The sequence below is a fragment of the Muscardinus avellanarius genome, assembly GCF_963383645.1.
Source record: "Muscardinus avellanarius genome assembly, chromosome: 13".
Taxonomy (NCBI): Eukaryota; Metazoa; Chordata; class Mammalia; order Rodentia; family Gliridae; genus Muscardinus; species Muscardinus avellanarius.
In genome coordinates this window covers 73,791,962-73,936,140 of record NC_137799.1, presented here as the reverse complement: position 1 = coordinate 73,936,140, position 144,179 = coordinate 73,791,962, and the positions used below count along the sequence as shown (strand labels likewise).

Here is a 144,179-nt window from a genome sequence, read left to right as displayed (position 1 = left end):
CTGCCTGTGGCTGGCTCTGAGGCCTCAGCTCCTGCTGCTGAAGCATGGGGCTTTGGGGACCAGGGTGGGCACAGGAAAGTAAACCAGAGGGCCTGTCTATGGACATGACCGATGTGTATAAGGGTACATGTGAAGATCCCCACATGCTATAAAAATCAAGCAATGTCAGCCTGTGATCCTAGCACTTGGGAAGCTGAAACAGGAGGATTTCAAGTTCGAGGCCAACCTCAGCAACTTAACAAGATCCTGTTTCATTTTCTTTCTTTCTTTCTTTCTTTTTTTTTTTTTTTTTTTTTGTGGTACTGGGGGTGGAACCCAGAGGCTTCCTACCTCCGGGCTATACTCCCAGACCCATTTTAATTTCCTTTTTTTTCTTTGACCTGTTTCAAAATAATAAATTAAGCCAGGCATGGTGGTGTACGCTTGTAATCCCAGTACTTAGGAGGCTGAGACAGGAGGATAGTTCGAAGCCAGCCTCAGATACTTAGTGAGGCTCTCAGCAACTTAGTGAGACCCTGTTTCCAAATAAAATAGAAAATAGGTCTGGGAGTGTAGCCCGAAGGTAGAAAGCCTCTGGGTTCCATCCTCAGCACTACAAAAATAAATAAATAAATAAATAAATAAATAAATAAAATAATAATAATAATAATAATAAATTAAATAAATAAATGGACTAGGATGTGGTTCAGAGGTAGAATGCCCCTGGGTTCGATCTCTAATATAAAAAAAAAAGAAATCAAGCAATGTTTACCTCTTTCATATATATACTGTTTCTTTGTTTACTTTTATCTCCCTCCTATCACTTAGAAAAGTATCTTGTCAAATTTTTATTATGGTAAAATATGCCTAACATAAAACTTATCAGTAAGTATACAGTTCAGTGGCATTAAGTATGTTCACATTGTCGTGCAAGCATCTACCTTCAAAATTTTTTTTATCTTGTAAAACTGGACATGGTACCCATTAAACAATAATTCTCCATTCCCCACCATCCCCCAACCCTGCCAAACACCATTCTGCTTTCTGTCTCTATGAATTTTACCACCCCAGGTGCCTCAGGTAGGTGGAATCATACAGTATTTGTCCTTTTGTGACTGACTTAACTTCATGTCTTCAGAGTTTATCTATGCTGTAGCATGTGTCAGAATTTCCTCCCATTTTAGGGTTGAATAATATTCCATCGCATGTATATGGCACATTTTGTTTATCCATTCACCTGTCTATGGACATCTGGGTTGTTTCCACCTTTTGGCTATTGCGAAAAATGCTGCTATGAAGATGGCATGCAAATATCTGTTTGAGGTTTTGATTTCAATTTGTTGAGGTGCATATCTGTCTTAGCATTTTCATCCCTGTGACCAAAATATCTGACACAAACAACAGAGAGGAAAAAAAATGTTTATCTGGCTCACTGTTTCAGAGGCATAGTCCACGGTCAGCCAGTTCCAAGGCAGACGTCATGGTGGCATACATGGCAGGCGAGAGCTGAACTAACTCCGTGGCAGCTGGAAGGAGGCGGGTGCCCAGGGACAGACACAGCCCTGAGGCCACATCACCAGTGACCTGCCTCTTCTAACCACGCCCCACGTGCCTAAGTTAGCACCCAGCACATCCATTCAAATTATTAATCCTTCTGTGGATTTGCCCACTGAGGAGATTAGGTACTCAACTTGATTATTTTACCTCTGGATATCATTGCATTAGGGACATGCTTTCAATACGTGAGCCTTTTGCAGGGCATTTCAAACCCAAACCATTACAGTACCCAACAAATTGGGTATCTGTGTGATTGCTAAACCATAGGCATATTCCTTTTTAAAGTGCTTTTATTAATGAACATCTCTTACATTCACAAAAGTAGAGAAGATAGTATAAGCAGCCCAGGTACCCAGTGCTGACCATGGCTAGTCCTGTTACATCCGTACTCTGGTCCTCCCACCAGTGAAGTACCTTAAAGCAAATTGAAAACATTTTATTTCATTCATGTGTTTTTCAGAGTCCACTTCTAGCAAAATGATCGAGATATTCCTTAGGAAATAACGAACGTGTAAGAACTCAATTATCAAATACCAATGTGGATATATGCTCTTTGCATAATCAATAATTATTGTTTGGAATTTTATTTCATTATATAAAGATTCAAACATCAAACACTTTCTGTATTTCAGTATAAAAAATTCATACTAAGCCGGGCATGGTGCACATGCTTGTAATCTTAGTACTTGGGAGGCTGAGACAGGAGAATCACAGGTTCGAAGCCAGCCTCAGCAGCTTAGTGAGGCTCTCAGCAACTTAGTGAGACCCTGTTTCTAAATAAAATATAAAACAGGTCTGGAGGTGTAGCCTGGAGGTAGAAAGCCCTTGGGCTCCATCCCCAGTACCACAAAACTAAGTGAATAAATAAATAAATAAATAAATAAATAAATAAATAAATGAATAATTCATACTACAAATAGAGAAGATGGAACATGGAACTCTTGGGGACCCATGCCCTACGTTAGTGGCTACCGATAGCAAAGTTATAATCTCTTAAAAGGTGGAGCCAGTAGATTGTGCAAATGATATTCTGATATTTTGCTCCTCTAGAGGAGATAGAGACTGCAGTGCAGTTAGGACAGGCAGAAAACCCTTTCAATTCTGAATGAGTTTATTACTCACCATTAAAAGTGTGTGTGTGTGTGTGTGTGTGTGTGTGTGTGTGTGTGTGTGTGTATGTGTTTTATTGGGGATTGACCCCAGGAGTGTTCTACCTCTAAACTATACTCCCAGCCCTTTTATTTTATTTTAGTCTTTTTTATTTTTGAAACAGGGCCTCACTGAGTTGCGAAGGGCCTGGCTAAGTGGCTGAGGCTTTCCACGAACCAGGATCCTCTGGTCTCCACCTCCCGAATGCTGGGATTACAAGCGTGCCCACCACGCCCAGCATGACTGAATCTTTACTGCAAAGTCTCCCAATGAGGGGTCTGAGTTCTCAGCCACAAATGTGATTTGTGGTTTATCTCAGCTTCCTTGCCTTTTCTTTCTGGCTGAGGTCTGAGTGACTTTCTGCTTTCCCAAACTAGGTGGTTATTTACAGAAAGAGAGAGCTGACATGAAAATAATGTCACTGGCTCAGACATTACCTCTTTTTTTTAACCATAAGCACAGAAAACTTGGAGTCATGCATTGATGTTGTGCAGACATCCTCTTTTTATTTAATAAGGGATGTAGATAATTTTAGAAAGATGCATTTCCCAGTTGTTTTTGTAAATAATCTCATCACTTGGCTCTGGCTGCATGACAAATCACTCCAAAATTCAGTGACTTAAAACAACAACCAACAAGATGGAAGGACTTCCCTATTAGATATCAAAATGTACTATCAATCATTAACTATAAGCCATTTTATTATCTTGTGTGTATATGGGGGGGTAACTATGGATTGAACAGAGGGCATTCTACCTCTAAACTAAACCCCAGCCCCATTTTATTCTTTTATTTTGAAACAGGGTCTTGCCAAGTTGATGAGGCTGGCCTTGAACCAATGACCCTCCTGTCTAAGCCTCCCAACTACTAGGATTACAAACACAGACTACCAAGCCCAGCCATCTTACTATCTTTGAAATTAGGCTGCATTTAACAATCCATGACGGTGTGTCCTTTCCTTGATGGAAGTTATGGCGCATTTGTCGCTGCCTCTACAACACTGGCCCTGATCACAGATGCTCACGTTGTTAGAGCTTCAGCTGAGTTGTACGTATTACTGTATGCAAGAGTTTGGTGACCTTCACATGATGACACTACTTTGTCATGGGAACAAGAAGTTAGTATCTGTTTAGAAAGGAACTGAGAGCAGACTGGTTGAGTCCAGATTGCTATTACTGGAATAAGTTTCCACATTTGGAGAAATGGCCTTGATTCGGTAGGTGTTTCCTTGCAGGGCCATGCCTGAAAAGATCCAAGAAAGAACTGGGTGACACCACTGTTAAATTTGGAAATTGAGATGAATGCAAAAAACTGTCCATTCTAAGAATTGCTCATACCAATAAAATGCTCAAAATGGGTGTCAGAAGCTTTACAGGAAAACCTTATAATCAATAGTTGAGTACTCCTTTCTAAAATGTCACTTTGCTAATAACCCTGATGGCTGAAGATAACATAAAACTACATTAGCCCAACAAGCTATGAATTTCTCTTCGACATAAAATAATTCCAGATGGAGACTATATAGGATTGCTAAATAGCTTTAAAATTTTATCAGGATCAGATGTGGTAGCACATGATTGTAATCCCAGTACTTGGAAGGTTGAGATAGGAGGATCATAAGTTCAAGGTCAGCCTCAGCAATTTAGTGGGACCCTCAGAAACCTATTGAGATCCTGTTTCAAATAAAAAATAAATAGGAGTGTAGCTCAGAGGTAGAATGGACCTGAATTCAACCCTATTGCCACCAAAAAAAAGCAAAAAAGTTATCAGGGATGTAGGTTTTGTTTTATCTCACTTCTCTGTACATGACTCCTACCTCATTGTATAATATAGTTGTTTCAGATCCAGACATCATGTCCAAATTCCAGCTAACTGAAAAGAGGAAGGAATGAAAACGGAGTGAAAGGTGGGTATTTTGTGCTGGATTGATAAAAAGGCTCCAAGCCCGGTATGGTGGTGCATGCTTGTAATTTCAGCATTTGGGAGGCTGAGACAGGAGGATCACAGTTCGCAGACAGTCTCAGCTACTCATTGAGGGCCTTTGCAACTCAGTGAGACTCTGTTTCAAAATAAAGAATAAAATATAGGGCTAGGGGTAGAGCTCAGAGCTAGAATGCCCCTGGGTTTCATCTCCAGTACCAAAAAAAAAAAAAAAAAAAAAAGGCTCCATATAGTGGCTGATTTTGCTAAGAGATAAACTGCCTTTTATCTTACCTCCTGTCCCACAAGACATGATTATTCACAAATATTCACTGGCCCTCTTTGGGTGAAAATTATCATTCCCTATCCCATCAACTCAGGCTTGACCACATGATTCATTTTGTGTAATAAAATACAAGTAGAAATGACACAAGTCACTGCATAGAAGTATAGAAAGCATAGAAGCATAGAAAAACAGTATGTGGTTTGTTTTGCTTGCTTTGTCTATATGCCATGAGATCCACAGTGTCTCAGAGAGAAACTGCTCTATCATCTTGGGTCGCAGAGGGAAGGTCAGAGGAACAGAGCAGCAGTCTACTGATGGTCATGTCATGTGAGAGAGAAGTCATTTCTGTTGTTAGCTAGAGATGCCGGGGCTGTTTTTTACTGCAGCACAACCTAGTTTATCCTAACTAATTCAGCCCTTTTCTTCTTCCTTCTTAAAGATAGAAGCCAGATGTCCATGGATTCAAGATATCAGCCTACTTCTTAACTTTACATAAGAGAGAAGAAAATTCCATTTTAAACACTGTCATTTTAGCCAGTCACAGTGACCCATACCTATAATCCCAGTATTTGAGTGGCTGAGGCCAGAAGATCATAGGTTTGATGCCAGCCTCAACAATTTAAACCCTCAGCAACTATGTGAGATTCTGTTTTTAAAAGGTAGGTGGTGGGTGTTGGGGGATATAATTCAGAGTTAGATTGCCCCTGGACTCAATCTCCAGTACTATAAAAGAAAAAAACACTTTTATTTTGATTCTATTATATGCAGTGGAACCTCATCTTCACTGATAAAATACCTCCGCTGAGAAGATGGTAGGAGAGAATTTACATAGGATGAGATTAAGACAGGCACATCTTCAATAATAGTAAGTCATCAGCAGATAGTGTCAAAAATGGCAGCGATGGCATATTATCTAAAAATTGGTAGAAGGAGTAAAATCAGGAAAGGAATAGTTAAATGAGTTTGAAAAATTAGGTCAGCGAATAAAACAGGAAAACGGGAGCAGAGGGAGCAGGTATCATATGAAATTTTGCGACAGGTGTCACATGCAATGTTGTCTTTTAGCTATAGGCATGAATTACCTCTATAAAAATTAAAATTAAGTTCTTTAAAGAAGTGGGAAACCAACCACAAAATATTTTCTCTAGAAGTGCACATCTAAGGACTTCAGCATTCAACATCTAGGCAAGAAGGTCTGAACCCCGAGGGTCTCAGAGCTGGGCCTCTCCCTGCAGCACACCTATTCTCTGACAGAGCGACACACATTATGCTGTTTACCTTTAAGAATGACCCATGTCCTGTTCTCACATCCATGATGCCTTAAACCTGGAAGACTGCTCAGGTGAGTTTATATCTCACTCCAGTGAAACGCACAGTACGACGCAGTAGCCCAACGTTGGTGTGGGCATGAGAAGCCAAATCCCCTTGTGGTGCCCTTTCTCACTCTCTTGTGCCCTGAGAAGTCAAAAGGAAAGCAAGTGAATTCATGTATATTTCCTGGTATGAGTTCAGCACCTACTCATTGAATATCCTCCATATTCCTGGTGCTGATGTTAAATTAAGGTGGAAGAAAAGGAACAGTTGCTTTTCTCCTGGAGCTTAGGACCTTAGAGGAAGGCAGAGGCCATGAAGGGGTAGGGGTCAGCATCTTGAACAGTTGCTGAGCTACTTGCTAGGGAGAGGCACAGCTACCGAGGGACCCTTGGAAAGCTTCCTGGAGTCGCTGTTACTTAAGGGAGAGCACTTGGTCAAGAAAGAGCAGCTCAAATGGGTGTGGTGGCACATGCCTATCCCAGTACTTGGGAAGCTGAAACAGGAAGACTGCAGGTTAGAGGCCAGCCTCAGAAATTTAGTGAGACCCTAGCTGGGCGTGGTGGCACACGCTTGTAATCCCAGCGCTTGGGAGGTGGAGACAGGAGAATCGCGCAGGTTCAGAGCCAGCCACGTGCGCTGGCTTAAGAGACCCTGTTTCCAAATAAAAAAGTATAAAATAGGTCTGGGAGTATAGCCTGGAGGTCGAAGGGTTTCCAGAAACCCCAGTGCCACCAATAAATAAATAAATAAATAAATAAATACCAAAAAAATAGGGCTGGGAGTGTAGCTCAGAGGTAGAATGCCACTGGGTTTCATCCCCAGTACTGAAAAAAAAAAGAAACATACAAAAATTTGAACCGGGCGTGGTGGCTCATGCTTGTGATCCCAGTATTCAGGAGGCTGAGACCAGAGGATCGCGGTTGGCAGACAACCTCAGCTACTTAGTGAGGCCCTTCACAACTTAGTGAGACCCTGTCTCAAAATAAAGAATAAGAAAGCAGGGCAGGGGGTATAGCTCGGAGGTAGAATGCCCCTGGGTTCCATCCCCAGACCCACAAAAAAAAAAAAAAAGAAATTTATTGAGACCCTATTTCAAAATAAAAATAAAGTACGGGGATGGGGGGTGTAGCTCAGAGATAGAATTCCCCTGGGTTCCATCAGTACCACCACCATCCCTGAAAAAAGTAGAGGAGGAAGCAAGAATATGGAAGCTTCTAGCGGTCATTTAGGTTGAGAAATGAGAGCGAAGAGGAAACAGAGAAAAGTCTAGGACACTGGATAAGGTGTGCTTTCCAGGCTTAGGGACAGTGAAGAGACCTTGCTATTTGACAAGCATTTTTAGAGGAAATCTCATAAGCATGGCACTGGTGGTCTGCGGCCTCCTCCCTGGAGTGCGCTAAGCCTGATGCTTCCCCACCTCTTTCTTGTTTCCATTCCAAAACCCTGGAGTCTGATTCCATCGCTGCCTGCAGACGTGACCAGTTCTGTTGGGAAACTGAGTCTGAGTTTGGGCTTGAAAGAGGGAGAGTGAGCAAGATGTTTGATCCCAGGACCAAGGCAAGAGGTCTTGAGGACTGCTCCAAACTATGCCAAGAGCCTTCTGCAACTGGAAACCCTACCCTCCAGCTGGGCATCTTATACCTCTTGCTCCCTGGAAGAGACCATAAAGCCTGGGTCTCCAGAGGAGAAGAGCCCGCCTAGCCAATCACTCTGGTCTACTTTTAGGCCCTGGAACTTTTATTTGAACTCTTAGTTAAGGGGTGGTCCAGATGTTACAGTGAGTGGAGGGGAGCACAGAGCTCAGCTTTCATCTGTTTTTCTTTCCTTTGTTTTCTGTCACCCCTTCTCCCTAGTCCGGCTTGTTTCTGGCTCTTTCTCCCTTTCATTAGCATTTCCCTCTGCTGGACTGTCAGGGCTGTGGGACCAACAACATACAACCTTATCTGGTGCCCAAATACCAGTCACTCAACAAATGTACATGAATCCATGCAATGACTAATGTTCCCTCTAGCCAGGTAGGGAATTTCAAGGAGAGGTATCTGCAACTCTCAGGCCCCTTCCTGAAGAGGTGGGGTGGACAAAGAGTGAGACCAAAGGGCATGGGGGAGTCTCAAGGGTCCTCCTCATACAGTGCCCCAGAGGTTTGCAATTTTTGTGCTACCTTGGGAATGTCAATATGTTTTCAGCACAAGCCCTCAAGTAGGACACTTGGAATGTGGCCCTACCAGTTGAGCAAGGGACACAATCTTTATTCTCAGATCTGCGCCAACACCCAGCCCTCTCCAAGGTCCTTTCGTCCCCACAGGTTGCTGGAGCTGGGTGTGAGGTTCTTTTTTATTTTTTATACTGGATATTGAGTCCAGGGACATATTCTACCTCTGAACTATACTCCCAGCCCTACTTATTTTGTTTTATTTTATTATTTTGAAACAGGGTCTCACTAGGTTGATGAGACTCTCACTACTCGCTGAAGCTGTCCTTGAAACTGTGATCCTTCTGTCTCAGCCCCCAAGTACTGGGATGACAAGTGTGCGCTCTTGAACGTACCTTTGACTGAGGTAGACTTGGTCCCAGCATTCACAGGACTTCATTCACTCCATGTTTGTCAGAAGATTCACTACTTAGACTTCAGGACTTTGAGCCAGATGTGGAGGCACACAGCACTATGAAACTAGCTGTTGAGAAGGCTGTTGCAGGAGAATTGCTTGAGCCCAGGAGTTTGAGGCCAGTTTGGTCAACATAGTAAGAAAACATCTCAAAGAAAGAAAGAAAGGAGGGAGGGACAGAGGGAGGGAGGAAGGACTAGGCATGGTGGTGCCTATAATCTCAGCAAACCAGGAGGCTGAGGCAGAAGGATAGCAGGTTTGAGGCCAGCCTGGGCAACTTAGCAAGACTGTCTCAAAATAAAAACTGAAAATGTCTGGTGGTGTAGCACCCTGGACTCAATCCCTGGTAACTAATATACACCACACCACACACACACAAACACACACACACACACACACACACACACACTTAGCCAGTTTTAGAAACAATATAACAGATTCTCTTTGGGACTTGTATTCAAATATAGCAGACTGTATTTTCTAAGAATGGTTACAGCCATATTTCCAGTCTTCTGGAATCTTTCCTCACTCTTTCAAGTGGCAGATCTCCCTTACTCTTCCCCTGAACACAGGTAGAACTTTATGATGGCTTCAATGAATAGAAGGTTGTGGAAATAATGACATGTGACCTGGGAGACCAGGTCATAGGAGAAGACTGTTTCCTCCTGGGCCCTTCTCTTGGAGTGCTGGTCCCAGAGGCCAGCCTTCATGCTGGGAGGAAGCCCAAACCTTCACAGAGAAGCCACATAAGAAATACCATGCTGAGAACAGAGACCCTGCCAAGAGCCAGCACCAGCCACTAGACATGGTGCCAACTGATAGCCTCAGCCCCTGGCGTGGAGTCTCCCAGCTGAGACCACAGACACGGTGGTGGAGCAGAAATCAGCTGTCTATGCCACACTGTGCCCAAATTCCTCACCCACAGAACCCATGAGCATGACAGGTGGCCATGTCTACCACTCAGTTGTGGGGTCATTTCTTAGACAGCCATGGTTACTACAGCAGCAAACCAAACATAAAGTGTCCAACAACCTTTCAAGGCCCTTCAGGACCTCAGCCTCAGTAGACTCCTGTACACACAGATGCTGTAGTGTAACCATGGCGACTGTCCGGCTGCCATCACTGTCTTAGCCACGAGGCAAGCAAAGACAAGCACTCCACCACTGAGCTGTGCCCAACAGCCCACGCCCATTTTATAGATGAGAAAAGCTGAGATTTGAAAGCTGAAACTTCCCAAGCTGCAGAGCAGTAGCAGCCCCACCCTTGGTCTTCAAACTCCTTTGCAGTAGGTCTGCCTGCAGAGGAGGAGGACCTTCACTGGTTCTCTCTGAAGCTCTTAGAAAATGCAAAAATAGCCTTTGGCCTCAAGTCAAAATGCTTCTGAAGCAAGAGTCCCAAATGTACAATAGAGAATTGTCTGGCAAACTTAGCCCCGTGGCTCCCCACTGAAAGCCCGCTGGGAAACAGCATTCCTTGGGACTCCTGATAAGCTTCACTGGTGCATATTATGTGTGTGATCACGCAGCTGACAGGAGGGCACAGGAACATTTGGAGTGGCCAAAGCACGGACCGATGGCCCAGCCAGGGGCAAAGAGTAAAAGAGAGCCCTGGGTCTTTTAAAGAAACCGTGGCAAGCCAGGCATGGTGGCACGTGCCTATCATCCCAGTACTTGGGAGGCTAAGACAAGAGGATCACAAGTTCAAGGCCAACTTTAGCAACTTAATGAGACTGTTTCAAAATAAATAAAATAAAATAAAATAGAGCTGAGAATGTAGCACAGAGGTAGAACACTCTTGGGTTCAATCTCAGTACCAGGAAGAAAGAAGGAGAGAAAGACCTTGGCAGAGAACAAAACCCCTCCCAGCCCCTGGCTGTCACCTTCCTTCTTCAGTCCGAGACCTATTCTTAGTTTGAGGTATCTCAGTTGTCACTGAAGAGGACTCTCGCTGGCTGAATAATCACAGTGGCCAAGAATAGCACATTTGAAGCGGGGAAGAGCAAGCCAGTAGGTGCTGCTGCATTGGTGAGTGAGGCGGGGTTGGGAGCAGGAGATCCTGTGAGTACCGAGGACCCCTGAGCCCCTGCAACAGGGTTTTTTTTTTTGTTGTTGTTGTTGTTGTTTTTTTCACTTAAAGGCCACAATAGCCAGGTCTGTGGGGAGGATAGTGCTCTGGGGAAGAGAGGCAAGTTCAAAGCAACAGGAACAGGGCTTCAGCCATTTATTTCATGTTATTTTATTTTGCTAGATTTTGTAAAAGGACAGGTAGCTATGTAGTCATGTAATTTTATTTATTTATTTATTTATTTATTTATTTATTTATTTACTTATTTATTTATGGTGGTACTGAGGAACCCAGAGACTTTCTACCTCTGGACTATACTCCCAGATGTATTGTGTGTGTGTGTGTGTGTGTGTGTGTGTGTGTGTGTGTGTGTGGTACTGGGGGTGGAACCCAGAGGCTTTATACCTCCAGGATATACTCCCAGACCTATTTTTGGAAACAGAGTTTCACTAAGTTACTGAGAGCCTCACTAAGTAGCTGAGGCTGTCTTCAAACCTGTGTGATCCTCCTGTCTCTGCCTCCCAAGTGCGGGGATTATAAGCGTGCGCCACCATGCCCGGCTTTCCCAGACCTATTTTATATTTTATTTGGAAACAGGGTCTCACTAAGTTGCTGAGAGCCTCATTAAGTAGCTGAAGCTGGCTTTAAACCTGTGCAATCCTCCTGTCTCAGCCTCCCAAGCGCTGGGATTACAAGTGTGTGCTACCATGCCCGGCCATAGTCATGTAATTTTTTTTTTTTTTTTTTTTTTTGTGTGTGGTATTGGGGTTTCTGGAAGCCCTTCTACCTCCGGGCTACACTCACAGACCTATTTTATACTTTTCTATTTGGAAACAGGGTCTCTTAAGCCAGCATGGCTGGCTTCAAACATGCGCGATCCTCCTGTCTCCGCCTCCCAAGCACAGGGATTACAAGCATGCGCCACCACGCCCGGATAGTCATGTAATTTTAAAATGAATATATTTCTTATTATGAAAAATTCAGATGTAGTATGGTATGGTGGCACACGCTTGTAATCCCAGTACTTGGGAAGCTGAGACATGAAGATCCTGCAGGTTCAAAACAAGCTTCAGCTACTTAGTGAGGCTCTCTCAGCAATTTAGATACCCTGTTTCCAAATAAAATAGAAAATAGGTCTGTGAGTGTAACCTGGAGGCAGAAAGCCTCTGGGTTTCATCCACAGCACCACCAAAAAAAAAAAAAAAAAAAAATTCAGTTGTAATGCCAAAGCATGGTGACGCACACCTATCATCCCAATACTTGAGCAACTGAGACAGGAGGATCGTAGGCTCCAGAACAGCCTCAGCAATTTAGCCAGAACTTCAGCCACTTAGCAAGACCCTGTTTCAAAATAAAAGAGAGCTGGGTGCAGTGGCACACACTTGTAAGCCCAGTACTTGGAAGGCTGAGACAGGAGGATCACAGGTTCAAAGCCAGCCTCAGCAACTTAGTGAGGCCCTCCACAACTTAATGAGACCCTACTTTCAAATAAGAAATAAAATTGGGCTGGAGGTATAACTTAGAGGTAAAATGCCTCTGCTTTCAATCCTCAGTACCAAAAAATGACATAAAATTAAATTAAAAGGACTGGGGATGTGGCTCAGAGGGAGAATGCCCCTGGGTTCAATCCTCAGTACCAAAAAAAAATTTTTTTAAATAAAAATAAATTCAGACATATGGCAAAGTATAGGAGATAAAAGAAAAAATTACTAGTAACTTTAGGATTTAAAACTCAGAGATACATATGCTATTTGCTTTTGTATATTTTTCTGACTTCAACAACTGGTATTTGCTCTCCAACACTTCTCCCTCAATCCCTTTCCTCTAGCAAAAGCTCCCCCAAACTTCCTTTGGAAAATGTTCTCTTCCCCAGTTCTCAGATGGGGCTCAGGGATCTTTAGTTCTTAATTTTGTGAGGTAACCACCATCACCTTGTTACCCTGGCTAAGGAATTTGGTTCACACACAGTCATGTGATCCAAGCCAGTTTAATCTGAGTGACGCATGTGTCCTTTGCTGGAACGAGACACAGACACTGTTTACTTCCTGCTGGACATAGACGTGGATAGGTAGCCCAGGAACTGCTGATAACACACCGGGATCATGAGAGATGGGCAACTTCAGGAATACAGAAGACACAGAGAAACAGAAACCAGTTTCTCCAGGACACTGTTGAGCCCCTGAAATCTTCTCTTTTCAGTTTCATGATCAATTACTTACTTTATTGTTACGACCAATATGAGCTGAGTTTTCTATTATTGCCACTGGGAAAGCATTCTGAACAGCACCAGCTCCTCCAGCCATGTTCCCGGCATGTACCCCAACCCCTCCCCACTTTACCCCCATACATATGGCTTTAGGGAAAGACAGGCTTTGTAATAACTTTCCTTTTTTTTGGGGGGGGGTACTGGCAATAACTTTCCATGCAAAGAAATACAGACCTACCTACATACTACCTAATGGTTTTTCTTTCTGTCTTTTTTTTTTTTCAGTACTAGAGATTGAACCTCACATGCACTAGGCAAACCCTCTACCATTGAGCTACATCCCCCAGCTCTTTTGGTTTTTATTTTTGAGGCAGTGTCTCATTAAATGCTCTGGCTGGCCTTGAACCTGTGATTCTCCTGCCTCAGTCTCCCAAGTACCTGAGATTATGGGTGTGCACCACCATACCCAGCCATTGCCAGTTTTCCTATTTGGCCATCGGCCTTCCTTATTGATTTTGTCTCACTCTGTTTTCTGATCTATAACTGATCTATTCCTCTGGTTTCAATCATCAGTACCAAAAAATGACATAAAATAAAATTAAAAGGATGGGGGATGTGGCTCAGAGGTAGAATGCCCCTGGGTTCAATCCTCAGTACCAAAAAAATATTTTAAAGAAAAATAAATTCAGACATATGGCAAAATATAGAAAAGACTGAGTAATTTATAAGGAATAAAGGTTTATTCAGCTCACACTTCTGGAATCTGGGAGGTCCAAGGTCAAGAGACCATATCTGATGAGAGCCTTCTTTCTTGCTGGTAGGAATTCTCAGCAGAGACCTGAGGGCTATGCAGGATATCACGTGGCAAGAGGGGTGCATGCAAAAGACAGAGTCAGACAGGTTTTTACATCAGACTCACTATAAATAAACTATTAACCCATCAACCCATGAATGAATTAACCCCTCATGAACTAATCCCACATAAAGACCCCACCTCTTAATACCTGCCAATGGAAATTAAATTTCTACATGAATTTTGATGGGAACATTCAAAGCATAGCAGATTTGAAGGCAAGTTTTTAGTTATTTTCTAAAAATAAAAACTGAGGGTATTAACTACCATTTACATTGTATCAATATTTAGAAATCTAAATCAGGGACTTCCAGGAAGATGGCGATGGAGAAAAGCGGGGCTTACGAGCCCCGCTAACAACCAATCTCTATTACCACAAAATCAATGCCTTTCATAGCCAGAAAACACCATCAGCAGAGAAACAAAAAAGGTAAATACAAGGGACAGAGAAAAAGAGGGCTGAAAAAACAAGACACCAGAAAGAAACCAGACTGCAGTGCTGCGGCCGGAGCCGCGGCGCAGAGCCGCGCAGACACAATCTTTCCTTCCAGCACCAGGCTCCAGAGAGGAGGGGAACTGAGAACGGAGCTCAGAGCCACAGAGGAGATACGCCGGTCTCATGGCCGAGGACGCAGCAGCAGCAGCACCATACTGCTGGCGGCAGTGGCGACTTCACCGGATGGCACCAGACCAACGCACTCAACAGCCCACCAGGCTCCAGAGAGGAGCGGGGGACAGCGAGCCGAGGTGAGCTGCTGCGGATCAGCCGGGCAGGATTTGGCGGATTTTTCAGCACAGGGAGCGTCTAAAGCTTCCAGGGGCTGGGCTTAGCTCACCCTGCAGGGATTCAGAGCAGAGCTCAAAAACAGAAAAGAAATACGCCAGCCTCACGGCCAAGGGCGTGACAGCGGCGCCATATTGTCATCGGCGGCGGCAGCAGCGAATTCACCGAGTCCACTACAGCTCCATTGGCACACTCAACAACAGTGAGTCAAATTGAGGCCCCTAAAGGAGAAATCCCAGTACTGACTCCCAGGGACTTGACCCAGTGGGGGAGTGGTGGTGGCAGAGATATCACACTATAGTCACAACTCCATGCAGGAGAACGCCCAGCCTGGCACCCCCCATGGTCTAAAGCAGCCTCGATTGACTCCTTGGGTCTGAGACTTTGCGATACAACCCAGTAAAGGAGTAGTAGTGATTGAGATTCCACAGAGTCGAGATCCAGAGCACCTTAAGTGAAGTCGTAGTGACCCAAGGAAGAACCCAGAGAAGGCACAAACTTCTGAAATCATAGGAAAGAGAAATAACAATGGAGCAGTGAATGCCCACAACCCCACAACATCAGAACCTGATAAAACAGAAATTCAGAGATTTCGAGAAGATCAAATCAAGAAAATAACTGCAGGAATAATAGAGGTGTTTCGAAAAGAATTCAGAGAGACCCAAAAAGAGATAAAGGATGTAATCAATGAAGTAAAGGCCTCAATTCAAAGCACAAACAACCAATTAGACCACATGGAGAATAGAATCTCGCTCCTAGAAGATGATCACTCCAAAAATGAATGCATAGTTTCTAACTTAGAAAAAAAAATCTGACAGCAGGAATCTGACATTGAAGAAATATGGGCCCATTTTAAGAGAGCTAACCTAAGAATAATTAGAATAGAGGAGGGAAAAGAAGGTGAAGCCAAAGGGATCAACAATCTCTTCAAGGAAGTCATAGCAGAAAATTTTCCAAACATAGAGCAAGAGGTTGATACACAGGTCCAGGAAACTTATAGAACTCCCTTTAGACAGGATCGGAGAAGAGGATCCCCACGCCACATAATTGTCAAAATGACCAATGTGGAAGCCAAGCAGAGAATCTTAAAGGCAACAAAAACAAAGGGCCAAGTGACATTCAGAGGCAAACCAATTAGAATCACTCCAGACTTCCCAAACCAAGTCATGAGAGCCAGAAGGGCTTGGAGTAACATATTCCAAACTCTGAAAGAAAACAACTTCCAGCCAAAAATTTCCTATCCAGCAAAACTTTCTATCAAATTAGATGGAGAAATAAGAAGCTTCCATGAAAAACAGAAACTGAAGGAATTTATGTCTTCAAAACCAGCGCTAGAGAAAATACTCAAAGAGATTAACTACAAAGAAGAAATAGGTAACACACACCAGAACCAGAGAAACAAGAGTTTCCATCCAACAGACAACTAAGACTGGTTATCTGTGGAGATTCATTATTTATGTTAGTCTTTTACCTATCTCTAAATGGTATTGTTTGCTTTTATTGTTGCTAATTTTTAGGATTTCTAGTTGGAATATTAATATAACTTCAGATATAGCATTTGGAAATATTTTATCCCATTCTATCAGTAACTTTTAACTCTGTCTACATTGTCTTTGGATATACAATATTTTTTTATTTTCTAGGGAGTTTGTTTACCCTTCTGTTGCCTGTGCCATTGAAATCATATCCAAGAAAACACTGCCAATTTCAATGTCATGAGGTTTTATGAGCCAGATTTTCTTCTAAAAGTTTATAGTCTTAAGATTTATATTTAGGTCTTTTATCTATTTTGAGTTAATATTTGTATATGGTGTTAGGTAAGGGTCCAATTTTATTCTTCTTCATGTAATTATTATTTTTCAACAATATTTAGTTAAAAGATTATTATTTCCTCCACCAAATGTCTGTGGAAACCTTGTCAAAAATAACTTGACAATATATGGAAGAACTTATCTCTAGGCTTTTATTTAACTCCAATGGTTTATATATCTGCCTTTAGAACAGTACTACACTGTTTCAATTATTGTAGCTTTATAAGGTTTGAAATCAGAATATATACATCTTCTAACTTTGTTCTTTTTTCAGATCATTTTGGGTATCTAGAGTCCATATTCCATATTAGGATAGATTTTCTCTGAAAAATAAATAAATAAATGTATGATAGTTTCACCTAAAAAAAAGAAAAAATATTTTCTGGTAAGAAAGAAAGCAAAAAGAAATGTTGAAATGTTATCTTTAGTCATCAAAAGCTTGGTATTAGACAAATGAAACTGTTATGTGAGATTATCATTGTTAATTTTAGATAAATTACTATAATACTAGATGTCAATCACTAAGCCAAGCATGGGAAGGAGGGATGGGGAGGGAACGGGGTGGGGATTGGGTAGGGCTAACTGGGCGATGTGTTCATGTATGTCTACAAAAGTTTTTTTTATACCATTATGATGTATGAATATATTGCACCAATAAAAAAATAAAAATAAATAAATAAATAAATAAATAAATAAAAGAAATCTAAACCAGAACCTTCAAATAGTCATTTGGAGGTTCAGCTTTAAATTTCTGACTTTTTTTTTCACTGGTGGGTTTGTCAGCGGTTTGGCAGAGGCCAAGTGGACACGCCTGATGGCCAGGGGCCTGGTAGGCATGGTCATAGGGGTAGGCAGCGGAGTGGATCGCTGGACCTGCAGAGACCTGAGCAAGAGCCACTGATGATACTGTCTCCAGAATCGAAATGGGTAATTGGCCTTCTTGAGTCTCACTAGGTTCTTCTAAGCCCCAAAGCTCTAGATATGGTGAAGCTATGTCTTACTTGAATCATCAAAATGAGAAGACATGGCTCCCCCCCAGGCAGTTTCCAGGCTTGAGCCAGTTCACAGACTCAGAGCCCCTTACAGCAGGGGGAGGCTGGGCTGCTGGGAGGAAACTTCCTCACCACCAGTGATTTCCACCTCCTTCCCCTTCCCAAGGGACCTGCACCATTTACCTTGTGACTGTGGTTTGGGAGAGGAAAAATACCAAACTTGGGGGGGAGGTTTTGGTTACTAGTCACTGTCTTTGAGCTGACACTACTTTCTGGATACCAAAAATGCCACTGTTGACTACCAGTTAGAGAGGGCCAATGGAGATCAAGGGTCACTGGGGTTCAGGGCTTTATCATGATAGCTCTGGGGGGGGGGGATCTCTGAATTCACTGGAGGTTATCTCCCCATTTCGGCAATGCATAACCAAAATAAATCTACATAGCAGAATTCCCACAGACTATATCTTTCTTTCTTTATGCGTCCATCTATCTACAACAGCAACTACCAACCACTACTACGACTATAACTAATGATCAGAAAATAAACGAGGCACTCTGCTAACAGCACTAATAGTACCTGCTCAGTCCTGGGTGCCAGACAGGGCTCTGAGCTCCTCTGTGATTAACTCCCTTGCTTCTGATGACACAAATAAGCCTTTTGTTCATTTCTGTGGCCCAATAAGTCCATGCTACAGGAAGGACCCATGACTGGTTTGTCAGGTTGATGACATTCTCTTAAAAGGACCATCCCCCAGGCAGAAGGGGTCACCTACTCTCCCTGGATCTTCTCCCCATCTGTGCTGGGCATTGTTTGTTGATATTTGGAGCTTATTGACTCAATGCTCAGCCCCTGCCCGACACCTGATGGCAGGAGAAATCCATTTAGACACAGTTCTTCAGGCTGGTCCTGGGCACTTTAGTTCAGAGATGCTGGTATTTCTTCACCAGCCTCATAAACTTAACAGCTCTGGGTAGGAGGTGATCCAGCCCCACCTGGTCCCTCCCTGCCTTCCCACCAGCGAGGGAGGCACTTCCAACCCAACCCTGTTGCTTGTGCCTTTGTGGGGTTTACAGTGACTCAGGAGCACCTCTGCTTCTTGCTTACCCCAAAATATCTGCCTCTCACACATGCAGAGAAAGAGATTCCACGCGTCCTTAAAAAGCATTTGAAGCTGGGCATGGTGACACACGCTTGTAATCCCAGCATGTGGGAGGCTGAGACAGGAGGATCGTGGTTTGCAGCCAGCTTCAGCTACTTGTGAGGCCCTTCACAAAAGTGAGACCCTGTTTCAAAATAAAGAATAAAAAAAATAGGGCTGGGGGCATTGCTCAGAAGTAGAATCCCCAGTACCACATACACACAAAAAGCATTTCAATCACTAACTTTTTTGTTTAGAAAAAAAACACATATATAAGCCGAGCATGATGGCATGCACCTGTAATTTCAGTACTTGGGAGGCTGAGACAGGAGGATAACAGGTCCAAGGATAGTCTCATCAATTCAGCAAGACCCTCAGAAATTTAGCAAGACAGTGTTTCAAAAAATAAAAAATAAAAAGGGCTCAGAGTTAGAATGTCCCTGGGGTCAACCCACAGTACTGAAAAAAACAAATGCATATACGTATATGTCTTTACTCCTCTGAAGTAATCTGCTCATTCTAGAATGCTAACTAGAGAAACTCAGAACAGTAATAAATAAAATAATGGCTTTTTAGCTGAGAAATATTATGCTAAGTAATAGAAGCCAGACTTAAAAAATAGATATTTCCATTTTATGAACCATACAGAATAAGCAGATCTGTAAAGACATAAAACAAATCCATGTTTTCCAGGGGCTGGGAGAAGGGACCTGGAGAGTGACTACTTAATGGGGACAGGAATTCCATTTTCATTACCTCTTAGGATAATGAAACTGTGATGGAACTAGACAGAGGTGGTCACCCAACATTGTCAGTGTGCTAACAGTCACTGAATTGTATATTTTACGATGGGTTATGGCTAACTCTATATCATTTGGGGTTTTTTATAGTCTCATTTTTTGTGTGTGTGTTGTGCTGGGGACTGAACCCAGAGGTATTCTATCCCTGAGCTACACCCCCAGCCCTTTTTATATTTTTTTGTTTTAAAACAAGGTCTCACTATGTTGCAGAGTCTAAGTTGTTAAGGTTGGTTTTAAACCTGGGATCCTGCTGTCTCAGACTCCCAAGTGCTGAGACTACAGGCATGGGCTACCACACCCAGTTTAACCTCAATTCTTATATAGTTTATTGGTGCACTGTAACCTCACATCATGATATAAATCAGAGTGATAGTGACATACATGCACATAGCTCTTGGTGAGCTTCCCTCCCCTTCCCCACACATGATATTGAGACTGACATTGGTATTCTCACATATGTTCATAATGTCAATGGAGGTGATCCCTTCATTAATTCTCCCTCCTCCCACCACCTCCCTCTCCTAGACCCCCTCCCTCACTCTTCTGGGGTTTCTCCTCCATGATCTAAAGTTCCTTTTCTATCTCAATTACTCCCTAGCTTCCACATAGGAGAGAAGCATATGACCTGTCACATTCGGTGACTGGCTAGTCCCACTTCACATACTGTTCTCCAAGTCCATGCATCGGGGGGTGGGGGATGTGTGCATTTAGTTTCTAAGAAAGGACTTATATTTGTTGAGTACCTCTTAGGTGCCCAGCACTATGCTAAGCCCTGCCTGAAATGCAATTCTCACAATCAGCCTTTTGATAAAAAATAGGTGCAATGTTTTTTTTTCTTTTTTTTTAATTGATCTTTTTTTTAATTGGTGCACTGTATTCATACATTATAGTGGGATACAGACTTTTGTAGACATACATGCACACATCGCCCAGTCAGCCCCCACCCGATCCCCACCCCATTCCCTCCCCATCCCCTCCCCATCCCTCCTTCCCATGCTTGGCTTAGTGGTTGACATCTAGTATTATAGCAATTTATCCAAAATTAAGAATGATAATCTCACATAACAGTTTCATTTGTCTGATACCAAGCTTTTGATGACTTAAAGATAACATTTCAATATTTCTTTTTGCTTTCTTTCTTACCAGAGAGTATTTTTTTTTCTATTTTGCAATGTTTATACTTAGTTTACAGATGGGAAGACTGAGGCCCAGTGAGGTTATATAATTAGGCCAAGGTCACAGCAGCAGCAGTTTTCAGTGCGGGATTCACACACACACACAGGCTGCTGTGGGGCTGGCAGTCTGCTTCCCTGTGCTGGGTTCATTTGCTGTCTTTCAAGGAATTCTTCTCCCTTGAGGGATTCTTCTCCAGTGGCACAGTCATGGGGGAAAGGAATCCAACACATATCTGATGGGAGCAGGGCTAATGCTTCTATTTACCTTGGGTCCTCATTTAATTCTCACCAACACAGTTTTTGGAGGGAACCACCACCATTCCCATTTTGCAATGAAGAACCTGAGACACAGAGAGGTTGGCTGACTTCCCCCAGGTCCTACGACCCATGAAGATTTGAGGTCAGACCCTTGCTCTGAGTGGAGGACAGAGGTGACCAGCTCTGCACTAGCCTCTCAGGCTCTTTCTCCCTCACACAGACCTTCTTCCCCTCATCCATCAGCCATCTGAGCAGCAAGTAAAAGTGACGAGCAGAGACCAGGCTCTTGTCTCCTCCCCCTCCAATATGTGCACTACCATCTTGCAATGGGACCCCTTTCAGGCTATTAGCCAAACGCAGAAGATGTAGATTAGCTTCCTTCCTCCTCTGTCTCATGCACATCTACTGATGAATTAGTATTGACTAATTTATGAGATGTTAATGAACTGAGCCCTAATGGGGATTCCGGGTACAGGAATATGCCTGCTAGCACTGCCTAAAATTATTATCTAATCTCCTATTAATATATATTGGACATGGTTATATTTCTTTAGAGAATCTTAAAAATACATTTCCCCAGAGCAAGTCTACACATGTAACTTCTACTAACATAGGTGGATACTAAGCCCTCAGAAATCCATTTAGTGAGGCTTTGGATTTGATCCCCAAAACCCTCCCTACCAACCTCCCCCTGCCCCCCCAAAAAATTACATCTAGTCTTTATGCAGTACATCTTAGGGAACTAATTTTCAAAACCACAAAAATATACAGTGGTCCCTTGGTATCCCTGGAAGGTTGGTTGTAGGCCCTCCCACAGATATTAAAACCCACAAATGCTCAAGTTCCTTATATAAAATGGATATTGCTTGCACATAACCTATGCAATCCTCCCCTATACTTTAAGCCATCTCTATATTTCTCGTTACATAGAATACATACAAGTACTATGTAAATAGTAGTTTTACTGCATTAGCCCCCCCAACCCGAGAACTTACCATCCATGATTGTTAATTCAAGAATATGGAACCCGTGGCTACAGAGGATCCATTGTACCTGTCGTACACACCCACTTCAATGTCTTATTCCAACCCATCTAAACTGCAGCAGCCAAAGAAACAGGACCTGAGAAGATGCGTCCATTCAGTCCCAGGAGGGCCAGGAGGAAGTTCTGACTCATCTTGTAGAGGGAGCTGGGGAGTGGCATCTGTGTGTGGGTTCAGGGCTGCCTTCCTATGTGCATAGAAGCTGTACACGACTTGAGACTGGGAGGGGAAAGAGGTGAGCAGGGGTTGTAAACCCCCTGCTCTTGGACATGTAAAACATGTATGTGTTTGTGTGCATGTGTGCGTGTGTGTGTGTGTGTGTGTGTGTGTGTGTGTGTGTGTGTTACTGGAGATTGAGATTCTATCTGTGAGCTATACCACGGCCCTTTTTACTTTTTATTTTGAGATACAGTCTTGCTAAATTGACCAGGATAATATATAATCTGATTCTTCTGCTTTAGCCTCCTAAGGATTGGAATTATGGATGTGTTCCACTGGGTCCAGTGATTCATTCTAATCAAATCTAGTTCGTTCCAGCTAGATTTGTTTTTCCAATCTGCAAACTTAGCTCTAAATGGGCTTCAATAATTTTTAAAGTAGAAAAACATATAATATCTGGCCATGATGGTGCATGCCTGTAATCCCATTACTTGGAAGGCTGAGACTAGAGGATCACAGATTCAAGGACAGTCTCAGCAACATAGCAAGACTCAGCAACCTAGTGAGATCCTGTTTCAAAAAAAAAAAATTAAAAAGAGAAAGGGTTAGAAATATAGTTCAGAAGTAGAAAGCCCCTGGCTTCAATCCTCAGCAAAACATATGCACACACAAAAAAAAAAAGAAAGAGAGAAAGAAAGAGAAAGAAAGAAAGAAAGAAAGAAAGAAAGAAAGAAAGAAAGAAACCCATGTAACACACTCAACAGGCTGTTTTAGGAGATCCTCTAGAAGGGACCTCTAGATGGAAGAGGGGAATGCTGGATTCAGAAATAGGAAATAAACCACACTGTCATTTTAGGACATTGTACCATAAATGCTAAAAATCAAGCAAATAACACAATTCACAATGTGAACTTCCTGCAGACAGGGAATACATCATACCCAGCACATGATGCCTGTGTTTATCTGCACACAGAGGCACTCAACATTTTTAATTGACTTAATATACCTTCTTGCTATAATACAAATTTGGAGAATTAATCCTTAATCTTTTTAATGACCTACAAAATAGTTTGTGAGATTAAGCCTAGTGAATCACATAATTACTAATTAGTGCTAAATTTATTGATCAAAGTTCCCAGACTCAGTGAAATTATATGTTAATGCGGAGATTTTTGTTTGAGAGAGATGCAAATAATTTCCGGTGGAAAATTGTCTCATCCTGCTCCAGCACCAGAGGCTCATCTGGGGAATTTCCTTCTCTCATGGGATGGCAGAGGTGCCAGACAGCAAGTCACAGGAGGCTACAGTTTGGATCTTGAATGTTCTCTAAAGGGCCATGTGTTAAAGGCTTGGTCCCTGGGATGATACCATTGAGAGGTAGCGGAACCTGTAAGAAGCAGAGCCTTGTGGGAAGTCTTCAGGTCACTGGGTGGCCCTCCCTCCTCCTCACTCTCCTGCCCCCTGGCCATGTGAGTGGTGAGTGGTCTCGCTCTGTCCTGTGCCTCTCCCATGATGTGCTGCTCATCACTGGCTGAGAAGCAACAGGGCCGAACAGTCATGGGCTGGAACCTTCAAAACCATGAGCCAAAACAACCCTTTTCTCTTTTTATGATGATAAGCTCTGATATTATAGTAAAGCAAAGCTGACTAACACACATGGCCAATCCTAAGTGACAGGGAAATATACTCTAACCTTTTAGTGGGAAGCTCTATAAAGTTGCAATGGCAAGGGACTTAGGTATGGAGAAGGGTGAAGTGGAGCCAGTGATGAAATCTACTTAGGGACAGACAGCAGGAAAACTTTATGGCATGTAAGGAATTGAAATGGCTTTAGGCAATCTGGGTGTGGTGGCCCACGCCTGTAATTCCAGCATTTGGGAGGCTGAGACTAGAGGATCAGGTTTGTGGACAGCCTCACCTACTTAGTGAGACCCTGTTTCACATTAAAGAATAAAAAGAAGGGCAGGGGGTGTATCTCGGAGGCTGAATGCCCCTGGGTTCCATCCTTAGACCCACACACAAAAAAATAAATAAATAAAATGAAATGGCTCTAGGCAAGGAGACTCCATCTGTTTTATTTTTATTGTTGCTCTTTTGTTCTGTGGTTATAGGGATTGAGCCCAGGGCATTCTCTTTCTGAAATATACTCTCAATTCTATTTTATTTTTTATTTTGAAACAAGGTCTCTCTAAGTTTCTGAGGACCTTGCTAAATTGCCAAGACTGACCTTGAACCTGTGATCCTCCTTTCTCAGCCTCCCAAGTACTGGGATTACAGGCAGGTACCACCATACCCAGCTTCGCTGTTGTTTTTAAGCAGAAAAAAAAGACATTCTTAGATCTATGTTAAAAAGGTGATTCTGCAGCTGGGCGTGGTGGCGCAGGCTTGTAATTACAATACATGGGAGGCTGAGACAGAAGGATCACAGGTTTGTGGCCAGCCTCTGCAGCTTGTGAGGCCCTCTTCAACTCAGTGAGAATCTGTTTCAAAATAAAAAATAAAATATAGGGCTGGGGGCGTAGCTCAGAAGTAGAATGCCCCTGGGTTCCATCCCCAGTTCAAAAAAAAAAAGTTAAAAAAAGAAAAGAACGGTGATTTTGCCTGCTACCTGGGTGAGAGATTAGAGACTTTACAACCATGTGAACCAGGGTAGTGGTTGTGGGAAAAGAGACAGAGGGTCAAATTAAAAATAGTTATTAAGCAGAATAAATAGGTCATCACTTGGAGAAAGAGAAAGAAAATCAGAAACCACTCAGGTTTCTAAATTGATATAGTGAAACCACTGAGTGTGATAATAATACTAGCTACTTTTAGTGGGCATTTATTTTGTGCCAGCTACTATTATAAGCATTTTATGTATACTATCCTATTATAAAGTGCTATACAAAAACTTACGACATAGTACTATATATATATATATATTTTTTTTTAATGTGATTTATAAATGAGAAAATCAAGGCATGAAACATTTGTGGAACTCATCCAAGGTTTTAACAGCTGGTAACTTATAGAGCTGAGCTTTGAACCAAAAACATTGAGTTCATGACGTCTAGGGGCTGCCTCAGCACAACCAGGATCACAAGGGGATCCACCCTGGGGAGGACTGACATGGGACTTGAGTAGAGACTGTGTGATTTTCATATTCTGGCCTGCCATTCAGTTTTTAAGTAATAAAATATCAATGTACTTGTTGGCATAAAACACCACTTTGCTACTTTAAAATACCTGAAGATGGCCGGGTGTGGTGGTGCACGTTTGTAATCCCAGCATTCGAGATGCTGAGACGGGAGGATCACGGTTCGCGGACAGCCTCAGCTACTTAGGCCCTCTGCAACTTAGTGAGACCCTGTTTCAAAATGAAGAATAAAAAAACAGGTCAGGGGGTGTAGCTCAGAGTTTGAATTTCCCTGGGTTCCATCCCCAGACCTGCAATAAAATAAAATAAAATAAAATAAAGTAAAATAAAATAAAATACCTGAAGTGTGAATCACATACACATTAGATCTTCCCAGAGAGTCAGATGCTTCGTTTTGACTCAAAGTTGCGTTTACTTGGAAAGCATTCATAACCCTCTCTTCATCAAAGTGCTCCCAAATCCACGCACTGCCCGGCCCATTGCTCAGGGTGCTATGAGACTAGCTGAGCAGTGTACCTCAGTGTACTCAGCACTTCTATCTCCCAGGGGTCCTTGGGTGAACCTGCACACCTCCTGTAGTCCCCGGCTGAATTGTTCTAGAATGACAAGGGCTGGAGAGCTAGTAACAGAAGCAGGAAGTAGAGCATCTAGTGACAGATTAAGAAAGGGACTGGGGTGCGGATGGGAGGTTCCTGCCCAGGTCCAGCCCCTCAACCTCCTTTTCCCCATGCCCTGATTCTCTCCCTCTCTCTCTCCTTATCCTCAAAGCCCAGCCATCTCTCCCCAGATCATTCATCTTCCTTCCCAGTCATCTACCCTAGAGAGACTCAGAACTCAGGAGAGAGAAACCTGAACTTGGGCCCTCACTAAGGTGGACAGCATCTGAGGGTGGTGCCGAAGCAACAAAGCCACACACAGCACTGGTAATAGAGTGCACAAATTAAACACCCAGGCGCTACCACTGCCATGGTAGCTACTAGTTTGAGGAATGTAAAGTGTGCCAATTTTATACCTACATATATAGTTAACCCTCCATATTCTATATCTATGGGTTCCTTATCAGCAGGTCCAACCAAAGACAGAAAACAAAATTACCTGTCATGAGCATGTACAAGATTTTTTTTTATCTTCTCATTATCCCCTAAACAATACAGTAAAAACAACCATTTACATTGTACCGGATATTGTAGGTAATCCAAAGATGACTTAAAGTCTATGGGACGATGAGGGTAGGTTATGTGTGAGCCTTGTACTGCTTTAATATAAAGGACTTGAGCATCTTCAGATTTTGCTGTCTGAGGTGAGTCCTGGAGCCAACTGGAGTGACAACTGACTGCATATAGAGACAAAATTAAAGGCAAGCTGGAAGTAATTTCAATTTCTCTCTATATATGTATGCAAACATATTATTTGCCATTTACCCATGTATTTTAAATCTCATTTATTTCACTGTTATTTTAAAATATTTAAGATTCCCCCCCCCTCTCTCTCTCTCTCTCTCTCTCTCTCTCTCTCTCTCTCTCTCTCTCTCTCTCCCTCTGTGTGTGTGTGTGTGTGTTACTGGGGATTGAACCCAGAGGCATTCTACCTCCAAGCTACACCCCCACTTGACTTCCTTTTTTTTTTTTTTCCTGAAGCTGAGTCTCACTAGGTTGCTGAGGGTCTTGCTAAATTTCTGAGGCTGGCTTGAACTTGTGATCCTACTGTTTTAGCCTCCCAAGTACCAGAATTATAGGCATATGCCACCGTGCCCAGCTTCAAATACTTTATTCAGATTTCAACCACTATTTGAATCTCATTCATTTTATCTTCTTATTTGAAGGCTCATGAAAATTAAATTTGCTTTTCTCTAAAACAAAAAATAACATAGTGGTGCATGCTTGTAATCCCAGTACTTGGGAGGTTGAGACAGGAGGATCGAGGTTCGCAGACAGCCTCACCTACTTGCTGAGGCCCTCGGCAACTTAGTGAGACCCTTTTTCAAAATAAAGAATAAGCCGGGCGTGGTAGCACACGCTTGTAATCCCAGCATTCAGGAGGCAGAGACAGGAGGATCGCGGTTTGTGGACAGCCTCAGCTTAAACTTAGTGAGGCTCTCTGCAACTCAGTGAGAACCTGTTTCAAATTAAAGGATAAAAAATAGGGCAGGGGGTGTAGCTCGGAGGTTGAATGCCCCTGGGTTCCCGCCCCCCCCAAAAAAAAAAGAATAAAAAATAGAGCTAGGGGTGTAGCACAGAAGTAGAATGCCCGTGGGTTCTATCTCCAGTACTGCAAAAAAAAAAAAAAAAAAGTATATAATATATGCATATGTAGAGAATATAAGTCATAAATTGCTACATTGGTGAAAACATGTAAATAATTCTCCCTTCTTTCAGTCCATTCATTCATTCCTGCATTATAGCTAGACAATAAGTATGGCTACAGGGGTGGCTGCCTGGTAAAGGAGATAGTATGTTGTGAGGGTTAATTTTACACATCAACTTGTCTGAGCCAAAGTACCCAATATTTGGTCAAACTTTATTCTGGATGTTTCTGTGAAGATTTTCTTTTTCTTAAATAAATGAATTCTAGATAAAGCAGGTGACCCTCTGAAATGTGGGTAGATCTCATTTAAATTGTTGAAGGCCTAAATAGAATAAAAATAGACCTGCCCCTGACTGGAAGGAATCCTCCCAGTAGACTGCCTATGGACTTGGGTTGCACACCATCCCTGCGTCTCCAGCCTGTTGGTCTACCCATAGATTTTAGACTCGTCAAACCTCCACAATCAAGCACAACCGTGCCTTAAAATGATCTGTCTTCCTCTCTCTCTATCACAACCTGTGGTTCTGTTTCTCTGGAGAACATAGACTAATACAGGAATGGAGCCTTTTCCCCTCCACTCTCTGCCGGGACATGTCTCTGCTTCTTTAATGTCTCCCTCAGCCCTTCCTAAGACACTGTACAGAAAAGCATCTCTGGTCTTGGAGGACTCTGTATAATTATAGCCCATGTATCCTTTGGCTCCTCTTTTTCCTCCTCAAAGGCACCCTGGAATTCCTGACCTGTTAAGCCACCCCGGCATTTGGCAAGACCCTGGAATGTTCTTTAGTTCACAGGCAAAGAGAAGTTGGAGGAGGATGTGATCCAGAGACGTTCAAGAGACACAGCTATTGTTATCTGGGGCCACGGAAACAAGAGCATGCCCAGAGCCAGGCAGCAGGGTGCCATCCCTGGAGAAGTGCCCTCTGTCCACCAATAGGCTGACACTGCCAGAGACCAGGTGATGTGGAACCTTCTCATGCCAGGGCCATGGAAGGATTCTGGATACCTCCGCCTGCCTCCCCTCTACATGTGGTCTAGGATGGGTCCCCTTCCTTCTCCGCAATGCCATGGCCTTTTTTGGTGACTGGTTCCTTTCCTCTGCCTGCAGTGTTAACAGTGAGAAAACAGCCCATCTAGAAGGCTCTTATCCTCAAGAAGGGTCTCCAGTTCTCCTTGGGAAACCTCTTAGGACTTGAGCAAGCGGCTGGAAGAGAGCGCCTCAGATTCCAGGCCTGCCGTAGAAGATACTTCACCACCACAGCAGACGTTCTAATACACTGGAATCTACTATGAAAACAGTAATTTCCTTTAGGCTTAGGGACATAACACTCCTCAGCTCTCTGTTGCGTGTCCTTGCAAGATGCTGTTCTGAGATCAATTTGCTCCTTCCCTAATGGGTCCTGACAAGTTCTCTTAAAACTCAACCAGCCTCCCCTCTCCTATCTCTCTTGCAGAACTGAGCCTTCCTTCATCGTGCCCCCTGCAAGACCTCACTCTTTCTAGCCAAGGCCTATGGCTGACTCTCCAGTGCACCTAAGCCTGCAGCCCCAGCTCCCTGCCTACGTGAGCAGATCTCCAACCACACTGTGGCTTTGGTCACTGCTCAGCGGCACTGTAAGTGTGAGAGGTTGTAAGCCATTCACTGGAGACCCCCCCCCCCCGGGAATGGGACCTCCAGTCATGAAGATGTTTCCCCTAGAATATAATTGGTAAGGTGCTAAAGAGAACTTGTATGCATCTGTTGGCATTTTCAATGGGTTTACTATTATATGCCTTTGAAAACCCTAAAATACTCAATGCCCATTATTGGACTGCCAGGGCCAAGATTTAGACAGAAGCTAATGAGGATGGGTCTTTCCTGTGAACTGGGCATTCATTATTTGTCATTCATCCCTCCAGTCATTCATTTGGATACAGGGGTTTCTCTCTGAGGACCCCTTCTCTCCCATATTCTCTGTATCCTGCAGCAGTTAACCTATTTTTAGGGACCAGAATGTTAGAGCCAACAGGATGATCCCAGCTGAAGAGAGGAGGGGAAGAGGGAGGATTTGCCTTTTTCTTTTTTAATTGGAACTGGGGATTGAGCCCAGGAGCGTTCTGCCTCTGAGCTACACCCCAAGCCTTTTTTTTTTTTTTTTTTTTTGGTGGTACTGGGGTTCCTGGAAACCCTTCTAACTTGGGGCTACACGCCCAGACCTATTTTATACTTTTTATTTGGAAACAGGGTCTCTCTCTCTCTCTCTCTCTCTCTCTCTCTCTCTCTCTCTCTCTCTCTTTTTTGCGGGTCTGGGGATGGAACACAAGGGCATTTGACCTCCAAGCTACACCCCCTGCCCTATTTTTTATTCTTTATTTTGAAACCGGGTCTCACCGAGTTGCAGAGGGCCTCACTAAGTAGCTGAGGCTGTCCACGAACTGCGATCCTCCAAGTCTCAGCCTCCCGAATGCTGGGATTACAAGTGTGCACTACCACGCCCAGCTTGGAAACAGGGTCTCTTAAGCCAGCACAGCTGGCTTCGAACCTGCATGATCCTCCTGTTTCCCAAGCGCGGGGATTACAAGCATGTGCCACCACGCCCAGCCACCCCAAGCCTTTTTATTTTTATTTTTTGTTTGGAAATAGGGTCTTGCTAGGTGGCTCAAAGCCTTACTACATTACTGAGGCTGCCCTCGAACCTGTGATCCTCCCACCTCAGCCTTCCTAGTACTAGGACTAGGCATGCGCCACCATGTCCAGCTTCACCTTTCTTTTTAGAGGTAAATCCTTCAAGGGACTGTTCCTAACCAACTTTTCTTCACCTACGGAACCGTGACAAATGGTGGTACCTGCTGTCATTCCAGAAGAGCTCGCATCCATCTGCTTACCTGGCTAGAAGCACAATTACATCACAGACAAAAGTGAGGCCGGCACCTGGTGCCCTCAGACCCACACAGCTGGGGCTCCAGCCAGTCTCTGCATTTCTTTGCCTGCGAGAAAGGCGAGGACAGCCCGTTCCCCATTAACGTGCATGTATACACAGAGCAGACAAGGCAGAGGTGGATGAACAAGGTGCCCAGCTGCCCACTCCCTGGATGGCAACTCTGACTCCTTGCTGTCACCAGCATCTCTTCCTGCAAGTTCCAGTCCACCAGGCAGAATTTCCCACTCTTCCTGAATAAACCACTCTACTCTGAGCTGGACGTTAGGCTTAGTAACCCCAATTACAACCTCTCCCACGCCCTCCCATACCTATCAGCTTGTGCATTCAGCAAACCCAGGTGTAGTTGAGAGAGAGCCAGTCAGCTCTGGGCGGCACTGAAGTTCTGCAGCACTTCTCTAACTGGTCAAGGAGGCTGAGCACCCTCCTTAGGAGAGATGACGATGATCCGGAAGGGAGGTAGACCGTGAAGGAGGGCATGTCCAGAGACCTGAGAGAATGCAAAATGTCAGTTATGTCTCATGCTTCATCTCCAAATTTGAGGTCATTACTGTTATTATTATCATTATTAATTATTGACTGGGGATTGAACTCAGAGGCATTCCACCTCCGGGCTACACCCCCAGCTCTAGTTTCTATTCTTTTTTTTTTTTTTTTTCCAGTACTGGGGATGGAACCCAGGGGCATTCTACCTCCGACCTACACCCCCAACTCTAGTTTTTATTCTTCATTTTGAAACAGGGTCTCACAATGTTGCAAAGGGCCTAAGTAGCCGAGGCTGTCCTCAAATCGCAACCCTCCTTCCTGTCTCAGCCTCCCAAATGCTGGGGTTGCAAGCGTGTGCCACCACGCCCGGCTTATTCCTTATTTTTGAAACAGGGTCTCACTAAGTAGCTGAGGCTGGCTGGGAACCTGCGATCCTCCTGTCTCAGCCTCCCAAGTACTGAGATTATAAGCATGTGCCACGATGTCCAGCTGAGGTCTGTATTCTGCTACATGATCTTCCTGACGTGCAAGTGTAAGGCCTTCACCAACAGCAGGTAAGATGGCCTGCCCTGAAGGAGGAAGAACATATGTACATTGGGGTACCGTGCATGTCACATCCCTATTCTGGCCAGACATGGTGATACACATGGTAATCGCTGTAGTTGGGAGGCTGAGACAGGAGGAATGTGGGTTTGCATCCAGCCTCAACAACTTATCGAGACCTTCAGCAGCTTAGTGAGACCCTGTTTCAAAATAGAATATAAAATACAGCTGAGGGCATATCTCAGAGGTAGAATGCCCCTGTCTTCAATGCCCCAGTATCACAAACAAATAAGCAAACAAACATGCCTATTCTGGGAGTCGCTGGCCATAGATGTTCCAGAATGGATCCCGGGTAAATCCAGACCGCGGCGGTGCCTTGACCCTGCCATTTGCGGTCCTGTCTCCAAAACTTTTCCCGATGATGGAGAGGAGCGAGAATTCCTGAACCCCCACCACTTATACGCACACTTGTGGATGCTGAATCAAATCAGGTGCCCAGTTCCATCTCATGTTCCACAGCAAACCCGGGAGATCTGAAGAGAGAGCCCGGGGCGCTCTCTTCTCTTTTCTGATGTTCTTCTCTGTCCTCATTTGCCTAGACAACCTTATTTTCGTTTTACCCCAACATATTTAGGCAGCTTTAAATCCTTTCAGAGCAAAGCAGGATGTGAAAATAGAAGCAGGAGAAGCGCAGCTGGCCAGTGGACACACTACCGGGCATGCTCAGGAAGAGTCTGCCTGCATCATGGAAGGCATCGGAAATGGCCGGAGCCAGCTCGCGTTGAGAAGCCCTCTCCACCTCTTTGCAAAAGGCCTCACTTCTGCATTTTTTTCCGTGAAAGAAAAACTTTAATTGCTGTTGCAAAAAGTCCGTATGAAGTAGAAACTGGATTCAATGACAATGGTAGAGAATATGTTCTAGAAAGTGGAGGTCACTGGATATAAGATTCAATTAATCAAACATGAAATTTTAATCAAACATGAAAGCGAGTATCACACGCTTTCTCCTATTCACAGAAGGCAGCTTTTACTTATGGAATACTTTCAGTCAGTTCCTTGAGGATTGATCAGAATTCAAGATAAGCACTAAATGGTTTAGGAGTTATAGTGTCCGAGTTGGTGAGGCAGAACAATGGCACGTGGGCGGCGTTACTCAGCTCTGAGTCGGCTCAGATCCTAACTCCACAAAAACACAAGCTGAACGCCTTTGAGACATTCAGATCATAAACAATGTCATGGAACCTTTCCTAAATCCAGTCAGCTTTTGATTCATGTAAACCTAATGTGTAAACTGTCTTTATTAACTTTTAAACTTATTTCAAGAATGCACATGGAAGTGGAAGATAATGTGCCTTGTCTAGGATACGTTTTGGCAATAAATATCTAGAGCCTTAAGTCAGGTGCACACACATGTAATCCCAGTCACCCAGGAGGCTCAGGCAGGATGGTGGCAAACTTGAGGGCAGCCTGGACAATTCAGTGAGACCCTGTCTCAAATTTTAAAAGAAAGAGGAGGGTGGGGAATTAGGTCAGTGGTAAAACACTTTCTCAACAGAGAATAGAGAACCTTAAAACAATGTTCCTATGTTTCATTCAGTAACTCCACTTCTGAGAATGTACCTGAAAAAAAGGACTAAATGCGGATCATTGGTATACAAAATAGGGATTATACACAAAGAGGATCATTTCATGTAAAAGGGGGAAAAAAGTGGAAATAATCCAAACAGCCAACAATAGGGGAATTGTCCATTTATGAAGTAGTCATGGGATATATTATCCTGGAATTATTAATAATGATGTGCACATGGAGTTTTAACCATTTGAGAGAAATGCTCTTAACAGAGTATTATAAAAAATAGGAAACATAACTGTCAATACAGTAGATCCTCAAGTATCACACATAGCCATCCAGAAACATATAATTGGAAGAAATTAATCAAAATGAGTCAAGGGAGGCCGGGCGTGGTGGCGCACGCTTGTAATCCCTGCGCTTGGGAGGCTGAGACAAGAGGATCGCACAGGTTTGAAGCCAGTCTCAGCTACTTAGGCTCTCAGCAACTTAGTGAGACCCTGTTTCCAAATAAAATATAAAATAGGTCTGGGAGTATAGACCAGAGGTAGAAAAGCCCCTGGGTTCCTCCCCCAGTATCACCAAAAAAACAAAACAAAACAAACAAAAAGAGCCAAGGGGTGATTATAGGTCATTTTTTTTTTTTTTCTTTTTCATGTGTCTTCATTTCTCAATGTTCAACAAAGAACAGAATCTCACTTGTATGACAACATTACAGTGATAAGCAACTAATATAAAAGTTGCATTTAAAAACGGAAAGGCTGGAGCGTAACTCTGGTAGAGCGTGTGCTCACACACACAAGGCCTTGCTGGTCCATCTCTAGCACCATAAAAAAAGGCAGTAACCAGGCATGGGGGCACACACCTGTCTGTAATCCCAGCACTTGAGAAGCTGCGACAGGAGGATTGCAGGTTCAAAGTCAGCCTCAGCAACTTAGTGCGACCATGTTTCAAACTAAAAAATAAAATAGGCAGGGAGTGGAGCTCAAAGAATGCTTTGGGGTTTAATCCTGAGTGTTCATCCCCCCCCCCCAACAAAATAGTAAAGAAATTCACCACCAAGCACATTATTGACTGCAATGTACTCCTTTTTATTAAATTATAAAACTGCTGCCAATACACACCCTTGTGGAAATAAAATGTTTTTCTCAAGTATCTGCTTTTGTGGAGCACATGGTTTGAAACAAATAAACAAATTTCCAGACCAACTTCTTGGTCTTCAAGCGCTATGTAGCACTTACAGCCAAACTACCAGGAACAGCTATTATATGTACAGTCAAATCTTACAGAAAGTATTACAAAGGTGAATGCCTTGAAAAGATGACACGGCAGAGGAAAACCTCAGCTCTTTAACAGGTATAAAAATTTAGTCGAAACAAAGTTTTAGACCATTATGGCTTTGCATAAAGCTTCGAAGGAAGGAAACTGAAGCCACTCTCATCGAAGGCACTTAGAGAGTTGTAATAAAATACTTCTTTGAATTTAGTCTGAGTCCAACAGTAGTTTTTATTTCTTTTTTTCGTATGTGCCTCACATCGAAGCAGTTCTTAAAAGGCAGTAATGAAAGAGCAAAAATAATTATTGCTTCTTGATATACATATTAAAAACACACAAAATAGGATTAATACAGATTTTGGTCCCCTGAAGCGAGTAGCAGGGTCAGACTGTACTGTTCCTCTTAATTCTGAGCAAAGAGCTAACAGAAAGTCCAATACTTCAGTCCCACCAGCAGAGACTTCAGGCCTTAATTTGTGGCCTAACCCTAGGACCCCGGGGAGAAAGCAGGAACTCAGTTACCACATCTGGACCACACAGCTTAACTGGAAGGATCCATCCTGGTGACCTCGCAGGAGCGTCTGTGTGACCAGGCGCAGGGGAATTCTGAGCCATCCGTGCAGCTCCGGCCTCTACAACTCCGTGTCCCGGTACCGGGCAGACTGGCCGTAGTAACCACGTTTGGAGTGTTCGGCCAGCTGTTGGCGGTATTCCTCCTCCTCCACGTCGCTGCCATAACCTCCCCTGGCATCTTGGTAGAGTCTGGCGGGCGCCCTCTGCGGCTCAGGGGTTCTGGAACTACAGATGGAGGACGTCACACACATACCAGGCAGCCCTGTCCTCCATGGCTAACAGAGGTGAGCCCGGAGCTGGAGGTCACTTGAGGCACATCAGTGCCGACCTATGCAGGGACTCATCGCCCTCCCGCTCCTCCAGGTTCACAGTGGGGCGGGGGCAGGAAACAGGTCAAGGTCCCCTTGGACAGTGAGTTAGAAAGCCAGCCAGGTGCTCTCTGACCTGCGAGCGGCCACACTGAACAGACAAAGCCTTCCTCACCCCTAGCTCCCCAGCCCGCCCACAGCGCGGGAGCTCTCTGCCGGCTCAGGCGCGTGCACCAAGGGCTCTTTGCAGCCAGAGCCAACCTGGTCAGCTAGGTGAACCCCAACTGGTGAAGCAGATGTGCTCCCAGTGGGCTTTCTATTGCCATAAAAGTAGACTCTAGATCCAATCAGTATGGCCATGGGGTAAGGTGAAGGAGGATGTGATTTATGATTTATGTTTTTCTATTCTCGGAATCAGGAAATGATCCACTGTAAAACCTCAACAGGAAGACACTGTGACAATTCCTAGGCCTGTGAGCACACGTGTGTGTGTGTATGTGTGTGTGTGTGTATGCGTGTATGTGTGTGTGTGGTGCTGAGGTTTCTACATCCCAGGGGCATTCTACATCCGAGCTACACCCCCAGCCTCATATGTTATTCTTTGTTTCTTTTTGTTTGTTTGTTGTTGTTGTTTTGCAGTACTGGGGATCGAACTCTGGGGCATTCCACCTCTAAGCTATACCCCCCTAACCTTGTGTGTGTGTGTGTGTGTGTGTGTTTGTGTGTGTGTTACCGAGGGTGGAACCCAGAGGCTTTTCTACCTCTGAGCTACATTCCCAGACCTATTTTTATACTTTATTTGGAAACAGGGTCTCACTAAGTTGCGGAGAGCCTCACTAAGTAGCTGAGGCTGGCTTCGAACCTGTGTAGTCCTCCTGTCTCAGCCTCCCAAGTGCTGGGATTACAAGTGTGTGCCACCATGCCCAGCTCCCCCTGATCTATTTTATTGTTTATTTGGAAACAGGGTCTCACTGAGTTGTGGAGGGCCTCACTAAGCAGCTGAGGCTGGTCTCAAACCTGCGATCCTCCTGTATCTCTTCCTTCCTTCCTTCCTTCCTTCCTTCCTTCCTTCCTTCCTTCCTTCCCTCCCTCTTTCTTCCTTCCTTCCTTCCTTCCTTCCTTCCTTTCTTTCTGGTCTGGGGATGGAACCCAGGGGCATTCGACCTCCAAGCTACACCCCCTGCCCTATTTTTATTCTTTATTTTTAAACTGGGTCTCACTGAGTTGCAAAGGGCCTCACTAAGTAACTGAAGCTGTCCGTGAACCACGATCCTCCAGTCTCAGCCTCCCAAATAAGCGTCTGCCACCACGCCCGGCTTAGTTTTTATTTTGAAACAGGTTCTCACTAAGCTGCAGAGGGCCTCACTAAATAGCTGAGGCTGGCTGCAGCCCAGACTCTCCTGTTTCAGCATCCCAGGTACTGGGATTACAAGCATGTGCCATGATGCCTGGCTCCTGTGAACATTTTAATTAATTAATTAATTAATTAATTTTGCAGTACTGGGGATGGAACCCAGGGGCAGTCTACCTCTGAGCTACACCCTCAGCCCTATTTTTTATTCTTTGACACAGGGTCTCACTGAGTTACAAAGGGCCTAAGTAGTAGCTAAGGCTGTCTGTGAACTGTGATCCTCCTGTCTCAGCCTCCCGAGTACTGCGATTACAAGCGTGCACCACCACGCCCAGCTCCTGCAAGCATTTTAAACAGGACACAGCTTATCAACGCTGGTCCCTTTAGACCCAGCTCAGCATAAGTGGCCTGGCTGCTGGGGGATGCAAAGGGCTTACGGAGTATGGCTAAGAGACAGAAAACAGTGGAAAAACAGATCCAAGCCCTAGGAGCTTTGCCCACAGGCCATCTCAATATGATATAACAAAACTGTGCTACAGTGTGACAAAGGGTACTGGGTACACAAGGAAAATTGCCATCAATTTTTGATTCTGAAATCTTTAAAATTAAAATTGACTGAGTGAGTAAACAGGCGGCCAGGGAGGAAACGTCTCCTGCTGTTGTGAAATCTAGGTTAAAAAAAAAAGCCTTTCTTCGATCCAAGGGCTCACACCCCCTGGGGAGTGCTTACCTTGTGTACTGCGGAAGGCCGGCGTCTGCCTTGTGTGTCTTGATTGGAACCGCGTAGATATCAGGATGCTTCTGAGCAATTTCAATCTGTGGTGATTGGGAAAAAAGAACAAGAAGGAAAGAATGAACCAGCAGACAGGGCACTTGCTCTTTCCTGCCGGCCTCGCCCTTTCCCCACAGCCTTCTTTTCCCATCCATTTTGAAAAGAGGAAAAAGAGACACAACTCTAGTTTCCACGGTTTGTGTGGTCCTTAGTAGTACACATGAAACAGGGGAAAAAAATTTAAAAAGTAAAACCCTTACTCATGCTACACCAAGGATGAACCCTGAAAACATTATGATAAGTGAAATGAGCCATTCGCAACATTTATGATCCCACATGTATGAGGCTCCTAAAATTAAAAAAAAAAAAAAAAAAAAAGATAAAAAAAAACCCAAAACCAGATCCTGGTGGTTGCCAAGGGCAGAGGGTGGTGGTTACTCCCTGATGGAAGGAGTTGTATTTGGGGAGGATGAAAAAGGGTTTTGGAGATGGATGGAGGGGGTGGTTGCGCAACAACGTGAATACTTAATGCCACTGAACTGTGCACTGAAAACAGATGAAATAGGTCAGGTGTGCTGGCACAAGCCTGGAATCCCAGTACTTGGGAGGCTGAGACAAGAGGGTTGCAGGTTCAAGGACAGCCTTGGCAAAGAAGCAAGACTCAGCATTGTAGCAAGATTTTGTTTCCAATCCAAATGAAGGAGGAGGGGACTGAGAGTACAGCTCAGAGGTAGAGAAACCCTGGGTTCCACCCCCAGCACAGCAAAAATAAACAAACAAACAAACAATAAAATAAAATAAAATAAAAATAAAAATTTTAAAAATAAAGAAAATTACCCTTGCATTCTGTGCTTCCTGGAGCTCTTGCATTCTCTGTAGTCTAGCCTTATGATCCATCTTCTCAAATATTTTTACTTTGCCCAGGACTGACTTGGGGGCGTTTTCTTGCTCCTCGCTGCTCTCGCCTACCTCCTCGCTCTCGGGGGGAGGCACGGGAGTGGAGGGCTTCAGGATAGATCGTCCAAAGGCGGGTTTCACTGCGACGGGGGGAGGGCAACCTTTGACTGATGCCCCGAGAATTTCGTTACCAGCCCCGGCAGATGGGTTTGGCCTGTACTCCTGGGACCTGGCGACATCATACGACTCTTCTCTGTTCTGGGTTTTGGCCTGCAGAGAGCAACCACATGTTTTTACCTTGGGCTTTTCGTGTCTTTTCCCATGTTAGTGATTTAATACACTCCATTTCCTGATCAGTTTCCAAAGGTGTTCAACAAAAACCATTCCAATCAAGAAGTCAATGATGGCAGGCCCAATGGCCATTGGTGGGGCCTCCTGAGTCCTACCCTAGGGTGCTGGAAGTACCAGGAGGGCAGCAATTGCTACAGGTGGGATAGACCTTGAGTAATTCTGGACTGCAAGAGACTAATATCTTGGAGAAGACCTCAGAACAAGTCAGCTTCAAGACTGAAAGAGTTTCTGAGGTCACACTGCCATGAGGCCAAAAGGCAAGACGGGCTCAGCCATAGGGAAAGAGACTAAGGGAACTGGGAGAGCCGAACTGTGGCGACAGTGGCTCCACACTTTTAAATTCTAGCCCTGCTTGCAAATTTTCTCTTTATCATATATTGTATAAGTTTGCTAATTACCCCCTGACAGCTCACACAACCAGTTACTATTTTCTTCTCTAAATTATTGCGTTATTTAAATAGAGACATTTTTATTGTGTTATCAGGAAAAGCCAATAGTCGTGGCTTTGATTCCAGCTGAAGTAGAATCAGATGACATATGGTCCTGTGTCTTCATGTTGATTTCATTTTTTGTTTTTTGGTGGTGGTACTGGGGTTCCTGGAAGCCCTTCTACTTCCGGGCTACACTCCCAGACCTATTTTTATATATTTTTTAAAATTTGGAAACAGGGTCTCTTAAGCCAGCATGGCTGGCTTTGAACCTGCGTGATCCTCCTGTCTCCGCCTCCCAGGCGCTAGGATTACAAGCGTGCGCCACCACGCCCGGCCTCATTCTGTTTCTTATAAACAAATAAGTTGCTTTTATATCAAGACATTCAAAACAATGACAATGATTGTTTTTCTCTAGCAAATCAACAGTGAGGCTTTTCCAGTGTGTCCAAATCATATTGTGGGCGGAACATTTTATTGGACAGAAAAAGAAAAAAATGATTCTGAGATGGATGATTCTGGGCATGCAGCATCTGCCAAACCTTAACTCTTTCTATTTAAAAAAAAAAAAAAGTAAATAAGGTAAACTGAGTCCTAAAATTGTACATTCTCCTGACACTGCTTTTCCTCTTTTTTTGGGGGGGTCCCTCCTTAATTTTAGGGTTTCCCCCAATAGCCCAAAGAAAAGACTCCAATACAGAACACAGGGAGTCAAAACCATATTCCAACACCACCTCGTCAAGCACGCTGCCCGGGCTAACGAAGGGCGCCGGCTCCTCTTCCTGCCCATCCCGGGCTTCCCAGCCACGTACCTTGGGCGGCTCTGGCTTGAATGTCGGGGGCGGGCTATTGTCCCTAAGTTGATCTCTGCTAGCCGCCCTCCTCAGCTGAGCTCGTGGCTCTGGGCTGGGTTTCCTTACGCTCTACAAAACATAAAGGTTCGTTCACAACAAAAACGTCCAAGCAGAGAGAAGAGTGCACTCGTCTGCTCTGCTGGAGTTCAGAAGTGGAAGTATGAGCTCTGCTCCTTTCCCGAGAAGGTGTGTACCAGCATCCTCCCACTAGCACATGCTTAAGACACATTTTATAAAACTGGCTGCATCCACATAGTAGACTCTGTCTTTAAAGTATGATAATAATAATAATAATAATATAATAATAGTGTTGATAATGATAAAAGCATTCTAAAGTTACCAATAACATTTTCAAGCATCGGCTCATCTATATTTATAGATGTTCAGTGGTTAACTGATTCTTTTTGACTTGTCTAGCAGTATATAGTAATTTTTGGTGTTTTTTTTTTGGGGGGGTGGGAGGGCAGGGTTTTGAACGTAGGGGCATTCAACCTCCAAGCTACACTCCTGGCCCTTTTATTTTATTTTATTGTTTGTTTTGGAAACAGGGTTTCCTTTATGTTGCTGAGGGCCTCCCTATGTTGCTGAGGCTGGCCTCAAACCTATGACCCTCCCTGTCTCAGCCTCCCAAGCACTGGGATTACAGGCAGGTGCCACCATGTCTGGCTTATAGTAGTTTTTTATTGTAGTGGTGGAGGGGTTTTCTTCTCCTTCAACTCCTTTTTGTGGCACTTCTATTTCATAATGCCATTCACGAGAATGAACTAAATTGCTAAAGGGAAAACCACAGCAATAATCATGCAAATATATATTTGAATAATCCTATCTACAAAGATCATAATTCCTATGTCCTCTCAACTATAACTAATAATTTGCTCTGGCCCTAAATTTGCACCTGTCAGTGTACTTTCTAGGACCATATGAGCTGTCAAATCACTGGATAGTGGATGCACAGCACATATGATTAGATACATGATTGATCATAAATTCAATTAAAAAATTGAAATACAAGACAGAAGGAAACTGATGGGGAAACATTCAGGAGCTCTGGCAAGATTAGAAGGTTAAAGTAGAGTGGAGAAGAAAAACAAGGGCTCCTAAGAGTACAGAGAGAAAGACCTAATCAAAGGTTACAAGTAAATACAGCCATATCATATTCAAAAACGAATGTTGTGCTTGTAATTTGGACAGCTGGCACATAAAGCCATTCCATTTATCCATCACCCCAAGAGCATGGGGTGACAGTGTGATCACTCACCCTCTCCTGAGGGCACCTCCCGGTCCCACTTTTCCGTGGACCGCAGCCACGCAGGTGCTGACTCAGAGCGAGACTCCCTAGTGGCCACCTGCCCTAGCCCTCGGGGATGCCCTGCGTGGCCCCTGGGTTCACAGGTGGCAGAAGCCAAGTGAAGCAGCAGGGCCTTCTCTCCTGCCCGTGGCCTCGCCTCACCTCCTCGTGCTGCACCGGCTCGGAGGAGCGGGTGATAGAAGACACCTGCGGCTCCTCAGCCGGCTCATCCAGCTCATTGTCAGTGTAGGCGCCTCCCTCGCCGTCGGTGTCTTCAAAGTCACTGATGAGGCGGCTGTCGCAACTCAGATAGTCCGCTCCCATGGCGGTTAAGTAGGACATGCGGTCTTCAGGGTCATCATCCACCCCTTCCATCTAGAGGAATTTGTTTTGGAGGGTCAGTGGGGTCTGACATGGCTCCTGGGAGTGGGGATTCAAGAGAACTCCCAAGGGCACAGCCACATGTCTGAAACCTTGACATGTGCTAGACAGGGGAGGCACCTTTATTTTCCCAAGATCACTTGGCTTTGATCCAGTGTTGATGCGATGTTCATTTTTGGGTTGGGACTTCATTTAGGGACCCTCCACCTAGCATTGCTACCATCCATCCTACCTTCAACAACCAAGCCACACTTCCTGGGACTTGTGCTTGTCTTCCAGAATCCAGCTGCTCTCCAGCCTTTTCTCCTGGCCCCTAGCCCCTAGTACTAACTGCACACAGCCTTGTGCTGTGGGTATCGCCGCTCATCTACAAGTCTACAAGATTCTCAGGTCCTCGAGGGCAGAAGCTATGTCCTGTTCAACTTGTTCTCCCCAGGGAAGCTAGAACAAAGCCTTGCAGACCAGAAGCACCTGGTAGATGTTGGGTAGCTAAACTAGTCATCCAGTTCCCAAAGAGTGAGACCTGGTCAATTGGTCAACAAAATCATCACTATTAAGGCTCATTTCAGCTGGAATACAGGACACTAGCACCAAAGACTTTGACAATGAGAGGAACCACAGGTTCTATTATCTCTCTTTCTTCTCTGCAGCACATCCATGCATGAGCTATCTCAATGGATGAGATGTTACTCAATGTTAAAGGCCCAGACAAAATTCGAATGCTAATCACATCACCTCTCCAAATGCCTGAAACTCTGGCACAGTCTCAGCCAACCTCTTTTCTATGCAAATAATTCCAACTCCATTAACTTTTCTTTTTTGTGTTAATTTTTAAGTATATTCTCCATGGTGCTCAACCTTGCCTCTCATCTCCACTCTAAGTTTCCCAAGTCTTTAGTAAGCTGTGGAGCTCAGCAGGAGATCTTGTAAGCTCTGATTAGTGTACTTGAAATACAATACTAGTTACTACGTTAAAAGTAAAAGGGAAGTGAATGTAGGTCCAATTTCATCACTTTCTCCATTTCTTTTAAAAGCCCCTTCATTTTATTACTTTGTTGGAGAACTTACAAATTGTGAACCTTGATGATCATACATGTTTGGAATCACTTCTAGTGGGCATGGTTTTACTACATTCACTGCCCTCTTGAGGAAAGATTCAGAACACAGACTCTCACCTCATAGCTGCATATCTAGGCCACATACCTTTCCTTCAGAGACCCAAACTGCTTCTCCTTGCTGATGCTGAATGGTGTCCTTCAAGCTGCCAAACCAGCTATCATTGGCCGAATTTAGGTTGATTGTAGCTATTAAAGGTAAATTAAAAAGTATGCATCAATTTCCAGAGCAGTGTTTACTCAGGAAGCTCACAAACCATGTAGATATTTTATTTTACTTTGTGGAACAATGTTAACAAAGCTAATGATGGCTATATTATCAGAAAATCTATGTATAAGAAAAAGTACCTTTAAAAACATATTTTTAAAAGGGCATGTTTTCAGAACAGATAATGAATCTAAAGCAAATTAAAATACTACATTGTTCAAAATAAAGAATAAAAATAAGGCTGGAGGTGTAGCTCAGAGGTAGAATGTCACTGGGTTCAATCCCCGATACAGGGAAAAAAAAAAAAAAAACACCAAAAAACAAAAAAAACCCTAAATTTTAAAGATTGTTACAGATACATACTATAAATAAGAAAAATAAACATTGATGTGCTATTGTCTACATCTAATAAAATACTGAAGGGAACACTTAACTGTGTTACGAATTTCAGAGCCCTAAACATTTTAGAATACACAAATAGATTAACCAAACTCAATTGGTATATATTCAAGGAATATGCGTTTTTTCTTCCTTCCTTCCTTCCTTCCTTCCTTCCTTCCTTCCTTCCTTCCTTTCTTCCTTCCTTCCTTCCTATTTATTTATTTATTTATTTATTTATTTATTTATTTATTTTGCAGTCCTATGGATGGAACCCAAGGGTATTCTACCTCTGAACTACACCGCTAGCCCTATTTTTTCTTCTTTATTTTGTAACAGGATATCACTGAGTTACGGAGGGCCTCGCTAATAGCTGAGGCTGTCTGTGAACTGTGATCCTTCTGTCTCAGCCTCCCAAATGCCAGAATTACAAGCGTGTGCCACCACACCTGACTTGCCTTTTTTCTATTCAGAACAAAATATATCTTACATAAAAGCACCTGCTATGGGGCAACCAGACAATGTTCTAAATACCATGCATAGGTTAGCTCATTTCAAGCTTATAAGAACTCTTCCAAGGGGTGGGAGGAGGGGGACTGCTTTCACAGAAGAGAAACCAAAGCACAGCTATGAAATAAGACAGTTCCGAGTCCCACAACAAGTGAGTCAAGGAGCCTGGGTACAAACTCAAAGTGCATTCCTGGAACCTGTGGCCTTGGACACCATTCTCTATGGCCCATCAAAGAATACAAATTCAGAGCATGGATGTAAAATACCAGCAAAGTACAATATACACAATTACTTTTCAACAATATGTATTTATAGGCCTAATGGGAATAAACCAGAAAAGCAAATTGGTTCAAAATAATACATTAAATTGGCCCTAAAAGTATCAGAATATAAATAAATTCAGTTAAAAAAATTACATTGGTATTCCCTTTTATTAGAAGGCATGGTGATATATATATCACTTCTAAAGCCCAAAAGAATTATTAAACAAATTTTGTGAGCAATTACATTTTGAGTTCTCTTCAAAATAACATAGTTTTCTTTCATTTAAGAGGTTCTAACATTGACCTTGGAAAATCCTGAATGAGCTTACAATTTCCTTGGTTATTAATTATTAACTGCATTAGAACTAACTGATACATTGGACAACTCAAGGAAAATTCACCTTGATGCCATGGATTTTTGTGTCCTTATCACGGTACTTCACAAAAATTATCGTGCTCATAGCTAAAATATGACGCCACAGACTTAAATATAGAAGAGAGACTGTGTGCCCCAGAGACAAAACAAGTGACTTGTTCTAAATGTATAAGGAATGTCAAGAGGTCTTTTTAAGCTCTCTGTTGGAGTTGTCTGGTATAAATACAGTCTGCATCTGCCATAAAGAAAATCTAAAGGTAAAAGGGCTATTTAAGAAGGCAGAAATTATGTTCATGCCCCTGATAAAATTAATAAAGCCACAAAGCTTTTCACTGAGTCTACATTAACAATCAAACAAATGGACAAAAATGAGAGCTTCGCAGCAGCTAATTTCCTATGGCTTATGCAAAGGTAATATCCAACTAAGTTGGTAACAGCCAACTCATGAACATGACTCTGTGTGTGTGTGTGTGTGTGAGAGAGAGAGAGAGAGAGAGAGAGAGAGAGAGAGAGAGAGAGAGAGAGAAGAGGAGAGGAGAGGAGAGGAGAGGAGAGGAGAGGAGAAGGGAAGGGAAGGGAAGGGAAGGGAAGAGGAGAGGAGAGGAGAGGAGAGGAGAGGAGAGGAGAGGAGAGGAGAGGAGAGGAGAGGAGAGGAGAGGAGAGGAGAGGAGAGGGAGAGAGAGAGAAATTCTGGGGATTGATCCCAGGGGCACTCTACCTTTGAGTCACATCCCCAGACCTATTTATATTTTATTTTGAAATACAGTCTCACTAAATTGCTGAGGCTGCCCTCAAATCAGAGATCCTTCTACCTCAGCCTCCTATATACTGAGATTACAAGTGTGCGTCACCATGTCCAGCAGAAAATAACGTGTGTGTGTGCACGCGAGCGCATGTGGTATTAGGAATCAAACCCAGAAGGATTCTACCCTCAAGCTACAATCTCAGCCCATTTTATTTCTTATTTGGAAACAGGGTCTTGCTAGGTTGTTGAGAGACTCACTACTTGCTGAGGTAGTCTTCAAACCTGCGATCCTCCCGTCTCAGCCTCCCAAGTTCTGGGATCACAAGCATGCACCACCACACCTGGCTCTAAAATAACTCTAAGTATATTAAAAAAAAAAAAAAGTGTTTTCTTTGAATGGGTAATTAAGAGGCATGTAAACTACATATCAATAAAGCTATTTATGTGGCTACATCAACACTCAACCGCTGTCTAAATGGGCGTGTGGTGTGCGGAGCCTCCCTCCGCTTCGTGGGGTCCACGGACTCTCCACGCTCCCTTGGGGAGCCAGGGATAACCTACTGCCCTTTGGGTTTTCTCAACTGGTACCGGATTCACTTTTCCACCCAATGGAGAAGAAAGCTTTTAAACTGGTATGGTGAGAGGCAGGAGGTGTAAAGTGGTATCACTAATAACTTGCTCAGTGCCTCCCACGTCCGAGGGAGAAGCCATTCAGAGTCCTCTAGACTGAACCTGGAAAGCCAGGGAAATAGCTGGAACATCCCACAGTGCTTTATAATGCCACAATTTAGCACAACGGGTGGCCCTGCTGGGTCTCTAAGTCCATAGTTCCACTCGGTGGTCTTCCAAATATGAACTGCGAGGTTCAGGGATGCTAAGAACACATGCAATTCAGACTTTGTGGGGGTTCTTGTTTTGTTTTGGTACCAGGGATTGCACTGAGGGGCATTCTACATTCAGCCTACATTCTCAGCCCTTTTTATTTTGAAACAGGGTCTCACTAGTTGCCGGGGGTAGACTTAAACTTGTGATTCTCCAGTTTCAGCTTCCCAAGTACTGGGATTACAGTCATGGACCATCAAGCCAGGCTTACAGCGATTTTTGTTTTTAATTGAAAAGGGGAGGTAAACTTAACCTACTCTGACAAGTCAACTTGCTTTTTTTTTTTTTTTTTGGGTGGTACTGGGGGTGGAACCCAGAGGCTTTCTACCTCCGGGCTATACTCCCAGACCTTTCTTATATTTCATTTGGAAACAGGGTCTCACTAAGTTGCTGAGAGCCTCACTAAGTAGCTGAGGCTGGCTTTGAACCCGTGTGATCCTCCTGTCTCAGCCTCCCAACCGCGGGGATTACAAGCATGCGCTACCACGCCCGGCTCTCAACTTGCTTTTGAGCAAGTGTCAGAATAAGTGTCTCTTGTTTATCCAGGAGTACCCTGATAATATTAGGAAAGACATTTAGTATCAGCATAATGAAATACTCTTCTGTAGGAAAGTATGTTTATTAAAGCAACTCTACCGTGTGTGTGTGTGTGTGGGGGGTACTAGGGATTGAACCCAGGAACATTCTACCTCCAAGCTATACCCCCAGTCCTATTTTTATTCTTTATTTTGAAACAGAATCTCACTAAGTTGTGGAGGGCCTCACTAAGAAGCTGAGACTGGCCGCAAACCTGTGACCCTCCTGTCTCAGCCTCCCAAGTGTTAAAAGCATGCATCACCACACTTGGCTAAAGTTAACTCTATTATTCTCATTTACTGGTCCATAAAATACCACAAACTTAAAATAAAAAAAAAAAGTGCCGGGTGTGGCAGTGCACGCTTGTAATCCCCAAGCTTGGGAGGCGGAGACAGGAGGATCGTGCATGTTTGAAGCCAGCCACGCTGGTTTAAGAGACCCTGTTTCCAAATAAAAATATAAAATAGGTCTGGGAGTATAGCCCGGAGGTAGAAGGGTTTCCAGGAACCCCAGTACCACCAAAAAACCAAACCAAAACAACAACAACAAAAACAAACAAACAAACAAACAAAAAAACAAAACAACAAAAATCCCACCCAAAACATTAATTCAGGATAAAGGTTCTACTGCTCAAGTTTGAAAACCAGTGTTTCTGGCCGTGGCACACACCTCCAGTCCCCACATGGTCAGGTTGACTGGGGTGCAGGGTGCAGAACAAAGGGCTGGTAAGGCCATCCAGGCAGCTTAGAGACTGAACCCAGGGGCACTCTATCACTGAGCTACACTCTTAGCTGTTTGGTTTTATTTTTTTAAATAAGGACTCACTAAGTTGCTGAGACTGGCCTCAAACTTGGGATCCTCCTTTCTCACTCTCTCAAACACTGGGATTACAGATGTGTGGTTACCACACCCAGCTATCCATGCAACTTTAAGGAATCAAACTTAGAAGTCAGAAAGAATATTACAAAAGACCACTGGGTAGATACTTGGGGCTTGTTGGTCCAAGCTACCAGGCACCCTGCTGCACCCAAGCTGAACAATGATTCTATAAGAGACTGGCAATTTATGGTGAGATTGGGTCCCTTCAAAAGTCTAAGTTCCTGAAACCTGGTACTCATAGAGTTCTTTCAATCTCCAACCTCTGGTTTGAATTATCCTAAGACTCTCAGCTCCCTACCTAGCTTATTTAAGAAATGGCTTGGGCTGGGTGTGGTGGCACACACTTGTAATCCCAGCAATTTGGAGGCTGAGACAGGAGGATGGTGGTTCGCGGACAGCCTCAGCTACTTACTGAGGCCCTCTGCAACTCAGTGAGACCCTGTTTCAAAAAAATAAAGAATAAAAAGCAGGGCTGGGGGTGTAGCTCAGAGGTAGAATGCCCCTGGGTTCCATCTCCAATACCAAAAAAAAAAAAAAAAAAAAAGAAGAAGAAGAAGAAGAAAGAAAGAAGGAAGGAAGGAAGGGGGGAAGGGGGGAGGGGGAGGAAGGGAGGGAGGGCTTGGTATGCCAGAAGCAGGTCTAACCTAAGTTACACATATCTATGCCTTGCCCAATTCTGGTATTTGTGCGCATGGAGCGGGATAATATACAGCCTCTGCCTTCAAGCATTTTGTAATCTATTAGTGGAGCTCACTGAGGGGTTGTTAAACTCTTAGACACACTAAGGCTCCTCCGGATCCTCACTGAGACTCCACCAGCCACTGTGCGCTGTTCTCCAAAGAGCAAACAATGGAGACTCAGAGCTAGAGAAAGTGCCCACAGTCTGACTCCCCTCTCCTGCCTGTCCTGGTTCTTCTATAACCCACTATTATCCTTCCTGATTTCTTGCATCCTCACGTGAACCCCAAACTCAGTGTTCTGAGGGAAGCTCCTAGCCATGGGGTGGACTTAAAAGCAAGCTGAAAAATGAAATGGGAGCCAGGTTAACATGGTGCATGACCCCGTGGGCTCCGGGTTCTTGTCAGTTAATCAGAGGAACTGCACTAGTAGTTGATCTAAAAATCCAAAACCGGAACTCTCAAATCCAAAATTTTGGGGAACTCACATGATGCCACAATTGAAAAACCCCATACCGTAAAATTGTTTTATGTAAAAATAGCTCAAACTATTGCATAAAATTACCTTCAGGCTCTGTGTTCAAGGTACATAGCAACCATATATTAATTTGCGTTTATTTAGCTCTCATTCCTAAGTCAGCTCATTACATATATGCAAAATACTACAAAGTCTCAGATCTAAAACATTTCTGGTTCTATACATTTTAAATAAGGAATAATCAACCTGCATATGATTTCTTTGGGCATTAGAATAATATGTCTGTGCTATAAGGTATGTATAATTGGACATAGGCAAAGACACTGGAGTGTTTTCTTGTTTTGTTTTGTTTTGTTTTTGGCGGGTCTGGGGGTGGAACCCAGGGGCATTCGACCTCCAAGCTACACCCCCTGCCCTAATTTTTATTCTGTTATTTTGAAACCAGGTCTCACTGAGTTGCACAGAGCCTCACTAAGTAGCTGAGGCTGTCCGTGAACTGCGATCCTCATATCTCAGCCTCCCGAATGCTGGGGTTACAAGCGTGCGCCAACACGCCCGGCTTGTTTTTGAGACAGGGTCTTGCTAAGGGTCCAAGGCTGTCCTCGTGTTCCTAGGCTCAAGCGAGCCTCCTGCCTCAGCCTCCTGAAGCTGAGAGTATAGGTTTGTGCCACTGTGCCTGGCTTCTAAAGCAGGACCTTTGATTATGCAGAATCCCTTACTGGGCCTTTTTTTGGCCCCCAAAGGCAACATATATAAAAAGCTATATCACTGTTTACTGTTGCTATAGGAATAATAATACAATTTTATTACTTGTAGTAAAAATGAGAGAAAAATATACATGATATACAAAAAGTGCAAGCCCTTCAGACTCCAGTCACAGAAGTCTAGTTTATGATGGACATTCCTCTTTGCATCTAGTTAAACTAGGTGTCAGTGACAACATTTCACAATAGTAAAAGTAACCAACAAAAAAAGTAACAGTAAAAAAAAAAAAAAAAAAAGTCTTATGTGCACATATATTCATTTGAAAATCCCCTTCCTCCCCAGCAATAGAGATATTTGCCCAAAATGACACACAGGTTTATGATGACTGCCACTGAACTCAAAAGGGATACCATCATCCTAAAGATAATAGATCTATGAGATATCCTCATGATGTTCCCCAAAACAAAGCATTGTGTAACCGAAAATTAATGAAATCCTTTTAAGCCCTTAATTACACCATGTTGACAGAATTACTCACTTGTATAGATAATCATATATTCAGTTACTAAAATATGTCATATTGTTAGACCAGCTCACTATCATGAGTAATAGTTGCTATGAGTTTATTTCAGGGACTTTATAAAAAATTTTACACATGAGCAAAAGTGAAAGATAAGTTATTTTTGTTGTTTTTGTTTTGTTTGGATACTAGGAATTGAACCAGGGGTATTTTACCTCCAAACAAAACTTCTAGCTCCTTTTTTATTTTGACAAACAGGTCTAAGTTGCTGGGGCTGGTTTCCACATCCAGCTTACAGGGTAGTTTAATGAGCTTTTGGGTATATAACAAACAGCTTCAACAACTATCCAATCCCGGTCAGTCCTATCTTATATGTGCCATTTTTTCCTTTCACTTTTCACACTTAGAATATTCTAGATATTCAGCCGGGTATGGTGGCACACGCTTGTAATCCCAGCATTCGGGAGGCTGAGACCAGAGGATCGCGGTTCGGGGACAGCCTCAGCTACTTAGTGAGGCCCTCCGCAACTTAGTGAGACCCTGTTTCAAAAATAAAGAATAAAAAAATAGGGTTGAGGGTGTAGCTCAGAGGTCAAATGCCCCTGGGTTCCATCCCAAAACCCGCAAAAAAAAAAAAATATTCTAGATATTCTAAATCACCCATAAGTATTTTATATAGTAAATATCTCTAAAAGATAAACATTCTTGCCGGGCATGGTGGCACACGCTTGTAATCCCCGCGCTTGGGAGGCAGAGACAGGAGGATCGTGCAGGTTCGAAGCCAACCACGCGCACTGGCTTAGGAGACCCTGTTTCCAAATAGAAATATAAAAATAGGTCGGGGAGTGTAGCCCGGAGGTAGAAGGGCTTCCAGGAACCCCAGTACCACCAAAAAAAAAAAAAAAAAAAGCTAAACATTCCTTTTACTTTTTATATTTATTTATTTTGGTAATGGGGAATGAATCTCTTTTATGTGATTAATTATTTTTGAAGAAGCCATGAACAGAATTTCAAATTCTCCATTCAGATGGTTTTCTTTCTTCCACTTTTCAATTCTCTATTTCTCACTTTTGAGCAAAGTTTAGATTTTAAATTCCACTTACCTGTAAAAAGATGTGCACATGCTTTTTTGAGCTTGTTGGCATTCTACCTCCAAGCTATATCCCTAGCCCTTTTCATTTTTGATTTTGACATAGTTCTTATTAAAGTTACTGAGGCTGGCTGCAAACCCACATGATGCCACAACTGAAAAACCCCATACTGTAAAACTTTGTCTGCTTCAGCCTCCCAAGTACTGAAATTATAGGTATGTACCACTGTGCCCAGATAGAGTTCTTTGTGTATGTGTGTGGTACTGGAGATTGAACTGAGGGGTGTTCTACCTCTGAGCTAAACCTCTAGCCTTATTTTATTTTGAAACAGGGTCTCACTAAGTTGCTGAGGCTGGCCTTGAATCTAATCTCCTCAAGTCTCAGCCTTCCAAGTACTAGGATTACAAGCATGTGCCACTAGGCCTGGCTGATAAAGGTTCTTTGAAAAAATCATAATCACCTTATTATTATCATCATTATTACTACACTTAAAAAAAAGTAATTAATCTTTAAATCATCCAACATCCAGAGTGTTCAACTTTCTTTTTAGGGGACATTTAAAATAAGCCAGGTAAGCCGGGCGTGGTGGTGTACACTTGTAATCCCCGCACTTGGGAGGCGGAGACAGGAGGATCATGCAGGTTAGAAGCCAGCCTTGCTGACTTAAGAGACTCTGTTTCCAAATAAAAATATATTAAAAAAAAAAAAGGTCTGGGAGTGTAGCCCGGAGGTAGAAAGGCTTCCAGGAACCCCAGTACCACCCCAAAAAAAAAAACAAAAAAAAATTAGAATTTAGCCGGGCGTGGTGGCGCACAATTGTAATCCCAGCATTCGAGAGGCTGAGATCAGAGGATCACGGTTCACAGAGAGTCTCAGCTACTTAGTGAGGCCCTCTGCAACTCAGTGAGACCCTGTTACAAAATACAGAATTAAAAAAAAATAGGGCAGAGGGTGTAGCTCAGAGGTCAAGTGCCCCCGGGTTCCATCCCCAAACCCGCAAAGATAAAATAAAATAAAATAAAAAATATAATGAAGCCAGGCATGGTGGTGCATGCTTGTAATTCTAGTACTTGGGAGGTTAAGACAGGAGGATCAGAGTTTCACAGTCAGCCTCAAAAACTTAGGGAGGCCCTACACAACTCAGTGAGACCTTGTTTCAAAAAAAAAATAAATAAATAAAATGGGTCTGGGGGTATAGGTCAGAGGTAGAATGTCCCTGGGTTCAATCCCCAGCACTACACACACACACACACACACACACACACACACACACACAAATAATAATAATAATAATAATAATAATAATAATAATAATAATAAACGAGTTCTTGTCTCACCCCGTAAGTTAATGCATGCACTGGTAGTGAGCAGAGAACAAGGTGACATAGTGAGATGTGAGTGCTGAGCGGGGAAGGAGGATCAGTCACTACAAGGATGAGCCTCACCAAAAGGACCACACGTTTCCATATCATGGATCTTTACAATCATTCCCAAGCAGTCAAAACGCCAAAGTTCAATACTCAAATGCAATGGGTCTGATATACCCCTTTAATATAATTAACTAGTTTTGAAGAAGTCATGAACAGAATTTCAAATTCTCCACTCAGATGGTTTACCTTCTTCTGCTTTTCAATTCTCTATTTCTCACTTTTCGAGCAAAGGCTAGATTTTAAATTCCACTTACCTGTAAAAAGATGCGCACACGATTTTTTGAGCTTGTTGGCTTGATCGAATAACTTCCGAGAACTTTTGTTGGAGGATGGATTCAGCCTCTGCCTCATGGTTTTGACACCCTGTCTAGAGTCCGGGTTGAAGAAAATCACAATTGGGAACCACTGGGTGTAATTCAACAGGTCCACAGCCTTCGGAGTCACGTCCAGCAGTGCGTGCTTATCCTGTTACAGATGGAGAAAAGGTACATGGGTGAGTTCATTAAGCAAAACAGCATTAAAAATTTTTTTATAAGTAAAGGCTGCATCAGATAAAATATGTAAGTTAAGAAAAGAAACATTTCCTTCCACATTATGTCCATTTCAACATTATCATTCAAGCCCAGTGTGGTGGTACACTGCCTCCAATTCCAGTTCTTGGGAGGCTTAAAACAGGAGCATCACAGGTTTGAGGATAGCCTCACAACTTAGCAAGGCCCTCAGCAACTAAGCAAGACCTTGCTTCAAAATAAAAAATAAAAGCGGGCTGGAGGTGTAGCTCGGAGGTAGAATGTGCCTGGGTTTAATGGTCAGTACCAAAAAAAAAAAAAAAAAAAGTAAATGTAAATAAAAAAGAAAACATTTCCTTCTACATATGTCCACTTCATTATTATCAATCAATTAAACGATCATAAATAGGATGACAGCAGTCCCTCTTATTGGTGGTTTTACTTTCTTTCTTTTTTGTTTTGGTGGTACTGGGGGTGGAACCTAGGGGCTTTGTACATCCGGACTATACTTCCAGACCTAATTTTTTTTTTTTTTTTTTTTTTTTTGTGGTACTGAGGGTGGAACCCAGGGGCTTTTTACCTCTGGGCTATACTCCCAGACCTATTTCATATTTTATTTGGAAACAGGGTCTAACTAAGTTGCTGAGAGCCTCACTAAGTAGCTGAGGCTGGCTTCAAACCTGTGCAATCCTCCTGTCTCAGCCTCCCAAGTGCGGGGATTACAAGCGTGCGCCAACATGCCTGGCTGGTGGTTTTACTTTCTGCAGTTACAGTTACCTGAGGTCAACAAGTAGTAAGAAGACTGAGTACAGCAGAATAAGTTTAAGACATAGAGATTTCACATAATTTTACTAAATATTATATTGCTATAATTGTTCCATTTTGTTATTAGTTATTAACTTCTTTTTGTGCCTAATTTATAAATTAAATTTTATTATAGTTATGTATATACAGGAAAAACATAGTTACGTAGGGTTTGATGCTATCAATGGTTTCAAGCATCTGCCAGGATTCCTGGAACATTGCCCCTCAAATAAGGTGGACTGTTAATAGATATAATGCTAAGAACTCTGAAAGAAAACTAAAACATTATTGTCACAGAATAGTGACTGGTTCCCACACAATGAATTGGCTTGCATTAACATTAACATTTGTCATTAACATTTAATGATTATTAAAATACAGATTCTAAACCAGATGTGGTGGCGCACACCTGTAATCCCAGTACTTGGGAGGCTAAGACAGGAAGATTGAAGGTTTGAGGATAGCCTCAGCAACTTAGTGAGATTCTGTTTCCAAATAAAAATACAGGAGGGCTGGGGGTGTAACTCAGAAGTAGAATGTCTCTGGGTTCAATCTCTAGCAACACACACACACACACACACACACACACACACACACACACACACCCCTTTCTATTCTAAAAGAGACAGCAGCAAAGCATGATCCAGTTCTTTTGGACACACGACCTTCCAACACACTTTCTCACCTGCTCAATAATTTGCCTAACTGTATTTAACCGAACCACTCCACTGGATTTCTCAGATCCTGCATCTTTTGGTTCTGTTTCTGCAAGAGCAAAAATGGCGTTAAGTAAGTTTTTAGAAATCAGAGACAAACCAAATGCTCCAAGCTGGTATCAGCAACAATGGGACACTTGCCATCAAGTGGCTCCTCATGAGAGGCAGAGGGAAAGACCCAACCACTTGTTTAACTGAAACCTGATCATGAAGAAATGGGTAGGCAAGTCTAGTAGACAAGAACCTATGGAACAACTGGGTTGGACTCTTCAAAATATCAATATCCCTAGTAACTGAGAAAAAAGGAAGGGACTAAAAATATACACAAAAATCATAAGAAGACAATAAAAAAGCATGATCCTTGGTTGTATCCTGATTTTGAAAAGCTAAATAGGACATAATTGAGACAGCTGCAAATTTTTGAAGAAAAAAAAAAAAAAAGAACTACATACAGGTTGAGTTTTGCTTATCAGAAATGGTTGGGACCAGAAGTGTTTTAGATTTGCATAGACATAATGAAACATCCAGGAAATGGGACCCAAGTCTAAAAATAATATTTGTTTATGTTTTACATATATCTTATACACATACAAGCAGAGATTAAAGGTAATTTGAATACTATTTCTAGTAAACAATCTTATGTGGTCTATTTTTCAAAATAGAAATTTTGTGAGAAAAACACATCAGTGACAGACTTACTGGCTGTTTGGAACAAGTCAGGTAACTCGTTGGCCAGCTTTTCCATTGCTATATCGGCGATGGGGCCAAATAAGACCACAGGTCTCTTGAAACCAGCTGAAACAAGACAAGAAAGGTCATCACAACACATTCACAAGCCTTGTTGCTCAGACAAGACATAGGCTTTTGAAAATAACACAATGAAATGAAAGTATGTGTGTGTTCCCCCCACCTCCACTCAGTTCTTTCCTGCAGAATATACCTTCTTTGCTCCATTTTTAAAGATAAATTTTGTTACGGGTGGCACACGCTTGTAATCCCAGCATTTGGGAGGCTGCGACAGGAGGCTCGTGGTTCATGGACAGCCTCAGCTATTTAGTGAGTGTGACTCTTGTTTCAAAATAAAGAATAAAAAATAGGGATGGGGGGGCATGTATCTTGGAGGTAGAATGCCCCTGGGTTCTATCCCCAGTACCCCCCCACACACACACACACACACTGCTATGAGTAACATAGCTTTTCTTTTTTTTTTTTTGGTGGTACTGGGGATGGAACCCTTCTACCTCTGGGCTACACTCCCAGACCTATTTTATATTTTTATTTGGAAACAGGTTCTCTTAAACCAGCAAGGCTGGCTTTGAACCTGCGCGATCCTCCTGTCTCCACCTCTCAAGTGCGGTGCACCACCACGCCCGGCCATATAAAAGCTTTTGAATGACAGTATTAAAATACTTTTCTAGGTGGTAGAAATTTGCCTCCACTGAAGAATGTGAGTAAGTCAATTTCTTTGTAAGTCGGGTTCCATGTTAGTACACCAACACTACATTGCTACCATTGACGTAAGAAATGTAGGTAAGTTAGAACTTTAATGGGGAAATACCAGGCCCAGGTGGATCATCAAGCCCTCCATGGCTTACTCACCTTCCCGCAACAGAACCCTTTCGTACGCCGGGAACTTGGTGCTCACTGACACCGCAGCCGTCAAGTCTTCCCGGCTCTTCCTGAGGTTCTTTTTCATCCCGGATCTCTGGCCCCGCATTCTCCAGAAGTCTGCCCTGTCCCCAGCATTGTCTCTCTGGGCATTCTGGACACTGGCCATCTGTTCCGCTCTGAGGAGAAAGCAAATGGCTCTCTACAGGCAGGAAATGGGGCACATGTGTATCACGAACCAGCTCTGGTCAGTGACGCTTAATAACTTGGATTAGAGGAGCTTCAGCTTGATGATGAAGACGTTCCCCAGGCGGGGGCCGTGGGGACCTTCACTTCCCAGTGGAGGTGGAAAAGGACCAGGACTCTGTGAAATCCACCAAAGTGACTCAGCGATAAATACAGGAAATACAGGGGCTGCTCACCTGGCACATAAGTAAACACACCAGAAACTCCTACTAACACACAGGCTCTTTCCTGTGTTCCTGCACTGCCGCCAGCCAGCAGGTATTCTCTGGGGCGCAGGAGCCTCTCCCAGGATGGAGCTCAGAGGTGTGCCAGTGCACTCAGCCACTCAGCCCCTCCTGAGGACACTATGCGAGGCAGCGGACGCGCCTTAGGAAATTAACAAGCACAGCCGACCGTAACAACCAACAGTTAGTTCTAGACCAGCCTCCATAAACAAGAAGTAGATGGTAACGAATTATGAGATATTGTGGGATTTCCTTTTGGGGCACTCATGACTTGGATCTGCGTTGAAAACCTGGTCCTCAGTTGGTGGAGCTCCTGGGAGGTGCTGGAAACATTAGGAGGTTGGACCTAGGTGGCAGGAGTGGGCACTTAAAGACCGACTCTCTTTCTGCTTCTGGCTGCCAAGAATGAGCGTCTTGTTCCACCACGCGCTCCACCATGATGTTCTGCCCCACTACAAGCCCACGGCGATGAGGCCAAGGGACCAGGGCCTGGAACTCTGGGCCAATACCCATCCTTCTTTAAGTTGTTTCTCTCAGATATTTTTGTCACATGTGTGTGGGGGGGGGGGGTTCCCGTTTTTTTTTTTTTTTTTTTTTTGGGGGGGAAGGTCAGGATGAAAGGGATTGTGGGAATGTGGACCGGCGGTACCTGCTCTTGTTGGGGATCAAGCCTTTCTCCAGGTCGTTTCCGATCCTCACAGCCAGCCAGTTGCCCAGCTTGCCATCATACAAAGTGTCTACGACTCGGAAGATCTCCCCCCTGGTGAAGGCCAGGCTCTGTGGCGTCTCCTTCTCACATTCAAAGTGGCTTCTTATAAAAAAAGAATCCCCTCTGCCGCAGGCCAGGATGTCTCTATACACTGAAAGACAAAGCCAGGTTTGCTGCCTTTGGCTCAGCTGAAGGCCTTTCCTGAGTTCTGGCCTCTGCCATCTCTAGTCGCCCCCTTTACCTTCTCTCCAGTGGGCGCAGGCCTATGAGGAAGAGCACATGCCTGTGGGAATCCCGTCCTGGCAGGAGGAGGGATAAATAACCGACTTCATGAGTTAATGGTGGTTAATTTTGTGTCAACTTGACTGGGTATGAAGTGCCCCAGAAGGTTAGGTCAAACGTTTTTCTAGATATTTCTGGGAGGGAGTTGTAGATGAGATTATTAATGTTTTTGCTTGTTTTTTTTTTTTTTTGTTTGTTTAAATAGGAAACAAACTCAGGGGCATTTTAAGTCCAAGCTACACACCCAGCCCTTTTATTTTTGTTTGGAAACAGGGTCTCGCTAAGTTGCTGACTATCTTGCTATGTGGCTGAGGCTGTCCTTGAACCTGTGATTCTCTAGTCTTGGCCTCCCAAGTACTGGGATTGCACATGTGCGTCACCACACTTGACTGAGACCAATGTTTAAACGAGTAGACGAAGTGAAGAAGATTGCCCTCTATCACATGGTGAGCCCCATCCAACCAGCTGAAGGCCTGAACAGAACAAAAAGCAAACTTGCCCTCAGGAAGCGTGCACTGCCCTTCCTGCCTGGCGGCCTTCCAACTTGGTATCAGTTTTCTCCCTGCTTTGTGCTGGAACGAACTCATGGGCTCTCTTGGTTCTCAGGCCTTCAGACTCAGACTAGAACCGAGTCATTGGCTCGGCTGGGCTCCACATTGCCCACTCCCTCTGAGGGTCTTGGGACTCATCAGCCCCCATAATCATGGGAGCCAACTCCTTATAATAAACCTATTTCCCATTAGTTCCAATATCTGCTGTTAGTTCAGTTTCCCTGGAAACCCCAGACTAACACAGTTGCCAGATGACCCTCTGAAACAGATGGGAAGAGACTCTGGTGGTCCCACTTTCTGCATGAGAACAAGGTCAAGGTCGGGAAAGGTCAAATAAGGTGCCAGGTTGGCCAGGGTCAAGGTGGGATCTGACAGCAGGTGAGGCTCTTAGCATCAGTCACATGGGAACCTACAAATAACTCCAGGCACAACGTAAGGATATATCACTCTAGAGAAAAGCTGTTTGACTCCAAATGGACACAACCAGTAAAATTATTTCAGAAGGTGTGAAGAAGACAATTTTTATAGAAAGCTAAGTGGCAACTAAATTTCTGCCACACATTCATGACCCAGGGATTAGGTGTTAGGATCTATTTCCACTTTTGATTGATTGATTGACTGATTGATTGATTTTGTAGTACTGGGGGTAGAACCCAGGGGCTTTCTACCTCCGGGCTACACTCCCAGACCTATTTTACACTTCATTTGGAAACAGGGTCTCACTAAGTTGCTGAGAGCCTCACTCAGTAGCTGAGGCTGGCTTTGAACCTATGTGATCCTCCTATCTCAGCCTCTCAAGTGCTGGGATTACAAGTGTGTGCCACCACGCCCGGCTTACTTCCACTTTTTCATACCTGAATTTGCCTTTTCTGGTCCCAAGACACCTGTTCTATACTTCCCACTTCCCCAAGTGAATTAAATGTCCCAACATGCTCACCATCAGCTCGGCTCTGGGCTAAAATGGTCACCATTTCACCTTTGGGGATTTCTAATAGGTAGAGAACAGCATCCTCCCGAACCAGCCCTCGGAAGTCCTGTGTGTTCACCTGACAGAAAGGGAAAATGGGGGGAAAGAGAAAATTTAGTTAGGTGTCATGTGAACTTGTAGCTATTTCTTTTCATCAGAGCCTCCCAGAGTGAAAAAGAGGTGCTCACATGTCCTGGGAGTCTCCACACAAGCCACCCCTGCACTGTGCTATATGCCTGGGGCGTGTGGTCATCACTGAACCTTCCACCTCCACACTGCCCACCTTAATTAATTCAGGATAAACCACAGAAGCAAGGACTTGTCCCTGCAGCAGACTGGACGCATTGTGGTTGCACCTATCTCCTTCTTTAAGTCTCTCATCGAAGTAGACAAGAAGGTAATGTACAAGTATGTAACGGATAACTATACTGCACCAGGGTGTTGTGAGGTCGGTGGTAAATGAGCACGGGGACCCAGCATTCGCATACTTTTTATATCAATTCAAGTAAAAAATCTGCAAACAAGACTCTGATCAATTTCACCCCTCTCCTATAGCTCCAATCACCTAAAAGGTGTTTAATGTGGGTTGTAAAATCAAAGGGTGTTTATGAAATTGAAGGACATTAGCTTTATGGCAGGGCACTGGTTTAGTGCATAGCCTTATATAATATGAACTTCTGGCAAGGAGCCCACAAAATTTATTCCCCAGTGACTTAATAAGGGTCACTGTAAAAAGGTCTTGGAAAATATGTTAAAGAGGAAGTCAAATTGATATATGGCACAAAGAAAGACATTCTGAAGTCATACTTCTGTACCCTTAAAGCTATTTTAAAACAGTAATAATAAATAAGCAAAATATAAAAGTTATCTCAATTATCTTATATTTTAATGTTTCAGAAATGAAAAGATATAGATTTCCCACTAAATTACTTTCTTCAGCCACAGAATCTTTTAAATTATAAAACCAATGCTATATTACTAAAAAGAAACTGTCTTTAATTGAGTCTTAATTAAATCCAAAACTTGTGATTAAGTGAAAGTAGGCATTAGACTTAAACTGTTTTATACTTTTTAAAAATAATCAAGTTAGCCGGGCGTGATGGCGCACGCTTGTAATCCCCACGCTTGGGAGGCAGAGACAGGAGGATCATGCAGGTTCGAAGCCAGCCGCGCGCGCTGGCTTAGGAGACCGTTTCCAAATAAAAATGTAAAAATAGGTCTGGGAGTGTAGCCCGGAGGTAGAAGGGCTTCCAGGAACCCCAGTACCACCAAAAAAAAAAAAAAAAAAAAAAAATCAAGTTAACTTTTCCTTTGATATGATACTTATCATTTAAGATACTGTCATCCACACTCCTTTGTCTCCAATTAGGAATATATAACTACATCTGTATTTTTTTTTTTTTTTTTTTTTTGGTGGTACTGGGGTTCCTGGAAGCCCTTCTATCTCTGGGCTACACTCCCAGACCTATTTTATATATTTTTTTTATTTGGAAACAGGGTCTTTCAAGTCAGCGAGGCTGGCTCCGAACCAGCGCGATCCTCCTGTCTCCACCTCCCAAGCACAGGGATTACAAGCGTGCACCACCACGCCCGGCCTTATATCTTTTTTTTTTTTTTTTCTGGTGGTGCTGGTTCCTGGAAGCCCTTCTACCTCCGGGCTACACTCTCAGACCTATTTTTTTAATTTAATTTTTTTAATTTAATTAATTTGTGGGGGGGGGGTCTGGGGGTGGAACCCAGGGGCATTCGACCTCCGAGCTACACCCCCTGCCCTATTTTTTATTCTTTATTTTGAAACCGGGTCTCACTGAGTTGCAGAGGGCCTCACTAAGTAGCTGAGGCTGTCTGCAAACCGCAGTCCTCTGGTCTCAGCCTCCCAAATGCTGAGATTACAAGCGTGCGCCACCACGCCCAGCTTTCCCAGACCTATTTTATATTTTATTTGGAAACAGCGTCTCTTAAACCAGCAAGGCTGGCTTCGATCCTTCTGTCTCTGCCTCCCAAGCACGGGGATGACAAGTGTGCGCCACCACACCCAGCCGTCTTTGTATGGCCACATGTATGTTTTTATAAGTGCTACAAATGCTGGTATTTTTTTATTTAAATAAGACAGGGCAAGGGGAGACCTTGGATGTTCCTCTGTCCATCTCTACGGCCAAATGTGATTGACCTATAATAAGGTGCAAATCTATAATGATCAAGTGAAAGCACTCACGGTGTTACATCTAAAAATCCCAAGCCTGGCATGATGCACACTTGTAATCCCAGTACTTGGGAGGCCAAGGCAGGAGGACCACAGATTGGTGGCCAGTCTCAGCAACTTATTGAGGCCCTCAGCAATTGACCCTATTTGTCGGGCATGGTGGCGCACGCTTGTAATCCCCGCGCTTGGGAGGCGGAGACAGTAGGATCACACAGGTTCAAAGCCAGCCTCGCTGGCTTAAGAGACCCTGTTTCCAAATAAAAATACAAAATAGGTCTGAAAGTGTAGCCCGAAGGTAGAAGGGTTTCCAGGAACCCCAGTACCACCAAAAGTAAATAAATAAATAAATAAATGAAAAAAGAAAATAGGACTGGAGTTACAGCTCAGAGGTAGAATACCTGGGTTCAATCCCCAGGACCACAAAATATTAAATAAATAAATAAATCCACATGGTTAACAATCATGTAAAAAAAATTTTTTTCTTTTCCATCCCATAAAGGTTTCTCAAAGGGAAAGGACAACTGTACCAGATAATTACTAAGCAAAGAGATGGTCAAGTCAAACAGGACAAAAGTACGTATGCTTCTGTTACTGGCAAGACGTATATCGTGCCCCAGCAGAGCAAGCTTACGCTTTCATTCCACGTGCCAGGCCATCACCTTTACAAAACGAGCCCCACTTAGAAACCCTGCAACTGCAAGAAGTGACAGGCAGGCGGGCACAGTGCACCTCCTGTGTTCAGTGTGGCCATGAACAGCAGCACAGATGCGAATAAAACAGCAAAACCCGGGGCAGCTTTCTAAAGGTTAAATTGCACAGTCATTTCCAGCTAAATATCCTTGTCCTTTCTAATAAATAGCCCCTATTTCATAGTCCACGGGGGTCCAGCCGCCTGTGAGCCCAGGGAGGATTCCGGAGCAGCCATGGCTCACTGCACAGCAGTGTCTCCACCCTGATAGGAAATCTAAATCTTTCCCACTCCTTTGCAGAACTCAAATCCCCTTTTTTAGTCTATAGGAAATTTTATATCCACCATGAATGAGGACCGCTTACTGCCTGGCCTCCCCGCACTGTGTTCCTCCAAAAGAAAGCCAGTTCCCACAGTTCCTTCCAGGTCATCAGGGCGTATCAGGAAGCAACACGCTAAATAACAAGTACTGTGACTTTTTTACCCATTGAAGTGACTCTCCCTGACTTTAACAATGATGACCGTAGGTAGAACTGTGAACGCCCAGATGAATTCACTAGGAAATTTAGACCCCTGCCCTCCACGGGACAAATCTATTTTATCCTTGAAATTTAATGAGTAAATGCTCCAAGTCTCGGGCTGACCTCCTAAGGCTTTGCACTAGTTAGGAAATAGGCTTTTTCCTCATTCACATATTTACCAAGAAATAACTGATGTGCTGGAGCTCAAATGGGATTTTTATCAGTAGCATTTGGTGGGGGCTGTTTCCTAGGATTATGTTCTACCGTAAAGTTCACTCGGGTACCAAGTATTCTAGGATCCCGACCAGAGCCAAGGAGGGTCTAGAGTTTCACTGGAAAGCTTCAGCGAGCTCGTGATCCAGGTCTGCCCTTCACCTGCTCCAGAAATGAAATCTGAACTATCGCAGCAGAGCCGGGTGCCAAAAAGGAAGGGCTCAGCAGCTCTGGCACTCTGCCATCTCCTTCCTCTGGGATTCTGACTTTCTGCCTCTTTTCCTTTGAACCTAGAAGTGATTGCCAGACCCCCAGTTAATGAGATACGCACTTTCCACTAAAATTAACGAGGAAAAAAACCCGAACCAACCAACAAAGCAAAAATAGAAGCAGAAAAAAAATCCCCACATTTCAACAGACAGTTATATTTAACGAGGTATGTGGTATACTTGAACCTTATTCTAAAGTCCATTAAAAATGCACGTTTACCTCATAAACTGCCAAAGTTGAGCTGCCATTTTTAAACTGTTTAACACCAACAGATTACAACAGTAAGTTTAATAAAACTACCAATAATTGGTTGGCCAGGAATTTTCTTCCTGGATAGTTTCAGTTGTGAGTGACACACGGTGTTGTCTTCCAGTGTCAAGAAAAAACAGAAATCTACCTTCCAACTCCATGGCAGGAAATCCACTCTGGAACTTGGAAGTGCTGTCTCTCCTAATCTCCCCAGTGCTCCCGGGAGGTGAGGTATTCTCATCCCCACTAAAAAGACCTGGAAACTGGGTCTCAGGGTGAGCCAGGGTCATGGAGTTAATGAGAAGCTGGGGCAGGATTCAAATAACACGGTCTGATGCCAACACCCACTTCTGCTCATTTACAGGCTACTGCCTTACAGAGTGACACTTGTCAGGGGGAAGACAAAGAACCATCTAAAATTCATAAGAATTTTTGAAATTTCTTTCTTGTAGGTTTTTTTTTTCTTGGAACTGAGAACCAAATCCAGGAACATTCTATTTCTGAGCTATACCCCTTGGCTTTTGTTTACTTTTTATTTTTGAAATAGCATCTCACTAAGTTACTCAAAGTCTCTCTGAGTTGCTCAGGTTGGCCTTGAACATGCAATCCTTCTGTCTCAGTCTCCCACATACTAGGATTAAAGAAGTGGGCCACCATGCCCAGCTACTTGTAGGTTATTAACTAGCCTCTTAATATCTGTTATTGTTAAAAAAATTAATAGAAATCTTGACACAGTTTTTAAACAACAAATCCCTGCAGATACAGCTTTGGATTCTAAGACTAACAAGACAGGACCCGAATGAGGGATGTAGGAGCCTCGGTGCTGGGCATAGACACACCTGCCACTGGTCTACTTTCACAAGGTGACCTGCTTCTCCCTCCTTAGGGAAGATTATCCAGAAAAGCTCACTTGGCAAGTAACATCTAGAGGAAGGGTTGCCTTTCCCTCACCTTCAGAATCTGGTCTCCTTCTTGAAGGCCTTCCTGCTCTGCCGAGGTCCCCTCTTGAATGCCAGCGACAAATATCCCGACATCATTGCCACCAGCCAGGCGGAGGCCCACACTCTCTCCCTTCTTGAACTTCACCATTTTGGTGTTAGGGCTGCAACATGTTTGATTTTAGAAAGGAAAGACGAGAGATATTTTTCAAAAGGGGGAGGTTCACACTAACAGAGGAGAGATTTCATTGCTTCTGTCTATACGGCAATTGAGAGTTGACAAAGCTCTCTCATTTTTCTCTTCTATAATTTTATCTTCCTTTGGGACAGTGAGATGCATGTCAGCAGGCCCCGTTACTGAAGAAGGAGAAATGCAAAATGTTTGCACCAGCTCAGTCGAATTGAGAAGGCAAATAAAGGGGCTAAAATTGAGCTCTCTGGCTCCCAGTTTAGGATTCTTCTAAAAGGAAGCCTGTGGGTGTCCACAGCCCTTGTCAAATAAATACACGACCTGAATTCAAGGAAGCTGGCCCTGATCCAGCTGCTGCTCCTAACACCACTACACCAGGGGACTCATTACCAAGTACAGAGTCCTGGTCGCCCCTCTCCGTTCCCCCTGCTGGGATCATCGCGTCAGCGCAGCCACTACTGACAGACCAGAGATTAGAAATACTTCACCTATTTAGGAATAATGGGTCTGGGAAAAGCAAATACTCGGAATAACATTCTGGAGAAGTAAGTAGATATGTAGGCAAGCAGTCGAGACTATTATAAAAAATACACCCACTTCTACCATGTGCTTTTCCTACATATGACCCTCTTTCTCATAAACACTAGCAATAGGGGTTGGCTAACAGTGGCTGTTTATATGCAAAATCAGCATCTTTAGGTTAAAAAAACATTCTTTTAGATTTCAGTTAAGGGGATGAGCTGTGTAGAAGAAGAAACAAAAGGAGGTAGAGGGGAGGAGAGAGAGAGCGAGAGAGAGAGAGAGAGAGAGAGAGAGACAGAGAGAGCGAGAGAGAAAGAGAGGGAAATCTATACCCATATATTGCTTCATCTTCAGGACTAGGACGAAGGAAAGTTCTTGGGGTGGCTTTGGGTTGAGGAGCTGTGGATTACAAAAGCCCATCATTACCAGTCTGGACTAGTAAGAGGTTGTTTCTAAATATAAAGATAGCGAACTACACAAAAGTTGTGATTCTGTATCTCAGGCTACACGTATGTCATTATATCAAACATAAGACATCTTTAATGTGAAGCTTAATTTTAAGGCACCAAGAGGTCCCAATGGTCTTTGAAAATAAGTGAGAAGAGAAATAATCCTCCAAGATGTAAAGTACATATGTACAAAGAGTATCTTTTATAATTAAGAATACACGAGGCTCTGTTTTTTTCCATGTATAAATATTTATGCATAGAAGGCGGGCATGGCGGCGCACACTTGTAATCCCAGCATTTGGGAGGCTGAGACAGGAGGATCGTGGTTTGAGGACAGCCTTAGCTACTACTTAGTGAGGCCTTTTGCAACTCAGTGAGACACTGTTTCAAAATAAAGAATAAAAAAATAGGGCTGGAGGTGTAGCTTGGAGGTAGAATGCCCCTGGGTTCCATCCCCAGTACCAAAAAAAATAAATAAATAAATTGCATGTAAAACTTATGATGATGACTGCAGGTGACAGAGCAGAGTTAGGGTGATGAGGTTGGGATCACAGGTGAGGCTAAAAGGACCAAAACTCATCAAATATGTCAAAATGTAACTAATGGCATAGAGAAAAGGGTTTTTAATATTTTTTTCAATGCTAAAACAGTACTTCAGTCATTCTAAGAAGGATTCTTTTAATAATCTTTCTTTCTTTTTTTTTTTTTGTGATACTGGGGCTACAACCCAGGGACATTCTACCTCCAAGCTACACCCAGTCCTATTTTTTATTCCTTATTTTGAAACAGGGTCTCACTGAGTTGCAAAGGATCTCACTAAGTAGTTGAGGCTGTCCTTGAACTGCGATCCTCCCGTCTCAGCCTCCCAAACTCTGGGATTACAAGCGTGAGCCACCACACCCAGCTCTTTTAATAATTTCTCTTTCTCTTTGCAGCCACTCTTTGAAAATATCATACATACAATTGCTGAAGGCAACAACTGAAAATGAAAACAAGGAGTGGCTGGGGTATACGTATAGCTCAGCGGTAGAGTATGCACATAGCACGTACAAGGTCCTGGATTCAACCCCTAGCAACTCTCTCCCCCCAAAAAATCCGAGTGGCCTTAGAGCCTTACCTGGAGGATCCTCTTGGTACCTAGGTTCCTTGGTCTCAGTGGCTGCAGGTGCGATATCCCCCATGGACTTGAAGGGAGTGGGTGTGGCACCCATCCTGGACAGTCTGCTGGGTGTGTCCTCCCTTGAACTTAAGCATATGCCACGTTAATGTCTCAGGACACAAGTATGTGTGTATATTTATTGTGACACGTGCAAGGGAGATCATCTTACCTTGGCCTTTCCTTGAGTTTCTCATTGGAGGAATGATAGTCATAATCGGAATACTGCTGGCGCCTCTCCTCTGGAGAAAATGATCGGTTTGACTCTATTTCTGAGATATCTGGTTTCAAAATTAAGAAAAGACTTTTGTAGTAAAATATTTAAGACAGTACCGGAAATTATACTATTTCCTCAATAAGAGACATAAGAAATAGAAGAAAGGTGAGCAAAAATGTGCTATTAGTACATTTAGTCTAATAGTCTTTCTTTTCCTGAAAAAAAAAGATAATTTTAATTAATAAAGAGGAAGTCAAATTCAGAATTCCATGCTTCTTGTTCATCCCACTTTCCTTCAAAGCTGCTACAGAAAGGTCAGAGTTCAATTATGGTCGCAGCTTAGTATCAACAGGAGATGGGTCCCAGGGCCATTCCTTCCACCAAAATCTGCAGATGCTCAAGTTCTTTTTCTTTGTGGTACTGGGGGTGGAACCCAGGAGCTTTTCTAACTCCGGGCTATACTCCCAGACCTATTTTATACTTTATTTGGAAACAGGGTCTCACTAAGTTGCTGAGAGCCTCACTCAGTAGCTGAGGCTGGCTTCGAACCTGTGCGATCCTCCTATCCAGCCTCCCAAGCATGGGGATTAGAGGCGTGCGCCACCACGCCCGGCTGCTCAAGTTCTTTAAATAAAGTGGTACAGTATTTGCACAAAACCTTCTGCATACTTCTCTCCACATCCTCCTGCATACTTCAAATCATCCCTAGACTGTTTAAAATACCTGCTGCAATACAAACACTATGTAAATTGTAAATAGTTGTTACACTCTTTTTTTGAGGGCACAAGAAAAAGAAGCTTAAAACAATGAGTTCTGGACAGACTGAAGATGTATGTAACGCCAAGCGGTGGCTGGCTGTGCCCACACGTCATCTCACTCATAGATTCAGCACAATGCTCAGCATGGGACAAATTTATTTATTTATTTATTTATTTATTTATTTATTTTTGCGGGCCTGGGGATGGAACCCAGGGGCATTTGACCTCCGAGCTACACCCCCTGCCCTATTTTTAATTCTTTATTTTGAAACCGGGTCTTACTGAGTTGCAGAGGGCCTCACTAAGTAGCTGAGGCTGTCTGCGAACCGCGATCCTCCAGTCTCAGCCTCCCGAATGCTGGGATTACAAGCGTGCGCCACCACGCCCGGCTGGGACAAATTTAACTCTTTGGAATTTTCTAGAATTTTTTTCCCAAGTATTTTCAACCCAAGGTTGACTAAATCTGAGGAAACAGGATATAGAGGGTTAGCTATACTTGGTCATATATGTACTCACTTATTCTTAACAAACAGATCAGTGCTTCTCAAACTTTAATGTGCATTAAAAATTAATCACCCATAGACTTTCTTTTGTGTGTGTATGGTACTGTGGATGGAACCCAGAGGTGTTCTACCACTGAGCTACAGCTCCCGCAGCCCTTTTTTATTTTTAAATTTGAAACAGGATCTTGCTAAGTTACCAATCACTGGCCTTGAAGCTGAGATCTTCTTCGTCTCAGCCTCTCAAGTACTAGGATTATAGGCTTGCACCACCATGGCCAGCTTCACCTAGGGACCCTATGGGGATAACAGTTGTTTGGGAACAGGGCGGGAGGTTCTGCACTCTGCCAAGCTTCCAGACAACACCAAGACTGCTGGGAAGCAGAGTATCACATTCCGAGTAGCTCCGGAATAGGACGAGAACTCCCTGGACACTGGGATTTATTTAGAAGAGCCTTCTGCTTGCTTGCAGGGCACTCACCAGTTACCACCTCATGCAACTTTTGATCTACTGGAAATCAAATTAAATTTTAAGGATTAAAAAAGAAATTCCTTTTTTAAAAAATATTAGCAAGCCGGCGTGGTGACACACGCTTGTAATCCCAGCATTCGGGAGGCTGAGACCAGAGGATCGTGGTTCATGGACAGGCTCAGCTACTTAGTGAGACCCTGTTCCAAAATAAAGAATAAAAGCAGGGCAAGGGGTATAGCTTGAAGGTCGAATGGCCCTGGGTTCCATTCCCAGACCCGCCAAAAAAAGAAAGAAAAAAAAATAGGACTGGGGGTGTAGCTCAGATGTAGAATGCTCCTGAGTTATACATCACCAGTACCGCAAAAATAAATAGATAAATAAATAAATAAGCAAGCAAGCAAAATCCTGCTTTAGATCTTAAGAACTTTCTCAGCGGGGCGTGGTGATGCAAACCCATAATCCCAATACTTGGGAGCCTGAAACAGGAAAATGGCAGGTTTGCAGCCAGCCTCAGCAGCCCTGTAAGGCTTTCTACAACTTAATAAGACCCTGTTTCAAAATAAAAAATATTTTGAGCATGGTCGCGCACAATTGTAAATCCATTACTTGGGAGGCTGAGACAGGAGGATGGCAGTGTGCCAGCCTCAGCTACTTAGTGAGGCGCTCTGCAACTCAGGCCCTGTTTCAAAATAAAGAATAATAATAGACCAGGCATGGTGGCGCACACTTGTAATCCCCGTGCTTGGAAGGCTGAGACAGGAGGATCACGCAGGTTCAAAGCCAGCCTCAGCTATGTAGTGAGGCTCTCAGCAACTTAGCGAGACCCTGTTTCCAAATAAAATATAAAATAGGTCTGGGAGTGTAGCCCGGAGGTAGAAGGCCTCTGGGTTCCATCTCCAGTACCACCACCAAAAAATAAAAATAATAAAAATAAAGCTGGGGGTGTAGCTTGGAGGTTGAATGTCCCTGGGTTCCATCCCAAGTACCACACAATATAAATAAAATAAATAAATATAAAAAATAGCCGGGTGTGGTGGTGCACGCTTGTAATCCCCGCACTTGGGAGGCAGAGACAGGAGGATTCACGCAGGTTCAAAGCCAGCCTTGCTGGCTTAAGAGACCCTGTTTCCAAATAAAAATAATATAAAGTGGGTCTAGGAGTGTAGCCCGGAGGTAGAAGGGTTTCCAGGAACCCCAGCACCACCAAATAAATAAATAAATAAATAAATAAATAAATAAATAAATAAATAAATAAATAAAGGCTGGGGGTATATCTCATAGTTAGAATGCCCCTGGCTCTAGGTTCAATCCCCAGTACCACCACACACACACACACACACACACACACACACACACACACACACACACACACACACACACACACGAGCATGGTGGCGCATGCTCGTAATCCCAGCACCTGGGAGGTGGAGACCGGAGAATCACGGTTTGCAGACAGCCTCAGCTACTTAGCAAGGCAATTGGCAATTCAATGAGATCCTGTTTCAAAAATAAAAGACCTAATGCCAGGCGTGGTCGTGCACTCTTGTAATCCCTGTGCTTAGGAAGTGGAGACAGGAGGATCACGCAGGTTTGAAGTTAGCCTCGCTGGTTTAAGGGACCCTGTTTCCAAATAACAATATAAAAAATAGGTGTCTGGGAGTGTAGCCTGGAGGTATAAGGGTTTCCAGGAACCCCAGTACCACCAAAATAAATAAATAAATAAATAAATAAATAAATAAATAAATAAATAAATAAGAAATAAGAAAAATAAAAGGCCTAAAAAAAAAAAATAGGGCTGGGGTATAACTCAGAAGTACATTGCCCCTGGATACTGCAAAAAAACCAGAAAACTTTCTCAACTGTCCTGCACAATAGGAGATTTATGCCTGGATCCCAAATATACGCATTAAAAACTAAATAATATTTAAGTTGTTCTGCTAATTTATTTAACTTTCAAGCTTGAGATGATGGTTTTGTTTTACTACTGGAATATATTTCCTGATCAAAGAGTTTTACAAGAACTGTTTCATATTTAGCGTTCGTATTGTAGAATATGTTATTGATGATTTTTACAAGGTAAAAATGTTATCCTATGGATAATTCATACTTAAATTAAGTAATACAGCCGGGTGTGGTGGCACATGCTTGTAATCCCTGCATTTGGGAGGCAGAGACAGGAGGATTGCGCAGGTTCGAAGCCAGTCTTGCTGGCTTAAGAGACCCTATTTCCAAATAAAAATAATATAAAGTGGGTATGGGAGTGTAGCCCGGAGGTAAAAGGGTTTCCAGGAACCCCAGTACCACCAAATAAAATAAATAAACAAACAAACAAATAAATAAATAATACAGCTTTAAAAAAAAAAAGATGACCTGGACTATTAACCAATGATTACCACAATATTTAGTCATTTAACCAGATTCTTTATTATAGCCCTTAAGTGTTTTAGCTATCCTTTAGTTTAGAAATACTAATAGCCACTTTTGAAAAATTACCACGAGTAAATGCAAGAAAGAGCAATATGTATTATAATGGTATAGGTTAGTCTTTTGAACTGCCCCTCCCTCCTTCGCTCCCTTTCTTCCTTCCCTCCTTCAGTGGTACTGGGTCTCATTAAGTTGCCTGAAACTCTGGAGGCTCAGGTGATCCTCCCATGATCCTCCTGCCTTGGCCTCCTGCAGAGCCCAGACTGCAGGTGTGCACAGCTATCCCCGGCTTGCATATATTTTCTACTAACAAGTTTGGCTTTCAGTGGTCTAATTAAGAGTCCTCTAGGAGTTCATAAATGCACCCGAACTTTATGTTGGAAACCTAAGTTCAATAGACAATTTAATAAACAAATAACAACAAAACACCACTTACCTTTGGGAATTAATGTGTAAGAGCCAGGCTTCTATTGGAAATTCAACTTCCAGCCAGACAGCTGTGCTGAGCAGATCTGACAGTACGGGCGGCACAAGAGCCCTCCTGGCTTAGCTAAGCCTGACCTTGCTCTCTCCTTACCTTCTATCTCCGAGTCACTGTCGTTGAGTGACGGGATGTTGATGAGGGTCTGCTTGCTGTCTCGCATTACCACGAGCTGGAGTTTTCCTCTGGACTTCTCTATCAATTTTCGAGCGTCCGTCAAAGACATGTTCTCCGTGACAGTTCCATTGATCTGTGCTCATGAAGTATGGTAATGTTATATGCACTATAACTACTCACAGCTAAGTAGAAAATTCATCTTTTTCCTTTCTGTAAATAAAGGCTTTGCTCAGATACTCAGACAGACATGGACTTTGTGATGGCTGATTGAATAAAAATGAATTATCCTTTAAGTAAAATACAACCCTGTATGCCTAGATCCCAAATATAGGCATTAAAAAACTAATACTAAAAAAAAAAGCCTAATACTTAAGTTCTTAAAGTATTTTAAGAACTTTTAAGTATTAAAAATAACACTTAAGTTGCTCTGCTAACTCATTTAACTTCAAAGCTTAAGATGATGGATTTGCTTTATTCCTAGAATATGTTTCCTGATCAGAGAGTCTTAAAAAAAATTACATATTACATATTTAGCATTCATGTTCTACTAGCTCTTTCTCGTCTTTTATTGAAAACAGGAACCTAAACATTTTTTATTTTCCTTTGTGGTACTGGAGATGGAACCCAGGGGTTTTCTACCTCTGGGCTACACTCCTAGACCTATTTTATATTTTGTTAGAAACAAGGTCTCACTAAGTAGCTGAGGCTGCCCACGATCCTCCAGTCTCAGCCTCCTGAATGCTGGGATTACAAGTGTGTGTCACCACGCCCGGTTAAGACTGGTCTTTTTCCTTCTTTTATCTGGTGCTAGGGATGGAACCAGGCCTGGCATATGCAAGGCAAGAGTTCCACCACAGAGCTACATTCCCAGCCCTAAGTCTTGTTTTTTCTAGTTTACTTATTTACAATATGTAAATGTCCTAGGAACCCTGCAGCAGGGACACGGTTGTCCTCTGTCCTCATTCACCCACCTTGAGAATTATGTCCCCTTCATGAAGGTTGCCATCTTTAGTTGCCAGCCCTGTTCTGGTCATTTCTTTGATGAAGATCTGACTCCCCAACCGGAGACCATACTCTAAGAGACAAACACATAAATATGCATGTATGTCAGCAACTTGATCAGAAAACAGTCTGGCTTTTAGAAATATTTAAAAAGGCCGATGCCAGGCATGGTGGTGCATGCTTGTAGTCCCAGTCCTTGGTAGGCTGAGACAGGAATATCACAGGATCACAGGTTTGTGGCCAGCTTCAGCAACTTAACGAGTACCTCAGCAACTTAGTGAGACCCTGTTTCAAAATAAAGAATAAAATTGGGCTCTGAAGCAGATTGTAGCTCTGACGCAGAATGCCCCTGGATTCCATCCCTAGCACCATACAAACCCAAAATAAATAAATAAATAAATAAATAAATAAATAAATAAATAAATAAATAAATATGAAATTCACAAAAAATTAATGTTGAGCCGGGCATGGTGGTACACGCTTGTAATCCCAGCATTTGGGAAGCTAAAGCTGGAGGATTATAGTTCACGAACAGCCTCAATTACTTGGTGAGGCCATTCGCAACTCAGTAAGACCCTGTTTCAAAAATAAAAAAGACGAGTCAGGCACGGTGGTACACGCTTGTAATCCCAGCATTTGGGAGGCCGAGACTGGAGAATCTCGGTTCAGACAGCCTCAGCTACCTAGTGAGGCCCTCCGCAACTTAGTGAGAACTTGTTTCAAAATAAAGAATAAAAAATAGGGCAGGAAGCTGGGTGTGGTGGCGTACGCTTGTAATCCCCATGCTTGGGAGGCGGAGACAGGAGGATCGCGCTGGTTCGGAACCAGCCTTTTAAGCGCTAGCTTAAGAGACCCTGTTTCCAAGTAAAAAAATATAAAATAGGTCTGGGAGTGTAGCCCGGAGGTAGAAGGGTTTCCAGGAACCCCAGTACCACCAAAAAAAAAAAAAAAAAAATAGGGCAGGGGGTGTAGCGCAAAGGTTGAATGCCTCTGGGTTCCATCCTCAGACACACAGAAATAATAAAAATAATTAAATAAATAAAATAATACTTTAAAAAGACTAAAAAATAGGGCTGGGAGTATAGGTTGGAAGTATAATGCCCCTAGGTTCCATCCCCATTACCTAAAAAAAATAACAATAATGTTGCATATGGGACATTCTATAAGAAAATAACCCTGGAGCCTTCAAAAAAGTCAATGTCATAAAAACCCAAAGAAGCAGAGGGCTTATTATAGATTAAAGGAGACATAAAAACTAAACACAACACATGAACCTTCACTAGATTTTGATCCAATACAGGGCAAGGTGTGGGTTATTGTATTTTGGAGCAATGCAAAATGAACAAGACTGTAACATATTAAAATCTCTAATGATTATTTTCTGGTGTGCTAATGGCATGGTGGTGAGGTAAGAGAACATTCTTTTCCCTTATCCTTGAGAGATTCACCTGCTGGAAATATCGACGACTGGTAATGGGTGACACTGCTGGCGACTTACTTTCAAACAGTTCCAGAGAGAAAGAGAGAGAAGAGAGAGGAGAGAGAGAAACAGAGAGAGACAGAGAGACGGGCTGGAATAGAGAGGAACTGGATAGAGAAAAGAAAAAAGGGAGTAGAAAGAGAAAGAAAGTAAATGTGGCAAAATGTTAACAATTGGTAAAACTAGGGTATATGGGTATTGGCTATAAATTAACTTTCCAAATAAAATGCAGGGGACAAAAACATCTCAATAGTTCCTTCTGCTAACAATGAGGCTACCCCCAGGAAGGCGACCCACACAGCATTCCCTTCTGTAACAATTTAGACTGTGTGGGGTTTGGCATTGAAAGACATTCAGCATGTAAAGAAAGGGATAAGAAAGCCGGGCAAAGCAATTACCGTCGCGCTGGACTAAACCAGCAGAGCCCCAGGGGTCTGTGCTATCAAAACAAAAGGGTCCCGGGGTGCCTACTTTTAAATTATTTTAAATGTTCTTCAGAATACTCTGATTTTATTAAGTTTTTCACACACACACACACACACACACACACACACACACACACACACACACTTTAAGGAAGGATTTTGGTTACTTTAGGAAGCTATCACACAATCTAGCAGTTTTGAAAATGGGCACACTCAATGTTTTTATTATTATTATTTGGTTGAGTGAAAGTCTTGTCATTATAAAACAAAGTAACTCTCTACAATTCGGGAGAGTTATTAAGTGATTTAAATTACTTACAGCACACTGGGTGGTACCAGGTCTTACCTCAAGGAATAAATGTGTTGAAGGGAATCCCCCACCCCCTTAGGGAGCTGATGTCAAACAGTAAAGGGACAGACAGCTACTTTCATCCTCCACTGGACAAACGGGCACAGCTCACAACAGGAGGCTGAGACAAGTCTAGCTGATCAACTTCTTTCTGGTATAACATTTCCTCTACTTTTTGTTTTTGTTTTTAGCAATGGGAACTGAATCCATGGGCATTCTCTCTCTTGATCCCTAGCCCATCTTATTGGGTATTTTATTTTATTTTTTTTCCCTTGGTCTGGGGATGGAACCCAGGGGCATTTGACCTCCGAGCTACAACCCCTGTCCATTTTTTTTTTTTTTTTTTTTGGTGGTACAGGGGTTCCTGGAAGCCCATCTACCTCCGGGCTACACTTCCAGACCTATTTTATACTTTTTATTTGGAAACAGGGTCTCTTTGAACCTGCATGATCCTCCTGTCTCTGCCTCCCAAGCGCAGGATTACAAGTGTGCGCCACCATGCCCGGCCCTTATTGGGTATTTTGAAACACGATCTCACTAGGTTACAGCACAGTGTCTCAAACCTACAATCCTCTTGCCTCAATTTCCCCTGAGCTGGGATTCTGGGTGTGTGCTGTGTGCCAACGTGGGCCGCTCACTTCCTCTCACTTTTTTTTTTTTGGGGGGGGGAGCAGGTCTGGGGATGGTACCCAGGGGCATTTGACCTTCAAACTATATCCCCGGCCCTATTATTTTTATTGTTTATTTTTGAAACAGAGTCTCAAAAGTTGTGGTGGGCCTCACTAAGTAGCTGAGGCTTGCCAGAAACCTGTGATCCTCCTGTCTCAGCCTCCCAAGTACTGGATTACAAGCATGCACCACCACGCCCAGCAAAAATATATTTTTTAAAGTGAATGGCTGGGGTATAGCTCAGTGGGGTAGCGCACTTGCCTGGCATGCATGAAGCCCTGGGTTTGGGTCCCAACACTACATATAAAAAATTTAAAAAAAGAAGTGGAAGTTTATTTGTTTAATGATTTCCAAGTTTTAGAAACAAAAATGACAAAGAAACAGCAAAATGCTCTACCAGCAAAGCACTGTCTCCTTTTTTCTTGATTTAGGAAAATGTCTATTTTTTTTTTTTTTTTCGTGGTGCTGGGGATGGAACCTAGAGGCTTTCTATCTTTGGACTACACTACCAGACCTATTTTCTATTAATTTATTTATTTCTATTTATTTTCTCTTTCTATTTATTTATTACTTATTATTTTTTAATTTCTACTTATTTTCTGTTTCTGTTTATTTGGAAACAGGGTCTCACTAAGTTGCAGAAGGCCTCACTAAGTAGCTGAGGCTGGCTTCAAACCTGTACAATCCTCCTGTCTTAACCTCCTAAGTACTGGGATTATAAGCGTGCGCTACCACGTCTGGCTGGAAAATGTCTTTTCAAACTATGGGTCCTAGCCAGGAGTGGTGGTGCACACTTGTAATCCCAGTACTTGGAAACCTGAGACCGGAGGATCGCAGGTTTGTGGCCAGCCTCAACTACTTAGTGAGGCCCTCCACAACTTAGTGAGACCCTGTTTCAAAATAAAGGATAAAAATAGGGCTGGGGATGTAGCTCAGAGGTAGAATGTCCCTGGGTTTCATCCCCAGTACCACATAAGAAAAATAATAATAAAAAGATTTAATGCAATGAAACCACTCAGAGTATATCACACTGAAAAAGTGATATTTTAGGAAACTTATTCAAGTTTTTGATCTGTAGGTTCCTCCAGGACGGGATTATACAAGGCACAGTTCTTTCTATGGCAGAAGGAGAAGGGAAAAGTGTGGGGGAGGGGGTAAAAGAAACAGAAAAGCCTAAGTTTGGTGGTACTGGGGGTGGAACCCAGAGGTTTTCTACCTCCTGGCTATACTCCCAGAACTATTTTATATTTTATTTAGAAACAGGGTCTCACTAAGTTGCTGAAAGCCTCACTAAGTAGCTGAGGATGGCTTCGAACCTGTGCAATCTTCCTGTCTCAGCCTCCCAAGTGCGGGGATTACAAACATGCGCCACCACGCCAGGCTTGAAAAGCCTAAGTTTGAAAAGCAATGCCTTCAGTAACCAAGACCCAGGGGTCCATGTCCTATGGAATGAGGACAGACCTCTGTGAACAGGTTCCCTTTGCCAAATTTTCATTCTCAGACCTTCATCCCACCTTTCAATCTGAATACATTGTGTCCTGACTCTGCTGTTCTTGAGGGCTAGTGGATGACGTCTCTTGGCAATTGGTTATAAAGGGTCAGGAGCTCCATATACCTTCTGAGACGCATCCTTCCTCTCAGCTTTCACTGCTATTTTCTTGGTCTGGACTCCACACATCCCATTCACCTCCTCGAATTTTCCTTCAGTTATCTCAACAGGCACCTAGTTATGGAACTCAGCTCTTCATGGAGAATAAGCCCTCTAGTCTCACAGGCCATTTAAAATGCAAAATCAAGCCAGGCTGTGGCACTGGGGTGAGCTCGTAATCCCAGTACTTGGGAGGCTGAGACAGGAGGATTACAAATTCACCACCAGCCTCAGCTACTGAGTGAGGCCCTCTGCAACTTAGTGAAACCCTGTTTCAAAATAAAGAATAAAAAATAGGGCTGGGGGTGGAGCTCTGAGGTAGAATGCCCCTGGGTTCCATCCCTGGTGCCACAAAATAAGTAAATAAATAAAATAAAATGCAAATTCGAAAATTAAAAAGCAAGGAGTCTTTTGTTTTGCATTTCTAGGGGCTCTTTTCTGTTTTCCTCTGGTAAGAAGAACAAATAGAGAATAAAGGGAAATTAAAAATATGCTAAAGGAATTTTACAGTTAGAAGACAAGTACTAATGCTAGTACTAGCTCAGCTCTAGGCTCAAAAGCCCTGTGTAACCCGGGGGGCATGGTAGGCTGCACCTTTAATCCCATCACTTGGAGGCTGAGACAGGGTTGCAGGTTCAAAACCAGACTCAGCCGGGCGTGGTGGCGCACGCTTGTCATCCCCGCGCTTGGGAGGCAGAGACAGGAGGATGGCGCTGGTTCAGAGCCAGCCTCGCTGGCTTAAGAGACCCTGTTTCCAAATAAAAAAATATAAAATAGGTCTGGGAGTGTAGCCCGGAGGTAGAAGGGCTTCCAGGAACCCCAGTACCACCAATTAAATAAATAAATAAATAAATAAATAAATAAATAAATAAATAAGAAAAGAATAAAAAGGGCTGGGGATGTAGTTTGGAGGCAGAATGAACCTGGGTTCAATCCCCCAGTACAAAAAAAATAAATAAATAAAAAGTAAACCCCTGCCCACTCATGTAGTTGCTTCCGATCAGCTATTCCCGGGGGATAGAGTTAGCATTCTAACCCACCTGATTACAAGATAAGGGCAGCTCACTTCCCAAGTCTGAGTCTCGGAATCCTCACTCACAAAGTGCAGGTACCAAGAGCTGCTCTGGCTGCAGCACTGGTCTTCAAATGATCCTGGACATAATTAAGTGTGTTCAAGTGCTCCAGGAAGGCAGTGTGGTACGAGCAGGCTGGGCCAGAGACCCTGCCTCATGGCATCCCCCCAAATCCCTCTGTGTCATGGTATTCCTGACCACCACCACAGGAACCCAGCCTCCTACCACAGGGTGCTCTTGTGCAGATTGACTAAGTGAATATTCACCCAGCAAGGTCTTGGCTATAGAGCAGAAACTCAATCAAGAGGAGCTGGAACACTCTCTCGTTTCTTGGTTTTCCAAATTGAAAAGCATCCAGCTTACTAGGAGAACATGTTAGCACACGGGCCCCAGAGCCGCCCATGTTTCTGATTCTGTGGGGCTGAGGATATGAGCTTTGTGTGTACATGTGTGGTGTTGGGGATTGAACCCAGGGGCAGTCTACCTCTGAGCTACACCCCCAGCTTGATTTTTTAAATTTTGAACCAGGGTCTCACTAAATTGCTGAGGGCCTCCTTAAGTTGCTGAGGCTGACCTCAAACCTGCAAGCCTCCTGTATCTACTACCCAGGCACTGGACTTAAAAGAACCCCCCAAGTCCGGCTAGGATCTAAACTTTAAGAAGTGTACACTACTTAGAGAACCATCCGCCTGGGAATGCAAAGCCCAAATATGAGAGCCTGGTTTTGCCACTGACACAACGTTGTATCTCCATTTATAAAATGATGACTTAGGTGTTCCTCCTTCAGGGTGTGCTTATGAGAGTAAATGTGCCAACAGGTGCCAGGCTCCTGAGGTCAGAGCTGGGTACGAGTTGGATGCTACCTAAGAGCCGGCTATTACTACTAGAATATTGTTGGCTTTCCTGCTGCAAGCACGCCTACCTTCGTTGGCTTTGCTTTTGGTCAGGAGCACCCCGATGGGCCTGTCGGGGTCGGGCCGGGCCCTGGGCTCGGGGCTGGGGCTGCGGGAGCGCAGGTGCTCGCGGCTGCGGCCCAGGTAGCGGGCGTCTGGCTGGGCCCTGCGGCGGTGCTCCCCCGGGCTGTAGGCGCGATCGTCCTCGTACGCCTGCGGGTAGCCGCGGTCGTAGTCCTGGTCGATGCTCCGGCCGCGGCTGCGATCCCGGCCACGTCCATAGTCGTCCAGGCCTCGCTCCAGGCTCCGGCCGCGGCTGCGCTCCCGGGCGTGTCCGTAGTCGTCCAGGCCGCGCTCCAGGCTCCGGCCGCGGCTACGCTCCCGGCTGCGGTCCTGCTGCCGGCTCTGCGGTCGCTGCTGGGGTCGCCCCCTGTCCGGCTCGTCCTCCCAGCTGCGGCCGAGCCCGTCGTGGCTGCTGTGCCGGCTTCTCTCGCTGTAGCCGCTGCGGAAACTTCTGCCGTCAAACTCGTCCATCACCTCGAAAGCCCGGTCATCGTGACTGAGCGGAGGACTGCCCTGCAGCGGGGCCACCTGCACCTTCCGGGGCCTCTTGACCACCTGTCATGCACACGCAGAGGGACGGGGCGGCCAGGGTTACGCAAGGGGGAGGGGGAGGGCTAGGTTCTGGTCTCACTCGAACTGCCCTCCACCCACAGCACCACAAAGAAAAAGCAAACAAACAAAAACCCACTTTATTTAAACAAAACAAAAATCAATCAATTCTCTTCTGGAGCCAGGGACAACAAAAATCTCACAGGAGTAGAAAAAAATAAGACAGCAACCAAAGCTCTGAGCAGACTGTTTTGAATTAAATCCTGTATAAAATAGAGTCTCTAACATCTGCTATCAAATGTGAAAAGGCTCAGAGGCTGAGACAAGAGGATCACAGTTCCAGGACAGCCTCAGCAACTTGTGAGGTCCTCTGCAACTTAATTCCAAAAAAAAAAAAAAAAAGAATAAAATAAGGCTGGGGTTATATCCCAGAAGTAGAATGCCCCAGGGCTCAATTCCCAGTACCCCCCCCCAAAAAAAAAAAAGACAAGAAACAGGTTGTAAGTATAACTTTTATGGTTTTTGTTTTTGTTTTTGGTACAGGGGATGGAACCCAGAGGCATTCTACCTCCGAGCTACACCCCAGCCCTATTTTTAAGTCCTTTTTATGTTTGAAACGGGGTCTCACTGAGTTGCGAAGGGCCCAAGTAGTAGCTGAGGCTGTCCATGCACTGCGATCCTCTGCCTTGCATATGCTGGGATTGCAGGTGTGTGCCACCACGCCCAGCTTTGTTTCTGTTTTTTGAGGTTTGTTTGTTTTGTTGCAGCAGTGGGGATTGAACCCAGGGCCTCACGCATGCTAAGGCAAATGCTTAACACTGAGCTACACTCCAGTCCTTTCTATTCTTTGAGACAGGCTCTTGCTATGTTGCCCAGACTGGCCTCAAACTTGTGATCCTCCTGCCTCAGCGTCCGGAGGCCCTGGGATTATAGCTGTCTGCCATTGAACCTGGCTAGACACATCTTCGCATCAGCCATAACACCACCCTCCAAAAAATACTAAGGATCCAAAGAGTGAGAGGGCCCCAGGTTATATGATTCTGTTCAATGCTCAGGAGCGGGTGGTCATTTGCTTCTGGGCACAGAAACACACAGCCCAGCACTCACGATGGCAGCGATCTTCCCACTTTTTCTCAGCTGTTGAACCGCGAAGGAATGAAGCACGTCCTCCATGGGGGTGCCATTCACCATGACCACCCTGTCGTTTTCTCTGTGAACAAAAGTGAGGAAGGCAGGAGTCGTGAAAAGCTCCCAGCTACTCAGCGGAAAGCGTTTATTCAGACAGAACAGAAGCAGCAAACTGACCCAAAGGCCTATTAAAGGGCCCGCTGTCTGGTGGAGGCTGAGGGTCACCGGCTCAGGCTGAGCTTTTCTGAGGCAAGAAATTGGAAGCTCTCAGCTCAGTTTGGAGAAAGAGGCCCACCCTCCCCAGATGCAGAGCCCCTCTGGCAGGCACCCAGGAGTGGTGAGGCCTGGGAACACCCCCAAGAAAGGATTTCAATATCAGTCCCTGTCAGTGAGGTGCGTGTGACTACAAGCACGCCCTCCAAATAGGCATGTATCTATCTATCCATCGGTGCTTGCTTGGAGAGAAGGTTAAGATTCTTAAATTTTTAAGAATACAGCATCCTATTACTTCAGCTTGTCCCCAAACTTCTTTTAAAAATTTAAACAGCTGGAAGATGGCGACCGAGAAAAGCAGGGCTTAAGAGCCCCGCTAACAACCAATCTCCATTACCACAAAATCAGCGCCTTTCATAGCCAGAAAACACCATCACCAGAGAAACAAAAAAACCACCAGGCTCCAGAGAGAAAGCGGACTGAGAACAGAGCTCAGAGCCACAGAGGAGATACACCGGCCTCATGCCCGAGGACGCGGCAGCAGCGCCATACTGCCAGCGGCAGCGGCGAATTCACCGGAAGGCTACAGTGAGCCGAGGTGAACTGCTGCGGAACAGCCAGGCGGGATCTTTCAGCACAGGGAGCATCTAAAGCTCCCAGTGGCTGAGCTCAGCACACGCTGCAGGGACTCAGAGTGGAACTCAAAACCAGAGAAGAAAAAATACGCCAGCCTCACGGCCGAGGGCGTGGCAGCGGCGCCATATTGCCACCAGCGGCAGCAGCAGAGAATTCACCGAGTCCAGTACAGCTACATCTGCGTACTCAAGAACAGTGAGTCAAATTGCAGGCCACAGAGGAGAAATCCCAGTAGTGTACTCCCTGGGACTTGACCCAGTGGGGGAGTGGCGGTGGCAGAGATATCACACCATAGGAGAACGTGCAACCCGGCACCCCCCACAGTCTAAAGCAGCCTCTATCGACTCCCTGGGTCGGAGACTCTGTGATACAACCCAGTAAAGGAGTAGTGGGATCTGAGATACCACAGACTCGAGATCCAGAGCACCTTAAGCGAAGTCATAGCGACCCAAGGGAAGAACCCAGAGAAGGCACAAACTTCCAAAATCATGGGAAAGAGGAATAACACTGGAGCAATGAATGCCCACAACCCCACAACATCAGAACCCGATAAAACAGAAAATCAGAGATTTCTAGAAGATCAAATAAGGAAAATAACTGTAGAAATAATAGAGGTGCTTCGAAAAGAATTCAGAGAGAGCCAAAAGGAGATAAAGGATGCAATTAATGAAGTAAAGGCCTCAATTCAAAGCACAAACAACCGATTAGACCACATGGAGAACAGAATCTCGCTCTTAGAAGATGATCATTCCAAAAATGAACGCATAGTTTCGAATCTAGAAAAAAAAATCCGACAGCAGGAATCTGACATTGAAGAAATATAAGCCCATTTTAAGAGAGCTAACCTAAGAATAATTGGAATAGAGGAGGGAAAAGACGGTGAAACCAAAGGGATCAACAATCTCTTCAAGGAAGTCATAGCAGAAAATTTCCCAAACATAGAGCAAGAGGTTGATACACAGGTCCAGGAAACTTATAGAACTCCCTTTAGACAGGATCGGAGAAGAGGATCCCCACGCCACATAATTGTCAAAATGACCAATGTGGAAGCCAAGCAGAGAATCTTAAAGGCAACAAAAGCAAAGGGCCAAGTGACATTCAGAGGCAAACCAATTAGAATCACTCCAGACTTCCCAAACCAAGTCATGAGAGCCAGAAGGGCTTGGAGTAACATATTCCAAACTCTGAAAGAAAACAACTTCCAGCCAAAAATTTCCTACCCAGCAAAACTTTCTATCAAATTAGATGGAGAAATAAGAAGCTTCCATGACCAACAGAAACTGAAGGAATATATGTCTTCAAAACCAGCACTAGAGAAAATACTCAAAGAGATTAACTACAAAGAAGAAATAGGTAACACACACCAGAACCAGAGAAACAAGAGTTTCCATCCAACAGACAACTAAGACTGGTTATCTTTGGAGATTCATTATTTATGTTAGTCTTTTACCTATCTCTAAATTGTATTGTTTGCCTTTATTGTTGTTAATTTTTAGGATTTCTAGTTGGAATATTAATATACCTTCAGATATAGCATTTGGAAATATTTTATCCCATTCTATTAGTAACTTTTAACTCTGTTTACATTGTCTTTGGATATACAATATTTTTTTATTTTTTAGGGAGTTTGTATACCCTTTTGTTGCCTGTGCCATTGAAATCATATCCAAGAAATCACTGCCAATTTCAATGTTGTGAGGTTTTATGACCCAGATTTTCTTCTAAAAGTTTATAGTCTTAAGATTTATATTTAGGTCTTTTATCTATTTTGAGTTAATACTTGTATATGGGATTAGGTAAGGGTCCAATTTTATTCTTTTCCATGTAATTATTATTTTTCAACAATATTTAGTTAAAAGATTATTATTTCCACCACCAAATGTTCGTGGAAACCTTGTCAAAAATAACTTGACAATATAGGGAAAAATTTAGCTCTAGGCTTTTATTTAACTCCAATGGTTTATATATCTGCCTTTAGAACAGTACTAAACTGCTTCGATTATTGTAGCTTTATATGGTTTGAAATCAGAAAATATATATCTTCTAGCTTTGTTCTTTTTCAAGATCGTCTTGGGTATCTAGAGTCCATATTCCATATTAGGATAGATTTTTTTTCTGAAAAATAAATATATGATAGTTTCACCTAAAAAAAAAATAGAAAAAAAAATTCCCTGGTAAGAAAGAAAGCAAAAAGAAATATTGAAATGTTATCTTTAAGTCATCAAAAGCTTGGTATCAGACAAATGAAACTGTTATGTGAGATTATCATTTTTAATTTTGGATAAATTGCTATAATACTAGATGTCAACCACTAAGCCAAGCATGGGAAGGAGGGATGGGGAGAGAATGGGGTGGGGATCGGGTGGGGGCTGACTGGGCGATGTGTGCATGTATGTCTACAAAATTTTGTATCCCACTATGATGTATGAATACAGTGCACCAATAAAAAAAAATTATTTACGTAAAAAAAAAAAATTTAAACAGCTGCATATGAAAGACTACTAACTTTAATAAGGAGCACAGAGAGCTGGCGTGGTGGTGCACGCTTGTAATCCCGGCATTTGGGAGGCTGAGACCGGAGGATCATGGTTCACAGACAGCCTCAGCTACTACTTAGAGAGGCCCTGTGCAAATCAGTGAGACCCTGTTTCCAAATAAAGAATAAAAAGCCATGCATTTTGACGCATGCTTATAATTCCAGCATTCAGGAGACTGAGACAGGAAGATCGCAGTTCGCGGATAGCTTCAGCTACTTAGTGAAGCCCTTTACAACTCAGTGAGACCCTGTTTCAAAGATAAAGAATAAAAAATAGGGCAAGGGGTATAGCTCTGAGGTCGAATGCACCTGGGTTCCATCCCCAGACCCGCAAAAAAAGAAAGAGAGAAAGACTAAAAAAATAGGGCTTGGGGTGCACCTTGGAGGTAGAATGCCCCTGGGTTCCACTCCCCATTACTGAAAAAAAAAAAAAAAAAAAAGGAGCACAACGATTTTAAACAGAACAGCAACTTTTCAGCTCTCTGGCCAACACAGCCATTTAGCTACCTTTGGGGGTCTACCCTAAAAAAATTATCCTGCAGGAACTCAGGCATGTTTCTTTTAAAATGGTATTATCTCTTGAGACCAGAAGGCTAGCAAGTAGAAAACGTTCGACTTCCTGTAGTAAATTTCCCCAACTTCTATATTCCTCTTAAAAAGAGATCAATATTAAGCCAAAGTATCCTCTTTTTTTTTTCTTTTGCAAGTCTGGGGGATTCGACCACTGAGCTACAACACCCCTGCTCTATTTTTTATTCCTTATTTTGAAACAGGGTCTCACTAAATTTCAGAGGGCCTCACTAAGTAGCTGAAGGTGTCTGCAAACCGCAATCCTCTGGTCTCAGCCTCTCGAATGCTGGGATTGCAAGCGTGCACCACCAAGCCTGGCTTCCCCTCTTTTATTTCATTTTTTTATTTTTTGCCATGCTGGGGACTAAACTCCAGAATGACAAAACCAAGGCCTCCTATGCTCCAGGCACAAACTCTACCACTGAGCTGCATCCCCAACCATCCTCATTAGATTTTTAGACAAAATCAGAGGAGGCCCAAGCCTGGAGGCTGAGACAGGAGGATTGTGGGTTCAAGGACAGCCTCAGCAGGTACTGAAACTCTTATCAATCTAGCAAGACCCTATTTCAAAAATAAAAGTAAAGTAGGGCTGAGGGTGTAGCTTGAAGTAGAATGCCCCTGGGTTCAATCCCCAGTACACACACACACACACACACACACACACACACACACACATTAAACAACACAAATTAAAACAAATATAAACTGGACATAGTACAAGATGCTTGTAATTCTAGTACTTGGGCAGCTGAGACAGGAGGATTGCAAGTTGAAAGCCAGCCTTGACAACTTTAGCTAGGCTTATGGCAACACTTTGCAAGACCTTGTTTCCATATAAAAAAAATAATAAAATAGGGCTGGGAGTGAAGCCGAGAGGTAGAATGTCCCTGAGTTTCATTTCCAACACTGCAAAACAAGCAAACAAAAAGACCACACACATAGTATTTGGTAGGTATGAAAAACCATGCCAATCTTATTATTATTATTTTGTGTGTGTGTGGTACTGGGGGTGGAACTCAGGTGCTTTTCTACCTCCGGGCTCTACTCCAAGACCTATTTTAATACTTTATTTGGAAACAGGGTCTCACTAAGTTGCTGAGAGCCTCACTAAGTAGCTGAGGCTGGCTTCGAACCTGCGCGATCCTCCTGTCTCAGCCTCCCAAGCGCGGGGATTACAAACGTGCGCCACCACGCCCAGAAAACCATGCCAATCTTAAACTCCATGTTCAGAAGTTATTCCTACACCTGGAAGTGATGTTTGTAACTATCTACTGCCCCTCTTTGCTACCAAGTTTGGATGTTTCTGGAGATTTGAGGATTGCTAAAACTTAGTGTGTTAGCTGTGGCTTCAATCCTACATCGAAGACGTTCCACATGTTATAGAAAAGGTTTTCTGTTTTGTTTTTTTCTTTGACTTTACAACATGCACACCGACCTCAGCACCCTGCCTGGCCTAGTGTCCAGGGGAAGGCTAACAGGACCTGGACAGAAGAGAAAGGAAGCCACTCACTGAAGCAGGCCGTCCGCAGGCCCGCCCGGCAGCACGTCGGAAATGACGATGGATGTCTCTCCATTTTCAAAGTGGGGGTTGTCTCTGCCTCCAGACACTGCAATTCCAAATCCTCTTTTGGAATCCTGTTCATTGGAATGAGGAAAAAAAAAATTTTTAAATCCTTCCCTAAGTGGCTTTCAGGATTTATTACAAGCACACAATAAAGTAAAGGTAGAATCGATAACCAGAGACAACTCAGGAACAGATGGGCTTACAGAAGCAAACGAAAAACAAACCAAAAAAGCGTCATTGTAGTGAGCTGACAGGTTATAAAGGGAATTTCCTTATCTAAAAGAAACAGCCTTATGAACGCTGGAAAATATTGATAGTGCAGACTGGAGTTATCACGAGAAGTTGGCAGGGGAAGGAAATAATGTCTTCTGTCTAAATAAGGACGCGCTGTTGGAAGCGCTCATCTACTGTTTACAGCAGGCTGGCCTGAGCTGAACTAAATCTCTACTAAGACCTTACCCGTTTTCCTCACCCCCAGGACTGAGGATTGGACTCCGACATCTTCTGTCACTAAACTACATCTCTGGCCCTTTTTATATGTTTGAGAGAGGGTTGCTATGTTGCCCAGACTGGTCTCGAACTTGTGATCCTTCTGCTTCAACCTCCTGGGTACCTGGGATTACAGGTGTGAGCCACTGTGCCTAGTTCTAAAACCATATATACATATATATATATATATATATATATATATATTTTTTTTTTTTTTTAAGTATATCTTCAGCCAGGCCTGGTGGCACCACACCTATTATCCCAGTACTTGGGAGGCTAAGACACGGGGCTGGCTTCAAACCTGCCATTCTTCTGTCTCAACTTTCCAAGTATTGAAATTACAGGTGTGTACCAACACCCCCAGCTCCCAGCCAATCTTTTCAAATTTAGTTTGCATTAAAACTCATTTGGAAGCCGGGCATGGTGGCACACGCTTATAATCCCAGCCTTTGAGAGGCTGAGACAGGAGGATGGTGGTTCAAAGACAGCCTCAGCTCCTACTTAGTGAGGCCCTTTGCAAACTCAGTGAGACCCTGTTTCAAAATAAAGAATAAAACAAATAGGGCTGGGGGTACGGCTCAGAGGTAGAATGACCCTGGGATCCATCTCCAGTACTGTAAAAAATGAAAACAAAAACAAAATTAAAAACAAAAAACTCATTTGGAAGAGTTGTAGGATATATGTGTCTACATAGGATATTTTCTGTGTGTGTGTGTGTGTGTGTGTGTGTGAGAGAGAGAGAGAGAGAGAGAGAGAGAGAGAGAGAAGAAGAAGAAGAAGAAGAAGAAGAAGAAGAAGGAGGAGGAGGAGGAGGAGGAGGAGGAGGAGGAGGAGGAGGAGGAGGAGGAGGAGGAGAGGGAGGGAGGGAGATGAGGGAGGGAGATGAGGGAAGCTGGAGCAGCCATTACAGAAAGAAGTGAATCAAAAGACAGACACGGGGGATTGAGCCCAGGGACATTCTACCTCTGAACTACACCCCCAGCCCTGTTTATTTTGACACCGAGTCTCTTTAGTTTACTGAAAGTCTCCCTACATTACTGAGGCTCTCCTCATTCTCAAATCTTCGATCCCTCTGCCTCAGCCTCCCCAGTCCTGGGATGACAGGTGTGCACCATGAGACCTGACTCAAAGGTTATTTTCATTATTCCCACCCTTTTCTCTCTGTCTTTCATAACCCGTTTTATCTAGAGATGCGTGAATACAGGAAACAATCTCTAAAACTGTTCTATAGTATACAGATTTTAACAACAACAACAAAAAAAAAACAGCATGCAAATCTTTGTCAGCATGATAACTGCTGCCTGCTAGTATCCATCCCAGGAGGGAAGAAACCAAATTCAGTGTGGGCCAAAATAAGATCAGCGAACCGTAAAATCAAGCACCATAGTAGAAAGCACAAAATGTGCAGCACGCACCTTCTGGAGGGTCACCGTGTACTGTTCCCATATCAGTTCCTCCATGCCTGGGGCCTGTTTTAGAACAAAGCAAAACAACTTGATTAAAACCACAAACATCTCAATGCCAGGAATAAAACTGTCATCCAAACATGCCTCAGTATAAGGTCTAGCCCAAACCCATACGCCAAAAAGAGGCGCCACTTCTTAAAAATGTTATGCCACCTATTTTCATAGCAATCCTTCTTCCATGAAACAGGGCTCTAACAGTACTGGAAAGTTAGTAAAATACACACTGATAGACCCTAAAAATGATGAAATGTTAAGTACTGAGCCTTTTACCATCACCACACACTGTTATCATAAAACCTCTTAAAAAGCACAGAGCTGGGCACAGTGGCACGTGCCTTGTTACCACCGCTACTCAGAAAGGGCCTAAGTTCAAGGCCATCCTGGGTAACTAACTTGGTGAGACCCTACCTCAAAATAGAAAACAAAAACAACCCCATCAACTTTTCCATTTTTTTATTTTTTTAAAATTTTTTATTGGTGCATTGTAGTCCTATATCTTAATGGGATAACAGACGGTGGAGACATACATGCACACATCACCCAATTAGCCCTTACCCTTTTTTCCCCCATTTTTAAAAGCACTTTCCAACCCACTCCCATCAAAACTGACTTCCTAGGCAAATTTCTGTATGTTTAAGTCTAAAGAAATCCTCAGCCTTAGAATAAGGTGTGCCCCACACACCTTATTTATATTATATGTGCTTCCAGTGGAGCACACCTGGAATCGCCATATTTGAGAGGCCAAGACAGGAGAATTACAGGTTCAAGGCCAGTGTAGGGTAACTTAGTAAAACCCCTATTTCAAAATAAAAAGGGCTCAGTTATTGCTCAATAATAGAGCACTCTGGGTTCAATCCCCAGTACCACAAAAAAGGGGGAGGGGTGATATTTAGGTTAAATAAAGCATCTGTAAGCACTGAAAATGACTATTTAACCTTCACGAATACTTTATTAAGGTTTTTCACCATGGTAATTATTTGGGTTTCTTGTTTGATTTGGTTTGATATTGGGGATTGAACCCAGCGGTGTTCTACCTCTGATCTGCATCCCCAGCCCTTTTTATTTTTTATTTGGAAACAGATTCTATTTGTCACTAAATTGCTGGGGCTGGCTTTCAACCTGGGATCCTCAGCCTCCCAAGTACTGGACTTATAGATGTATGCCACCATGCCTGGCTGATAAGTGCACTTTCAATTAAAAAACAAAAAAAGACAGATAGACTACAGGGAAAGACTGTAAGAACAGATACCAAAAAAGTATTAACTTTTCCAAGGAGAATATTTTTAATTCTCTTTTAAAAGTTCTGGACTAAAACGTTAACATTTAGCCAAAAATACATGTTGCTAAAAATTTTATTTCTAAAATGCTTCTCAAGCTGGGTGTGGTGGTGCACACTTGTAATCCCAGTACTTGGAGGCTGAGACAGGATTGCAGGTTTGCCGCCAGCCTCAGGTACTTAGGCACTCCACAACTTAGTGAAACCCTGTTTCCAAATAAAGAATAAAAAATAGGGCTGGGGATGTAGCTCAGAGGTAGAATGCCCCCAAGTTCAATCCCCAGTCCTCCCAAAAATAAAATAAAATATTGCTCAAGTAGAATGAATCTGGCGTGTGTGTGTGTGTGTGTGTGTGCGTGCGTGCGTGCGTGCGTGCGTGTGTTGCTGGGAGTTGAACCCAGGGGCATTCTGCCTCTGAACTACACCCAACCCTATTTTGTATGGGGATAGGGTCTCACTACGTTGATGAGAGTCTCAATATTTTCTGACACTATCTTCAAACCTACCATCCTCCTATCTCAGCCTCCCAGTGACTAGGATTACAGGTGTGTGCCATCATGCCCAGCCTCAACCTGGCTTTTGAAATTCACTTTCTTCCATAATAAGAAGCTGCCTTTAAGATTCTCATGCTAATTTGTAAGGGGAGTTGAAATTAAACTTGTCAATGAGAAAATCAGTGTCCTATCAGTATTGTCAATAGCCCTCAATCCAACTTAATCAAAACATCTTGCCATTTTTTATATGAGACCCTAAGAGGCTTCTTCTTACCTACGGTTTAATGGATTGAGAAATAAACCATTAAAGCCAATATTAAAAGAATATACAGTATGCTAAGCTGTGTGACTAGTACAAAATCTGTGTGTGTGTGGGGGGGGGGGTCTGGGGATTAAACCCAGGGGCATTCTACCTCCAAGATAGACCCCACCTATTTTACTGATTTGATGAAAGCCTCACTAATCTGCTGAAGCTTGTTTCAAATCCATGACCCTCCTGCCTCAGCCTCCCAAGTACTGAGATTACAGGCTTGCACCACCACACCCAGCAAAGTCTTAACTTTAAACTTGAGGAAACAGGAATAAAAACAGAATTTAGAGGGCTAGTGTTGTAGATCAATAATAAGGCACATGCTTTGCATGCACAAGGCCCTGGGTTCAATTCCAAGCAAAAAAAGAAAAATTTAAAAAGTTTAATAGCTCTTTTGAGTATGAAATATACTATAACTTTGCATTTGGCCTACAGAGCTGTGATTTTTTTTGCAAATGTCTCACAGCAAATCTTTAATTCAATAACTCATTCATTCATTCAAAAACATTTACTGAGCATCCACTGGGGGTCAAGCATGATGCTTGTGGCACTTTGGAAACATCAGTGAATAAAACAAAACTGTCAAAGCCCTTATGCAGCACATCAGCTATCTCCAGGTATATCCCCAGAAGCAAACCACGGAAGTCCTTCCCCATCTCATGTATATATTATCTCCTCAGAAACAAAGAGCACCCCACATAATCACACTCTTCCTGAGAATATCAGCTCTGGGTCCATCCCTGGGGACCAGCCACCAGCTCACATCAGCTTAGTTGAGACTGAGCTCATGCCATTCAAACTGGGCCACTAGGCTCCAGCCTCACCCAACCTGCACTGTTCACAGTCTGTGCTCATTTAGCCTTTGGGGAGTTTTATATGCAAGGTCATAGAAAGAACACACAGGTATCAGAACTGAAAGTACAGCTAGTCTACAGTGTCCAGATTCCTCTCCTGGATGGAGGCCAGAGAGAAACGTGTGAACACACACAAAGGTGCAGAGCAGAGGTGCACCCTCAGTGAACTTGCAGCGGCATTCTCAAACCTCAAACAACCCAAGTACCCACAGGGAGCAGAATGGACAGATACGTTGTGATCTGGTATTAAAATACAGTGTTATACTGCAGGGAAGCAAACCCCAGTCACACACACCCCTGCAGAGACACACCTCAAACATAATGAGAGAAAAGCACACGATAGAGTATGGCATCATTTTGTATGTAGTTCAAAACACACACAATAAGCCGGGTGTGGTGGCGCATGCTTGTAATCCCAGCATTTGAGAGGCTGAGACAGGAGGATCACAGTTTGTAGCCAGCCTCCATTACTTAGGCCCTTTGCAACTCAGTGAGACCCTGTTTCAAAAAATAAATAATGAATAAAAGGCTAGGGGTGTAGCTCCGATGTAGAATGCCTCTGGATTCCATCCCTAGTACCGCAAAAAAAAAAAAAAACACACACACAAACAATATTTTATAACCGTGTGAATATACTTAACACTATTCAACTTAAAAATGGCAGGTTGTATGGTATGCAGTTTTTTTTACTGTAATTTTAAAAAAGCCAACAACAGCTTTACAGTGTGGTGTACCTGTAATCCCAGGATGTGAAACTGAGTTGGGGAACTGAGGCAGGAAAATTGTAGGCATGAAGCCGGCATGCTCTACGAGACCCTGTTTTCAAATTTTTAAAATAAGGCTGGGTATGGTGGTGCACACCTGTAATCTCAGTACTTGGGAAGCTGAGACTGGAGGACCACAGGTTGGAAGTCAGCCTCATCAATTTAAGTAAGACCCAGCTTCAAAATAAAAACAGAATTGGGCTAGGAGTATAGGTTAGAAATAGAATGCCCTTGGGTTCAATCTTCAGAAACACACACACACACACACACACACACACACAGCCAACAAACTAATCTTTGGGTAGGGATGGATGCGCATGTATGCATGTACATAGCATGTGGTAAAACTACAAAGAAAAAGGGAATGGAACACAGACGTCAGGATGGAGCAGGTGAGGTGGGAAAGGCACAGAGAACCTTATTTCGTCTTGGTGATGTCTGAGCATGCAGGCGATGGACTCCTGGAATCTAATTTTTATGTTTCATGATTTAAATACTTCATTTTTCATGTCCACCGATCATTTCATAAATTGAAAAAATAGGGCAGCAAGTAAATACACACCAAGGGCACTTGATTCCTAGCCAAGGACCAAATACCCAGTGATAAACCTAATACCCCCAAATTTAATGCACTCCCAGTTTTGCAAAGAGAGAGCAGGAGCACGTAATCATTTCTCCTAGAGGGAGGGCGGGTGGGGCAAGGTGGCAGTAATCAGGAAGGCAGGAGGGCGGCAGGCTTGCAGGGCACCTCCCGGCCACCATCACCCCCACCCCCGGGCACCTCCCGGCCACCATCACCCCCACCCCCGTGAGGGGTCAGATCTCATCAAGTGGGAGCATCTTCAATGCCTTATCACCTTTCCTAATCACTCTTGCTTTACACAGACGTATTCTAACAAGTGAGGTCATTTTTCCTACCATCAATCAAAGCTTTACATTAATGGTAAAGTATCTGTGCAAAGAGGAAGAGACTACGGCAACAAATTACTTGATCTCTTTTAATTTTTTGTAATCTCTTTTTTTTTTTTTTTTTTTGGTGTTACTGGGGTTCCTGAAAGCCCTTCTACCTCCAGGCTACACTCCCATGGGCTATACTCCCAGACCTATTTTATATTTTCATTTGGAAACAGGGTCTCTTAAGCCAGCATGGCTGGCTTCGAACCTGCGAATCTCCTGTCTCCGCCTCCCAAGCGCAGGGGATTACAAGTGTCCGCCACCACGCCCAGCGTTAAATCTCTCTCTCTTTTTTTTTTTTTTTTGGTGGTACTGGGGTTCCTGGAAGCCCTTCTCCCTCCAGGCTACACTCCCAGACCTATTTTTATTTTTGGAAACAGGGTCTCTTAAGCCAGCAGGGCTGGCTTTGAATCTGCGATCCTCCTGTCTCCGCCTCCCAAGGACGGGGATTACAAGCATGCACCACCACGCCGGCAAATCTCTACTTTTTATAAAGCAGCTTTCCTTTGGAAACCTTGGCCAAAGAGATAAAAATCCCATAGGCGTTACACAAAGAATAAGAAAACATTTTTTAAAAACACCCACAGAACAGCCTCAGCAAGTAGTAAGACTCTCATTAACCTAGATCCTGTTTCCAAATAAAAATAAAATAGGGATGGGGGTGTATTGAAAATAGAATGTCCTGGCGTTCAACCCCTAGTACCACAAAAAGTAATTAGTTAATTAATTAATTTAAAGAAGAACCATAAAAGAGATGGCAAGTCTTCAAGTCCACCTGGACAGGCAACTTTAAAGGTTCAGTGCCCACAAACTGCTGCTTCCCAGTGCTAGAGACCACAGTGAAAAGCAGAGATTAATCAAAAGCTGCCCATTAGGGGTATGCTTAATAAAAATCCCAAGCCAGGGGTGGTGGTGCACACTTGTAATCCCAGCATTCAGGAGGCTGAGACCTGGAGGATCGCAGTTCGCAGCCAGCCTCAGCTACTTAGTGAGGCCCTCTGCAACTCAGTGAGACCCAGTTTCAAAATAAAGAATAAAAATAGGGCAGGGGTGTAGCTTGGAGGTCGAATGCCCCTGGGTTCCATCCCCAGACCCGCAAAAAAAATAAAAAATAAAAAAATAAAAATCCCAAGCCACAGAAGCAAATATACATGTTAGAATAATAATACAGGCTCAAACTTATGAAAGAGGAAAAAAGGCACATGAGAAAAACATTTCCCTACAGTTTAAGCTAAACAGAAGAATATAGCTTCTGCAGGGTAAGAAAGCAAAATGTTTTACCCTCAAACAAGAAAGTCTCAAACACAAACCAACATACAAAGCAGGATGTCAGTCTATACCTACTAAGCAAGACACGAGACTAAGACATTTGTGTGGAAAACAGCAGCCTTTGACACGCAAATCCAGTAAGAAGTTATCCATTTCACTTAGATCTGCTAAATATAAGTATTTAAAACCCCACCATGGACTACAACCCACAATGTGCAATCTCAGGGTTTGTTACTGAAAGCTGCCACAGTATGAATAAATCTGAGGATAAAGGAGCCACTGTGAGAGGGGGTTGCTCCCCTCCCCTCCCTTCCCGCAGAGAAAGGTTGGGAGAGAAGGGGCAGAGCTTGCAGAGGGACTCACATGGCTTTTCAATCTCCCCAACTTTTTAACAGCCTGGCTCCACATCCGCTGGAAGACCTGCGCAGTCTTCATGCCTCTGGAGATTAAGGGGCCCGGCCACTGCCTGCCTCCCGGGCTGCTCACCCATTTCCACCACTCCACGTGGTTACGTAAGGCGGATACAATAGTGGCCCACATTCCCAGCAAATCCTGCTGTCATCTGCACAGCGCTGCAGCCATACAGCGGGGCCGCCAAACACTTTGAAAAGCAACACTTGTGAGGCAAAGAAAAGAAAAGAAAAAAAGAATGAAAGAAAGCAAGCCAGCCAGCCATCTAGGAATCCTTCCACTTTAACACTTTCTTTTTCTCCCTCTCTCCCACAAGAACTCCAGCACTTGGAGTGGATATATATTTCTTCAAGGCATATAAAATGACAGAGCATTTAAACTGAACTTATACCACAATCCACCTTCCCTATGCACTGGTCCTGAATCCTCAGGTTCAATCAAGCATGGATCAAAACTATTTTTTATAAAATGTTTTGTCTCTACTGAACGCGTGCAGGCTTTGTCAATATTCCCTAATTGATATAACTACCATGTAACTATACAACTACTTAGATAATATTTACTGAAATAATCTAGAGGTGATTTAAAATTTGTGGGAGGATTGCACAGGTTATACGCAAATGCTATACCATCTTATACACAAGACTTATACAGATGTTGGTGTCCATGGGAGTCCTGGAACCAATCTGCCCAGGATAGAGGGGTGCCTGTAAATGGGACATTTTAGGGAAATACACCACATTTATTTGTATAGACCCTTCCATCACACACACACACACACACACACACACACACACACACACACACCAAAAGCCAGCTGGAAATAAACTGGTAGTGTTACAGGTAAACTGAATTGCTAATGTTTCATAGAAACCACAAGGCATGAAGGGAAAAACGTTTCACAATCTTGGAGATAACCAGGGGAAGATAAGCGTGGGCAGCTGGTGCCGCTTGGAGCGGAGCGCTTGCTCAGCAGCGTTCCCTCCTCTTTCTAAACTTACACTAAGTTTAGAAGATAAAAAAGTCATGAAGAATGCAAGTGGGGGCGGAGAGGGGTAGAAATGCCGAGCGCAGGATTCTGAACGTCGCCAGGATCGCGTGGGGCGCGGGGGCTTGCGAGCTGAGGATTTCTGGAGCGAGGTCTCGGGGAGTCCCCGGGGAGTCTTGCCAACACATTGTATGTTACACACTTGTGCTGGACTAAGCAGTTTGCACAGGAATAGTGTACCAGCTCATCTGCTTAAAACTGGGATGTACATAAATTGGAATCACAAGATGGGAACTATTCAAGAAACAACTTGAAACGAGGCAAGAAAGGAAGTTTTAAAGTCCCAAGCTCTGCGGTGTCCCTGATCTGTGCTTGGCTGTTCCGCCCTGGATACACTGTATCCTCCACACGACAGAGATGAAACTGTTTTCAACACATAGGGACAGTGACCTCCCAGCACTTGTGCTAAGAAACCATCACTCCAATACTTGTCTTGGGAGAGTTCTCCGGATATGTTATAATAGCTAAACAAAATGGAAAACGAACAAAAATTTATGTTTCAAATCTTACATGGAAGAGGGCAGGTGGTAAAAGGGGACCCCTGGAAGCTGAGCAGGCGTGCAGGCTGTGGCCGGGCCGTGGGTCCTGGGCAGGCTCCTGCACACCAGCTGGTGCAGCCAGGCGCTGGCACCCAGAGTCCAGGGCAGAGGGGCTGAGGACTTTGGCATCTGGGAGGGCTCAGGCCAGCTCGCTCCTTTCCTCTGAGTCCCCAGGAAGACATTGGACCAGACCCTGAGGAGGAAAGAGACGTTTCTTTCCCTGAAGTTTATGTATACTAGCGAGAAGCCCCGGGGGCTGCAGAATTAAGAACTCCAGATGTTTCTACAGTCATTTCCAAAAGTCATAGTTTCAAGCGGGCGTGGGGGTGCGCCCTTGGAATCCCAGCACTTGGGAGGCTGAGACAGGAGGATCGCACAGGTTCGAAGCCAACCTCAGCTATTGAGTGAGGCTCTCAGCAACTTAGTGAGACCCTGTTTCCAAATAAAGTATAAAATAGGTCTGGGAGGATAGCCCAGAGTTAGAAAAGCCCCTGGGTTCCACCCCCAGTACCACAAAAAAAGAAAAAGAAAAGAAAAGAAAAAAAGGAAAGAAAACAAAAGTCATAGTTTCTAGCACAAGTAACTTAAAAAAAAAACTGTCAGAGCCAGGTGCAGTGGCGCACGCCTATGATCCCAGTACTTCGGAGGCTGAGGCAGGAGGACCAGAGGATTGAGAGTCGCCACAGCAGCTTAACAAGATTTAGTTTCAAAACAAAAAATAAAGAGAGTTAGGGGTGTAGCTCAGGGGTAGAACACCTCTGGATTCATCCCTAGTAACTGACACACACACACACACACACACACACACACACACACATACACAACACACACATGTTAAAAAAAAAACACACAAACCGGGCGTGGTGGCACATGCCTGTAATCCTAGTAATTGGGAGGCTGAGACAGGAAGATTGCAGGTTTGAGGACAGCCTCATCAAGTAGTGAGACTCTCATCAAACTAGTGAGACCCTGTTTCAAAATAAAAATAAACTAGGGCTCAGGGTGCAGCTCAGAGGTAAAATGTTCCTGGGTTCAATCCCCAGCATCATAAAAAAAAAAAAAATTAAGCTGTTGAGTCTGATTTTTAACCCTCAATCCTCCTGTCTCAGCCTCCCAAGGACTGGGATTACAAGCATGTGCCACCACGCCTGGCTCAGCGAGGGTTTTGGTGAGCAAGAGGCACTGAGACGCAGCGTGAATGAAATAATGACTAGGACAGGTGGGGGCTGTGCAGGGTCCACAAAACAGCACAGGGGAAAGACGGGGGCGGAGGGTGTCCAGAAGAGAACAGCACTCAGCACTCAGCACAGAACATCAGAACAGCCTGTTCCAACCCGCGGCTCCACCTGCACAGCAAAGGACGTGGGGTGGACGGCTGCCTCCACGAAGACCTAACAGGTTCAAGGATGTACCTTTTCAGAGAATACTAATTTCCATGCTTATTTATCTAAGAAGCACCAACCAGCAACCAAATGCCCCAGCCTGTGAGTTGAAGACAAATTACGCTAAGGTAGTGGAGCTATTCAGTGGAGGTCATTATAACTCGGTGCACCTGCAGCAGCAGAATGTACAAGGCTCGCTCGTTCTATGAAGCCGCCTGAGTACTACACACACCTCAGGCAGCGGGGGATCAAGCCAAAGCCCTTCCCTCACAGGGAAGGCCTTTAGCAGAGGGAACAGATAACAAGCAAATGCATATCACATATATTACACCTCAGGTAGCAATATGTGCCACGGGATGGGAGAGAGGAAAGAATGGTAAGAAAGTCTGAATGGCTCTGCAGGGCGGGAACAGCTCAAGCAAAGGTCCTACGGTAGGAAACAGGCTTGGTGTGTTCATGGGAGAAAGCAGGCCGAGTGGGGCTGGGACAGGGTAAGTGACTAGCAAGGAAATGAAATGACCTGCCGTAGCCACAGAAGCACGAGTTATTACCTGGGCTGAAGCCTGAGAGGAGAGAGGTGAGCACCACCCGTGGGGAGGCGTCTGTCCCCATAATCCCAGAGGAGCCCCATGCTGAAAGGTGGCTACCATGTCCGGGGGTGGCAGCCAACAAGGAACAACGGCACGTTCAGAGCCAGGAGTGATGGCGTGCAAGGTGTGTGCAGGATGCTGCCAGCGCTCGGTGTGGCTACGGCGTCCACTGTTTAACTACTCAGGCAGGATTCCACATCCGCAGCATGCACGTGCTTGCAGTACCTTAGACCACAGCTTGGGAGCCTCAGAAGCCCTCCCGAGGCCCAGGACACAGGAGACCAGCTGGTGATGAGAACCGAGGGAAGGACCTCACTGACTGCACAGGGCACCGCGCCTGCGCGCTTTGGAAGTTTTCTTGGAAGCCACACACACCCTGAGGGTCAGCTGTGGCTGGGCCCACTGCACAAGCAGGGAAACTGAGTCCAGGGGGAGGAGGGTCGTGTAGCTCAACAAGGTCAGAGATGGACCTGAAGCTGGTGCTGCACCCTGGAGGAGTTGCTTTCTGCGTGTGGAACATGTCATATGCTTTCCGTGCACTGAACACTTGATAAATGTTAGGCAGATAGCTGGGAGGGAGGGAGGGAGGGAGGGAGGGAGGGAGGGAGGGAGGATGGAAGGAAGGAAGGAAGGAAGGGAGGAAGGAAGGGGAGAGTAAGGCAGCCGATGAGGCTGCGGGTGCAGCTCAGTGAGGCCCCCAGCACAAAATAAGAAAGGAGGGAAGGAGTGGGCACTAATTGCAATCTTGGCAGTTTCCAGCGCGCTCCCACCCGCAGATCAGGTGCCATGGAAAACATCACCCAATAAGTGGCCAGTGGTTTGGGGATGAAGTTTGCTCTGATGTGTGTCAGTACTTAGTTACTGGGGATTGAAACCAGGAGCATTCTACCTCCCATCTATATCCCCAGCCCTGTCTGATCTTTTATTTGGAAATGGACAGCCTAGTTGCTGAGGCTGGCTTTGAACCTGTGATCCTCCTAACTCAGCTTCCCAAGTACTGGTATTACAAGCATGTGCCACCATAACTGATTTGGCCTGGTGTTTATTTTTATTTTGTTTTTTTTTGTGTGGAACTGGGGATCAACCCCAGGGGCATTCATTCTACCTTCAAGCTACACCACCAGCCTTACTTTTTATTCTTTATTTTGAAACAGGGTCTCAGCCAGGCATGGTAGTGCAGGCTTGTAATCCCAGCATTTGGGAGACTGAGACAGGAGGATTGCGGTTCGTGGACAGCCTCAGTTACTTAGTGAGGCCCTCTGCAACTCAGTGAGACCTGGTTTCAAGATAAAGAATAAAAAATAGGGCAGGGGCTGTAGCTCGGAGGTCTAATGCCCCTGGGTTCCATCCCCAGACCCACAAAAAAATAAAATAAAATAAAATAAAATAAAACAAAATAAAATGAAACAGGGTCTCACTAAGTTGCAGAAAGCCTCACTAAGTAGCTGAGGCTGGCTGTGAACCTGTGATCCTCTTGTCTCAGCTTCACAAGTACTAGGATTACAAGTGTGTGTCACCACGCCCAGCTCTGGCCTGGTATTTTTATGTTCTGTTTGTTTTATCATTTTAGAAACCAACTTAAATCCTGAGAGTGTCTAAATAAACAGCTAACTAGCCTAGGATGCACACGCAAACCACAGCCTGCTCCCTCTAGCTGGAAATAGGAGTTTTGTGGTTTTTTTCTCTTCCCCCAGAAATTATTGGTCTTATTTTAATTGCTCTGAATCTAGACAAAACTGTGCTCACTGGACACAATTTAAAAACACCTGCCAAAGCTGAGCATGGTAGTGTATATAATCCCAGTACTTGGGAGGCTGAGACAGGAGGATCACAGGTTCACAGCCAGCCTCAGCTACTTAGTGAGGCCCTCTGCAACATAGTGAGACTGTTTCAAAATAAAAAATAAAAAATAGGGCTGGGGATGTAGCTCAGAGGTAGAATGCACCTGGGTAAAACCCCCAGTACTGCAAAAATAAAAAAAAAATAAAAATACCAAATAAAAATATATTTAAAAAAATAAAAAATAGCCAGGCATGGTGGCGCATGCTTGTAATCCCCATGCTTGGGAGGTGGAGACAGGAGGATCATGTAGGTCCGAAGCCAGCCGTGTTGGCTTAAGAGACCTTGTTTCCAAATAAAAAGTATAAAATAGGTCTGGGAGTATAGCCCGGAGGTAGAAGGGTTTCCAGGAACCCAAGTACCACCAAAATAAATAAATGAATAAATAAATAAATAAATAAGCCTGCCAAATATAAAGAAGCTGCTATGTCTGTCTGTCTGTCTGTCTGTCTGTCTCTCTCTCTCTCTCTCTCTCTCTCTCTCTCTCTCACACACACACACACACACACACACACACACACACACACACATGGCAGGAAATTAGCTCAATTAGTTTTCTTCCTTAAAGCAACTAATTGCCAAGTTTGGTGGCACATGCTTGTAATAGCAGTACTTAGGAGGCTGAGACAGGAGGATCGCGCAGGTTCAAAGCCAGCCTCAGCTACTTAGTGAGGTGCTCAGCAACTTAGTGAGATCCTGTTTCAAAATCAAAAATAAAACAGACCTAGGATGTAGCTCAGAGGTAGAATGCCTCTAGGTTCAATTTCTAGAAATACACACACACCTACCTTAAGAAACTTGCTATAATAAGACTCTTGTGACCAGGAGCTGGTCACAACTGGATCCAGGTCTGCATGAGAGTGATTTTAATAAGATGTTCAGGGTCAGCTGGACATGGTGGCACACACTTGTGACCCTAGCATTCAGGAGGCTGAGACAGGAGGATCAAGGTTCCCGGAAAGCCTCCGCTACATAGCCCTTTTGCAACTCAGTGAGACCCTGTTTCAAAATAAAGGCTGGGGGTGCAGCTCAGAGGTAGAATGCCCCTGGGTTCCATCTCCAGTACTGCAAAAAAAAAAAAAAGATGTTCTGTGTATACACACACACACACACACACACACACACACACACACACACCAGGTAATTACAGTGAAGGCCTCTGTGCTCATAGTTTTGGTACACTGAGTTACAGATATAATTAACAGGCCTTATTTGTAATTATAAAGAAGCCATTAATAAGGCAAAAGGAAGGTGCTAATTTGGCAACAAAGATGCAGTCCTGCCTACCCTGTGATTTTACCTCTGACTCAGCCCATACAACATGAAAACATACCTTCACTTTAAAAAAACAAACATACATACAAACCCCATAATAGGTCACAAGATAGAGAAAATTATAAACTGCTTTGTCAAAGGTAGGCTTGAAAAGCAATCATTAGAGTTGCTCAGTTAAACCTGCGTGACACACTCAAAGTCAACCGAGGCCTCCCAGGCCCACACCGCCCGGAGGATGCTCAGAAGGACAGCAGTGACTCGCCGGAGGCCAGGGGCCAGTTATGCCCATAGGAAGCTGTACAGAGGCCAGAGCCTGAAGACAGGCCATTCCTTTTGGAATTGGGGGATAAATGGAGGCTAAAAGAAACTCACTCTTGCATTACGCACAGCTGGGAGCTTGTTAGAAAGGCAGATTTATAAGCTGAACGTGGTGGCACACGCTTGGAATCCCCACGCTTGGGAGGCTGAGACAGGAGGCTCGCACAGGTTCGAAGCCAGCCTCAGCTACTTAGTGAGGCTCTCAGCAACTAGTGAGACCCTGTTTCCAAATAAAACAGAAAATAGGTCCGGGGGTATAGCCCAGAGGTAGGAAGCCTCTGGGTTCCACCCCCAATATCATTAAAAAAAATGCAGATTATCTCGAACCCAGTCTCCAACCAGACAGATGAATACACACTATAACTAGCCCCCCATGAAGAATCTGCACGTTAGAGTCTGAGGAGGGCTCCCTAGCACCGCCCTCCCCAGAACATTATGCCTGCACCGTGTCCTGCAGCTGCACTGTCCACACGCAAGCCGCCAGCCGCATGTGGCCACTGCAACTGAGGGACCGGATTAAGTGAAGTGAATTCAGTAAAGTTAAACTTCACTTAATCTTCTGGGCGTGGTGGCGCACACCTGTAATCCCAGCACTTGGGAGGCTGAGACAGGAAGATTGCAGGTTCATAGCCAGTCTCAGCTGCTTAGTGAGGCTCTCAGCAACTTACTGAGACCCTGTTATTCTTTCTTTCTTTCTTTCTTTCGGTGGTAGAACCCAGAGGCTTTCTACCTGCAGGCTACACTCCCAGACCTATTTTATATTTTATTTGGAAACAGGGTCTCACTAAGTTGCTGAGAGCCTCACTAAGTAGCTGAGGTTGGCTTCGAACCTGTGTGATCTTCCTGTCTCAGCCTCCCAAGCGCGGGGATTACAAGCGTGCACCACCACGCCCGGCTCATATGTTATATTTTCTTAAACTTAACTTTGTATATGAAATTTTGAATAAAAATAAACTACATTTAATTTGAAAAAAGTGGGCTGGGGGTGTAGCCTGTGGGTATAATGCTTCTGGGGTTCAATCCCCCGTTCCACAAAAAATAAATTAAGATATCATAAACTGGATAACTGCCATGTTTTTTGTTGCTTTTTGTTTTTGTTTTGTCAGTACTAGAAATCAAACCCAGGGCCTGGCACATTCTAGGCAGGCACTCTGCACTGAACCCACCCCAGCAGGGATGTGTTTGCATGTGTTTTAGCACCGGGACACTTTGCACAAGGATGAGTGCACAGTACGCCATTAGAAAACCCAGAGAGAAAAACAAAGAACTGCTGGTCATTCTGGAACACACCCAGCAAGGGGAGGGGGCGGTAAAGACCAGAGACAGGAAGGGGAAAGGTGAGGTTTCCTCTGTCAACCTCCCAGACAGCCGCCATGCAGGGGCCAAAGCCCAGCTACTGAAAGCAACGAAATGCGAATCAACACGCTTTGCTGGCCATTATGAGGCAGAAAACCGAGCAGACACAGGGGCAAGCCACACCTAAGCAGTTAGGCGTCTCCTAACTTTTTCCCTGTGACAAAACTTAAAAAAGTAAGAAGTTCAGATGTTTGGAACAGCCTTCTTTCTAAACTTAGAAACAAGACTTTATTCTTTTACGTAGTAACTTGTACGCCATTATTATATAAACTAGTTAAAGTGGCAGTCTTTACATTGTTTTCCTTTACTGATAACATGGGAAATTTCAGACATACAGAGATAGATACATACTTTTTTCTGGGGGTGGGTACTGGGAATTGAACCCAGGAGCATTTACCTTGTAGCTACACCCACAGCCCACCCCCTTTTTTTGTGACAGGGTCTTGCTAAGTTACTGAGGCTGGCCTCCAACCTGTGATCTTCCTGTCTCAGCCTCCCAAGTACTGGGATTACAGGTGTATGTGGTAGGGGCAATATATTTTTAAATTCTGAATTACACAGTATTGGGTTTCTCAAAAGAAAATCATCCTTGCCTATTAACAAAAATTATTAAAAGAGAGAGTATCTGATCTTAAAACATAAAAAAACCAAATTCAACTTTTTCCCTTTTGCGGAATTCGTGTTCAGGAAGTCAGCAAAAAAGACCCATGCGTGTAACAGATGTAGAATCCACTAGGTGGCGCCGTGGTGCAAAAATTAAAAAGTTGACATTTTCCGTCAAATTAAAAAATTCAAAATGTAACTTAGGGAAAATTAAAAATGGATTTTAATAACTATAATAAAACCCTTCAACTATAGCTCTTACAAAAAGCTAAGATAAATTTACGGGATAGTGGAGAAATAAAGGCAGAACACACACAAAATGTTCCTTAACACAAAGCGATCAGGGAGTTCGTAGTTCCCTATGGAGCTTCAGATCCTCCTCTGAGTACTGTGGGGAAACTCAGTGAATCTAAGATTCCTAGGAATTGACAGCTCGTTCCAATTGTTGATCTCTGGACCTAGCTGGTGCGGCAGAACAGTTTCCAGGAGATAGCGCTTTAGGAGTTAGACACTTTCGGTTAGAAAGTGGAATCCCGCCGAGCTGGTGGTGCGCATCGGTAATCCCAGTACTCGGGAGGCTGAGGCGGGAAGATCGCAGGGTCTCAGCCAGCTCAGCATCTTAGTGAGGTCCTCTACAATGTGCGCCACGCCCGGCAATTCAAAATAAAGAATAAAAAATAAAGCGGGGGGTGTAACTCCAAGGTAGAATGCCCCTGAGTTCAATCCTCAGTGCCAAAAAATAAAAAATAATAATAATAAATGGAATCTGTTCCACAGTTCATTCAATCAGTACCGCTTCTGCATCCGGTTTTATACAGAGCATTGGAGCGTACACAGATGCTCACCGGCTTAAGAATTCTTTTACTTTGCCGGGCGTGGTGGCGCACGCTTGTAATCCCCGCGCTTGGGAGGCAGAGACAGGAGGATCGCGCAGGTTCGAAGCCAGCCGCGCGCGCTGGCTTAGGAGACCCTGTTTCCAAATAAAAAAATGTAAAAATAGGTCTGGGAGTGTAGCCCGTAGGTAGAAGGGCTTCCAGGAACCCCAGTACCACCAAAAAAAAAAAAAAAAAAAGAATTCTTTTACTTTGAAACTGAGGGAAAACCTGAGGAGGCCCATTAGGTTCGCTCCCAGTTACTTGCTTTTACCACTAAATTGAGAAGTTGTTTGAATAATAAATAGATCCTCTGATGTATGGTCACTTATGGTTTGTTTTGCAGGAATTTGGAGGGAGACTTGTGCAGCTCAAACCAGTTGAACCCACCTCCCCTCACTGGGGCCCATGCAGGCGTCAGAGGACCAAAACCTGTACCTGCGGGTCTTGGTAACGCCACCATTTTCAAATTTTGTGTCCTGTGAAGAGCCATGAAGTGTGATTTCGCACGCATAGAGCACAGGCCATGCACGTTTCCTTGGCTCTCATGACCTCCCCCCCTCTCCCCGCGCCCTGGACAGCCAGGCCTCTAAACCCCACCCACAGGGAGACAGAGTTGAGGCTTGTGCTGTGAGTTTTGCACAATCGTGGTGTTAGTGATTGCACACTGTGTTGGGCAAAACGGGCCTGGTTCAATGACAACTTTTCATTGATGGGAAAGTAACACAGTGGACCCCTCACTTCAGACTCTGGTCTCACATCTTTTCCTACAGTATGGCTACCGTGTGTGGCAGGAGGACACGCCCTCCCCGTTCCTTCTCAGCCTGGAGAAGATCAGCACCAGGGTTCTCTGCTAAGCCGCCGTGCAGGGTAGGTCAGGGGATTACATACACTGTTTAATTATGGCACTTTCTGATTTTGTTTTTGTTTTTCAGTACTGGGGTTCAAACCCAAGGGCAATCATTCTACCTCTGGGCGATTCCCCCAGCCCTTTTTTTCTTTTCTTTTCTTTCTTTTCTTTTTTTTAAACAAGAGCTTGCTAAGTTGCTGAGGCTAGCCTTGAACCTGAGACGCTCTTGTCTCAGCCTGCCAAGTATTGGGGTTACAGGCATGCGCCACCATGCCTGGCTTAATAACACTGTCAACTTAGGATATGACCCCATGGGAGTGGAGGAGCATCTATAAGAAACATGAAGTTCATAGGCCAACAGGGATCAGGCATAGGACAAGGAACCATTCAGCAACTATGAAACTAAAAAGTATGATGAGAAAGCACAGAAAGGTCTAGAACAGGACCGCTGCAGGGAAATCGAGGTGGCTTTCCTTCTCAGGGCTCCTGAGGAAGCAGAGAATGTGATGTGGCCCCTGGAGGGAGGACAGAAAAGACCAACCAGCTGGGTGCAGAGGGAGGCAGATGTAGCCACCAGGAGATAGATGGGCCTGGGTCTCAGAAAGGATCTTGGTCAGCAGTACTTGGAGGCTGAGACAGGAGGATCGCAGGTTCGCAGCCAGCCTCAGCAGCTTAGCAAGGCTCTTAGCGACTTAGCAAGACTCTATTTCCAAATAAAAACTAAAACAGGGTTGGGATGTAGCTCAGAGGTGGATCATTCCCTGGATTCAACCCTCAGTACCATAAAAGAAAACTTTTTAAAAAAGAACTACTCATCTGAAAGATGTACAAGCCCACCAACACCTGTCTATTTCAAGAAAATTCAAGTAAGGACTTCTGCATTTGAGAAGGTGACAAGCTTTTGTTTCCCCTGGGTGCTGGGGGGCGCTGAGGAGCAGAGAACACAACACACCAAGCCTTCTCCAGCTGCTAAGTCGTTCCAGGCCCTGGATGTCACTAACCAGCTATCTGCGCCTGGAATTCTCTGAGCATCCCACGGACAGGATTCCTGTGAGAACTAAATGAGAATCTTACCTGGGTGTTTTGTAAACTGCAAAGTAATACACAAAGGAGGGGTGCTTCTATTACTAATGTAAGCCCCCCCTCTAAAATAGTCAACAGTGATATATTTTAAAAAGACTGCTCCTTCAGATTATGTGCATCTACTGTGCACTGTGGGTCCCGGCCCCCTACTGGGGATGGAACCCCAGAGGCATTCTACCTCTGAGATACACCCCCAGCTCTATTTTTTTATTCTTTTATTTTTAAACAGGGTCTCACTGAGTTGCAAAGGGCCTAAGTAGCTGAAGATGTCCACAAACCGGGATCCTCCTATCTCAGCCTCCCGAATGCTGGGGTTACAAGGGTGGTCCACCACATCCAGCTGCACTGAGCTTTCAAAACGAGTCCCAAGCTTCCAGGTCTGCCATCCACCGCCAAGATGCAGATCTTCGTGAAAACCCTCACAGGGGAAGACCATCCCTCTCGGGGGAAGACCATCACGCTCGAGGCTGAACCTTCAGATACTATAGGAAATACAACGGCCAAGATCCAGGATAAGGAAGGAATTCCTCCTGATCGGCAAAGACTGCTATTTGCTGGTAAGCATCTGGATGCACTTTGTCTGACAACAACATCCCAAAGAAGTCCACCCTCGGTCTTGTGTTGAGGCTTCGTGGTGGTGCTGAGAAAAGGAAGAAGTCTTACACCACTCCCAAGAAGAATAAGCATGAGAGAAAGAAGGTTAAGATGGCTGTCCTAAAATACTCTAAGGTGGATGAAAACGGTAAAATTAGTGGTCTTCTCCGGGAGTGCCCGTCAGATGAATGTGGTGCTGGAGTGTTTATGGCGAGCCACTTTGACAGACAATATTGTGACAGTGTTGCCTGACTTACTGCTTCAACAAACCAGAAGACAAGTAATTGTGTATGGGTTAATAAAAGACACGAGTTAACACAAAATAAATAAATAAAGCCGGGCGTGGTGGCGCACGCTTGTAATCCCCACGCTTGGGAGGCTGAGACAGGAGGATCACACAGGTTCGAAGCCAGCCTCAGCTACTTAGTGAGGCTCTCAGCAACTTAGTGAGACCCTGTTTCCAAATAAAATATAAAACAGATCTGGGAGTACAGCCTGGCGGTAGAAAGCCCCTGAGTTCCACCCCCAGTACCAATAACTAACTAAATAAATAAATAAATCTCTATCTTCAGAATGACACAATACAGCTCCTGCTTCCAGAGTGACATTTGTTATTAGGATGTACAGAGAACCATGACTGCTCACTGGGCCGGGGTGTCAGTCCCTGAGATGTGCCTGAGCCCAAAGCCCTTCTAAGCCGAGCCAGAGGAACACGACACCACTAGTTCTTCTGTCGAACATTCCTCTAAGACTCTGAGCCCAGCCTGGTGTACTTTACTGTTCCTCTAAAGTTTCCTCTGACAGGAAGTAATGAATTGTCTGAAAATGAAATAGCCAACAACCTAGAAACATAACAAACAATATAAGGCCCGAAGTTGGAATCCAGAGGCAAGGACATCGAAAACCCAGTGGGACATCTCAGTTGTATGGCTTTTCTCCATCCTAGAAAAGAAAGCGTGCTTTGAGGTATACTTCCACCACATTTTCTTATGTAATATCACCGCTTAGCCCAGAAGAAACCTACACCCTTCTCAAGGGGCCCCTGTTATCTGGTCAGTTTCCTAGCCTGAAACCAGAAACAGCCTCCAGCACTTAAGCACAACCAACCCTGCCCCTTTTTCTTTCTACAGCCAAGATGGCCCATGGATAGGTGCGGCCTCCGCAGCAGGGTGTCCTGACCGTCTCTATTCCCAGATCCCCAAAGAACAGGCGAGAAACCAATGCACTGCTCTAGGGGGTACGGGATCCCCAAGGGCCAGCTAAAGGAGCAGAGAGTGATTTTTTTTTGGTGGTGGTACTGGGGGTGGAACCCAGAAGCTTTCTACCTCCGGACTATACTCCCAGACCTTTTTTCTATTTTATTTGGAAACAGGGTCTCACTAAGTTGCTGAGAGCCTCACTAAGTAGCTGAGGCTGGCTTTGAACCGTGCGATCCTCCTGTCTCAGCCTCCCAAGTGTGGGGCTTACAAGCGTGCGCCACCACGCCCGGCTAGAGAGTGAATATTTTAAGTGGGGAGGGCCAAGGGGTGAAAATGAGAATAACCATAGGTCGTGGTTCCTACCTGTCTGCTGGGGGAAGTGTTCCAAGACCCCCATAATGCCTGAAAGCACAAAGCACAGCACAACGTAACCATTTAAAAACATGAGGATGCCAGGCATGATAGTGCGCACTTGTAAGTTCAGTACTTGGAAGGCTGAGACAGGAAGATCGCAGGTTCAAAGCCAGCCTTGGCAACTTAGTGAGGCTCTCAGCAACCTAGTGAGACCCTGTTTCCAAATAAACATTTAAAAATCGGGCTGGAGGTGTAGCTTGGAGGCAGAATGCCTCTGGACTCAATCCCTAGCAACAATCATCATCATCATCATCACGACAGTGCTTAGCTAGTGGGCAGGGGGCAAAGGCTACCAAGCAGCTGGAAGCAGTTTGCTAAGCCCTAGCCTACGCGTGTGCGTGGGCCTGTCATGGAGAATGGGTGTGCCGGTGCCTGTTCACCAAAACACGCTGTCACCTGCGAGGTGGGCTCGGAAAAATGCGTGCCCTTGCTAGGCGTGGTGGCGCGTGCTTGTAATTCCCAAGCTTGGGAGGTGGAGACAGGAGGATCGCGCAGGTTCGAAGCCAGCCGCGCGCGCTGGCTTAGGAGACCCTGTTTCCAAATAAAAATAAAATAGGTCTGGGAATGTAGCCAGGAGGTAGACGGGCTTCCAGGAGCCCCGGTACCACCAAAAAAAAAAAAAAAAAGATGCACTACCACATCCAGCGCAGAATCTGTCAGAACTATAGGTCCACCAGGTGTCACAGGCAAGCGGGCACCAGAAGCAACCTTAGACTGTGCTTAGAAACAACTACCCCACTGAGGCTGGCCCTGGGTCCTGAGGAAGAACCGCGCAGTGGGGGGCTGTGGCGGAAGAGACAGCAGCACCCTAATCCAGCTTCAGGGGGAAAAATATACAACCAAAGTCTAGATTTAAATCCTTCCCAGCACATGTATGGGGAAAGATATACAGAAGAAATATGTCCAACACAACACAGAGAACTTCCTCTGCCCCAGGCTAGATGCTCTGGATTTCAGCTTCTTCCTCCCAGAACCCAGTCCCCAAACCAACACCTGGTACTCCACAATACCTGGTCAGTCACCAAAATGTCCTGGCTTCCAAATTCCCAGTCTTTATCTCTCATTGAAACTCTCACTGTAACAAGGCATTGCTTGCAGCTAGGTATTAGAAGAATCTGACCGATCTACTTCACACTAACTGTGAGTGTCTGATAGCCTAAACTTCCCGGAGCTATTTGATGTTTTAAGGGACACACTGTATTTCTGGCATGGTGGCACACACCTATAATCCCAGCACTTGGGAGGCTGAGCCAGGAGGATCACAGGTTCAGCAACTTAGGGAGACTCTGCTTCCAAATAAAAAATAAGTGGGGCACGGTGGCACAAGCCTGTAATTCCAGAACTTGGGAGGCTGAGACTGGAGGACCACAGGTGGGAGGATAGCCTCAGCACACAGTGAGACTCTCATCAACCTAGCAAGACCCTGTTTCAAAATAAAAGTGAGCTCAGAGTGTAGCTCAGGGGTAGAATGCCCCTGAATTAACTACCCACTACCACAGAAACAAATCAAAAGAGGTGCACTTTGACTCTAAAGAAACACGAAGGGGTTCTTTTCTCTCCCTCTCTCTCCCCCTCTCTCTCTTTTAGTTCCTGAGTACTGAATTCAGCAGCATTTCTACTTCTGAGCTACTGGGCCCTCCCAGACCCTATGGGCATCTGATTAGGCCTGTACAGAGTCCTCCTGGGAGCACCTGGGAACTGAACTGGGTGCCTGTCCCCAACATACCGGTAACATCTGTAGAAACTGGGGACACGGCCTCAGAGCTGCTCCCCAGCTCTAGCATGTGTACTTCAGATTCATGGGTCCAGTACTACAAAACTGCAGGTCCCTACCCGGTGTGGGGGCGCACATCTATAGTCCCAGCTACTCAGGAGGCTGAGGCAGGAGGACTGCAAGTTCAAGGCCAGCCTGAGCAAGTGATGGAGGCCCTGCTTCAAAATTTTAAAAACAAGTTTTATAGGGCTGGGGATGTAGTGCTGTGGCAGAATTCTTAGCTAGCATGTGCAAAGCCCTGGATTCATTCCCGGCGGCAACAAAACAAAACAAAAATCCACAAAGCTGCAGGTTCAAACCATTGCCAAGCCTCCTGCAAAGCGCTTCTTGGAGGCTTGGAGGGGTGCAGTGAGAGAGACAATGTGTCCTGTATTCAAACATCACTTGGTACCCAAAAAATATGTACAGTTTTTAGATGTCAGTTAAAAAAGAAGGTACAGAGCTGGCTGCGGTGGCACATACCACCCAGCCCCAGCAATTTAGCAAAAAGAGGGAGGGGGAGGAGCTGGGTGTGGTGGTGCACCCTTGTAATCCCAGCTTTTGGGAGGTTGAAACAGGAGGATGGGGTTAGAGGCCAGCCTCAGCTACCTAGTGAGGCCCTCTGCAACTTAGACCCTGTTTCAAAATATAAAGAATAAAAAATTAGGGCTGACGGTGTAGCTTGGAGGTAGAATGCCCCTGGATTCCATCCCTAGCACCATAAAGGAGGAGGGAGTAAGCACCCAGGAGTTTATCATCACATTCCAGCCCTCTGGTTCACACCTTTTCCTTTCTCTTCCTTTTACCCTAGTTTACTGGGCAACTATGCAAAGCCAGGCCTATGCAAAGAACCAGACCCGCCCCGAAGCATTGATCACACAACACCCCCCCCAACTAAGCAGAATCCAGGCCCCTCACTGGAAACACGGCTCTCCCCAGAGTTTAAACACATGCACTCAAGTTTATATCCGAGGCCTTTTTCTGCAGTACATTGTTTCCAAGCAATTGTTGTGATTAAGCTCTTCCCAATCAAAAAGCTTATATTGTTGGAAGATAACATAGCCGACTTCACTAACATGCCCAGTATATTCAAGTTAGAACGGTCAAGACACCAAGTGCCAGAAACAAAAGCATCCCAGTTCCTATGACACTTCACTGCATAAATTATTATTCTAAATATAAAGCCAAAGAAAGTCTGATAGTTTAAGAGATAGATACCTGTTGGAGTTTTTTTTTTTTTCTTTTTTTAAAGTAGGGGGTTTCACTCCTGGGATATAATAACCCAATCAGGTCAACATTTATATTTAATCATCCAATCATCCTCAAAGACAATTCAGAAGAATGTAATTGCTTGGAACTTACCACTAAACCAGGAGATTCCCCTCCACATAGATGCATGTGTACACTTCTTTGCTTGATTCTATTAATAGGCAAGAGAAAGTCTTCCAGGCAGCGCACACTAACTGCAAAGATTCTCTGTAGTTAATAATAAGGAGCACAGCTGGGCATGGTAGCCCATATCTGTAATCCCTGTACTTGGGAGGCAGAAATAGGAGGGTCACAGGTTCAAGGACACCATCAGCAATATAGCAAGACTCTCAGCAACCTGACAAGACCCTGTTTCAAAACAAAAAATTTTAAAAAGCCTAAGGATGTATGTAGCTTGGAGGTAGAATGTTCTTTTCTGTCAAAGGAATAGTTTAACTTAAAAGCTCATCTTGAGCCGGGCGTGGTGGGTGGTGCATGGCATTTGGGAGGCTGAGACAGGAGGATTGTGGTTCACACCCAGCCTCAGCTATTTAGTGAGGCCCTGTTTCAAAATAAAGAATAAAAAATAGGACAAGGGGTGCAGCTCGGAGGTCAAATGGCCCTGGGTTCCATCCCCAGACCCACCCAAAAAAAAGCTATTTTGTAGCCTGGTAGGGAGAGATTGCAGGTGTCAACCTCTCCCCTGCGCTCCCCTGTAGCTGACCAGGAAGAATGTGAAGATGTAACTCCCACCAATAGGGGTTCAGCACAGGAGCTTTGGGGCAGGAACGTAAGGCCCACCGGGCTCTTGTCAGGTGCTCTCCCATACCTGGGAGCACCCTTTTTTGGGGAAAAAAAAAAAAAAAAAAGTAAAATAGCTTTGCCAAACAATGTTCAAACACGTGTCTTTGTGTGTGTGTGTGTGTGTGTGTGTGTGTGTGTGTGTGTGTGTGTGTGTGGTACTGGGGTTCCTGGAAGCCCTTCTACCTCCGGACTACACTCCCAGACCTATTTTATATTTTTGAAACAGGGTTTCTTTCGCCAGCGTGGCTGGCTTCGAACCAGTGCGATCCTCCTGTCTCTGCCTCCCAAGCGCGGGGATTACAAGCGTGTGCCACCACACCCAGCACGTGTCTTTTTTTAATGCCATAAAATTAACTTCTAACAATTGCTAATTTTTTTTTCTGGATAAAGTAAATTGCAAACAAAATATTCTGAAATTTAGCAATGCCTTACCTACTTTCACTTATTTCTCTATTTTTTCAGACAAGGAACTCACTATGTCGCCAGCCTACCCTCAAACTTCTGAGCTCTGGATGAGCCTCCTGCCTCGGCCTTCTGAGGAACCAAGACTCCTGCTGCGTGCTACTGTGCCTGGAGTAGTTCTATTTTTAACCTAGTTCTGTTTCTCCACATTTTTCAGCAGAAAGCCCACAAAGAAATTTATCTTTAAAAAGCAGGTGACAGCCGGGCGTGGTGGCGCATGCTTGTAATCCCTGCTTGGGAGGCGGAGACACGAGGATCGCACAGGTTCGAAGCCAGCCTCGGCTACTAGTGAGGCCCTTTGCAAACTCTGTGAGACCCTGTTTCCAAATAAATTATAAAATAGGGCTGGGGATGTAGCCCGGAGGTAGAAAGCACCTGGGTTCCACCCCCCAGTACGAAAAAAAAAAAAAAAAAAAAAAAAAAAGCAGGTGACTAATAGTGGGAACTCCCAGGACACAGGAAGAGGAAGACATGATGGCACTCTTTACCTTAAGTCCCTAACTTTTGTGAAGTCTCCGTTTCTGCCAGAACTTGATTCGTTTTCTTAAAAGGATTTAGTCAGGTGAGGTGGCACACACTTGTAATCTCAGTACTTGGAAGGATGAGTCAGGAAGATCACAGGTTCGATGCCAGCCTAAGCAACTTAGTGAAGCCCTCCACAACTTAGTAACTTAAAGAGGCCCGCCACAACTAAGTGAGACCTTATTTCAAAATAAAAATAAAGTAGGACTAAGGGTTTAGCTTGGAGGCAGAATCAATCAATCAATAAATAAAATTAAAGGGTGTTGTCAAAAAATTTGTTATATGTAAAAATACACAAAGCAAACTAAGCATGATGGCACACACCTATAATCCCAGTTCTTTGTTTTTGGGGTTTTGGGGGGGGTTTTTGGTGGTACTGGGGTTCCTGGAAACCCTTCTACTTCTGGGCTACACTCCCAGACCTACTTTTTATATTTTTATTTGGAAACAGGGTCTCCTAAGCCAGCTGCTTCGAATCTGCGCGATCCTCCTGTCTCTGCCTCCCAAGCGCGGGGATTACAAGTGTGCGCCACCACGCCCGGCTAATCCCAGTACTTTGAAAGCTGAGACTGGAGAGTCACACGTTCAAGAACAGCTTCAGCAATTCACTGAGACCATCAAAAATATAGCAAAACCCTGTTTCAAAACAAAAATATAAAAATAAAATAGGACTGGAGGTGTAGCTTGGAGGTAGAATGTCCCTGGGTTCAATCCCCAGTGCGGGAGAGGGGGGATCACCTGCTCCCTCCTCCAATTGTACTACAGACATCTGGGGCAGAAATATAATACTTAGGGCTGGGGTGTGGCTCAATAATAGAAAATTTGGGAGGATTTTTAAAGTTTTTTGGGGAAAGGGGGTAATGGAGATGGAACCCAGGGGCCTTCTACCTCCAGGCTATACTCCCAGCCCTATTTTATATTTTATTTGTTTTTATTTTGTTTTGTTTTTGCCGTTCTGGGGATGGAACCCAGAGGCATTTGACCTCCAAACTACACCCCTGCCCAATTTTTTATTCTTTATTTTGAAACAGGGTCTCACTGAGTTGCAGAGGGCCTAAGTAGCTGAGGCTGTCCACAAATCACGATCCTCCAGTCTCAGCCTCCCAAATGCTGGGATTACAAGTGTGCGCCATCACGCCCGGCGCTATATTTTATTTAGAAACAGGCTCTCACTAAGCTGCTGAGAGCCTCACTAACTAGTTGAGGCTGGCTTCAAACCTGCGCAATCCTCCTGTCTCGGCCTCCCAAGCACAGGGATTATGATGCCTGGCTAGTAAAAGACCATTTTGCCTAGCACCAACAAGGTCCTGGATTCAGTCCCCAGCACAGCTAAACACACACATAAATATAAAGTGTAAATGTAAATATAAACATAAACACATATGCACACATATTTACATATACACATATACAAATGTTATATTTATATTTAAACCCAAGCTTTTTTGCTGAGGGGGTGAATTAGGTCACTGCCCAGGAGAAGTTCCCTCCAGCTCTATTTTCTCTTCTCCGAACACTGAAACCCTTTGTTCATTGTATCAGCCACTGTAAACTGTTTGGACATCCATTGTTAGCTCTGGCAGACTCAAAGTCTGGAGAAAAAGAGATAAAATGGGATTCTGTCAATGTATTTCTAGCAACTCAAACCTAAGCAAGCGCTGTGACAGCTGGCTCCGCTCCCTGCTCACCGTGGCTGAAATGAAGTTACTGGTCACACTTAGAAATCTTTGCACTTAGAAATTCACCCTCCTTATTTCAAATGTCCATGCAAAACGCCTGAAGAAGTAGTACTGTACCCTAGACAGAAGGTTAAAAAGTTAACCCATGAATCACATGACCACCGTTTCTAGCTGCCCTAAAACAGTCATCAACAGTAAAAGTAAAGTAGGTCAGAGTTACGGGGAAAATGATTTGAATGAGAGAAAAGATTAATTGGTATTCTAAAACTCAGAAAAACTCAGTTCCTTCTACATATGACAGAGAGGACATTGCCAAAATGAATTTAAGATTTGTGTGTGTGGGGGGGGGGGGTTTACTGGGAATTGAGCCCAGGGGCATTCTACCTCCAAGTTACACCCCCAGACCTATTTTTATTTTCGAACAGGGGCTTGCTAGGTTGATGAGAATCTCACTACTTGTGAAGGCTGTCCTTGAACCTGCGATGCTGATTTCTCAGCCTCCCAAGTGCTGAGATTATAAATGTGTGCCACCACACATGGCTTTTTAATTTTTTTAATTTAATGATTGATTGATTGATTGATTGATTGATTGGAGTGTGGTACTGGGGATGGAACCCAGGGGCCTTCTATCTCTGAGATGTACCCTAGATCTGTTTTATTTTTTATTGGGAAATAGTCTTGCTTAGTTGCTAAGAGCCTTACTACATTGCTGAGGTTGGTTTCGAACCTATGATCCTCTTGTCTCAGCTTCCCAAGTACTGGAATTACATGTGTGCACCACCATGCCTGGCTAGGATTTTTAAGTATTTAAAGCAATACATTATAGCTCATATTTTATAAAACAAGCTCAAAATAGTTGGGACAGACATTGTTGCCAATGGTGAATTTAATACTATGTGTTTTTCACCACAATTTTTTAAAAAATTCCTGAGTTTTGACAACAAAAAACTAAAACATAAAAAAACAAGCATCATTTGACTCTATTTGATATTTAAATATAAACTTAAAACTGTATGTAAACTATGCTTTAATAAAATGCCATAAGAACGGTAACATAGACTATGTTTTGCTATGGGTAAGGAGCTTTCTCTAGAAAACAGACTTTAGATGCCAAAGTTTCTCTGGGAAAAATTCCTCTGTGGGAAACATTTCAGGCAAAATTTTCTAGCCCCTTGCAACAGGAAGAGGTCGAGCTATAGAAAGGGCCCTATAGTGAAGCAATTAAGGTGACCAATCAGAGGGTATGGAATAGGGGAGGATGGAGCCTCTTTAAAACTCAGGAGGTACATAAACAAATGTATCAAAGTTAATCACCAAACAAGCATGGGATCGAAGGAGGGGGAGGGAACAGGATGGGGGCTGGATGAGGGCTAATTGGATGATGTGTGCTTGTATATCCTCTCAAGTCTTGTATTCCAATGTGATATATGATTACAATGCACCAATAAAAATAAATTTAAAAATTTTTTCTAGCCCCTTTAAGTTTTACTTAAAACTTTAGAATTACTCCCTAGATTCATCTGCCATATTGCATGTAAGCAGGGAGGTATACTGCATATTTATTTCTCCCAGGTCTTTGACTAAAATTTCTTTTAGGCTGGGCATGGTAGCATAGGCCTGTAATCCCAGTACTTGGGATGCTGAGATGGGAGGATCACAGGCTGGAGCTCAGCCTCAGCAATGTAGCCAGGCTCTCAGCAACCTAGCAAGACCCTGTCTCGAAACCAAAAATAAGCCAGAAGTGGTGGCTCACGCTTGTAATCCCAGCATTTGGGAGGCTGGGACAGGAGGATCGCAGGTTCATGGCCAGCCTCAGCTACTTAGTGAGGCTCTCAGTGAGACCCTGTTTCAAAATAAAGAATAAGCCGGGCGTGGTGGCGCACGCTTGTAATCCCCGCGCTTGGGAGACTGAGACAGGAGGATCGCACGGGTTCGAACCCAGCCTCAGCTACTTAGTGAGGCTCTCGGCAACTTAGTGAGACCCTGTTTCCAAATAAAATATAAAAAATAGGTCTGGGAGTATAGACCGGAGGTAGAAAGCCTCTGGGTTCCACTCCCAGTACCACCAAAAAAATAAAAAATTTAAAAAAATTAAAAATAAGCCAGGTGTGGTGGCTCACGCTTGTAATCCTAGCATTTGGGAGGCTGAGACTGGAGGATCACAGTTCATGGACAGCCTCAGCTATTTAATGAGGCCCTTTGCAACTCAGTGAGACCCTGTTTCAAAATAAAGAAAAAAAAATAGGGCTGGGGGTGTAGCTCGGAGGTAAAATGCCCCTTGGGTTTCATCCCCAGATCCGCAAAAAAAAAAAAAAAAAAAAAAAAAAGAATAACATAGGACCGAGGGTGTAGCTCAGAGGTAGAATGCCCCTGGATTCCATCCCCAGTACCACAGAAAGAAAGGAAGGAAGGAAGGAAGGAAGGAAGGAAGGAAGGAAGGAAGGAAGGAAATAAGAAATAGGGCTGGAGCCGGGCATGGTGGCACATGCTTGTAATCCCAGTACTTGGGAGCCTCAGCTACTTAGTGAGGTCCTTTGCAACTCAGTGAGATCCTATTTCAAAATAAAGAATAAAAATTAAGGCTGGGGGTATAGACTGGGGGTAGAATGCCCCTGGGTTCAATCCCTAGTACCACAATAAATAAATAAATAAATAAATAGCCTGGGATGTAGCTTGGAGGTAGAGCACCCTGGGTTCAATCCTCAGCAGGGCAAATGTAAATAAACTGGGTGCAGCCTGGGCAACTTAGTGAGACTCTGTGTCAAAATAAAATTTTAAAAGGTGGAGAGAAGAGACACTGGGGATGTAGCTCAGAGGTAGCGCACTTGCCGAGCATGTTTCAGACCCCGGGTTCCATTCTCAGTACTTCAGTAGGAAACAAAAAAAGTGTGTGTGTGTGTGTGTGTGTGTGTGTGTGTGTGTGTGTGTGTTTTACAAAATAAAATTTGCACTTAGGCTCTACTAAGAGAGATGGCCACTGAAAACATCAAGAGGAACCCGGGGCCTCTTCATTTCGGTGTGCCACTTTTAGACACTAAGGATAACACCAGGAGGAAAAGCACAAATGTTTTTCAGTTCCATTTCTGGAATATTTCAACGGTTGTCTAAGATGCCACAAATCTCTCTCCCCTCTTAAAACTCACCCAGACACTAAACAGACCAGCCCAGGAAGGCAAAGTGCGGGGCTGAAGTTCCCTGAGCCTCGGGTCAGGCTGAAACTTGCTGAGGATGACGTAGGGGCTTCCTCAGGAGGCAGAGCAGAGCCTGCAGGAGGCTCCCCACTCCAAACCTGCCCCTCCTCCCATTCAGGAAACGCAGGCCTTGGGGAGCAGGGCTCGCTGGAGGCTCCCAATATGCAGCTTTCAGTAGAAAGGGAAGAGGAAGAAGAACCGTTCTCAAGAAACACCTCAGATGGCTGTGGTGCCAGCCAGGGCTAGAGCTGAGGAAGGGAATCCAAGTATGCGCTGTGCTAGTGCATTATTTAAGCTGCAACTGAATAATAGATCTCTCTGGTCAGTTAGAGAGTTAAACAACCACTAGCCACTCTGGGGTTCCCAATGTCTTAAAAAATGCTTCTCAGAGAACCCATTGGATCCCTTTTCAAAAGGAAAAACAAAGACAAAAAAAAGTTGAAGGTGCAAAGAAACACTCTAAGAACAACAGAAATTATCTAGAAAATTCTCCAGCCTTCACATCAAGCCCTTGGGATACTCTGCGTCCTAAGCACCATGAAGGACTTTGGAGACCATCAAATGTAACTAAGAAACTGAGAACTGAGGCCAGGTGCTGTGGTACAAGCCTGCAATCCCAGCACTTGGGAGGCTGAGGCAGGAGGATCACAGGCTGAAGGCTGGCCCTGGCAACTTAGTGAGACGCTGTTTCAAATTAAAAAACGATAAGCCGGGCATAGTGGTGCACGCTTGTTATCCCAGCATTCAGGAGGCTGAGACCTGAGGATCGTGGTTCGTGGACAGCCTCATCTACTTAGTGAGGAGCTCTGCAACTTAGTGAGACCCCGTTGCAAAATACAGAATAAAAAATAGGGCAGGGGGTGTAACTTGGAGGTTGAATGGCCCCTGAGTTCCATCCCCAGACCCACATAAATAAATAAATAAATTTTAAAAGTTAAAAAAGATAAACAGGACAGGGTGGTGTAGCTAAGACGTAGAATGCCCCTGGGCAAAAGTTTCATTACCAAAAAAAAAAAAAAAAAAAAGGAAGAGAAGGAAGAGAGGGGGAGGCCGAGAAAGGGGAAAGAAAGGGAAGGAAAAGAAGTCTCAAAAAAAAAAAAAAAGAAGTCTCAGAAGTAAATTTTTATGGCATCATAAAAAAAGACACATATTTGGAAGCAGCTCAGGAAGGCAAATTTTACTTTTTGCACAAAGGGATCCTGCCACCGTTAAAGTCAGGTGTGCAAGAACAACGCAGAGGAAACTTGCTGGGTGCTTTATTTTCAGGGGGCTTCAGTGCTGTGCGCCTATTGGTAAAACCGTAGCCTCACACTCTACGCCATTGGCTGGAGGGGATGCGGGGAGGGGGTGGCACTCACAAGTTCCGGGAAATGCCATCCTCACAAATATACAAGCAGGCATAAAATTACACAGTGGCAGTTTTACAAAACGGAGGCCAAGTCAAGCTATTCCTTTGACAGAAAAGATCTAATTATTTCTCATAGAAAAAAGGAAAGTTTATGAGACTCAGCTAAAGTCACCTAGGAGCTAAATTACTGACATCACCCATGCTGCAAAAAATGGTCTGGACACAAGCCTACCATTTGGGGGGTAGAAATTCTCCTCGCCCACTACCGTCCACTCACTTCATAAATGTAAGGCATTTACTCTTCACGTAGGCTGTGAGTCACACTGACTCATGCCACAGACTCCTCCAAATCTAGTCCACTAAAGACTTGGTGAGCGTGTGCGGTGCTCGGCAAGGGCTCCCCAAGGTGACTCAGACCTGGGAGGGGCTCTGGGCTGGGGAGAAGTGATGGGTGGCAGGAGGCAGTAAGGGCAGGGGTAACACTGCCAGGTGCACGCTCACCTAGCCCAGGGAGAGCGCACCTGACTGGCCCGGAGGAAGCAAGGCTTCTGAAACTGATGTCATCAGGAAGTTCCTCCTGCGTGATTCATTATTTTCAAAAACAGAGATGATTATTTTTGCTAATTAATTCTCTCAAATAATTTCATTTGCCTTTGTCAGATATATTTAGGACGGGGGGGGGGGAATGTTTACCTCTGGGACACAGCATCATCTCCTTTCCCCTATGGAACTCCACCCACCCACAAGCTCAGGTGTGAGCTGTCCATGTAAGGCAAGACACTCAACTTACCACTTGTAACCCTCCCTTTAATACTGATAATGAATGGCTCTCAGCAAAAGGAAACAAACAGCTACATTTGGAACATTGTTTCCTCTTTGGAAAGGCAGAGGTCTTGGAAGTTACGTTTCCTGGAATGGCTAATTCCTACTGGTGACCAGAAACTATTATTCAACTTCAACACCAGGAACAAATCTAGTATCTGTGACAGTCTTACAACGTCATCAAAGCTGGCAAAGTCACGTGTGGGAGGGCACACTTGTAACCCCAATATTTGGGAGGGTGAGACAAGATGATCACAGGTTCAAAACCAGCCTCGGCAACTTAATGAGGCTATTAGCACCCGAGGAAGACCCAGTTTCTGATGTGGGGTCCCTCCCCAACGTAAGGTCAGAGGGAACAGGAGGCGGAACCCCGGGAGCCAGAAGAGGAGATATGGTGAGACTCTAGGTGCTTTGAGACTCCAAACATCGCGAGACAACAGATGTCATGAGAGAATCAGCATGTCTATAAAACATCGGTGCCTCAGATCCGCCACGTGACTCAGCCCCGATCGGGACTATGCACAACTCTCCAGATGCATGGCCCTTTGGTCCTTCCCCCATGGCCAGCTGACTCCCCAGAGGGTACTGGGGTTGGGGCCGAATAGAGCAGCGGTCTCTGATAACCTGGTTGGTGTTTTTACCTCCCTACTAAACTCCCTAATTCTATTTTCATCCTTTCAGTTTCCAAATAAAAAATAAAACTGGTCTGGGAGTATAGCTCAGAGGTAGAATACCTCTGTGTTCAATTCCCAGTACCACCCCCCCCCAAAAAAAAAAAACCCAGCAAAAATCTAACTGGATTTTAATCATCTATTTATTACAGCCTAGTAACTGTTATCCACCAGCAGGAACAACTATCCCAATCATTCTCTTCTGCAATGGAGTGTACACAATCCCTCCGATGCCTCAGGCTTCTCACTCACTCTTTACGCCTATACTTACATAGGGCGCCTATAAAATGAGGCGTGCTATAATTACAATTCCCACACGTGGTGCCATTTTTCTCCCTGTGTATTTTATATGGATGATTAAAGTCTACAACAGAAAGAATCATACCATATTAACTAATTCTTAAGAATGAATATATATAATATATATATATTCACACATATCTGTGAATATTTAGTAAACATCTCTACTCAAGGACATGACATAAGATCTTGGCCATAATCAATGGTATGATCTAAAATTTTTTGGTCAGATCACCTTCCACTTTTTTTTTTTTTTTTTTTTTTTTTTGGTGGTACTGGGGATTGAACCCAGAGGCATTCTACCTCTGAGCTATACCTCCATACCTATTTTATTCTTTATTTTGAAACAGGTTTCACTAAGTTGCAGAAGGCCTCACAAGTTGCTGAGGCTGGCCTGTGATCTTCCTGTCTCAGCCTCCCAAGTACTGGGATTACAAACATGCGCCACCATGCCTGGCTAAAAACATAAATATTTTATTCACAGGTGATGGGAGTGTAGCTTGGTGGTAGAGCCCATGCTTAACATATTCCAGGATTCAATCCCAGCAACCTCCTCCCAATAAAAAAGAAGAAATAGATTCATAGAGGATCCATGAAGACTATGCTTTCTCCACCACTACTGCTCTCATACAGTATAGGAGGAGGAAAGGAAGCCAAGTAGAAACCATATCCATGGATACTGGAGTTAGGCTAAATGTTAGCCTGAAAGTTAAAGCAAACATGCACTGTTACCTTCCAGGGTCCTCCAGGTCTGTAACATACCAGCCTCCAACAAAGAGGGAAGGGGCATCCATTATGTTTGTAAAGTTAAAGGCCTGATTTAGCTTTAACCACCTAGCAGGCACATAAACAATTACCTACGCTGATTTAAAATGACTAAAGTAGAAGTCACTGATTGAAGGCTTAGACTGTCTCATAAATGGTATGTGTATGCACACAATGAGAGATTTTAGTGATTAAAACAGTGCTTCTCCCCCCCACCTTTTTTGGTACCAGGAACTGAACCCAGAGGAATTCTACCTCCGAACTACACCCTAGTTGTTTGTTTGGTTTTTTTTTAATCTTGAAACAGGATCTCTCTATGCTGATGAGAGTCTAAGTTACTGAGACTGGCCTTGACCCTGCAGTCCTCCTTAGCCTCAGCCTCCCAAGTACTTAGATTACAGGCAGGCATCACCACACCTGGCTAAAACACTATTTCCTAGTCTTGTTTTTTTTTTTTTTGGGGGGGGGGGATGGAACCCAAGGACATTCTACCTCTGAGCAACACCCCCAGCCCAATTTTTTATTCTTTATTTTGAAGCAGGGTCTTACTGAGTTGCAAAGGGCCTCACTAAGTAGTAGCTGAGGCTGTCTGCGAACCACAATCCTCCCATCTCGGCCTCCCAAATGCTGGGATCACAAGCGTGCACCACCATACCCAGCTTTCCTGGTCTTGTTTTATTCACCTGCCATCAGTGTGCACAGAAATTGCTTAGCTTTTTGGGTCAAAGCAGAATTGTTTTCTACTTCAAGACTTTAAGCTCCTGGGATGATCTTTGTTAAAGCTGCTTTTACATATCAACATAAGATTCATCAAAAAAAAAAAAAGAGCTTTATCTCACACCCGGCATCTCCACACTTTATATTTTTTCTTAAAATAAACTTACCCTTCTACTTAATACTTATTGTGGCCTTGTTCTATGGCCACTGTATGGTTTTCACTCCTGACATAACAATATTCATGCATAAAACTTGAAAGATAGAATATGTCCCTCCCAGCAGAACCTGGAAGTCTGTTTATACAATACTTTGGAAAGTTGTGGAGGACAGCAAACAAGATAGAGAAAATGTTTAACTGGTCCAATGCTTGGGGGAGTATGTGAGTCCTTAGCATCTCTTTTGAGTTCACAGGTTATCCACGATGATGAAGGCTGGGTACAAGTCAGGATGATGAAGACCCTGATACCTTTACAAAGTAGAATAGGGTACTCAGGAGCTTGAAGAAGTAGGACAGCACGTTTGAAGCCTCAGAAACTTCATGAGATCCTCTCAAAAGAAAAGAGAAAAGAGAAAAACACCCGGACGTGGTGCCACACCCTTGTAATCCCAGCATTTGGGAGGATGAAATAGGAAGACTGCGGTTGGCAGCCAGCCTCAACCACTTAGTGAGGCCCTTTGCAACAAAGTGATGTACCGGTATTGGGAATGGCCTAGGAAGATTTGAGAAAGCTATGATTATTAATATATTTCAAAATTGGGTGAAGGGCAAATCTGTGCAAGAACTTGGTTTCTGCCTAAAAGCAGGCATCTATTCCAATATAAATTAACCTAGCTAAAATCAATTAACCAGTCAACAGGAGAGGAGAACTAGGCCTGTCTCTAAAGACAGATCTTAGTTGAGGAGAACTAGGCCTTTATCTAAAGACAGATCTACACGTTTGGATAAGCTAGCTAAGATAATAGGAGGGGGTTGACCTTCATGAAAGGAGAGACCCTGCCATACCTTGTTGGGGGAGGTACCTTACAGGGTAAGGGGAGGTACCCAGAATTATGTAAACAAGATGGAGGTCATGGGTATAAAAGGCCGAGTCCATGTGTAAGCCCTTTGGTGTATTCGAGTCACCCCCCCATGCCATTTTGGCATGGGGCTATATTTCTATCTCCTGTATTTCTATATTTCTAATAAACTTCTTTAAATCCTCGGCAACTGTCCAAGCTATGCATATTTATTCTTAGCTTAGGACAAGAACCCGCGGGGTTTTTTTCTGGTTTTGGTCATTTTGGATTTTGTTATGGGTTGGGGGAAAGTGTGTCCGGGACCCTTAACAAGGTCTCACTAAGTTGCTGAGAGCCTCACTAAGTAGCTGAGGCTGACATCGAACCTGTGTGATCCTCCTGTCTCAGCCTCCCAAGCGCGGGGATTACAAGCATGCGCCACCATGCCTGGCCAAAATAAAATAATTTTTTAAAAAAAGTAATCCCCTGGCTGGAGATGTAGCTTAGCGGCAGAGCAACCCTGGGTTTACTCCCCAGCACTGAGGGGAAACAGAATAATTAAATTGTGGATTACCATTCCCCAAACCCATGCAGACCTCCCCAGGCTCCAGCGGTCTGTTGCCAAATCCTAAGACCTGCCTGTCCTAATCAAATAGAAAAAATCGGAACGGGCATTTTCCAGCTCAGAACTTTCACACAACAGCCTTTCACCCAACAATGCAGGCAGCATACAAGCGCAGCTGGTTACTTTCCAACCTACAGTCCACAGTGGGAACTATCTATTGCAATATTAGACATTAGGACCTCGTGCCTTCCCCACTGCTATTATATAGTCTTTATAAAATGTTTAATGGGCTGGGTGTGGTGGCACACGCCTATAATCCCAGTATTTGGGAAGCTGATACAGGCAGATCACAGCATCATGGCCAGCCTTAACAACTCAGTGAGACCCTGCTTCAAAATAAATAAGAAAGTAGGGCTGGGGCTTTTGCTCAGAGTAGAATGCTTCTAGGTTAAACCCCAGTATTAAGAAAAAAAAAGTTTAATGGTAATTTAGACCTCTTTAAATGTACAAACTAAATGGCCTTCTGCTAAAAAGGGGTCATCACAAAAATTCCTATAGGGATGAAATAGGCCCTAAATCACTTTTGTCTGTTTTTTTTTTTTTTTTTTAAACCTTAACAAAGTTTGTGTAAGTGGTGATATGTTTAGCTCACCAGAAAAGAGGTTAAATCTGACATGAGTCTACACTTCTGGTCCTGACCCTAGGACACAGGGTTGACAGACTCAGTAAAACACCTGGGACAATCATTAACTTCCCGCACCACAATGGTGCAAACATACCCTCAGGCACTGCCGCATCCCAAATCCAACACCAGCCAGGTGGGTCCAAGGCCATCCTGACCAGCAATTATTGATCCTTGATTATTGCTTTCAGTCCAATCAATAATGCATTTCATTGGTAGTCAGTTCTCAATCTAAATAAATTAACCTGTAGCCACAACTGCTTAATGGAATTAGTTTTAGCGATTAGGCAAGGAATGCCCTAAAGTATGTTGAAAGTTTAGTGGTTACTAACCATTCCTAACTTTTCCCTGCACCACCCCATCCCTGGCCACTCCCCAGCCAAATCTCCATGACTTTTCAAACTACAGAACTACTATTGTACCAGGACTAAGGTGACCTCAAGTGGCCCCACCTAGTTTCAAGAATTTACCAGTGTCCTGAAAAGACAACCTTCTGAGGAAAGAAGACCTTGCTAAACTCAACAGTTAATGGCAGGGATTTGGGCTAACTTGTATTCAGATATATGCCGAAAGTCCCTATACTCTCACTAAGATAAATGGTTGGCTGTGACCTTTTGTTAATGTGCAAAGAACTAGATCAAAAGTTAAATAAATGTAGGCAGAAATCATTGCAAACACAATTCCCCAGAGGGTGATGTAAAAAATCCATTTGGTCATAAGCCTAATGCATGCCTCAAAAATAGTAATATTTACTGTGTGGGGGTTGGAGTGGAATGTTTACTGGGAAACTGGTTTACTTGTTTGTTGGGGAAAGTCAAGCCATTTAGAATTTCTGACTCTCTCCCCACTTTCAAGAGAGTGCACAACCCCTTGTCCTCTTCTGAGGTTTTTCTTTGGCAACTACCTGGCACCTGTACATCTACATCTCACCTCCCTTATCAACTCAAAACTCTGCTCTTAAACCCATTTAAAGAGTTTTCTGCACCTGCTTTGGTTCCCATGACTATCTCCACCACCCGCTCGGTGCCAGTGTTTTCTGTCACCTTCCAGTCCCGATTCAGCCCGGTGCGCCGGACCCATTACTAACCCCATTTTCTTCTGTGGCTTCCATTGAGAGGTATCTGTTCAAATTCCCTTTCTTCCTAGCAAGAATCTCCGATGGGCGTGCACTGAGGACAATTCCACCCTTTGTTGTATTTCTGAATTGCAGAACATGAGTCTGTATTACAGTTCCCTCCCTCAGCCCCAAGAATCCCAACTGAGGGATATTAGAGTCTAAAACAGTGTAACATGTGTAGGTCCACCAGACTCTTCTAGGCAGAATTCCAATGTTATTCAACTTTGTATCCCCTCACAGTAACTACCAGTAAGTAGGTTCTCATTAAGTATCAGCCTAGTCCTGCAGGAAAAGTTGCAGTAGTGGGCTGGGGCGCAAAAGATCATTGCACCACCCTGTAATCCCAGACACCTGAGAGGCTGAGGCAGGCAGATGCTGAGTTAGAGCCAGCCTGGGCAATTCAGCCAGACCCCCGTCTCAAAGTAAAATAAAAAATGGTTGAGGATGTAGTTCAGTGGTAGAGCACCCAAGGATTTATCTCCAATACCATTAAGGAAAGAAAACAAAACAAAACAAAAAAAGTTGCACCGGCATTTCAGAGCAAAAAATATTCTTTATCAATCTTTGGCAGTTGCTCTAAAGACTCTCAAGAAACATCTCAAAGTTTCCTTGGTAAACCGCCCCCACCACCACCATCTTCACACACAGGAGAAGCTAGGAGTCTGTCTGTCTGCCTGCCTGCCTGCCTGCCTTCCTTTCCTAGTGGTATGGGGGATTAAACCCAGGGGTGCTCTACCACTGAGCTACACCCCTAGTCTTTTTTTATTTTTTATTTTGAAACTCACTAAATCACTGTGCACTGGTCTTGAACCTGAGACCTCCAAGTCTTGGCCTTCCAAGTACTGGGACGAGAGGCATGTGCCACTGGCCCAGTCCATATTCCTCAATGACACTCTTTGGACTGCATTATTAGCATATTTCCCCAGCAAGACTGTGGCATAAGCATACACCACTTACCCGTCTCTGTTTCCCCACACTGGAGTGAGGCTGGTCATGAAAACTTGTTAATATCCTTTTACTTAGGCAGGATACTAAAAGACATCCTGCTACACTCACAATGTCTAACTCCTTATTTCTCACTTTAAACGCTCTTTCCCAGGTGTATTTATTTGATGGGCCTTACTAACTGCTTCTCCCCAAAAACAAGTCACCTACTGTCCCAGGAACAACGGGGTCAAGCGTGGCCTTGTGTGCCCTGAGCAGCCCGGGCGCAGACCACCGAGGGCGCTGAAGAAAGGCCCTCCTTCCCGGCCGCAGGGATTCCCGGCGGGAAGGGAGGGCGCAGTTGCAGTTTCTACGAGGGGGATGACTCTCCGCTGGGAACTTCAGGGAAACCACAACCACGATTACTCAAGCCAGACAGCTGCCAGGGAAGCAGCCCTGCCGGGGAGCTGAAGCGAAAATAGAGGTGGGAGGCTGTGTCCCATTACTCAAGCCCTGGCGTATTCGCTCCCGAGTTCACCCGCGCTTCCAGAACGCGAACGCCCTGGAGTCGAAATCCCCGATTATTTATAACTTCCACTACTGTGTGAACGCGAAAACTTGACAGACGAAGGTATAAAATAAAAGAGCCGGCGACAGGTAGTATAAAACCAGAGCGGGGAGCGCTCATCACTCCTGCCTGTGGCTTCTTCCAAAGCCCCATCTCCATACGCTACTGAAAATAACTTTTACTTGTAAGGCAGAGGCAGCTAGCCGAAAAGGAAGAGGAGGATCGGGGCGCCCGCGAGCCTCTCCCGTACGCTCGCCACTTGTAACTCTGCACTAAGCCGAGCGCGCCTGCAAACGGAGACGCAGGGAGACGGCCCACGACACTTCTACTTGGGACCCCGTCTGAACCCCAAGTGACCACGGGCTGTACCGGACCCAGGGGTCCTCGGCCCCGGCCGGCGGGGTCCACCCTTCCCCGCCGGGGCGCGTCCCAGCCCCCTGGGGGCCGCAGGGCGAGCCCCGGGCGCCCGAGCCCCACTCACGCGCAGCCAGCCGGCCAGCTCCCGCCGCGGGGCGAAGCCGCGGTCCCCGCGCACCGGCATCTCGCGCATCCCGCTGGGCGCCGCGCAGGGCCCCGCTCCGCGTCCCGGCCGCCGCGCAGTGCCGGGACCCGGGGCCGATCGCGGGGACCCACCCCTTTGTCCCTCCTCCCGCGGCGCGAAGGCCCGCCCCCCCGCCCGGGAAACCCTCGGACGGGCCGCACCACCCCCGCGCCGGCGGGGGAGGCTCCGCCAGGCCCCGAAGCTGGGGGGCCGGGGGGCCTGGGGGTGGGCTGGAGGGGCCGGAGGGCGGGCACACACACGCCCCCCAGCCCGAGCGCCCCGCCCGCCGCGCCCCCGCCGGCCCGATGGTTCGCTCCGCGGCGCGCCCGGGAGCTGCGGACAGAGGGCTGGGAGCCGCCGGGATGCGCTGCGCTCGGCGCGGCTCCGGGCTCCCCTGGAGTTCATGATGACCTCCTCTAGGGGCACTTTATGGAGAGGATTGCCGGGCCTCGCAAGCCTTCAGTTCTTTTCCGAAGGGAAGATTGGGGAACACCCCCCCCCCAGCTTTTCGTCTGGTTGGAGGCCCGCCAACACACGCTCAGCAGTCCCCCAAATTTCTCAGCTCCACAGCCGCTCACCCGAATCCCGAAGGTATAAGATGTTCATATTAAATATTGAAACAGGGCTTTTCAGGACAGTGTAGGCCAGGTTACCGCTTGGGCTCAGGGCCAACAACTCCAATAAAGAGATTGAAATCAGCTTATAAAAGACTACAAATAGCAGGTCACAAAGACTTATCCGGCAGGATTCATCTAATTCAACTCGGTATGTTTATTCTGTTCGGAGTCCCCTGTGTGCAAAGCATGGTGCAATTTAAATAAAAGTGCCTACTGTAGGGGCATTATTTGGAGAATCAAAACAGGTACACTAATTAAACATATACTGTGGGATTTGAAATCTAAAGAAACACGTTGGGTTTCTTTAGAAGGGTGTTGCCCACGACACCCTTCCCTGCTGCCCTTCTCTTAAGTTGGAAATCAAAACTCTGTCTAGGAGTAGAAGGTAAAAGGTAAAAGGTCTGGTTGGCTCCCCTCCTGACAAATCCCAGATGCCCAGCTTGCTCTCTGAAAAGTTGCTTCACTTCCTGAATAATCAAAACAAGTTTGGCGGTTTATGTGGAAAAACAAGTCCGGCAGATGCTCCTCTGAGAGTGCTGGGCTTCTGGCCTCCTCTGGAGCAGTTAAAGGCTCTGAATGAAATGGGCCATGCCCCACTGAGACCCTCTGCTTGGTTTTTGTTTGTTTGTTGTGTGTGTGTGTGTGTGTGTGTGTGTGTGTGTGTGTGTGTGTGTGTGTGTTACTGAGGATGGAACCCAGAGGCATTCTACCTTAGTGTAACATCCCCAGCCCGATTTTATTTCTTATTTGGAAACAAGGTCTCACTAGGTTGATGAGGCTCACTATTTGCTGAGGCTGTGCTCAAACCTACGATCCTCTTGTCTCAGCCTTCCAAGTACTGAGATTACAGGCATATGCCAACATGCCTGGCTCCCTGTTTGTATTCTTTTTTTATATATATTTTAATATTTGTATATTACAATGTTTTTGATTTGTGTGTGCGTGGGTGTGTGTGTGGGTGGGTGGGTCTGGGGATGAAACCCAGGGGCATTCGACCTCCAAGCTACACCCCCTGCCCTATTTTTTATTCTTTATTTTGAAACCGGGTCTCACTGAGTTGCAGAGGGCCTCACTAAGTAGCTGAGGCTGTCCAGGAACCAAGATCCTCTGGTCTCAGTCTCCCAAATGCTGGGATTACAAGCATGTGCCACCAGCCCGGCTTTGTATTCTTGATATGAGGATGTTACTCTCCTGATCTAAGCATCTATTTTAAAAATATTTCCCCAATTAGGTGGTGCTGACTTACGGTAATAATGATAACACCTGTGAACTTGTCACTCCTTGGTGATATGAGCTTATTGCACTAGCATTAAAAAAAAAAAGCCAGACAGGGAGGAGCATGTTTATAAACCCAGTACTTGAGAGGCTGAGACAGGAGGATCACAGGCTGCAGCCAGCCTCAGCTACTTAGTGAGGTCCTCCACAACTTAGCGAGACCCTGTTTCAAAATAAAGAATTAAACCGGGCATGGTGGTGCACACTTGTAATCCCAGCATTAGAGAGGCTGAAACTGGAGAAGTGCAGTTCGCAGAGGGTCTCAGCTACTTAGGGAGGCCCTTTGTAACTCAGTGAGACCCTGTTTCAAAATAAAAAGACTGAAAAAAATAGGGCTGGGGGTGTAGCTAAAAAATAGGGCTGGTGGTATAGTTCAGAGGGAGAATGCCCCTGGGTTCAATCCCCAGTACCACCAAAAAAAAATATCCAGAATGTAGCAATTACATCTGCTGAACATACACTCTTCCATAGCTCTCAGGTTGAGCTGTCCAATGCCATGACCATTTGCTGGTATTTATACTTCAACTTAAATCAACTAAAATTAAAGGAATGAAAAATTCGGCTTCTCAGTCATACTAATCACTTTTTTTTCTCTTTTTGTGGTACAAGGGATAGAACCCAGGGGTGTTATACGGCTGACCAACACCTCAAGCCCTATTTTATTGTTTAGTTTACAACAGAGTCTCACTAAGTTGCAGAGGGCCTCACTAATTTGCTGAGGCCGGGCTCAAACCTGCTGTGATCCTCCTGTCTCTGCTCCCAAGTATTGGTATTACAGGCCTGCACCTCCACAATGCTCAACAGCCCCTGGAGGGCTGCGGGTGTGACTCAGTGGTAGAACACTAACCAGGCACAAAGCAGACCCTGGATTTGATCCCCATTACTGAAACAAACAAAACAAGCCAGATGTGATGGCACATGCTTATGATCCCAGTACTTGGGAAGCTGAGACAAGAGGATCACAGGTTCAAAGCCAGCCTCAGCACCGGACTTGGTGGCACAAGCTTGTAATCCCAGCATTTGGGAGGCTGAGACCAGAGGATCGTGGTTCTTGGACAGCCTCAGCTACTTAGTGAGGCCCTCTGCAACTTAGTGAAACCCTGTTTCAAAAAAAAAAAAAAAAAGAAGCCGGGCGTGGTGGCGCATGCTTGTAATCCCAGCATTCGGGAGGCTGAGACCTGGAGGATCGCGGTTCGCGGACAGCCTCAGCTACTTAGTGAGGCCCTCTGCAACTCAGTGAGACCCGGTTTCAAAATAAATAATAAAAAATAGGGCAGGGGGTGTAGCTTGGAGGTCAAATGCCCCTGGGTTCCATCCCCAGACCCACAAAAAAAAAAAAAAAAAAAAAAGAATTAAGCCAGGCGTAGTGACAGCACGCTTTGTAATCCCTGCACTTGAGAGGCTGAGACAGGAGGATCACGCAGGTTCAAAGCCAGCCTCAGCTGGCTTAAGAGATCCTGTTTCCAAATAAAATATAAAATAGGTCTGGGAGTATAGCCTGGAGATAGAAAGCCCCTGGGTTCCATCCCCAGTACCACTAAATAAATAAATAAATAAATATAAAGAATTAAGCTGGGCATGGTAGTACACACACGCTTGTAATACCAGTGCTTGGGAGGCTGAGACAGGAGGATCGCGCAGGTTCAAAGCCAGCCTTAGCTACTTAGTGAGGCTCTCAGCAACTTAATGAGACCCTGTTTCAAAATAAAATATAAAATAGGTCTGAGAGTGTAGCCCAGGGGTAGAAAAGCCCCTAGATTCCATTCCATTACCACAAAAAAGAAGAAGAAGAAGAAGAAGAAGAAGAAGAAGAAGAAGAAGAAGAAGAAGAAGAAGAAGAAGAAGAATTATTTAAAAAAACAGGGTTGGGGGTGTACCTCAAAAAAGAAAAAGAAAAAAAAATGCCAGCCTCAGCAAATTAACGAGGCTCTCAGGAACCTAGTGAGACCCTGTTTCCAAATAAGAAAAAAATCAGGCTGGGGGTATAGCTTGGAGGGAGGAATGCCTCTGGGTTCAATCCCTAGTAGGAAAGAAAGAAGAAAGAAAGGGAGGGAAGGAGGGAGGGAGAGAGAGGGAGGGAGGGAGGGAGGGAGGGAGAGAGAGAGAGAGAGAGAGAGAGAGAGAGAGAGAGAGAGAGAGAGAGGTGGGTTAGCTGGCATTTCATACTGCTCTCTCTGTCAGCTTCTTGGAAGATGGATTTGGCCGTTGGGTGTGAGGAGTGTCAGCAAGAATCACGGGTCAGAAAATACTGATTTTTGTGCGAATGCATGTAAGAGATGACGTGGTTAGGCAGGTAGAAAGCGTCAGTCCGACAAATGGGAGCCGGATTGCAGAGAGACTAGGAAGTGCACGTCGGGCTGGTGATGCCTGAGTAGATAAGGACAGACCAGAGGGAAGTGAGTCTCGGGTGACTCTCGGGTTTCTGACTCACTTAGTAGATGACAGTGCCGCGCCTGGACCAGAGAGAGAACTTGGAATGGTAACTATCTTGGGAGGAGCGCGGGGAGGGTGATGACTTTACCTCCAGACTGATACTCGAGGGCCACGGGCCACCCAGGTGGAGAAGTTCAGTAACTTACCAAATATTTATCATGTGTCTGCTATATGAGGCAGTAATAAATATTTGGCTAGAGAGATCTGGGGCTCACTATTGTACCATCAAAACCAAAATCCTGGGACAGGAGAATTGCAAGTTCACAGCCCGGCTCAGCTACTTACTTAGTAAGACGCTCTGCAAATTTGTGAGACCCTGTTTCAAAATATAGAAAAAAGAAAAAAAAGGAGAACTGGAAGAGTATCTCAGAGGTAGAATACTCCTGAGTTCCTTCCCAGTCTACAAAAAAAAAAAAAAAAAAAAAAACAAGTCAAGCCAGGCATGGTGGCGCGCACTTGAAATTCCAGTGCTTGCTTGGGAGGCTAAGACAGGAGGATGGCAGGTTCCAGGACAGCCTCAGCAAGTAGTGGTAGTGAGACCTCACCAACCTAGCAAGACCCTGTTTCCAAATAAAAATAAACATAGAGAAAAATAGGGCCGGGGGGGGGGGGGGTGTCTAACTTGGAGATAGAATGCCCCTGCCCCTGAGTTCAATCCCCAGCATCACACACACACACATACACACACACACACACACACACACACACACACACAACTACCACCTGGTCAAGCTGAGTGTGGTGACACTGCCTGTGATCCTAGTATTCCAGAGTCTGAGGCAGGAGGATCACAGGTTTGCCATCAGCCTCAGCTACTTACTGAGGTCCTCCATAACATAATGAGACTCTCTTTCAAAATAAAGAATAAAAAATAGGGCTGGGGGTGTAGCTCAGAGGTAGAATGGTAGAATGTCCCTGGATTCAATGCTCAGTAATGTGCGCGCGTACACACACACACACACACACACACACACACACACACACACACACAGTTCACAGGGTTACTGAGTAATTGAATCACCTTGTACCCTGACAGCCTGAAGAGTAGACTGGAATAAAGGCACACCCCTTCAGTAAACATTTCTTAAATGCCTAGCCTGTCCCTGGGGTAAATGTAGAGAGTGTGGAACAGGAAGCCCACTCCTGTGACGGAGAGCAGGACACAAACGCTACTAGAATTGCTCCAGTCCTGGGATGATAAAAGGCAGAAGCAGTAGCTAAAACCCTTCCCCAGGGACCTGACACAGGAGAAGCCCGCATCCCTGGCCTTCCAGGGGCCACCGCCTCTCCTGGCACCTCCCCTCCTGGCTTTCAAAAGCTGCCGCAGCAGCCCATCTTGTTCACAGCCACCACGTTCCTAGCTCCTCGGCCCCTGGAGCAGCACCCAGAGGTGGCAAGTGAGCCCTGCTCACTCCTGCACACTTTCACAATGTGCTAAAGTACTCGTCTTTGATGCCTGTTTTCTTTTCTTTTCTTTTCTTTTTCCTTTTTTGAGAGTGAGGGAGTAACTGGCTATCCAGTGTTCCAAAGCCTTAATTGCTAACTGGAGAGCTGCTTACTTAAATATGGAACTTCTAAGCCAGGCGTGGTGGCGCATGCTTGTAATCCCAGCACTTGGGAGGCTGAGAGAGAAGGATCTCAGTTTGTGGCCAGCCTCAGCTACTTAGTGAGGCCCTCTGCAACTCACTGAGACCCTGTTTCAAAATAAAAATAAAAATAGGGCTGGGGTATAGCTTGGAAGTAGAATGCCCCTGGGTTCCATCCCCAGTACGGAAAGAAAGAAAGAAAGAAAGAAAGAAAGAAAGAAAGAAAGAAAGAAAGAAAGAAAGAAAGAAAGAAAGAAAGAAGGAACTTCTAGTATAATACATTTCTGCCCCACTTTGACCCAAGTAGAAAAATTGACTTTTTTATTTTATTTGCAGGGCTGCGGATCTAAGTAGAGCCTCGAGAATATATATGGAAGGTACACTCTTCCACTAAGTTACATCCTCAGTCCCTAATAATAGACTTTTTTCGGGGGGGGGGGCGGCTAGATATTGAACTCAAGGGCATTCTACCTCAAGCTACATCTCCAGTCCTGTTTTATTTTTATGTTGAAACAGGGTCTCGCTAAGTTGCTGCAGCCGTCCTTGAATTTACAAACCTTCTGTATCAGCCTCCCAAATATGGAGAGGCCGTGTGTGCCACCATGTCCAGCCTAATAATAGACTTCTGAGTTGAGATGGTTCATTTCAAATCTGTGATGGCTCTAAAAGTGTGATAAAATGTAACAAAGTTACAATTAAAGCTGTTTCAATTATAATAGCCATAGGTTTATAAAGACTGCAAGGAGCCAGGCATGTTGGTACCCTCTTATAATCCCAGTACTTAAGAAGCTAAGACCAGGAGGATTGGAGGTTCAAGGACAGCCTCAGCAAATAGTGACACATATTAACCCAGTAAATCCCTGTTTGAAAATAAAAGTAGCTGGGCATGGTGGCGCACGCTTGCAATCCCAGCGCTCGGGAGGCAGAGACAGGAGGATCGCACAGGTTGGAAGCCAGCCTCAGCTACTTAGTGAGGCGCTCAGCAACTTAGTGAGATCCTATTTCCAAATAAAATATAAAATAGGTCTGGGAGTATAGCCCGGAGGTAGAAAAGCCCCTGGGTTCCACCCCCAGTACCACAAAAAAAAAAAAAAAAAAGAAAATTAAAGCTGAAGCTTTAATTCCCAAAGCAGTGGGATTTGGAGGCAAGGTCTTTGGAATATAATCAAGTTTAGATTAGATCATAGGCCATTATGAACACCGATCTACAAGGCAGGCAAGCCCAAGCCAGCAAGTCAGCTCTCCCCAAGAATAGAACCTACCAGCACCTCAATCATGGACCTGCCAGTTTCTAGAACTGTGAGAAAGAAATGGGTGTGGTTCGAGCCCCCTAAAGTCTGCTGTTTTTGCGAGGCAGCCCGAGCTGGCTGCGACGGCCTGCGTGCGCTCCGTGGGCTCCGTGGGCTGGGCTGCCCGAGTCACACTGGCCTTCCCGTGTGGCCGCAGCTCCTGAGACCCTACCACGCTCATTCACCTCTGAGATGCCATGGTGGAGCTTTTCTGCCCGGGCCACAGAGCCGTCTCCAGCTCTTTCTACCTAAAGTATGAGGAAGCAATGCCCTCAGCAGACAGAGGGACTAGCTGGGTGCGGGTCAAGTTTTCAAGCAGGGATGTGACGTCCAGTAGTGTGTTTTGTGCTGGGTGTGGGTCACATTTTCAAGCAAGGATGTGGCAAAAAGTCGTTTGCTTTCCTTGCCAGAAAGCAAGCTTTTGAGAGAGCGCAGCGCAGAACTACGAATGGTGAGGGGCAGGGGACCATCCAGTTAGGGCAAGGGAAGCCCAGAGGAGCGTTGATAGGAAGGAAGAGTGGCTGTGAGAGCAAAGGAGCCTATTGTCATGTCTCTCGCTCTTCAACTTCATTGCTATTATTAGTAGTAATGCATGGGTGTTATTACTACAACGAGAAGCTAGTGTCAAAGTAGTCAGACTTAAAGAGACAATAAATTCTCCATGGATGCTGCCTTTCTAAGCACCCTCTCTTCTACCTGTTGGTAGCAAAATCACAAACCACAGCATCCTCTCCCTGGTCAAGGAACTTAACTAACAGCCAAGTGCGGTGCTGTACACTTGTAATCTCAGTACTTGAGAGGCTGAGACAGGATGATCACAGGCTCAAAGCCAGCCTTGGCAACTTAGTGAGGCTCTCAGCCACCTAGTGAGACCGTTTCCAAATAAGATATAAAATCAAGCTGGAGCCAGGTATGGTGGCACACCCTTATAATCCCAGCATTCAGGAGGTGGAGACAGGAGAATCGAGGTTCACAACAGCCTCAGCCACTTAGTGAGGTCCTTCACAACTCAGTAAGACCCTGTTTCAAAAATAAAATGACTAAGAAAATAGGGCTGGGGGTATAGCTTGGAGGTAGAATGCCCCTGGGTTCCATCCCCAGTATCACACAAAAAAAAAAAAAAAAAAAAAAAAATTAAACTGGGTGTGGCTTGGAGGTGTAATGCCTCTGAGTGCAATCTCCAGTACCAAAAAAAAGAGGATGGTGATAACTGCCTTAAAGTTGGCATCAAATTAGCTGTGCAATTCAGCTGTGCCTGGATGGATTCAGCATCTGAAGAGGCCCTAGACTGATGCTGGGAGACCTCTAGATTGCAAAGACAAGCCCATGATTTAGACTGAGCTGGGGACTGTAGGCTTTTCGGGGATTTCCTGAGCTGGCCCGGGTGCACTAGGGCTGGCAGGCAAGAGGTTAAGGTGCTACCCAGCCTCATCAACAAGGGGCTGTGGCAGAACCTAATCCAGCCCTAGTTCTGGGAACCATCTTTTGGAGTGCTCTGCAATGCGGAAGAACTCTTCCTCCCTGGCAGGATGCCCTGGGTCCTCACAGGCATTGTGTTCTGCCTTCCCACAGCTTTGATTATCTCACTGCTGTTTACATTGCGGAGTATATGAAAACCGCGCGTGTTCTCTCTTCAGGAATGGATGTCATCTGTAAACCCTCTGTTAAAATAAACAGCACAGCTGGACGTGGTGGCGCACGCTTGTAATCCCAGCATTTGGGAGGCTGAGACAGGAGGATCGCAGTTTGCAGACAGCTTCAGCTACTTTGTGAGGCCCTTTGCAACTCAGTGAGACCCTGTTTCAAAATAAAGAATAAAAAATAGAGCTGGGGGTGTTGCTTACAGGTAGAATGCCCCTGGGTTCCATCCCCAGTACTTAAAAAAAAAAAATATATATATATATATATATATATCAGAAACCCTGATAAACAATGCTTGATTAAATGCATAGTATATGCCGAAGACCTTTTATGCACTACTGAAACCACTGAATATAGATCCCTGGTGACTGTACATTGGGCATTACTACCTCTGCTCTATAGGTAAAGAAACTGCTTCAGGGAGGGAAGGCCGCTTGTCCAAGGTCATCCTCAAGCTGAGACAGTTGTGTACAGAATCCAAAACCAGCTCTGTTGGGCTCAAAGCCCTTTCTGTCTACTGCACTCACTACCCCCACTGCAGAAAGACAGTGCAGAGAGTGACAGGAGACGTGAAGTTTTGTCCTTATAATTATTGTTTTCTTATTACCTCTTTTTTTTTTTTTTTTTTTTGGCAGTACTGGAGATTGAACCCAAGGGCATTCTACCTCTGAGCTACACCTCCAGCCCTATTTTTTATCTTGAAACAGGGTCTCACTAAGTTGAAGAGGGCCTCGCTAAGTAGCTGGGGCTGGCTGTGAACCTGCGATCTTCCTGTCTCAGCCTCCCGGGGACTGGGATCACGGACTGTGTGCCACCACATCTAGATGAACTCTTTTTAATAGAACTCATACAACTTTTTACTGACACAACACATTGATTTTCATCCAAACAATACTGGGAGTCAAGTTTGTGAAGTTATTATTATGCAATATTTATTTATTTGTTTGTTTGTTTGTTTGTTTGTTTATCGAACTCAGGGCATTCTACCTCCGAGCAACACCTTTAGCACTTTTTAATTTTTTATTTTTATTTCGAAATAAGGTCTCACTAAGTTGCTGAGGGCCTCACAAAGTTGAGGCTGACCTCAAACTTGCAATCCTCCTGCCTCAACCTTCTGAGTAGCTGGGATTACAGGTATGCACCACTGTATCCTGCATAATTATTTAATATATTTTTAAAATAATTGTTTATTTGCTTAAGCCATACAGTAGATCATGAAAACTGCCACTAAAATATCACCATCCAGAGCCAGCTACTGTTAGTAACCAGACGAGCCCTTTTCAGGTATCTCTGAATAGATAAATATGTAAATATTGCATGCAACTCTATATACCTGTTGTAAACCAGACATGCTTCTTTGCAACTTATTTTTTTATCCAAGAATTTTTTTTTCTTTTGCGATACTGGGGGTGGAACCCAGGAGCATTCTACCTTAGAACTACACCCCCAGCCCGATTTCTTATTCTTTGTTTTGAAACAGGGTCTCCCTGAGTTGCAAGGGCCTCACTAAGTAGCTGAGGCTGCCCGTGACCTCAGATCCTCCTGTCTCAGCCTCCTGAATGCTGGTATTCCAAGCATGAGCCACCACACCCAGCTTATCCAAGAGTATTACTTGAGGGCTAAAATTATTGGGAATGTAGCACACAAAAACTAAAATTTTTTTTTGGTGTGTGTGTGTGTGGTACTGGGGATGAAACCCAGGGGCATTCTACCCCTAAGCGACGTGCCCAGCCCTATTTTTTTATTCTTTTATTCTTTATATGGAAAGAGCGTTTCACTGAGTTGCAGAGGGCCTCACTAAGTAGCCGAGGTTGTCCGCAAACCGCAATCCTCCTGTCTCAGCCTCCCAAATGCTGGGATTACAAGTGTGCGCCACCACGCCTGGCTGCTAGTCTATTTTTTAAAGTAATATAAATCCACACCATCATATTTCTAGTGCCACACTATTTGATTTATGTGAATAAACCATAATTGGCTTGATAAGTACTTGATTAGTTAAAATTATTTTAAAAACTGATACAGAAGGCAAAAAAATTCAGGTGGATGAAACTCCTAAAATTTATTTTAATATAGACAAGAAAACAAGTAGCCTGTAAGACTCAAGCAAAATTCTTAAACTGTAGCAGGGCATAGTGGCACATGCTTGTAATTTCAGTATTTGGGAGGCTGAGACTGGAAGATCACAGGCTCACAGTCAGCCTCAGCTACTCAGTGAGGTCCTCTGCAACTTAGTGAAACCCTGTTTCAAAATAAAGATTTAGCCGGGGGTGGTGGCTCACGTTTGTAATCCCCCCCTTGGGAGGCGTAGACAGGAGGATGGAAGCCAGCCTTGCTGGCTTAAGAGACCCTGTTTCCAAATAAAAATATAAAAAAAATAGGTGTCTGGGAGTGTAGCCCGGAGGAAGAAGGGTTTCCAAGAACCCCAGTACCACCCTAAATAAATAAATAAATAAATAAATAAATAAATAAATATTTAAAAATAGGGCTGAGAGTTGGGTGTGGCAGCACACACTTGTTGTAATCTCAGCATTTGGGAGGCTGAGACAGGAGGATTGTGGTTCACAGACAGCCTCAACTATTTAGTGAGACCCTTTGCAACTCAGGGAGATACTGTTTCAAAATAAAGAATAAAAATTAGGGCTGGGGGTGTTGCTCGGAGGCTTTTCTACCTTTGGGCTATACTCCCAGACCTACTTTATTTGGAAACAGGGTCTCACTAAGTTGCTGAGAGCCTCACTAAGTAGCTGAGGCTGGCTTTGAACCTGTGCGATCCTCCTGTTTTAGCATCCCAAGCGCTGGGATTACAAGCGTGTGCCACCATGCCCGGCTTTATATTTTATTTTGAAACAGCGTCTTAATAAGTTGCTGAGACTGGCTTTGAATCTGCAATCCTCCTGTCTCAGCTTCTTAAGTACTGGGATTACAAGCATGCACCGCCACACCCAGCTTGTATTTATTTAATATAATATAAATAATATTTAATTTCTAATTAGGGCTATTGATATATAATTACATCATATATATGTAAATATATTTTTTTTTATTTTTTTGGCGGTACTAGGGATGGAACCCAGGGACTCATTTATAATGTTAATAAGGATTTTATAAATGTTAGCACTATAATAAAGCCCAGCTCATGTTATCTCCAGATTGACAGCTCTGTCTCCCTGCATGGATCACCAGCGGTGGTATGTATCCATTATGTCCCATCCTGGCCCCACAGACTCCAGCCCACACTGCAGGTAAAGCACAGGTCCCTGGTGCCCTGCCTCCCTCCATCAGCAAGCGTGACGCCTTCCCCCTGCTGAGCCCCCTGTTCAACTCCAGCCTGGTCTTTGCTTCTATACCATCAGCAGGGAAGTGGCGAGAGAGACATGCAAATACCACCAGCACAGAGTTCCAGATATGGCTCATTATCCCTTTTCTGTCTTGAACTGATATTACCAGGTCCCACCTCTTTCCCTCTGCATCTCATCGTGTGTGTTTTCAAGTGGAGTACATGGTGTGATGGGACCCCTTTCTCTTAGGGTGAGCCTCTGACCCAGGATCTCTCCAGGAGAGCTTTTCTGGCAATGTTCTCAGAGAATAAGGCTGAGGCTATATCACTCCGCATTTCCAGATTTGTAGAGTAAGCAAGAAAGGCTAGCAGGGTGGGAGCCATAAGAATAAAATTGGGTTTGTAGAAGACATGAGGGCCAGATTAAACACGAGAACTAATCTTTCATTCAGTCTCAGGAATGTATGGAACGTTTCCTAGCTCCAAAGATACGCTCTTAAGTTTTTAAAGAAAATCAACCAAGGTTTATTTCCAAGAAATTTAGACCACCTTAAGATATACATTCTAAATAATAAATTTATAATGTATTTATTATTTTTTTTAGCCAATCCCAGCAATAACACTCTATTTTTTACATATCTTCCCTCTTCCTGATCTAGACCTGTCTCTGGCAGAACCATCCCTCGGCTGTTAAATCCTTATGATTTTGGTTGAGTTTAGAGAAAGCATCCTTCTTTCTTGCCATAATTATTTGGCTGAGCAAAAGTCATCAGCAGAGACAAATTTTACTTTAAAATATTCCAAAGCAGCTGGGTATGGTGGCGCACATCTTATAATCCCAGTACTTGGGAGGCTGGCACAAGAGGGTCACAGGTTCGCAGTCAGCCTCAGCAATTTAGCAAGGCCTTCAGCAACTTAGTGAGACCCTGTTTCAAAATAAACAATAAAATAGGGCTGGGGGTATAACTCAGAGGTAAAATGTCCCTGGATTGAATCCCCAGCACCCCCCACACACAATTATACATATATACAATATAAAATATATATTCCAAAGTGTCTTTCAAAGTGTGTTAATGGAATTATTTTAGTAACCAAACTTAAGGTCCAAAGTAAAAATAATCTAAGCTGGGCGTGGTGGCGCACGCTTGTAATCCCCGTGCTTGGGAGGCTGAGACAGGAGGATCGCACAGGTTCGAAGCCAGCCTCAGCTACTTAGTGAGGCTCTCAGCAACTTAGTGAGACGCTGTTTCCAAATAAAATATAAAATAGGTCTGGGAGTATAGCCCAGAGGAAAAAAGCCTCTGGATTCCACCCACAGTACCACACACACAAAAAAAGTAAAAATAATTTTATATATGTGAAATTACTTTGATTTTTTAATATCAATAATTATATTTCAGTATCAACATTAAACAGCAAGTGTGTGTGTGTGTGTGTGTGTGTGTGTGTGTGTGTGTCTGTCTGTCTGTCTGTCTGTCTGTCTGTCTGTGTGCTACTAGGGATTGAACCCAGGGCCAGGCTTTCTACCTCCAAGCTACATCTCCTCAGCGCTGACACGGTGGAGGGCAGAGTGCTGGGGAGGGCACAGTAAGGAAAACAAGTAGAAGCACAGAGAATCCCTTTAAGAAATTTGGGCTATGAAAAATAAAAGAAAGGTGGGGCTCTGGGTCATCTTTTAATGCCTACTTAGGTTCTAGATTCTTTTAAGCACAGAGGAGTATAATTAAAGTCGGGTTTCAGAAACTCGCTTGAGCACTTCTCATCTATGTCCTGTACTTAAGATGCCCAGATGTCGCGGATTTCCAGCGATAGGCAGAAGGCCAACACTCTTGTCTTGATTTCATGAGTAAAGCATCCACTCTGATTTTGGTTTGGAAAACATGTTTGAAGCCAGGCATGGTGGCATACTCCTATAATCTCGGTACTTGGGAGACTGAGATAGGAAGATCACAGATTCAAGGCTAGCACACTATCAATTAGAGAGATCCTATCTCAAAAATAAAAAATAAAACAGGGCCAGAGATGTAGCTCAGTGGTAGACTGTCCCTGAGTTCAACCTCTAGTAACACACCCCAAACATATTTGACTCTAACCAAAGCACCAGAAAGTCACTACGAATCTAAGAATAAAGGGTGTGTGTGTGTGTGTGTGTGTGTGTGTGTGTGTGTGTGTGTGTGTGTGTTTTACTGGAGTTTGAACCCAGAGACATTCTACCTTCGATCTATAACCCCAGCCCTTTTTTAAATTTTTGGTTTTGAAACAGGGTCTCACTACGTTGCTGAGAGTCTTACTAAATTGCTAAGGCTAGTCTTGCACCTGCAATCCTCCTATCTCAGCCTCTCAAATACAGGGATTGAAGGCACCACCACACCTGGCTCTCTTATTTTTATTTTTCTTAAATGGTACATCAATTTCTCCTGATGATAAAAGTTTGCTTGAATTCCTAAAATATCAAACTCTTTTTAGGTTTAATATTTGAAATGCTTTTTTTTAATTTTTTTTATTTTTAGCAGTACTGAGGGTGGAACCCAGGGGCTTTTCTACCTCCGGGCTCTACTCCCAGACCTATTTTATACTTTATTTGGAAACAGGGTCTCACCAAGTTGCTGAGAGCTCGCTCAGTAGCTGAGGCTGGCTTCAAACCTGTGCGATCCTCCTGTCTCAGCCTCCCAAGCGCGGGGATTAGAAGCGTGCGCCACCACGCCCGGCCTATTCTTTCATTTTAAATACTTAGGAAAATAAAAGTTACGTAATTGTCGACAGCACTACTTGTCTGAAGTTTCCGTGGCTGGATAGTCGTTAATTTGCTTAAACCCCCAAATGCTGAAACAATCCAAGAAAACGTGTAAGTACGTACAAGTAGATCCAAATGTGAGAGCTGACACCTTGTTAAACCAACACACTTAAAAAATGGGCTGGTTTGGGAAGGAAACTAAGAACAAGACAGCTATACTCAGATACCCTATGTAATTATAGGTATCCTGTATGTTTAAAAATAACAAAAAAAAACATCGACATCATCTGGAAAAACATGGCCCTAAATCGGGTGTGGTGGCGCACGCTCATAATCACCGTGCGTGGGAGGCTGAGACAGAAGCGTCTTCAGGTTCGTAGACCAGCAACTTAACAAGGTCCTCAGCAACTTAGTGGAACCCTGTTTCCAAATAAAAAATAAAATAGGGCCAGTGGTAGAGCTCAGTCAGAGGTAGAACGTCCCTGGGTTTGATCCCTAGTACCAATGAATGAATGAATGAATATAAAATAAAATAAAATAAAATAAAATAAAATAAAATAAAATAAAATAAAATAAAATAAAATAAAAGCTGGGTGTGATGGCGCACGCTTGTAATCCCAGTACTTGAGAGGCTGAGACATGAGGATCACAGATTCCTGACCAGCAACTTGGGTGAGGCCCTCTGAAACTTAGTGAGACCCTGTTTCAAACATAAAGAATAAAAATAGGGCTGGGGGTATAGCTTGCAGATAAAATGCCCTTGGGTTTAATCCCCTGTACCACAGAAAAATAAAATAAGATAAAATAAAATAAAATAGTGCCAACCCAAATGACCGAATAAGAGGGAAATTTGAACACATAGCCACACATGGCGGGAAGATAATGTGGAGACAGAGGACAAGCATCTGCAAACCAAGGAGAAAGCCCTGGGATAACTCCTTCCCTCACAGGCCCAAAGAAAACCAACCCTGCAGCCGGGCGTGGTGGCGCACGCTTGTAATCCCAGCATTCGGGAGGCTGAGACCAGAGGATCACGGTTCGCGGACAGCCTCAGCTACTTAGTGAGGCCCTCTGCAACTCAGTGAGACCCGGTTTCAAAATAAAGAATAAAAGCCGGGCGTGGTGGCGCACGCTTGTTTCAAAATAGAATAAAATATAGGGCAGGAGGTGTAGCTCGGAGGTCAAATGCCCTTGGGTTCCATCCCCAGACCCGCAAAAAAAAAAAAAAAAAAAAAAAAAAAAAAACCAACCCTGCCAC

At 44.4% G+C, this 144,179-nt stretch overlaps 1 protein-coding gene and 1 pseudogene across 8 annotated transcripts; one reads left to right on the top strand and one right to left on the bottom strand.

Moving 5' to 3' along the window:
• Nucleotides 1-34,959: 34,959 nt before the first annotated feature.
• TJP2 (tight junction protein 2) lies at nt 34,960-128,069 on the bottom strand (the record flags this gene model as incomplete). 7 transcript variants are annotated; one of them, XM_080708536.1, is made up of 23 exons in its annotated part: nt 34,960-35,125; nt 37,290-37,375; nt 38,169-38,498; nt 39,820-39,930; nt 41,312-41,524; nt 42,734-42,834; nt 52,618-52,828; nt 54,362-54,441; nt 55,092-55,187; nt 55,992-56,179; nt 57,120-57,330; nt 58,950-59,058; nt 64,075-64,225; nt 65,106-65,172; nt 66,340-66,467; nt 66,551-66,659; nt 71,327-71,480; nt 72,319-72,422; nt 78,916-79,504; nt 80,606-80,708; nt 86,092-86,216; nt 88,050-88,103; nt 128,010-128,069. In XM_080708536.1, 23 exons carry the CDS (start codon nt 128,067-128,069, stop codon nt 34,960-34,962), a joined length of 3,546 nt encoding a protein of 1,181 aa, XP_080564662.1. The 7 variants fall into 7 exon arrangements, with proteins under 7 accessions (XP_080564662.1, XP_080564661.1, XP_080564664.1 ...); XM_080708535.1 differs by lacking the exon at nt 128,010-128,069 and adding an exon at nt 94,385-94,456; XM_080708538.1 differs by lacking the exon at nt 39,820-39,930.
• On the top strand, nt 106,585-107,065 carry LOC308272681 (ubiquitin-ribosomal protein eS31 fusion protein-like; annotated as a pseudogene). The gene has a single exon. The product of its transcript is annotated as a ubiquitin-ribosomal protein eS31 fusion protein-like (transcript).
• Nucleotides 128,070-144,179: the final 16,110 nt, after the last annotated feature.